Below are 144,179 nucleotides of genomic sequence, written 5' to 3' on the forward strand. Positions count from 1 at the left end.
TCTGTTCTCCCTGAGTCACAAGATTTGACTCTACTGGACTCTCCTCCCCTTCCTTATCTTCTACCCTTGTCCCACAACCCCCAACACCCTCTAAGTGATTCTCCAGCTGCTGACTCAGCCTCTCTGCAATTGGAGGACGCTAAGCCACCCCAGGGCCCTCCAGATAACTCCCCTGCGTCACACACAGCCCCTCCTCCCCTGGAGGAAGCTGGACTTGCTAAAGGAACTCGCTGGTGGCAAATGATTGAAAACCCTGGAACTCCCGTGTTGCTTCCCTCCATCCCTAAGGGCCAATGATTGACGATGGCCATGGGGAAAAAAAATGGAAGCCTACCAGTATTGGCCTTCTCCTCTTCAGACCTATATAAATGGAAAAATAACAATCCCCCTTTTACCGAGGACCCAACCTGGCTCTCAGGTCTGGTGAAGTCATTGATGTTTTCACACCAACCTACTTGGGATGACTGCCAACAACTCCTAGGCACTCTCTTCATGACAGAGGAACAAAAGAGAATCCTCCTGGATGCTAGAAAAAAGTATCCTCGGACCAAATGCGTGACCGACACAACTTCCCAACATATTCAAAGCCGGCTTTCTCTTGAAACGACCCAACTGGGACCCCAACACCTTTGAAGGTAGGGAGCATCTGTCCACTTATCGCCGGGCTCTAATAGTGGGTATCTTAGTGGCCGCTAGGTGACCAACTAATTTGGCCAAGGTAAGAGAGATTATTTAAGGGCCTAATGAATCTCCCTGTATGTTCCTAGAGATAATTATGTAGGCATATAAGAGACATACTCCTTTCGATCCTCAGGCAGAGGATCAAAAGGCATCTGTCACAATGGCCTTTATTGGGAAAGCTGCCCTGGATATTAAAAGAAAGTTACAATGCTTAGATGGATTACAAGATATGACTTTGAGGGATTTAGTCAGAGAACCCGAGAAGGTATACTTTAAGAGAGAAACTGAGGAAGAGAAGGGAGCTGAGTGAGGATAAAAGAAACAAAAGACAGACTAAGGCATTGACTAAGGTCCTGGTCACAACAACAAATAGGCCAGAAACTAAGAAACAGAGAGACAGGAAGGGATACCTGGGCACACACTAGAGGCCACCCCTGGCCTCAGATCAATGTGCCTACTCTAAAGAAAAAGGACACTGGGCCAAAGAGTGCCCTAGAAAGAGACAGCCATGCCAGCCAGATATTCTGACTCTGGAGTAATACTAAGAAAGTCCGGGCTCAGATCCTCTCCCTGACCTCAAGGTAACTTTTGAAATGGAGGGGAACACAATAAACTTTGAAGTAGATACAGGGGCAATATACTCAGCCCGTAAGGCCCATTGGGCCCTCTACCGAATAAAAGGTCTCTAATTCAAGAGTCTAACAGAAGTAAATATCGGGCTTTGACAACTAAGAGGACCATGGACCAGGGAAAAGGAAAAATCCATCACTCCTTCCTAGTAATCCCAGAATGCCTGGCCCCATTGATGGGCAGAGTTCTGCTCACCAAGCTCTGGGCCAAAATAACTTTTAACCCTGAAGGCCCCCCAAGTGGAATTTTTTAATCCTTCAGTAACTACTCCTATAATCATGGCTCTAACTATGTCAGTAGCAAATGTTCATCAACTCACTCACCTTTGTTCAAAGAAACTGCATTCATTCGTGAAGGATCAAGAACACAGTTTTCCACTAACCTACTCACAGCAAAAGGAAATAACTGAATGGGTAACAAAAGCCTGTCAGGTCCATTAATTGGTTAAAGCTTACACTTCCAAGCTTCCTGCAGGAAAGCACCTATGAGGAACCAGACGAGGACAATTCTGGGAAGTGGACTTTACTGAAATTAAGCCAGTAAGGTATGGACTTAAATAACTCCTAGTCTTTGAACATACATTTTCAGGATGTATTGAAGCCTTCCCCACACACACACAAAAAAGAAATAAAAAAGAAGAAAAAATAAACATCGCAAATGGTTGTAAAGAAGATCCTGGAAGATATTTATTCTCCCCTTGACGACCAGTAGTCTTAACCCTCATCAACCCCTTAAGCTGCGATGGCTGATCACAAATCCTACTGGACACGAAGTATGGCCTATCTCTAATACAGCCCCCTTACGAACCTGGTGGCCATCTCTCCACCCAGTCATTTGTCAGCTGGCTATAGGTCTTTCCTATTGGGATATCCCTGATTAACAGGATCCCACTAAAATTCCATTAAATCCCTTCCGTACCATAGATAATGGAAACAAACATTATAGATGTAGGGACACGTGAGCCAGATGCAGGTTGGCTAGCCTAGATTACTATGTTTGCCCGGCAGACTATCAAAGCCACAAACAGTCACGGCTGTGGGGGGGGAGAGCAGACTTCTATTGTAAGTCATGGGGATGTGAGCATACAGGGACTGTCAGATGGAACCCAAACTCCTCATCAAATTCTGTACACAGCATTGGCCATATTACGAATTAGATAACCAAAACCGATGGCCCCCAGAGGGGTCTCTAGATCCTCAAATTCTGTGTGACCTTTTTAACTTCTGCAAGTGCTCAAAAGGGTGAAAGGAGATTCCGCTATGTGGAGGCCTTCTCTCTCCTTTGCTCACATCCTGAACTATGCTTCTCCAATAGATGCTCACCCTCAGCCTTGTGCTCTAGACTCTCTGCTGTCACTCCCACCTCAGCAACTTGATTTCTCCCCTCCAATATCTAGATCAAAAACCCAAATCTCGACTGGTTCTCAGACCATTGCTCCCTTGCTGAGGTTGCAGGTACTGAGGTACCACTCCATTCACTCACTCCTCTCCTCTCCTGTCAGTGCCCGCACCAGGTCCCACCAAGTCCTCTTACCACCTAATGCAAAGCTCAAACCCGCTGAGAAGAATCCTCAGACCCTAATACAAGATGTAATGAAAATGGCCTTTAATGTTGCTTTGTCATCACTAAAAACAGGTTACTAAGAATTTAAAGTCCCTCACAGGCTTTTTGGAATCTCACTCCCGTCTCCCCCTCTGTTCTATCTGTTCTACTGCTCAAGTTTTTGTTGCTATTAAGATCCCAAAGCCCTCTCCCAATATTCTTTTACATCTCTCCTTCCTCATTCTCAGATCCACAGAGCTGCTCTTATTTCTGCCTTCCAAATTGTCCCCCTCTGTACCAGGCCCACAGAAAAGTCTTAACTGACCTTCTCCAGAAGTCTTCACCATGGCTGATTTAGGACTTTCAGCAAAAGAGTCCCTATAAAAGAGTTCACTGTAGATAAACTTCCTATTTTTGTGTTGCCCTGGTCTCCTTGGCAACTGGATAAAAAATTAAGCACTCCTGATCTAGACACACCCTTACTAGTTTTTCACAAAATATTTGAAAAAAAGTCCTCTGGCCTTGAGCTGGGGCTTCACAGAGATGGCTACATTTCTAAGATAAAGAAGTTACAAACTGGGCTGTATGGAAACAGCTGGAAGGGGGAAAAAAAGAAAGGGAAGACACCCACACCCAGGTGTCCTTGAAAAGTTAACTTGCCCAAACTGAGGAAAAAAGAGAAACAAAAACTGCTTTTTGTGAACTTCTGCAGACTGTGAACTTCTGAGCCCCTTCCCTTACGTGTTGGGTACAAAATTCTGAAACTACGTAACTTGGGTTTCAGGGGATTAATTGATTACAACAGAAGCAATGCCCTCTGAATCTGGTTGAAACCAAAAAAGACTGTTTCCGTGTCTTTGGTGCTATCTTAGGTGCCTTGCCTTGTCCGTCCCTACAACAGTATAATTCTATATACTTAAACATTGTTTATGTTTTCATGAAATGGTCAACAGATGTGATTAATTGTGAAATGGTGCAGATGTTTCCCAGAGTGCTTTATCATGACGCAGGTTCATCTGAAGATCAAAGAGGGGGACATACAACCCGGTTCCGCTGGGAACATATGTCCCTCACCTTAGCCATTCTATTACGAATAGGAGTTGCTGCAGGGTTGGGCACAAGAACCACTGCTCTGGTCCATGGGACACAACAAGTGACCCAATTAGAAGAAGCAATAGATCAAAACTTAAAGATTTTAGAAACCTCCATCACAGCTTTGCAGGAATCTTTAACCTCTCTCTCTGAAGTTGTTTTACAGAAAAGGCGAGGGTTGGACCTCCTTTTCATGACAGAAGGGGGCCTTTGTGCTTCATTGAGGGAAGAATGTTGTTTTTATGTCGACAATACTGGAGTTGTAAAAAAATCTATGAGTAAATTAAAAAGATGCCTTGAAGAGCAACAACGAGAGAGAGAGGCACAAAAACGGTAGTTTGAGTCTTTTTTTACACAGTCCCCCTGGTTAATTACGTTTTTATCAACCCTGGCTGGTCCAATAATAATCCTCATAGTATTACTAACTATAAAACCCTGTTTCCTCAATCATGTAATTTCTTTTCTCCAAGCTCAAATTGGACAAATTAAAATTATGGTAATACCCCACTAGCAGACATAGAATGTGACACCCCACAATGATCACTTTTATGATTAAAAGTAGCCAGAAAAAGAAGTGGGGAATGAAAGGTTAATAAAATATGTACTTGTCACTTCCTGTTTTTCTGTACGCTTAACAAAACACTGTTGAAATCTTGAGAACTCTTTGCTAATCTTGTTGCCAGAATGTGCTGTCCCCAATTGCCAAACTGCAGAATCTACTCCCTCACCCGGTTGAATAGAAACCTGAACTGTACTTGGATCATTGAATGTAGAAGAGAACATCCATTCAAAAAGTTATAGTCAGTTGGATTAGAAAGATAGTCGGTAAGTTTAGGAAGAAAAGTGAGTATAGGATTTTCAACAAAAGTTCTTTAGCAATAGGGTTTTGGTTAGAGAGTCAATGTAAATGTCAACACAAGTGAAGAGTCAGTCACAATGATGCACAGGGCAAAATATGTAGGAAAGCAGATATCAATAGAGACATTAGGAAATCAGGAAAAGAATAAAGTGAGTGATGGGATTAGATATTTTCAACAGGGTTGAGGATGAATATGTGAGCTTAGGATAAAACAAATATGAAGTCAACAATAGGATTGACATTTGATAGCATTAGCGTAGCCCAAGACAGTGTCCAAAATAAGCTCTGTTTCCCCTCATTTGCCTAAATTCCCAGTGGCCTGTACACCCTTCCTGTGTACCAGGAGTGATCAAATAGGCCTGCCCTTAATACTGCTCTGCTTCTCCAATTTGAGTCCTACTGAGTGTCGGGTACAGATTCTTTATGTGAATTGGAAAGATGAGAAAACTCAAGCACCTATTGGATAGCCTCTGAATAGATTTGAAGAACTCATTTGACCCAAAAGATCCCTATTCTCACTTGATGGAATTCAGGAACCTTACAGAGGAAGGCAAAATACTTCATCAACAATGACTGCTCTTTTTGCCATTTTGGATTTTATGCACCCATGGGATCTTTCTTTAGATCCATCAGGTGCTGAGAATCTAAGTCAAAGAATCACACTGGGCCAAGAGGCTGATTCACACACATCTCTTTCCAAATCAATTAAGGAAAGAGCCAAAGGTAAAGCATATTCATTTCCATTTGAAAAATCTTTCCTTCAGGATTCACAAAGGGTTGGCCTGAGACAAAGACCTTCCTGACTCTCAGGGCAACAGAACAATAGGTAAGCAAATGGCCCAAAGCAGGGATTCTCCACTGAGACTTTACTGGTCACACTGATATCTGAGTTTTCTGAGATGCTCGACATTCCATTCATCTATCCAGTACATGGCCATGTCACAGAGCTTGGAGGTAGTACATATCTTGGACACAAAACCATGAGCCTATTCTGGAGATTGGCCATAATTCAGGAAGAAAACAGCAACTTAGGAAGGTAGCAGGTATCGCCCATCAATAAGGCAAGCCACAGTCAATTCATAAATTGTGCTGGATGAATGCTGGGAAGCTTTCTATGAGACAGGACACATCCATTGATGCATTATCTTTTCTAATGTCTACAAGCACGAACACAGTGGGATACACAGACATAGAAACACTTGCATTGTCAAACGACTTACTAGAAACAGTTCACTCCAAACCAAACAAACTGCCTTTTCTACCTATTCTCAGAACATGAGACAAAACCACAAACCCACACCCGCAATGGCACCTTCTTCCCCCAAATAGGTCTGTGACTCTCCGGAGTGTGCTCTGACTGATGTGTCATACTATGATGCTCCGAAATGGCCTGACCTGTCTCAGATCTGATCTTCTTGGCCAACAATGTGAAGTTGTTAGAAGCCAGGAGTGAGCCACTATCTGCTTTCTCAGGAAGAGCCCCTCTTCCGAGCTTTCCTGGCATTTGGCCATCCTCACATCAGTAGGTATCAAGAAATACTGACTCTGTCCTTTGTAAATCCAAAAAAGTGAGACCACTGGGACTAGGACTGGGACTGGCTCTGGGTGCCTGGCTTTCTGTATACCAAGTTCAGAGAGTTCCATCACCAAGGAAGTGAGATGAGATCACTTCCTTCAGGAACTGAATGAGATCACTGCCTTGGCAACCACTTTGTCATAACAATTGCTCCCAACGGTCCCATGAGATGAGGGCTGCCCCTACTTCCTGTGTCACTTTCACAAGTTAAAATGGTATATCACCCGTAGGCAAAAGGGAACAGCTCTCCACACAGGCCGGGTTTGGTACATCTTCTCTACATTAAGAAGAGATAGGCTCATTCTGACGCAACCCTTAATCCTGACCAGGTTGTTTGCCATGGAAGATGATTTTTGCTCTCTCAGGTCTTACATAGCTGCCTACATCTTCTCCAGAGATCATTTCTGCATGGAGCTTTGAGGTTCTCAACAGATGGAAGATCCACTGCATTCCTGTATTGTAAGACCAACACTGTCCCTGCTCTTCAGTAAACATAGATGTGAATTGGAGTCATGAGAAAACCCACGAACCTATGGGATAGCCTCTGCAGGGCTTTAAAGAATTCACTTGACCCAAATGATCCCTATTCTCACTTAATGGAGGTCAGGAACCTTACAGACGAAGGCGAGAGACTCTATCCACCATGACAGTTCTTTTGTCCATTTTGGTTTTGGATGCACACATGGGATTTTTCTTTAGACCCATCATGTACTGTGAATCTAAGCCACAGCCTCACATAGGGCCAAGAGGCTGATTCAGACACATCCATTTCCAAAGCAATTAACCTAAGAGGCACAGGTAATGACCATTCAATTCCATTTGAAAACTATTTTCTTCAGGCTTCACAAAGTGTGGCCTAAGGCAAAGACCTTCCTGACATTCAGGGCAACAGAATAGGTAAGCAAAAGGCCCAAAGCAGGGTTTCTCCACTGAGACTTTCTTGGGCATACTGATATCTGAGTTTTCTGAGATACTCACCATTCCCATCAGCTATCCAGTACATGGCCATGTCACAGAGATGGAGGTGGTACATATCTTGGACACAAAATCATGAGCGTATTCTGGAGAGTGTCCAGAATTCAGGAAGAAAACAGGAATTTAGAAAGATGGCAGGAATTGCCCATCCATACGGCAAGCTGCAGTCCATTCATAAATTGCACAGGATGAATGCTTTGAAGCTTTCTCGTAGACAGGGCACATCCATTGATGCATTCTCTTTTCTACTGTCTACAATCACGGACACAGTATGATATATAGACACAGAAACACTCACGTTGTCAAAGGACTTACTAGAAACAGTTCACTCCAAAACAAACAAACCAGCTTTCCTAACTATTCTCAGAACATGAGACAAAACCACAAACTCACACTCACACCCAAAATGGTACCTCTTTCCCCAAAGTAGGTCTGTGTCTATCCGGAGTGTCCTCTGACTTGTGGGCCATACTATGTTCCCCAAAAATGGCGTGTCCTGTCTTCAATCTGGTCTCTTTAGCCAACTCTGTGAAGTTGTCAGGAGCCCGTGGTGAGAAACTACCTGCTTTCTCTGGAAAGGCCAGTCTTCATAGTTTCCAGGCATTTGACTGTCCTCACATCAGTAGGTACCAAGAAAGAGTGACTCTGTCTTGTTAAATCCAAACAAGTGAGCCCACTGGGACATGGAGTGGGTTTGACTCTGTGTGCCTGGTTTCCTGGATCCCAAGATCACAGACTTTCATCACCAATAATGTAAGGTGAGGTCACTTCCTTCAAGAACTGAATGAAGTCACTGCCTTGGAAACCACTTTGTTTTAACAGTTGCTTCCGAGGTTCTCAAAAGATGGAGTCTGCCTCTACTTGCTGTGACTCATTCATAAGTTAGAATGGTATATCAACCATAGGCACCGGGGAACAGCTCTCCACACAGCCATGGTTTGGTCCATCTTCTCTACATTAGGAAGAGAGAGGCTAATTCAGACACATCCCTTCAACCTGACCAGGTTGTTTGCCATGGAAGATGACTTTTGCTCTCTCAAATCCTTCATACCTGCCTACACCTTCTCCAGGGATTATTTCTGCAGGGACTTTTGAGGTTCTCAGCTGGGGGATGATACCCTACCTTCCTGGATTTTAAGACCAACTCTGTCCCTGCTCTTCTGTAAAGTGAGATTGAGGGAACAGTGTATGGTTAGTGTTAATAGCATGTTCGATTTGGGTTAGGAGTCATTCTGCTGGATGAATTATGGTATTGGGAACCTGTGATATTTATAACAATATAAATGTGAAATATATGTATGAGAACAGAGATCTAGGAAAGATTTGAAGCCCAGAAAGGCATTGGGCCCTTGATTGGTATACTTAGATTGAATCATGTTCTGCACCGAGGTCTCAGATAAATCGATATACAATGGCATAGGACCCTATACCTCGGATGATTGAAAGTAGAAGAGAACATCCAGTCAAAAGGGATAGTCTGTAGGATTAGGAAGATAGTAAGTAGGTTTAGGAAGAAGAGTGAGTCTCGGAGTTGGACCAAAAGTTCTTTAGCAATTGGTTTTTAGTTAGAGGGTGAATGTAAATGTCAGCACATGTGAAGAGACAGTCACAATGATGAACTGGGAAAAATATGTAGGAAAGCAGATATCAATAGGGGCATTAGGAAATCAGGAAACATATAAAGTGAGTGATAGGATTAGATATTTTCAAAAGGCTTGAGGTTAAATATATAATCTTAGGAAGAAACAAATATGTAGTAACCAATAGGATTGACATTTGAGAGCAGTAGGCACCCTGGACATAGATGCTTTTAGTAATCCATGGTCACTTCCCATTTAGGCTTTGGTACAATCATATGTGTGACCTTTGCATTTTGTGTACAGAATACTACTGTGGTAAAATGTATATGTAGATCAGGTGACATGAGTATTTCTTGCACTATAAAGGGGAGTAATATTCTGGAAACTTATAAATTAGTACTGGGGATAAAAATAGGTGTACCTTGTGTTGATGATTATTGAGATGATGCATGAATAGACCATATTGTGAATAAAGTATGTAACTGGATCCAACATTAAATAATGGTTTGAGTTTGCATCTGAAAATATATTGGAAATCTTATATTGATATATATACCATCATTCCAACGAGTTATATATGCAATGGTATTATTAGGGTTATGGTTTATCGTGAAGAGTGAGTTTTGCTTCAAAAATGATTATGGAATCGAAAATAATGTGTTTAGAAAGAAGTCTAGTGAAAAGACCAGTAAAGAAACATGGAGGAATACATGTGTTCTGAAGTAGTAAGTAATTGAAAGTGAACCAAATGCCAAAAAAATTTGTGAAGTTGTGGATGAAAAAATACATCCTATGATGTCCATAAACTGAAGAAATAGTAATGTACCAGTGTTGAGTAAAAATGAACTTCAAATTACACATCATGTCCCATAGCAATCTACTTGCATTGATGTTAAACTGGGTCAGTTACTGTAGAAATATTAGGATTTTTAAGCACCATCCACTGAACTAAGTTTTCAGTAGTAGGAAACCAAAATATATTTCAGGTTTATGAATATTACTGAGAATAATCTTGTGAAAATTTGAATTTAAATGAACATAAATGAATATGAATGAATTTAGGGAGTGTATAATAAGACACATATTTTTCATATTTTTTTAAAATCTGGAGAATATACACACACACACACACGCACACACACACACACACACACGCACACACACACACATTAATATTTAGCAATATATATGCCAATCGATATTCATCATGAAATATAATTCATTCACAAATCCAAAAATATTCATTTTACTGAACATGGATTTATGTATAGTGTTTTTCACTAGGAAGCTCACCCATAGGTGGAATTTTCAGTTCCATCATTATTTAGGGAGAGTCATCTCTTCTCACAATTTTTATATTCCAAAGCCAGTGTTCTTTCAAGAATGTACGTGTGATACCAGGTAGGATATTGTATATGCATAAAAAAATTACATGTGCTGAATAGGATACAGAGAAAGGGAGACAGGAATTTACATATGTGATAACTTTAAAAAATCATGGAGAAATATTAAAATGAAAAGTTTACTAAATTTAAAACACATACTCTTGATAAAGAGGAAGACAAATACAAATATACACCATGCTTCCTATGAAAGGACTGTACTTCTATTCAGTTAGGTTTTTTTTTTCTCCATGATATTAGGATTAGTAGTCAGAGTCTAGTAGGGTATGGGTTAGTGTCAGGGATTCAGTATTTCAAATGGAAAATAGGAAAATGAATCTAATGTGTATGCAAACATGTGATACACAAAAATCATCCCTCTCTTATCCAGAACAATGCCTTGACATAACCATCGCTAAAAGTAAGACACAATTAGAGGAGAGGAGTTAGAAAACCTGTGAATACATATGTGGAATAAAAAATGCTCAGGAGTTCACAACACTGGAGGTGGTAAAAGAGTTTACAAAAGTATGGGAGAGGGTAAACACTCCAGAAACATGGAGCTGTGCTGACCTAAAGACTTATTGAGAAACTTCCTCTGAGGTTAGGCACAAGAAATATATGTATGGCAATATGTAAATCAATGGTTCTGCAACTGATGTGATTCTGCAATCTGTATATGGAATAAAAATGGGAGCTCATATCCCACTTGAATCAAAGTGTGAAATATGATATATCAAGAAGTATGTAATGTTTTGAACAACCTACAATGAAAATTAATTTAAAAAAGAAAAAGAAATATATGTAATTGTCAGGAGATTTAGCTTCGTTTATAGTGACACCAAAAATCTGGGTCTGCATCTATGTAACCTGGAGGACATGGTTGTTTATTTTGTAATGAACATGAGGCAGCAGGTCTGAATTCTCCCTTTGTAGGTAAACTGTTGCCACTGGGAGCTAAGTGTCTTCCCGTGTGGTCTGTGAAGCCATTTGGTCATCCTCCACTTTTCAGGGTGTTTCTTACTGCTGCACTGGGAATTTGGTATTTGCTTCACGAAATACAATATGTTCAACTGGGGCACAATGCTGGAGGGAGTTCTGTCATGTGTGGTTGGTCAGGGACGGAAAGAGAATGTACGAACCAGGCTTCTATCCCACATAGCTTTCCCCTTGACTATAGCAACCTGATTCTGAACATTGCCCTGAAACCTCTACATATAACAAGATGCCTTTACATATAAAGGTCTGCTGCCTGCACCATGTCAGTCGCAAGTTTTGGAAGCCAATGGAAGATCCAGGTGGTCCTACCAAAAATATTTATTTACACACCTACAGTCCACTGCTCTACACCCACTACCCAGCAGGCTCCAACTTACTGGCATTTCTGTTCTACACCATTTTCACGAAACTCAGTCAATCAAGGCACTGTTTGTTATACTCATGATCAGCAGCAGGATATCTAAAGGTTATCCAGTGCCACCTGGTCATGGGGATTTCAAAAATTTCATGGTATTAATCTAGTCATTTTTCAAGGATGAAGTTGGAGGCACTGTGGGTTTCATTTAATTCAGGAACCATTAAATGGTGAGGAAGCTCATTTCAATGAAAGCTCTGGAGAACACTCACAGGCAAACCAAAAGAGTGGCCAAAAGGACACATGAATCCAGGCCCATTGAGGTATACAATGTGAGGTCCATGTGTGTTTGGACTCTCAACTATGGCTACCAAGTCTTTAAGAATTAAATCATGTGATATCCTGGCTCAGAATCCCTGAGCTCTGTGGAAAGCCATCCTGGGCCTAGATCTCAGTTTCCAAAACCGATTCTCATGCGTGGTCTCCTAAAATCCCAACACTATTCATGGCAATACTTCTCTGAGGTCAGTTCCAGAACTCAGTCTCTAAGGGGAATCACACCAGAGTTCAAGCCCTGGTGGACCCAGTCATCTCTTCCAACTACCACACAAATTACCACAATTAAAACAAGAACCCTCCCATATGGCCCTCATCTTCTTTCATATAGACACTCATCATAATCTGGCTGGAGGTTTCCATGAGGGGCGCAGACCAAGACAGTGTCCCAAATAAGCTCCTTTGCCCCTCATTTGCCTAAAGTCAAGGTGGCCTGGACACCCATCCTGTGAACCACAAGTGATCAAATAGGCCTGCCATTAATACTGCTCCAATTTGAGGACTACTGTCTGTGGGGTTTAGATTCTTTATGTGAATTTTAGTTATGAGAAAACCCAAGCACAATGGGCTAGCCTCTGCAGGTTTTGTAGAACTCTTTTGACCCAAAGGATCCCATTCTCACTTGATGGAGGTCAGGAACCTTACAGAGGAAGTCGAGAGACTTCATCCCAATAATTGTTCTTTTGGCGAATTTTCTTTTGGATGCACACATGGTAACTTTCTTTAGATCCATCAGGTGCTGAGAATCTAAGCCACAGCCACACACAGGGCCAAGGGCCTGATTCAGACACATCCCTTTCCAAAAAAATTAAGGAAAGTGCCACAGGTATGCCCATTCATTTCCATTTGAAAACTGTTTTCTTCAGGCTTCACAAAGGGGTGGCCTGAGGCAAAGACCTTCCTGACATTCAGGGCAACAGAACAATAGGTAAGCAAAAGGCCGAAAGCAGGGTTTCTCCTCTGAGACTTTCCTGGTCACACTGATATCTGAGTTTTCTGAGATGCTCGCCATCACCTACAGGTATCCAGTACATGGCCATGTCACAGAGCTTGGAGGTGGTACATATCTTGGACACAAAACCATGGGCCTATTCTTGAGATTGGCCGGAATTCAGGACGAAAATAGAAACTTAGGAAGGTAGCAGGTGTTGCTCATCGATAAGGCAAGCTACAGTCCATTCAAAAACGGGGCAATATGAATGCTGAGAAGCTTTCTACTAGACACGACATATCCATTGATGAATTCTCTTTTCTAATGTCTACAACCACGGAAACAGTGGAATACACAGACATAGAAACACTCGCCCTGTGAAAAGACTTACTAGAAACAGTCCACTTCAAATGAAACAAACCGACTGTCCTACCTATTCTCAGAAAATGAGACAAAACCACAAACCCACAACCACACCCACAAAGGCACCTCCTTCCCCTAAGTAGGTCTGTGAATATCCAGAGTGTCCTCTGACTTGTGGGCCATAATATGTTCCCCCAAAATGGCCTTTCCTGTCTCAGATCTTGTCTCCTTGGCCAACTCTGTGAACTTCTTAGGAGCCAACGGTGAGCAACTACCTGCTTTCTCATGAAAAACCCTGCATCCGAGCTTTCCTGGCATTTGGCCTTCGTCACATCTGTAGGTACCAAAAAATACTGACCCTGTCCTTGGTAAATCCAAACAAGTGAGACCACTGGGACTGGGACTTGGATTGGCTCTGTGTGCCTGGCTTCCTGGATCCCACGTTCAGAGAGTTCCATCACCAAGAAAGTGAGGTGAGGTCACTTCCTTCATGAACTGAATGAGGGCACTGTCTTGGCAGCCACTTTGTCCTAACTGTTGCTTCCAAGGGTCCCAAGAGATTGAGGCTGCCCCTACTTCCTGTGACATTTTCACAAGTTAGAATGGTATATCAACCAAAGGCACCCAGGAATAGATCTCCACACAGGCCTGGTTTGGTCCATGATCTCTACATTAAAAAAAAATCTGATGCAGACACAACCTTTTATCCTGACCGGGTTGTTTGCCATGGAAGATGACTTTTGGTCTCTCAGGTCCTTTATTGCTTCCTACATCTTCTCCAGGGATCATTTCTGCATGGACCTTTGAGGTTCTCAGCAGGTGGAAGTTTTTCTACATTTCTGTATTGTAATATCAACTCCTTCCCTGCTCTTCTGTAAAGTTAGATTGAGGGAACAGTGTCCGGTTATGGTTAAAAACATGATCGATTTGGGTTAGAAATCATTTTGCTGGATGAATGATCGTATTGAGAACTTGCTATGTGTAGAAGAATATATAGGTGAAATATATGTATGAAAAAAGAAATCTAAGTCTGATTTGAAGCCCAGAAGGGCATTGGGCCCTTGATAGGGATACGTGGTGTTGAATTACGTTCTGCAGAGTTGTCTCAGATAAATCGATATACAATGGCATAGCACCTTGTATGTTGCATGAATTAATGTAGAAGGAACATCAAGTCAAAAAGGCATAGTCGGTAGTGAAAGGTTAATAAAATTAATAAAATAGGTACTTGTCACTTCCTGTTTTTCTGTATGCTTAACAAAACACTGTTGAAATCTTGAGAAATGTTTGCTAATCTTGTTCTAGAATGTACTGTTCCCAACAGCCGAACTGCAGAATGTACTCCCTCACTCGGTGTCATGCAAACCGCCCACTCGCCCTTACCCATCACTAAACTTCCCTCTCTTCCCTCTCCAAGGAAAGTATATAAGCTCTGCTTAAGCTGTTCTCAGAGGTCTCTGCTCTATTTAATTTAGCTCTGAGCTCCAGCATGCTGGACCACAAATAAACCCTTTGCTGTTGCATGAGACAGTCTCTTGATAGTATCTTCCTCTGACACTCGCCTGACCTTTACATATTGAGGTTCCACCGAGTTCCAGCAGTGGCGGAGGAGAGACCCCAACGGGCTCCTCTTGGAACAAGTAAGGCGCCTCTTTCCGGTTTCAGGTTTCTTGTTAGGGCTTGGCAAAATTGCTGGCGATGAAGAGCCTGGGCTCTCTCCGACGGTGGCTGAGAGACGTGTCACAGAGACAAAGGGCACCTCTCTGGAGGACCCCGCAGAGAACTCGGGAAATCAAGGAACAATAGTCTTCTCGACTCAGTGATATTTTCTTTTAGATTCGTTGTTGCCATACCATTGGGTTTTGCCGGCTACTCATTCCTGGTCTCAGTGTTGGACGTTCATTTCCTGTCTTTATGGTCTTGTCTTATCTGTGTCGTGTGTCCTTGCTTTTACTGTTTGTGGAACTTTCATTATGGAACAGAGCACGTCAATGCCTCTGTCCCTGACCCTTGATCACTGGACCAAAGTCCGCTTAAGGGCTCAGAATCTTTCTTTTTTTAGTAAAACGCTGGACCTGGCAGAATCTCTGTGCCTCAGAATGGCCCATCTTTGGAGTCGTATGGCCCCTAGAAGGATCTTTCTACTTCCCACTAATTTAAAAAGTCAGAGGTATTGTCTTTCAGCCAGCGCCACATAGCCATCCGGATCAACAGCCATATATCTTAACTTGGCAGGACCTCTGCAAATCTCCTCCTCCATGGGTGAAGCCTTTCCTTGCCCCTACCTCTGCTCCTACTCCTTCCCCCATGATCTCTCAAACCCTCTCAACCTCCTCCTCCTCCACCCTCTGTTCTCCCTGAGTCACAGATTTGACTCTACTGGACTCTTCTCCCCCTCCTTATCCCCTGCCCTCGTCCCCTAACACACAACACACTCTAAGTGATTCCGCTGCTGCTGACTAAGCCTCTCTACCATTGGAGGAAGCTAAGCCGGTAATAGGATCTGACAATGGACCGATGTTCATGGCCCAGGTAAGTCAGGGGTTAGCCAGGAACCTGGGGATTAATTGGAAGTTAAATTGTGCTTATAGACCACAGAGTTCAAGACAAGTAGAAAGAATGAATAGAACCATTAAAGAGACCTTAACGAAATTAAGCTTAGAGACCAGCATAGGATTGGACTATGCTCCTGCTTTATGCAATGTTTCATGCAAGAAAAAATCCCTTTGTTTCTTTGAGTAACCTTACCACGTGTGAAATTCTTTATGGTGGCCCTCCTCCAGTAGGGGACCTAAGCCCAACTGTAAGACCTAAAGATCCTTTCCACACCCCCTTGCTTGACAGACTTAAAGATCTTGAAAGAACTCAGTAATACCTGTGAAAACAGCTGGCCACTGCCTACCCAACTGGGAACCAGGGGATTCCACATCCATATCAAGTAAGAGATTTCATCTATGTAAGATGATATCAGGTGTCATCCCTGGTACCCCGCTGAAAAGGACCATACCAGGTGCTATTATAACACCTACAGTGGTAAACGTAAACAGAATCACTTCCAGGATCCATGCCTCTCATCTCAAGCCTGCTCCCTGTACAGAATCTTTCTGGAAACTGAAAAAGACTGGTAACAGTTTCAAATTGTGTATTCGCAATGTGAATAAGGTTATATACTCTCCCCTTGGCTACAAGTAGTCCTAACCCTCATCAGCCCATTAAGCAGTGATGGCTGATCACAAATCCTACTGGAAAAGAAGTATGGTCTATCTCGCATACAGCCCCCTTAGGGACCTGGTGGCCATCTCTCCACCCAGACATTTGTTAGCTGGCTATAGGTATTTCCTATTGTGATATCACTGATGAAGAGGATCCCACTAAAATACCATTAAATCCCTTCTGTACCATAGATAATGGAAACAAACATTATGGATGTAGGGACACGCAAGACAGATGCAGGTTGGCTAGTCTAGATTACTAAGTTTGCCTGGCAGACTATCAAAGCCACAAAGAGTAACGGCTGTGTGGGGGAAAAGCCGACTTTTTCTGTATGTCATGGGAATGTGTGCATACAGGGGCTGCCTGATGGAACCCCAATTCTTCATCAAATTCAGTACACAGCATTGGCCACATTACCAATTAGACAACCAAAAACTATGGCACCCAGAGGGGTCTCTAGATCCTCAAATTTTGCATGACCTTTTTGACTTCTGCAAGTGCTCAAAAGAGTGAAAGGAAATTCCCCTATGTGGAAGCCTATTCCCTCCTTCACTCACATCCTGAACTATGCTTCTCCAATAGATCATTATCCTCAGCCTTCTGCTCCAGACCCTCTGCTGTCACTCCCATCTCAGCAACTTGATTTCTCCCCTCCAATAACTAGATCAGAAACCCAAATCTCCACCAGTTCTCTGACCATAGCCCCCTTGCTGAGGTAGCAGGTACATAGGTACCGCTCCACCGACTCATTCCTCTCATCTCCTGTCAGTGCCCTCACCGGGTCCCACCAGGTCCTCTTACCAGCTAACCCAATGCTCAAACGAGCTGAGGAGAGCCCTGAGACCCATATCCAAGATGTAATATAATTGGCCTTTAAAGTTGCTTTGTCATCACTGAAAACAGGTTACTAAAATTTAAAGTCCCTCACAGAATTTTGGGATCCTCACTCCCGTCTTTCACTCTGCTCTACCTGATCTACTGCTCAAGTTTGCTGCTAGGAAATTCCAAATACCCTTTTGCATTATTCTTTTACATCTCTCTTTTCCCTCATTCTCAGATCCTCGGAGGTGCTCTCAGCCCCAACTTCCCCGTCTTTCCCCCTCTGTACCAGGTCCACAGAAAAGTCTTAAATGACCTTCTTCAGAAGTCTTCACCATGGCTGAGTTTTGAACTTTCAGCCAAAGAGTCCCAATAAAGACTTTAATGTAGATAAACATTCTCTTTTGTATTGCCCTGTTCTACTTGGCCACTGGCTAAAAATCTCAGTACTCCTAAGCTAGACAACCTCTAACTAGTTTTTCACAAAATATGTGAACAAGTCCTCTGGCCTTCAGCTGGGGCTTCACAGAGATGGCTACATTTCTAAGATAAAGAAATTACCAACCGGGCTCCATGGTAACAGCTGGCAGGGGGAAAATAAGAAAGGGAAGAAAAAGCTCTCCTCCTCCCAGGTGTCCTTGAAAAGTTAACTTGCCCAGAACAGAAGGAAAAACAGAAACAAATACTGCTTTTTTAAACTTCTGAAGACTGTGAACTTCTGAGCCCCATGCCTTATATGTTGGGTACAAATTTCTGAAACTACCTAAACTTGAGTTTCAGGGGATTAATTGATTACAATAGAAGCAATGCCCTCTGAATCCGGTTGCAACCAAATAGGACTGTTTCCCTCTCTTGAGTGCTATCTTAGGTGCCTTGCTTTGTCAGTGCCTACAACAGCATAATTCTATATACTTAAACATCGTTTATGTTTTCATGAAATGATCAAGATATGTGATAATTTGTGTAATGGTGCAGATGTTTCCCAGAGTGCTCTATCATGACGCAGGTTCATTTGAGGATCAAATAGGGGGGGCATACAACCGGTTCCACTGGGAACATATATCCCTCACTTTAGCCATCCTATTAGGAATAGGAGTTGCTGCACGGGTGGGCAGAGGAACCAGTGGCATTGTCCATGGGACACAAAAGATGACCCAATTAGAAGCAGCAATAGAGCAAAAGTAAGATATTAGAAACCTCCTTCAGGGCTTTGCATGAAACTTTAACCTCTCTCTCTGAAGTTGTTTTACAGAACAGATGAGGGTTGGACCTCCTCTTCATTAGAGAAGGGGGCCTTTGTGCTGCATTGAGGGAAGAATGTTGTTTTTATGCTGACTATACTGGAGTTGTAATAAAATCTATGAGTAAATTTAAAAGACACCTTGAAGAGCATCAACAAGTGAGAGAAGCCCAAAAAGGGTGGCTTGAGTCTTGGTTCACACAGTCCCCCTGGTTAACTACGTTTTTATCAACCCTGGCCGGTCCAATAATAATCCTCATATTATTGCTAACTATAAAACCCTGTTTGCTCAACCGTGTAATGTCTTTTCTCCAGGCTCAAATTGGACGAGTTAAACTTATGGTAATACCCCACTAGCAGACATTGAATGTGACACCCTCCAATGATCATTTTTATGATTAAAATTAGCCAGAAGAAGAAGTGGGGAATGAAATATTAATAAAATAGGTACTTGTCACATCTTGTTTTTCTGTATGCTTAACAGAACACTGTTGAAATCTTGAGAAATGTTTGCAAAACTTGTTCCCAGAATGTTCTATCCCCAGCTGCCAAATTGCAGAATGTACTCCCTCTCCCAGTTGCATGCAAACCGCCCACTCGCCCTGACCCATCAATACAATTCCCTCCCTTCCCTCTCCAGGGAAAGTATATAAGCTCTACTTCAGCTATTCTCAGGGCTATCTGCTCTATTCAGGTGAGCTCTGAACCCCAGCCTGCTGGACACCCAATAAACCGTTTGATGTTGCATGAGATAGTCTGTTGGTAGTCTCCTAGTCTGAAGCTCGCACCACATTTACTTGGATGATTAAATGTAGAAGAGAACATCCAGTCAAAAAGGGATAGTCTGTAGCATTACGAAGATAGTCAATAAGTTTAGGAAGAAGGGTGAGTATAAGATTTGGAACAAAAGTTTCTTAGCAATAGGATTTCGATTAGAGAGTGAATGTAAATGTCAGCACAGGTGAAGAGTCAGTCACAATGATGAACTGGGGAAAATATGTAGGAAAGCATATGTCAATATAGACATTACAAAATCAGGCAGAGTATAAAGTGAGTGATAGGATTAGACATTTTGAACAGGGTTGAGTTTAAATATATAATCTTAGGAAGAAACAAATATGTAGTCACAAATAGGATTGACATTTGAGAGCACTGGGCAAATTTCAGGTGGATGAATATTTCTGAGAATAATCTTGTGAATAGTTGAATATAAATCCACATACATGAACATGAATGAATTTAGGGAGTGAATATAAGACACATATATTTCATATTTTGAAAAATCTGGAGAGTGTATATATATATATATATATATATATATATATATATATATATATACACATATATATACATATACATAAAACACACACACAGACAAAAAAGTAGCAATATATATGTCAATCAAAATTCATTATAAAATATATACCATCCACAGATCTAAAAATATTCATTTTACTGAACATGGATTTATGTATAATGCTGTTCAACTAGCAAGCTCACCCATAGGTTGAATATTCAGTTCCAACAGGGTTTAGTAGGAGTGATCTCTTCTAACAATTTGTATCTGCCAAGTCAGCCACCTCACAAGAATGTACGTGTGGTACCAGATAGGAATCTATATGTGCATATAAGAATACAGAGAAAGGGAGACAGGAATTCACATATTTGTTAACCTTAAAAATACTAGGACAACTATTTCAACAAACAATTGACTAGATTTATAACTCCAACTCTGTATCATGCAAAAGGCAAGTCCATCTATACACCATGCCTACTCTGAACTGCTTGTATTTCAATTCTTTATGGGTTATTTTTCCCCATCATATTAGGATTAGTAGTCAGAGTCTGGTAGGGTATGGGTTAGAGTCAGGTATTCAGTATTTTGAATTGAAAATAGGACACTGAATCCAATGTGTATGCAAATATATGCTACGGAAAAATCTTCCCACTCTCCTCCAGAACAATGCCTTGACATTACCTTCGCCCCAAGTAAGACACAATTAGAGGAGAAGAGTTAGAAAATCTGTGAATACATATCTAGAATGGAAAATGCTCCAGATTTCACATCTTTGGAGGTGGTAGAGGAGTTTCCAAAAGTAAGAGACAGGGTAAACACTCCACAAACATGGAGCTCTGCTGGCCAAAAGACTTTTTGAGAATCTGCCTCTGAGGTTGGGCACTTGAAATATATGTTGTTGTCAGGAGCTTTAGCTTTATTTGTAGTGAAACCATCAAAGCTGGATCTGCATCTATGTGACCTGGAGGAAATGGTTACTTATTTTCAAATAAAAATGAGGCAGCATTGATGAATTCTCTTTTTGTAGGTAAACTTTGGCCACTGAGGGCTAAGGGTCTTCCCGTGTGGACTGTGAAACCAATGGTCATCCTCCAATTTTCGTGGTGTTTCTTGCTGCTGCACTGGGAGTTTGGTATTTGCTTCATGAAATACAATGAGTTCAAATGGGACACAGTGCTGAAGGGAGTTCTGTCAGGTGTGGTTGGCAGGGTCTCCAGGAGAATGCACCAACCAGGGTTCTATCTCAAGTAGCTTGCCCCCTTGACAATTACAACATGATACTGAACATTGCTCTGAAACCTCTCCATATAAAAATATCCCTTTACATATATGGGTGTGATGGTTGCACCATGTCAGTCACAGCCATTTGGAAGCCAATGGAAGATCCACATGGCCCCACCACAGATGTTTTATCACACATTTGCATAACACAGCTCTAGGCCCACTACTTACCAGGCCCCAACTTACTGGCATCTCTGTTCTACACCATTTTCATGAAACCCAGTCAATCAAGGCCCTGTCTGGTATACTCATGATCATCAACAGGACATCAAAGGTCCTCCAGTGCCAGCTGGTCATCGGAATTTCTAAAATTTCTTTGTAATTATCTAGCATTTTTTCACAGATGCATTTGGAGGCAATGTTGGTTTCAATTCATTCAGGAACCATTAAATGGTGAGGAAGCTAATTTCAGGGAAATCTCTGGAGCACACTCACAGGCAAGTCTACCCAAAGAGTGGCCAAAAAGTCACATGAAGCCAGGCCCATTGAGGTCTACAAAGCGAGGTCCAAGTGTGTTTTGAATCTCAATTATGCCTGCCAAGTCTTTCAGAATAAAATCATGTAATATCCTGGCTGTGATTCCCAGTGTTCTGTGGAAAGCCACTCTGGGCCTTGATCCCAGGTTCCCAATGGCAACTCTCATTCCTGGCCTCCTAAAATCCCCACACAATTCATGTCAATACTTCTCTGAGGTCAGTTCCAGAACTCAGTCGCTAAGGGGAATCACAGCAGAATTCATGCCCAGGTGGACCCAGTCATCTCTTCCAACTGCCACACAAATGACCACAATTATAACCAAAACACTCCTACATGGCCCTCATCTTCTACCATAAAGATACTCATCATAACATCTGGATGGAGGTTTTCATGAGAGGCACATCCCAAGACAGTGTCCAAAATAAGCTCCCTTGCCCCTCATTTGCCGAATGACAGGGTGGCTTGGACACCCTTCCTGTGAACCAGGAGTGATCAAATAGGCCTGCCCTTAATACTGCTTCGCTTCTCCAATTTGAGCCTCTCTGACTGTGGGGTCTAGATTCTTTTTGTGAATTGGAGTCATGAGAAAAGCCAAGCACCTCTGCAAAGATTTGAAGAACTCATTTCACCCAAAGGATCCCTATTCTGACATGATGGATTTCAGAAACCTAACAAAGGAAGGCAATATACTTCATGCACATTGATTGAACGTTTTTCCATTTTGGTTTAGATGCACATATGGGATCTTTCTTTACATCCATCAGGTGCTGAGAATCTAAGTCACAGCCTAAAACAGGGCAAAGGGCCTGAATCAGACACATCGTTTTCCAATGAAATTAAGCAAAGAGCCAGAGGTGATGCACATTCATTTCCATTTGAAAACTGTTTTCTTCAGACTTAACAAAGGGGTTGCATGAGACATAGACCTTTCTGATATTCAGGGCAACAGAACAATAGGTAAGCAAAAGGCCCAAAGCAGGGTATCTCCACGGAGACTTTCCTGGTCACACTGATATCCGAGTTTTCTGAGATGCTGGCCATTCCATTCAGGTATCCAGTACCTGGCCATGTCAAAGACCTTGGATTTGGTAAGTATCTTGGACACATAACCATGAGCCTATTCTAGAGAGTGGCCAGAATTCAGGAAGAAAACAGGGACTTAGGAAGGTATTAGGTGTTGCCCGTGCATAAGGCAAGCCACACTCCATTCATAAATTGGGCAGGATGAATGCTGGGAAGCTTTATACTAGACATGACACATCCATTGCTGCATTCTCTTTTCTCATGTCTACTACCACAGGCACAGTGGGATACACAGACATGGAAACACTCAACTCGTCAAACGACTTACCAGAAACAGTTCACTCCAAAACAAACAAACCGCCATTCCTACCTATTTTCAGAACATGAGACAAACCACAAACCCACACCCACTCCCAAAAAGGCACCTCCTTCCCCAAGTAGCTGTGTGACTAACCAGAGTGTCCTCTGACTGGTGGCCATACTCTGTTCTTCTGAAATGGCCTGTCCTCTCTCAGATCTGTTTTCCTTGGCGAACTCTGTAAAGTTGTAAGGAAAAAATGGAGAGCTACTACCTGCTTTCTCAGGAAAGTTCCCTCTTCAGAGCTCTCCAGGCATTTGGTAATCCTCACTTCAGTAGGAACCAAGAATGACTGACTTTATCCTTGCTAAATCCAAACAAGTGTGCCCACTGGGACTGGGCCTGGGACTGCCTCTGGGTGCCTGGCTCCTTGGATACAAAGTTCAGAGAGTTCCATCACCAAGGAAATGAGGTATGTCACATTCTTTGGAACTGAATGAGGTCACTGCCTTGGCAAAGGTATATCTTATGATGTGCAAAAACTGAAGAAATAATAATGTACCAGTGTCGAATACAAATGAATGACAAATTACATATCATGTCCCATAGGATTCTACTTGCATTGATGTTAGACTGCGTCAGTTACTGTAGAATAATTAGGATTTGTATGCACCATTCACTGAAGTTAGTTTTCAGTACTAGGAAACAAATATGTATTTCAGGTGGATGAATATTTCTGATTATAATCTTGTGAAAAGTGGATTATAAATCCACATACATGAACATGAATGAATTTAGAGAGTGTATATTAGACACATATATTTCATATTTTGAAAAATTTGGAGAGTATATCTATATCTATATCTACATCTATACACACACACACACACACACACACACACACACACAACACTCACAGACATTAAAAAGTACCAATATAAATGCCAATTGAAATTCATCAGTAAATATATATCATCCACAAATGCAAAAATATTTATTTTACTGAACATGAGTTAATATATAATGTTGTTCTACTAGGACGCTCTCCTATAGGTTGAATTTTCATTTCCAACAGCATTAAGGAGGAGTGAACACTTCTCACAATTTGTATCTGCCAAGACAGCCACCTCACAAAAATGTACGTGTGATACCTGGTAGGATTCTATATATGCATATAAATATACATGTGTGAATAGGCTACAGAAAGGGAAACAAGAATTCACATATTTGTTAAGTTTAAAAACACATGGAGAATATTTCAATTAAAATTTGACTAAATTTATAACTCCTACCTTATATAATGCATATGTCAAGTCCAACTATACAACATGTCTCCTCTGAAATGCTTGTATTTCCATTGTGTTGGGTTAATTTTCTCCATTATATTAGGATGAATAGTCTGAGACTACTAGGTATGGGTTAGTGTCAGGGATAGAGTATTTCGAATGGAAAATTGGAAAATGAATCCAATGTGTATGTAAATATATGCTGCACAAATATCCTCCCGCTCTCATCCAGAACAATGCCTTGACATTACCTTCACCCCAAGTAAGACACAATTAGAGGAGAAGACTTACAAAATCAGTGAATACATATCTGGAATGGAAAATGCTCAGGAGTTCACAACCTTGGAGGTGGTAGAGGAGTTTCCAAAACTAAGGGACAGGGTAAACACTCCACAAACATGGAGCTCTGCTGGCCTAAAAACTTTTTGAGAAACTGCCTCTGAGCTTCCACACTTGAAATATATGTTGTTTTCAGGAGATTTGGATTCCTCTGTAGTGAGACCATCAAAGCTGGGTCTGCATCTATGTGACCTGGAGGACAAGGTTTCTTATTTTCCAATGAACAAGATGAAGCAGTGCTGAATCCTCTCTTTGTAGGTAAACTGAGGCAACTGGGGACTAAGTGTCTCCCCGTGTGGACTGTGATGCCATTTGGTCCTCCTCCAATTTGTGGTGTTTTTGCTGCTGCTCTGTGAGTTTGGTATTTGTTTCATGAAATACGAGGAGCTAAACTGGGACACAGTGCTGGAGGAGGTTCTGTCACGTGTGGTGGGTCAGGGTCTGCAAGAGAATGCACCAACTAGGCTCCTATCTCTCACAGCTTGCCCCATTGCCCCCTTGTCCATATCAACCTGATTCTTAATTTTCCTCTGAAAACTCTCCATATAAAAGATGCCTTTACATATAAGGGTCTGCTAGCTGCACCTTGTAAGTTACAAGCCATTTGGAATTCAATGGTAGATCCACATGACCCTACCACGGATGTTTTATCAAACACCTCCCCACCACTGCTCTAGACCCACTACTCAGCAGGCTCCAACTTACTGGCATCTCTGTTCTACACCATTTTCATGAAACTCAGTAAATCAAGGCACTGTCTGGTATACTCATGATGAGCAACAGGACATCCAATATTTCTCCAGTGCCACCTGGTCATAGGAATTTCAAAAATTTCATGGTATTTATCTAGCCATTTTTCAAGCATGAAGTTGGAGGCACTGTGGGTTTCAGTTCATTCAGCAAACATTAATTGGTGAGGAAGCTAAATTCAATGAAATCTCTGGATCACTCTCACAGGCACGGCTTCCCAAAGAGTGGACAAAAGGTCACATTAGGCCAGGCCCATTGAGGTCTACAATGTGAGGTCCATGTGTGTTTTGACTCTCAACTATGGCTGCCATTTCTTTAAGAATAAAATCATGTGATATCCTTGCTGAGATTCCCAGGCCTCTGTGGAAATCCACCCGGGGCCTAGGTCTCAGTTTCGAAGAGTGACTTTCATGCGTGGCCTCTTAAAATCCCAACAAAATTCATGGCAATGCTTCTCTGAGTTCAGTTCCAAAACCCAGTCTCTAAGGGGAATCACACCAGAGTTCAAGCCCACGTGGACCCAGTCATTTTTTCCAATGCAACACAAATGACCAAAATTAAAACCAAAACACTCCCACATGGCCTTCATCTTATTCCATATAGTCAATCATCTTAACCTCTGGCTGGAGGTTTCCATGAGGGGCGCAGCCCAAGACACTGTCCAAAATCAGCTCGTTTGCCCCTCATTTGCCTAAAGTCAGGGTAGCCTGGACACCGTTTCTGTGAACCAGGAGTGAACAAATAAGCCTGCCGTTAATACTTCTTTGTTTCTCCAATTTGAGGCCTACTGATTTTAGGTATCGATTCTTTAGGTGATTTAGAGTCATGCAAAACACAAGCACCTCTGCAAGGCTTTGAAGAACTCATTTGACCCAAAGAATCCCTATTGTCATTTGATGGAGTGCAGGAACCTAACAGAAGAAGGCAAGAGACTTCATCCACAATGAATGATATTTTTTGCCATTTTGGTTTTGGAAGCTCACATGGGATCATTCTTAAGATCCATCAGGTGCTGAGAATCTAAGTCACAGCCACACACAGGTCCAAGAGGCTGATAAAGAGCCACAGGTGAGGCCCATTCATTTCCATTTGAAAACTGTTTTCTTCAGGCTTCACAAAGGGGTGGCCTGAGGCAAAGACCTTCCTGACATTCAGTGCAACACAACAATAAGTAAGCAAAAGGCCCAAAGCAGGGTTTCTGCACTGAGACTTTCCTGGTCACACTGATATCTGAGTTTTCTGAGATGCTCGCCATTCTCTTCAGCTATCCAGTACATGGCCATGTCACAGAGCTTGGAGGTGTTACATATTTTGGACACAAATCCATGAGCCTATTCTGGAGAGTGGCCAGAATTCAGGAAGAAAACAACAACTTAGAAAGATAGCAGGTGTTGCACATTGATAAGACAAGCTGCAGTCCATTCATATATTGGGCAGGATGAATTATGGGAAGATTTATACTAGACAGGACACATCCATTAATGCATTCTCTTTTCTAATGTCTACAACAACGGACACAGTGGGACACACAGAAAGAGAAACACAAGGCCATGTCAAATGACTTACTAGAAATTGTCCACTCCAAACCAAACAAACCGCCTTTCCAATGTATTCTCAGAATATGAGACAAAACAACAAACCCACACCCACTCCCACAAAGGCACCTCCTTCCCCCAAGTACGTCTGTGACTATGCGGAGTGTCCTCTGACTGGTGGGCCATACTATGTTCCCCCGAAATGGCCTGTCTTCTCTCAGATCTTGTTTCCTTGACCAACTCTGTGAAGATGTCAGGAAAAAGTGGTTAGCCACTACCTGTTTTCTCAGGAAACGTCCTTCTTCAGAGCTCTCCTGGCATTTGGCCATCCTCACATCATTAGGTACCAAGAAAACTGACTCTGACCTTGGTAAATCCAAACAAGTGAGCCCACTGGGACTGGGTCTGGGAGTGCCTCTGGGTGCCTGGCTTCTTGGATACCAAGTTCAGAGAGTTCCATCACCAAGGAAATGAGGTATGTCACATTCTTTGGAACTGAATGAGGTCACTGCCTTGGCAACCACTTTGTCCTAACAGTTGCTTCTAAGGGTAACATAAGATGGAGGTTGCCCCTACTTCCTGTGACACTTTCATAAGGTAGAATGTATATCACCATTGGCACCCGGGGACAGCTCTCCACTCAGCCCTGGTTTGGTCCATCTTCTGTACAATAAGAAGAGAGAGAGGCAGATTCAGACACATCCCTTCATCCTGACCAGGTTGTTTGCCATGGAAGATGACTTTTGCTCTCTCAGGTGCTTCATACCTGCCTACAACTTCTCCAGGTACCATTTGTGCATGGACATTTGAGGTTCTCATCAGGTGGAAGGTCCCCAACTTTCCTGTATTGTAAGAACCACTCTGTCTCTGCTCTTCTGTAAAATGATTGAGGGAACAGTGTATACTTGGGGTTAAAAACAGGTTTGATTTGGATTACGAGTGATTCTGTGTGATGAATAATGGTATTGGGAACCTGCAATATTTACAAGAATATAGAGGTGAAATATAAGTAGGAAAACAGAAATCTAGGTATGATTTGAAGCCCAGAAGGGTTTTGCCCTTGATTGGGATACTTAGCTTTGAATGATGTTCTGCAAAGATGCCTCAGATAATTCGATATACAATGGCATAGGACCTTGTACATTGGATGATTGAATTTAGAAGAGAACATCCAGTCAAAAAGGGATATTCAGTAGGATTAGGAAGATAGTCGGTAGGTTTAGGAAGAAGAGTGAGTATAGGATTTGGACCAAAAGTTCTTTAGCAATAGACTTTCGGTTGTTGAGTGAATGTAAATGTCAGCACATATGAATAGTCAGTCACTATGTTGAACTGGGGAAAATATGTAGAAAAGCAGATATCAATAGAAACATTACGAAATCAGGCAAAGTATAAAGTGAGTGATAGAATTAGACATTTTCAACAGGGTTGAGTTTGAATATATAAATTAGGAAAAAAACAAATATGTAGTCACCAATAGGATTGACAATTGACAGCATTAGGCAACCTGGACATGGATGTTTTTAGAAATCCATGTTCACTTTCCATTTAGGCTTTGGTACAATCATAAGTGTGACCTTTCCATTTTTTGTCCAGAATATTACTGTGATAATGAGGTGACATGAGTATTTCTTTCACCATTTCTGGGAGCAATATATTGAAGATGTAAAATGAGAATCGGGGGTACAAAGAGGTGTACCTTGTTTCTAGGAACATAGAGAAAAAGCATGAATAGACCATACTGTGAATAAATAATATAACTTTTTTGAACTTTAAATAATGAATTGAACTGATATCTGAAAAATTAAAGGAAATCGTATATTGATATACAATCATTCATTCCAACCAGGTATATATGTAATGGAAATATTTGTGTTTGGGTTTATCATAAAGAGTGTGTGAGTTTTGCTTCAAAATGATTATGGAAATTCAAAATAATGTGTTTGGAAAGAAGTCTCATGAAAAGACCAGTCAAGAATACCCTGACAATACATGTGTTCTGAAGCAAGAAGTGGTTAAAGTTGAAACAAATGCTTATTAATTTGTGAACTTGTGGATGAAATGTATATCCTGTGATGTGCAAAAACTGAAGAAACAATAATGTACCAGTGTCGAATACAAATGAATGACAAATTACATATCATGTCCCATAGGAGTCTACTTGCATTGATGTTAGACTGGGTCAGTTACTGTAGAATAATTAGGATTTGTATGCACCATTCACTGAAGTTAGTTTTCAGTACTAGGAAACAAATATGTATTTCAGGTGGATGAATATTTCTGATTATAATCTTGTGAAAAGTGGATTATAAATCCACATACATGAACATGAATGAATTTAGAGAGTGTATATTAGACACATATATTTCATATTTTGAAAAATTTGCAGAGTACATCTATATCTATATCTGTATATACACACACACACACACAACACTCACAGACATTAAAAAGTACCAATATAAATGCCAATCGAAATTCATCAGTAAATATGTATCATCCACAAATGCAAAAATATTTATTTTACTGAACATGAGTTAATGTATAATGTTGTTCTACTAGGACGCTCTCCTATAGGTTGAATTTTCATTTCCAACAGCATTTAGGAGGAGTGAACTCTTCTCACAATTTGTATCTGCCAAGACAGCCACCTCACAAAAATGTACGTGTGATACCTGGTAGGATTCTATATATGCATATAAATATACATGTGTGAATAGGCTACAGAAAAGGGAAACAAGAATTCACATATTTGTTAAGCTTAAAAACACATGGAGAATATTTCAAATAAATTTGACTAGATTTATAACTCCTACCTTAGATAATGGAAATGTCAAGTCCAACTATACAACATGTCTCCTCTGAAGTACTTGTATTTCTAATGTGTTGGGCTAATTTTCTCCATTATATTAGGATGAATAGTCTGAGTCTACTAGGTATGGGTTAGTGTCAGGGATTCAGTACTTCGAATGGAAATTTGGAAAATGAATCCAATGTGTATGTAAAAATATGCTGCACAAATATCCTCCCGCTCTCATCCAGAACAATGCCTTGACATTACCTTCACACCAAGTAAGACACAATTAGAGAAGAAGACTTACAAAATCAGTGAATACATATCTGGAATGGAAAATGCTCAGGAGTTCACAACCTTGGAGGTGGTAGAGGAGTTTCCAAAACTAAGGGACAGGGTAAACACTCCACAAACATGGAGCTCTGCTGGCCTAAAAACTTTTTGAGAAACTGCCTCTGAGCTTCCACACTTGAAATATATGTAGTTTTCAGGAGATTTGGCTTCCTCTGTAGTGAGACCATCAAAGCTGGGTCTGCATCTATGTGACCTGGAGGACATGGTTTCTTATTTTCCAATGAACAAGATGAAGCAGTGCTGAATCCTCTCTTTGTAGGTAAACTGAGGCCACTGGGGACTAAGTGTCTCCCCGTGTGGACTGTGAAGCCATTTGGTCCTCTTCCACTTTTTGTGGTGTTTTTGCTGCTGCACTGTGAGTTTGGTATTTGTTTCACGAAATACTAGGAGCTAAACTGGGACACAGTGCTGGAGGGAGTTCTGTCACGTGTGGTGGGTCAGGGTCTGCAAGAGAATGCACCAACTAGGCTCCTATCTCTCACAGCTTGCCCCATTGCCCCCTTGTCCATATCAACCTGATTCTTAATTTTCCTCTGAAAACTCTCCATATAACAAGATGCCTTTACATATAAGGGTCTGTTGGCTGCACCATGTCAGTTACAAGCCATTTGGAATCCAATGGTAGATCCACATGGCCCTACCACGGATGTTTTAGCAAACACCTCCCCACCACTGCTCTAGACCCACTACTCAGCAGGCTCCAAATTTCTGGCATCTCTGTTCTACACCATTTTCATGAAACTCAGTAAATCAAGGCACTGTCTGGTATACTCATGATCAGCAACAGGACATCCAATGTTTCTCCAGTGCCACCTGGTCATAGGAATTTCAAAAATTTCATGGTATTTATCTAGCCATTTTTCAACCATGAAGTTGGAGGCACTGTGGGTTTCAGTTCATTCAGCAAACATTAAATGGTGAGGAAGCTCATTTCAATGAAATCTCTGGAGAACTCTCACAGGCACGGCTTCCCAAAGAGTGGACAAAAGGTCACATTAGGCCAGGCCCATTGAGGTCTACAATGTGAGGTCCATGTGTGTTTTGACTCTCAACTATGGCTGCCATTTCTTTAAGAATAAAATCATGTGATATCCTTGCTGAGATTCCCAGGCCTCTGTGGAAATCCACCCGGGGCCTAGGTCTCAGTTTCCAAGAGCGACTTTCATGCGTGGCCTCTTAAAATCCCAACAAAATTCATGGCAATGCTTCTCTGAGTTCAGTTCCAAAACCCAGTCTCTAAGGGGAATCACACCAGAGTTCAAGCTCACGTGGACCCAGTCATTTTTTCCAATGCAACACAAATGACCAAAATTAAAACCAAAACACTCCCACATGGCCTTCATCTTATTCCATATAGTCAATCATCTTAACCTCTGGCTGGAGGTTTCCATGAGGGGCGCAGCCCAAGACAGTGTCCAAAATCAGCTCGTTTGCCCCTCATTTGCCTAAAGTCAGGGTAGCCTGGACACCCTTTCTCTGAAACAGGAGCGAACAAATAAGCCTGCCTTTAATACTTCTTTGTTTCTCCAATTTGAGGCCTACTGATTTTAGGTATCGATTCTTTAGGTGATTTAGAGTCATGCGAAAACACAAGCACCTCTGCAGGGCTTTGAAGAACTCATTTGACCCAAAGAATCCCTATTGTCATTTGATGGAGTGCAGGAACCTAACAGAGGAAGGCAAGAGACTTCATCCACAATGAATGATATTTTTTGCCATTTTGGATTTGGAAGCTCACATGGGATCATTCTTAAGATCCATCAGGTGCTGAGAATCTAAGTCACAGCCACACACAGGTCCAAGAGGCTGATAAAGAGCCACAGGTGAGGCCCATTCATTTCCATTTGAAAACTGTTTTCTTCAGGCTTCACAAAGGGGTGGCCTGAGGCAAAGACCTTCCTGACATTCAGTGCAACACAACAATAAGTAAGCAAAAGGCCCAAAGCAGGGTTTCTGCACTGAGACTTTCCTGGTCACACTGATATCTGAGTTTTTTGAGATGCTCGCCATTCTCTTCAGCTATCCAGTACATGGCCATGTCACAGAGCTTGGAGGTGGTACATATTTTGGACACAAATCCATGAGCCTATTCTGGAGAGTGGCCAGAATTCAGGAAGAAAACAACAACTTAGAAAGATAGCAGGTGTTGCACATTGATAAGACAAGCTGCAGTCCATTCATATATTGGGCAGGATGAATTATGGGAAGATTTATACTAGACAGGACACATCCATTAATGCATTCTCTTTTCTAATGTCTACAACAACGGACACAGTGGGATACACAGAAAGAGAAACACTCGCCATGTCAAATGACTTACTAGAAACTGTCCACTCCAAACCAAACAAACCGCCTTTTCTATCTATTCTCAGAACATGAGACAAAACAACAAACCCACACCCACTCCCACAAAGGCACCTCCTTCCCCCAAGTACGTCTGTGACTATCCGGAGTGTCCTCTGACTGGTGGGCCATACTATGTTCCCCCGAAATGGCCTGTCTTCTCTCAGATCTTGATTCCTTGACCAACTCTGTGAAGATGTCAGGAAAAAGTGGTTAGCCACTACCTGTTTTCTCAGGAAAGGTCCATCTTCAGAGCTCTCCTGGCATTTGGCCATCCTCACATCATTAGGTACCAAGAAAACTGACTCTGTCCTTGGTAAATCCAAACAAGTGAGCCCACTGGGACTGGGACTAGGACTGCCTCTGGGTGTCTGGCTTCTTGGATACCAAGTTCAGAGAGTTCCATCACCAAGGAAATGAGGTATTTCACATTCTTTGGAACTGAATGAGGTCACTGCCTTGGCAACCACTTTGTCCTAACAGTTGCTTCCAAGGGTAACATAAGATGGAGGTTGCCAGAACTTCCTGTGACACTTTCATAAGGTAGAATGTATATCACCATTGGCACCCGGGAACAGCTCTCCACTCAGCCCTGGTTTGGTCCATCTTCTGTACAATAAGAAGAGAGAGAGGCAGATTCAGACACATGCCTTCATCCTGACCAGGTTGTTTGCCATGGAAGGTGACTTTTGCTCTCTCAGGTGCTTCATACCTGCCTACAACTTCTCCAGGTACCATTTGTGCATGGACATTTGAGGTTCTCATCAGGTGGAAGGTCCCCAACTTTCCTGTATTGTAAGAACCACTCTGTCTCTGCTCTTCTGTAAAATGATTGAGGGAACAGTGTATACTTGGGGTTAAAAACAGGTTTGATTTGGATTACGAGTGATTCTGTGTGATGAATAATGGTATTGGGAACCTGCAATATTTACAAGAATATAGAGGTGAAATATAAGTAGGAAAACAGAAATCTAGGTATGATTTGAAGCCCAGAAGGGTTTTGCCCTTGATTGGGATACTTAGCTTTGAATGATGTTCTGCAAAGATGCCTCAGATAATTCCATATACAATGGCATAGGACCTTGTACATTAAATGATTGAATTTAGAAGAGAACATCCAGTCAAAAAGGGATATTCAGTAGGATTAGGAAGATAGTCGGTAGGTTGAGGAAGAAGAGTGAGTATAGGATTTGGACCAAAAGTTCTTTAGCAATAGACTTTCGGTTGTTGAGTGAATGTAAATGTCAGCACATATGAAGAGTCAGTCACTATGTTGAACTGGGGAAAATATGTAGAAAAGCAGATATCAATAGAAACATTACGAAATCAGGCAAAGTATAAAGTGAGTGATAGAATTAGACATTTTCAACAGGGTTGAGTTTGAATATATAAATTAGGAAAAAAACAAATATGTAGTCACCAATAGGATTGACAATTGACAGCATTAGGCAACCTGGACATGGATGTTTTTAGAAATCCATGTTCACTTTCCATTTAGGCTTTGGTACAATCATAAGTGTGACCTTTCCATTTTTTGTCCAGAATATTACTGTGATAATGAGGTGACATGAGTATTTCTTTCACCATTTCTGGGAGCAATATATTGAAGATGTAAAATGAGAATCGGGGGTACAAAGAGGTGTACCCTGTTTCTAGGAACATAGAGAAAAAGCATGAATAGACCATACTGTGAATAAATAATATAACTTTTTTGAACTTTAAATAATGAATTGAACTGATATCTGAAAAATTAAAGGAAATCGTATATTGATATACAATCATTCATTCCAACCAGGTATATATGGAATGGAAATATTTGTGTTTAGGTTTATCATAAAGAGTGTGTGAGTTTTGCTTCAAAATGATTATGGAAATTCAAAATAATGTGTTTGGAAAGAAGTCTCATGAAAAGACCAGTCAAGAATACCCTGACAATACATGTGTTCTGAAGCAAGAAGTGGTTAAAGTTGAAACAAATGCTTATTAATTTGTGAACTTGTGGATGAAATGTATATCCTGTGATGTGCAAAAACTGAAGAAACAATAATGTACCAGTGTCGAATACAAATGAATGACAAATTACATATCATGTCCCATAGGAGTCTACTTGCATTGATGTTAGACTGGGTCAGTTACTGTAGAATAATTAGGATTTGTATGCACCATTCACTGAAGTTAGTTTTCAGTACTAGGAAACAAATATGTATTTCAGGTGGATGAATATTTCTGATTATAATCTTGTGAAAAGTGGATAATAAATCCACATACATGAACATGAATGAATTTAGAGAGTGTATATTAGACACATATATTTCATATTTTGAAAAATTTGCAGAGTATATCTATATCTATATCTGTATATTCACACACACACACACAACACTCACAGACATTAAAAAGTACCAATATAAATGCCAATCGAAATTCATCAGTAAATATGTATCATCCACAAATGCAAAAATATTTATTTTACTGAACATGAGTTAATGTATAATGTTGTTCTACTAGGACGCTCTCCTATAGGTTGAATTTTCATTTCCAACAGCATTTAGGAGGAGTGAACTCTTCTCACAATTTGTATCTGCCAAGACAGCCACCTCACAAAAATGTACGTGTGATACCTGGTAGGATTCTATATATGCATATAAATATACATGTGTGAATAGGCTACAGAAAAGGGAAATAAGAATTCACATATTTGTTAAGCTTAAAAACACATGGAGAATATTTCAAATAAATTTGACTAGATTTATAACTCCTACCTTATATAATGCAAATGTCAAGTCCAACTATACAACATGTCTCCTCTGAAGTACTTGTATTTCTAATGTGTTGGGCTAATTTTCTCCATTATATTAGGATGAATAGTCTGAGTCTACTAGGTATGGGTTAGTGTCAGGGATTCAGTACTTCGAATGGAAATTTGGAAAATGAATCCAATGTGTATGTAAAAATATGCTGCACAAATATCCTCCCGCTCTCATCCAGAACAATGCCTTGACATTACCTTCACCCCAAGTAAGACACAATTAGAGGAGAAGACTTACAAAATCAGTGAATACATATCTGGAATGGAAAATGCTCAGGAGTTCACAACCTTGGAGGTGGTAGAGGAGTTTCCAAAACTAAGGGACAGGGTAAACACTCCACAAACATGGAGCTCTGCTGGCCTAAAAACTTTTTGAGAAACTGCCTCTGAGCTTCCACACTTGAAATATATGTAGTTTTCAGGAGATTTGGCTTCCTCTGTAGGGAGACCATCAAAGCTGGGTCTGCATCTATGTGACCTGGAGGACATGGTTTCTTATTTTCCAATGAACAAGATGAAGCAGTGCTGAATCCTCTCTTTGTAGGTAAACTGAGGCCACTGGGGACTAAGTGTCTCCCCGTGTGGACTGTGAAGCCATTTGGTCCTCTTCCACTTTTTGTGATGTTTTTGCTGCTGCACTGTGAGTTTGGTATTTGTTTCACGAAATACTAGGAGCTAAACTGGGACACAGTGCTGGAGGGAGTTCTGTCACGTGTGGTGGGTCAGGGTCTGCAAGAGAATGCACCAACTAGGCTCCTATCTCTCACACCTTGCCCCATTGCCCCCTTGTCCATATCAACCTGATTCTTAATTTTCCTCTGAAAACTCTCCATATAACAAGATGCCTTTACATATAAGGGTCTGTTGGCTGCACCATGTCAGTTACAAGCCATTTGGAATCCAATGGTAGATCCACATGGCCCTACCACGGATGTTTTAGCAAACACCTCCCCACCACTGCTCTAGACCCACTACTCAGCAGGCTCCAAATTTCTGGCATCTCTGTTCTACACCATTTTCATGAAACTCAGTAAATCAAGGCACTGTCTGGTATACTCATGATCAGCAACAGGACATCCAATGTTTCTCCAGTGCCACCTGGTCATAGGAATTTCAAAAATTTCATGGTATTTATCTAGCCATTTTTCAACCATGAAGTTGGAGGCACTGTGGGTTTCAGTTCATTCAGCAAACATTAAATGGTGAGGAAGCTCATTTCAATGAAATCTCTGGAGAACTCTCACAGGCACGGCTTCCCAAAGAGTGGACAAAAGGTCACATTAGGCCAGGCCCATTGAGGTCTACAATGTGAGGTCCATGTGTGTTTTGACTCTCAACTATGGCTGCCATTTCTTTAAGAATAAAATCATGTGATATCCTTGCTGAGATTCCCAGGCCTCTGTGGAAATCCACCCGGGGCCTAGGTCTCAGTTTCCAAGAGCGACTTTCATGCGTGGCCTCTTAAAATCCCAACAAAATTCATGGCAATGCTTCTCTGAGTTCAGTTCCAAAACCCAGTCTCTAAGGGGAATCACACCAGAGTTCAAGCTCACGTGGACCCAGTCATTTTTTCCAATGCAACACAAATGACCAAAATTAAAACCAAAACACTCCCACATGGCCTTCATCTTATTCCATATAGTCAATCATCTTAACCTCTGGGTGGAGGTTTCCATGAGGGGCGCAGCCCAAGACAGTGTCCAAAATCAGCTTGTTTGCCCCTCATTTGCCTAAAGTCAGGGTAGCCTGGACACCGTTTCTCTGAAACAGGAGCGAACAAATAAGCCTGCCGTTAATACTTCTTTGTTTCTCCAATTTGAGGCCTACTGATTTTAGGTATCGATTCTTTAGGTGATTTAGAGTCATGCGAAAACACAAGCACCTCTGCAGGGCTTTGAAGAACTCATTTGACCCAAAGAATCCCTATTGTCATTTGATGGAGTGCAGGAACCTAACAGAGGAAGGCAAGAGACTTCATCCACAATGAATGATATTTTTTGCCATTTTGGTTTTGGAAGCTCACGTGGGATCATTCTTAAGATCCATCAGGTGCTGAGAATCTAAGTCACAGCCACACACAGGTCCAAGAGGCTGATAAAGAGCCACAGGTGAGGCCCATTCATTTCTATTTGAAAACTGTTTTCTTCAGGCTTCACAAAGGGGTGGCCTGAGGCAAAGACCTTCCTGACATTCAGTGCAACACAACAATAAGTAAGCAAAAGGCCCAAAGCAGGGTTTCTGCACTGACACTTTCCTGGTCACACTGATATCTGAGTTTTTTGAGATGCTCGCCATTCTCTTCAGCTATCCAGTACATGGCCATGTCACAGAGCTTGGAGGTGGTACATATTTTGTACACAAATCCATGAGCCTATTCTGGAGAGTGGCCAGAATTCAGGAAGAAAACAACAACTTAGAAAGATAGCAGGTGTTGCACATTGATAAGACAAGCAGCAGTCCATTCATATATTGGGCAGGATGAATTATGGGAAGATTTATACTAGACAGGACACATCCATTAATGCATTCTCTTTTCTAATATCTACAACAACGGACACAGTGGGATACACAGAAAGAGAAACACTCGCCATGTCAAATGACTTACTAGAAACTGTCCACTCCAAACCAAACAAACCGCCTTTTCTATCTATTCTCAGAACATGAGACAAAACAACAAACCCACACCCACTCCCACAAAGGCACCTCCTTCCCCCAAGTACGTCTGTGACTATCCGGAGTGTCCTCTGACTGGTGGGCCATACTATGTTCCCCCAAAATGGCCTGTCTTCTCTCAGATCTTGATTCCTTGACCAACTCTGTGAAGATGTCAGGAAAAAGTGGTTAGCCACTACCTGTTTTCTCAGGAAAGGTCCATCTTCAGAGCTATCCTGGCATTTGGCCATCCTCACATCATTAGGTACCAAGAAAACTGACTCTGTCCTTGGTAAATCCAAACAAGTGAGCCCACTGGGACTGGGACTGGGACTGCCTCTGGGTGTCTGGCTTCTTGGATACCAAGTTCAGAGAGTTCCATCACCAAGGAAATGAGGTATTTCACATTCTTTGGAACTGAATGAGGTCACTGCCTTGGCAACCACTTTGTCCTAACAGTTGCTTCCAAGGGTAACATAAGATGGAGGTTGCCAGAACTTCCTGTGACACTTTCATAAGGTAGAATGTATATCACCATTGGCACCCGGGAACAGCTCTCCACTCAGCCCTGGTTTGGTCCATCTTCTGTACAATAAGAAGAGAGAGAGGCAGATTCAGACACATGCCTTCATCCTGACCAGGTTGTTTGCCATGGAAGATGACTTTTGCTCTCTCAGGTGCTTCATACCTGCCTACAACTTCTCCAGGTACCATTTGTGCATGGACATTTGAGGTTCTCATCAGGTGGAAGGTCCCCAACTTTCCTGTATTGTAAGAACCACTCTGTCTCTGCTCTTCTGTAAAATGATTGAGGGAACAGTGTATACTTGGGGTTAAAAACAGGTTTGATTTGGATTACGAGTGATTCTGTGTGATGAATAATGGTATTGGGAACCTGCAATATTTACAAGAATATAGAGGTGAAATATAAGTAGGAAAACAGAAATCTAGGTATGATTTGAAGCCCAGAAGGGTTTTGCCCTTGATTGGGATACTTAGCTTTGAATGATGTTCTGCAAAGATGCCTCAGATAATTCCATATACAATGGCATAGGACCTTGTACATTGGATGATTGAATTTAGAAGAGAACATCCAGTCAAAAAGGGATATTCAGTAGGATTAGGAAGATAGTCTGTAGGTTTAGGAAGAAGAGTGAGTATAGGATTTGGACCAAAAGTTCTTTAGCAATAGACTTTCGGTTGTTGAGTGAATGTAAATGTCAGCACATATGAAGAGTCAGTCACTATGTTGAACTGGGGAAAATATGTAGAAAAGCAGATATCAATAGAAACATTACGAAATCAGGCAAAGTATAAAGTGAGTGATAGAATTAGACATTTTCAACAGGGTTGAGTTTGAATATATAAATTAGGAAAAAAACAAATATGTAGTCACCAATAGGATTGACAATTGACAGCATTAGGCAACCTGGACATGGATGTTTTTAGAAATCCATGTTCACTTTCCATTTAGGCTTTGGTACAATCATAAGTGTGACCTTTCCATTTTTTGTCCAGAATATTACTGTGATAATGAGGTGACATGAGTATTTCTTTCACCATTTCTGGGAGCAATATATTGAAGATGTAAAATGAGAATCGGGGGTACAAAGAGGTGTACCCTGTTTCTAGGAACATAGAGAAAAAGCATGAATAGACCATACTGTGAATAAATAATATAACTTTTTTGAACTTTAAATAATGAATTGAACTGATATCTGAAAAATTAAAGGAAATCGTATATTGATATACAATCATTCATTCCAACCAGGTATATATGGAATGGAAATATTTGTGTTTAGGTTTATCATAAAGAGTGTGTGAGTTTTGCTTCAAAATGATTATGGAAATTCAAAATAATGTGTTTGGAAAGAAGTCTCATGAAAAGACCAGTCAAGAATACCCTGACAATACATGTGTTCTGAAGCAAGAAGTGGTTAAAGTTGAAACAAATGCTTATTAATTTGTGAACTTGTGGATGAAATGTATATCCTGTGATGTGCAAAAACTGAAGAAACAATAATGTACCAGTGTCGAATACAAATGAATGACAAATTACATATCATGTCCCATAGGAGTCTACTTGCATTGATGTTAGACTGGGTCAGTTACTGTAGAATAATTAGGATTTGTATGCACCATTCACTGAAGTTAGTTTTCAGTACTAGGAAACAAATATGTATTTCAGGTGGATGAATATTTCTGATTATAATCTTGTGAAAAGTGGATAATAAATCCACATACATGAACATGAATGAATTTAGAGAGTGTATATTAGACACATATATTTCATATTTTGAAAAATTTGCAGAGTATATCTATATCTATATCTGTATATTCACACACACACACACAACACTCACAGACATTAAAAAGTACCAATATAAATGCCAATCGAAATTCATCAGTAAATATGTATCATCCACAAATGCAAAAATATTTATTTTACTGAACATGAGTTAATGTATAATGTTGTTCTACTAGGACGCTCTCCTATAGGTTGAATTTTCATTTCCAACAGCATTTAGGAGGAGTGAACTCTTCTCACAATTTGTATCTGCCAAGACAGCCACCTCACAAAAATGTACGTGTGATACCTGGTAGGATTCTATATATGCATATAAATATACATGTGTGAATAGGCTACAGAAAAGGGAAATAAGAATTCACATATTTGTTAAGCTTAAAAACACATGGAGAATATTTCAAATAAATTTGACTAGATTTATAACTCCTACCTTATATAATGCAAATGTCAAGTCCAACTATACAACATGTCTCCTCTGAAGTACTTGTATTTCTAATGTGTTGGGCTAATTTTCTCCATTATATTAGGATGAATAGTCTGAGTCTACTAGGTATGGGTTAGTGTCAGGGATTCAGTACTTCGAATGGAAATTTGGAAAATGAATCCAATGTGTATGTAAAAATATGCTGCACAAATATCCTCCCGCTCTCATCCAGAACAATGCCTTGACATTACCTTCACCCCAAGTAAGACACAATTAGAGGAGAAGACTTACAAAATCAGTGAATACATATCTGGAATGGAAAATGCTCAGGAGTTCACAACCTTGGAGGTGGTAGAGGAGTTTCCAAAACTAAGGGACAGGGTAAACACTCCACAAACATGGAGCTCTGCTGGCCTAAAAACTTTTTGAGAAACTGCCTCTGAGCTTCCACACTTGAAATATATGTAGTTTTCAGGAGATTTGGCTTCCTCTGTAGTGAGACCATCAAAGCTGGGTCTGCATCTATGTGACCTGGAGGACATGGTTTCTTATTTTCCAATGAACAAGATGAAGCAGTGCTGAATCCTCTCTTTGTAGGTAAACTGAGGCCACTGGGGACTAAGTGTCTCCCCGTGTGGACTGTGAAGCCATTTGGTCCTCTTCCACTTTTTGTGATGTTTTTGCTGCTGCACTGTGAGTTTGGTATTTGTTTCACGAAATACTAGGAGCTAAACTGGGACACAGTGCTGGAGGGAGTTCTGTCACGTGTGGTGGGTCAGGGTCTGCAAGAGAATGCACCAACTAGGCTCCTATCTCTCACACCTTGCCCCATTGCCCCCTTGTCCATATCAACCTGATTCTTAATTTTCCTCTGAAAACTCTCCATATAACAAGATGCCTTTACATATAAGGGTCTGTTGGCTGCACCATGTCAGTTACAAGCCATTTGGAATCCAATGGTAGATCCACATGGCCCTACCACGGATGTTTTAGCAAACACCTCCCCACCACTGCTCTAGACCCACTACTCAGCAGGCTCCAAATTTCTGGCATCTCTGTTCTACACCATTTTCATGAAACTCAGTAAATCAAGGCACTGTCTGGTATACTCATGATCAGCAACAGGACATCCAATGTTTCTCCAGTGCCACCTGGTCATAGGAATTTCAAAAATTTCATGGTATTTATCTAGCCATTTTTCAACCATGAAGTTGGAGGCACTGTGGGTTTCAGTTCATTCAGCAAACATTAAATGGTGAGGAAGCTCATTTCAATGAAATCTCTGGAGAACTCTCACAGGCACGGCTTCCCAAAGAGTGGACAAAAGGTCACATTAGGCCAGGCCCATTGAGGTCTACAATGTGAGGTCCATGTGTGTTTTGACTCTCAACTATGGCTGCCATTTCTTTAAGAATAAAATCATGTGATATCCTTGCTGAGATTCCCAGGCCTCTGTGGAAATCCACCCGGGGCCTAGGTCTCAGTTTCCAAGAGCGACTTTCATGCGTGGCCTCTTAAAATCCCAACAAAATTCATGGCAATGCTTCTCTGAGTTCAGTTCCAAAACCCAGTCTCTAAGGGCAATCACACCAGAGTTCAAGCTCACGTGGACCCAGTCATTTTTTCCAATGCAACACAAATGACCAAAATTAAAACCAAAACACTCCCACATGGCCTTCATCTTATTCCATATAGTCAATCATCTTAACCTCTGGGTGGAGGTTTCCATGAGGGGCGCAGCCCAAGACAGTGTCCAAAATCAGCTTGTTTGCCCCTCATTTGCCTAAAGTCAGGGTAGCCTGGACACCGTTTCTCTGAAACAGGAGCGAACAAATAAGCCTGCCGTTAATACTTCTTTGTTTCTCCAATTTGAGGCCTACTGATTTTAGGTATCGATTCTTTAGGTGATTTAGAGTCATGCGAAAACACAAGCACCTCTGCAGGGCTTTGAAGAACTCATTTGACCCAAAGAATCCCTATTGTCATTTGATGGAGTGCAGGAACCTAACAGAGGAAGGCAAGAGACTTCATCCACAATGAATGATATTTTTTGCCATTTTGGTTTTGGAAGCTCACGTGGGATCATTCTTAAGATCCATCAGGTGCTGAGAATCTAAGTCACAGCCACACACAGGTCCAAGAGGCTGATAAAGAGCCACAGGTGAGGCCCATTCATTTCCATTTGAAAACTGTTTTCTTCAGGCTTCACAAAGGGGTGGCCTGAGGCAAAGACCTTCCTGACATTCAGTGCAACACAACAATAAGTAAGCAAAAGGCCCAAAGCAGGGTTTCTGCACTGACACTTTCCTGGTCACACTGATATCTGAGTTTTTTGAGATGCTCGCCATTCTCTTCAGCTATCCAGTACATGGCCATGTCACAGAGCTTGGAGGTGGTACATATTTTGTACACAAATCCATGAGCCTATTCTGGAGAGTGGCCAGAATTCAGGAAGAAAACAACAACTTAGAAAGATAGCAGGTGTTGCACATTGATAAGACAAGCAGCAGTCCATTCATATATTGGGCAGGATGAATTATGGGAAGATTTATACTAGACAGGACACATCCATTAATGCATTCTCTTTTCTAATATCTACAACAACGGACACAGTGGGATACACAGAAAGAGAAACACTCGCCATGTCAAATGACTTACTAGAAACTGTCCACTCCAAACCAAACAAACCGCCTTTTCTATCTATTCTCAGAACATGAGACAAAACAACAAACCCACACCCACTCCCACAAAGGCACCTCCTTCCCCCAAGTACGTCTGTGACTATCCGGAGTGTCCTCTGACTGGTGGGCCATACTATGTTCCCCCGAAATGGCCTGTCTTCTCTCAGATCTTGATTCCTTGACCAACTCTGTGAAGATGTCAGGAAAAAGTGGTTAGCCACTACCTGTTTTCTCAGGAAAGGTCCATCTTCAGAGCTCTCCTGGCATTTGGCCATCCTCACATCATTAGGTACCAAGAAAACTGACTCTGTCCTTGGTAAATCCAAACAAGTGAGCCCACTGGGACTGGGACTGGGACTGCCTCTGGGTGTCTGGCTTCTTGGATACCAAGTTCAGAGAGTTCCATCACCAAGGAAATGAGGTATTTCACATTCTTTGGAACTGAATGAGGTCACTGCCTTGGCAACCACTTTGTCCTAACAGTTGCTTCCAAGGGTAACATAAGATGGAGGTTGCCAGAACTTCCTGTGACACTTTCATAAGGTAGAATGTATATCACCATTGGCACCCGGGAACAGCTCTCCACTCAGCCCTGGTTTGGTCCATCTTCTGTACAATAAGAAGAGAGAGAGGCAGATTCAGACACATGCCTTCATCCTGACCAGGTTGTTTGCCATGGAAGATGACTTTTGCTCTCTCAGGTGCTTCATACCTGCCTACAACTTCTCCAGGTACCATTTGTGCATGGACATTTGAGGTTCTCATCAGGTGGAAGGTCCCCAACTTTCCTGTATTGTAAGAACCACTCTGTCTCTGCTCTTCTGTAAAATGATTGAGGGAACAGTGTATACTTGGGGTTAAAAACAGGTTTGATTTGGATTACGAGTGATTCTGTGTGATGAATAATGGTATTGGGAACCTGCAATATTTACAAGAATATAGAGGTAAAATATAAGTAGGAAAACAGAAATCTAGGTATGATTTGAAGCCCAGAAGGGGTTTGCCCTTGATTGGGATACTTAGCTTTGAATGATGTTCTGCAAAGATGCCTCAGATAATTCCATATACAATGGCATAGGACCTTGTACATTGGATGATTGAATTTAGAAGAGAACATCCAGTCAAAAAGGGATATTCAGTAGGATTAGGAAGATAGTCGGTAGGTTGAGGAAGAAGAGTGAGTATAGGATTTGGACCAAAAGTTCTTTAGCAATAGACTTTCGGTTGTTGAGTGAATGTAAATGTCAGCACATATGAAGAGTCAGTCACTATGTTGAACTGGGGAAAATATGTAGAAAAGCAGATATCAATAGAAACATTACGAAATCAGGCAAAGTATAAAGTGAGTGATAGAATTAGACATTTTCAACAGGGTTGAGTTTGAATATATAAATTAGGAAAAAAACAAATATGTAGTCACCAATAGGATTGACAATTGACAGCATTAGGCAACCTGGACATGGATGTTTTTAGAAATCCATGTTCACTTTCCATTTAGGCTTTGGTACAATCATAAGTGTGACCTTTCCATTTTTTGTCCAGAATATTACTGTGATAATGAGGTGACATGAGTATTTCTTTCACCATTTCTGGGAGCAATATATTGAAGATGTAAAATGAGAATCGGGGGTACAAAGAGGTGTACCCTGTTTCTAGGAACATAGAGAAAAAGCATGAATAGACCATACTGTGAATAAATAATATAACTTTTTTGAACTTTAAATAATGAATTGAACTGATATCTGAAAAATTAAAGGAAATCGTATATTGATATACAATCATTCATTCCAACCAGGTATATATGTAATGGAAATATTTGTGTTTAGGTTTATCATAAAGAGTGTGTGAGTTTTGCTTCAAAATGATTATGGAAATTCAAAATAATGTGTTTGGAAAGAAGTCTCATGAAAAGACCAGTCAAGAATACCCTGACAATACATGTGTTCTGAAGCAAGAAGTGGTCAAAGTTGAAACAAATGCTTATTAATTTGTGAACTTGTGGATGAAATGTATATCCTGTGATGTGCAAAAACTGAAGAAACAATAATGTACCAGTGTCGAATACAAATGAATGACAAATTACATATCATGTCCCATAGGAGTCTACTTGCATTGATGTTAGACTGGGTCAGTTACTGTAGAATAATTAGGATTTGTATCCACCATTCACTGAAGTTAGTTTTCAGTACTAGGAAACAAATATGTATTTCAGGTGGATGAATATTTCTGATTATAATCTTGTGAAAAGTGGATAATAAATCCACATACATGAACATGAATGAATTTAGAGAGTGTATATTAGACACATATATTTCATATTTTGAAAAATTTGCAGAGTATATCTATATCTATATCTGTATATTCACACACACACACACAACACTCACAGACATTAAAAAGTACCAATATAAATGCCAATCGAAATTCATCAGTAAATATGTATCATCCACAAATGCAAAAATATTTATTTTACTGAACATGAGTTAATGTATAATGTTGTTCTACTAGGACGCTCTCCTATAGGTTGAATTTTCATTTCCAACAGCATTTAGGAGGAGTGAACTCTTCTCACAATTTGTATCTGCCAAGACAGCCACCTCACAAAAATGTACGTGTGATACCTGGTAGGATTCTATATATGCATATAAATATACATGTGTGAATAGGCTACAGAAAAGGGAAATAAGAATTCACATATTTGTTAAGCTTAAAAACACATGGAGAATATTTCAAATAAATTTGACTAGATTTATAACTCCTACCTTATATAATGCAAATGTCAAGTCCAACTATACCACATGTCTCCTCTGAAGTACTTGTATTTCTAATGTGTTGGGCTAATTTTCTCCATTATATTAGGATGAATAGTCTGAGTCTACTAGGTATGGGTTAGTGTCAGGGATTCAGTACTTCGAATGGAAATTTGGAAAATGAATCCAATGTGTATGTAAAAATATGCTGCACAAATATCCTCCCGCTCTCATCCAGAACAATGCCTTGACATTACCTTCACCCCAAGTAAGACACAATTAGAGGAGAAGACTTACAAAATCAGTGAATACATATCTGGAATGGAAAATGCTCAGGAGTTCACAACCTTGGAGGTGGTAGAGGAGTTTCCAAAACTAAGGGACAGGGTAAACACTCCACAAACATGGAGCTCTGCTGGCCTAAAAACTTTTTGAGAAACTGCCTCTGAGCTTCCACACTTGAAATATATGTAGTTTTCAGGAGATTTGGCTTCCTCTGTAGTGAGACCATCAAAGCTGGGTCTGCATCTATGTGACCTGGAGGACATGGTTTCTTATTTTCCAATGAACAAGATGAAGCAGTGCTGAATCCTCTCTTTGTAGGTAAACTGAGGCCACTGGGGACTAAGTGTCTCCCCGTGTGGACTGTGAAGCCATTTGGTCCTCTTCCACTTTTTGTGATGTTTTTGCTGCTGCACTGTGAGTTTGGTATTTGTTTCACGAAATACTAGGAGCTAAACTGGGACACAGTGCTGGAGGGAGTTCTGTCACGTGTGGTGGGTCAGGGTCTGCAAGAGAATGCACCAACTAGGCTCCTATCTCTCACACCTTGCCCCATTGCCCCCTTGTCCATATCAACCTGATTCTTAATTTTCCTCTGAAAACTCTCCATATAACAAGATGCCTTTACATATAAGGGTCTGTTGGCTGCACCATGTCAGTTACAAGCCATTTGGAATCCAATGGTAGATCCACATGGCCCTACCACGGATGTTTTAGCAAACACCTCCCCACCACTGCTCTAGACCCACTACTCAGCAGGCTCCAAATTTCTGGCATCTCTGTTCTACACCATTTTCATGAAACTCAGTAAATCAAGGCACTGTCTGGTATACTCATGATCAGCAACAGGACATCCAATGTTTCTCCAGTGCCACCTGGTCATAGGAATTTCAAAAATTTCATGGTATTTATCTAGCCATTTTTCAACCATGAAGTTGGAGGCACTGTGGGTTTCAGTTCATTCAGCAAACATTAAATGGTGAGGAAGCTCATTTCAATGAAATCTCTGGAGAACTCTCACAGGCACGGCTTCCCAAAGAGTGGACAAAAGGTCACATTAGGCCAGGCCCATTGAGGTCTACAATGTGAGGTCCATGTGTGTTTTGACTCTCAACTATGGCTGCCATTTCTTTAAGAATAAAATCATGTGATATCCTTACTGAGATTCCCAGGCCTCTGTGGAAATCCACCTGGGGCCTAGGTCTCAGTTTCCAAGAGCGACTTTCATGCGTGGCCTCTTAAAATCCCAACAAAATTCATGGCAATGCTTCTCTGAGTTCAGTTCCAAAACCCAGTCTCTAAGGGGAATCACACCAGAGTTCAAGCTCACGTGGACCCAGTCATTTTTTCCAATGCAACACAAATGACCAAAATTAAAACCAAAACACTCCCACATGGCCTTCATCTTATTCCATATAGTCAATCATCTTAACCTCTGGGTGGAGGTTTCCATGAGGGGCGCAGCCCAAGACAGTGTCCAAAATCAGCTTGTTTGCCCCTCATTTGCCTAAAGTCAGGGTAGCCTGGACACCGTTTCTCTGAAACAGGAGCGAACAAATAAGCCTGCCGTTAATACTTCTTTGTTTCTCCAATTTGAGGCCTACTGATTTTAGGTATCGATTCTTTAGGTGATTTAGAGTCATGCGAAAACACAAGCACCTCTGCAGGGCTTTGAAGAACTCATTTGACCCAAAGAATCCCTATTGTCATTTGATGGAGTGCAGGAACCTAACAGAGGAAGGCAAGAGACTTCATCCACAATGAATGATATTTTTTGCCATTTTGGTTTTGGAAGCTCACGTGGGATCATTCTTAAGATCCATCAGGTGCTGAGAATCTAAGTCACAGCCACACACAGGTCCAAGAGGCTGATAAAGAGCCACAGGTGAGGCCCATTCATTTCCATTTGAAAACTGTTTTCTTCAGGCTTCACAAAGGGGTGGCCTGAGGCAAAGACCTTCCTGACATTCAGTGCAACACAACAATAAGTAAGCAAAAGGCCCAAAGCAGGGTTACTGCACTGAGACTTTCCTGGTCACACTGATATCTGAGTTTTTTGAGATGCTCGCCATTCTCTTCAGCTATCCAGTACATGGCCATGTCACAGAGCTTGGAGGTGGTACATATTTTGGACACAAATCCATGAGCCTATTCTGGAGAGTGGCCAGAATTCAGGAAGAAAACAACAACTTAGAAAGATAGCAGGTGTTGCACATTGATAAGACAAGCTGCAGTCCATTCATATATTGGGCAGGATGAATTATGGGAAGATTTATACTAGACAGGACACATCCATTAATGCATTCTCTTTTCTAATGTCTACAACAACGGACACAGTGGGATACACAGAAAGAGAAACACTCGCCATCTCAAATGACTTACTAGAAACTGTCCACTCCAAACCAAACAAACCGCCTTTTCTATCTATTCTCAGAACATGAGACAAAACAACAAACCCACACCCACTCCCACAAAGGCACCTCCTTCCCCCAAGTACGTCTGTGACTATCCGGAGTGTCCTCTGACTGGTGGGCCATACTATGTTCCCCCGAAATGGCCTGTCTTCTCTCAGATCTTGATTCCTTGACCAACTCTGTGAAGATGTCAGGAAAAAGTGGTTAGCCACTACCTGTTTTCTCAGGAAAGGTCCATCTTCAGAGCTCTCCTGGCATTTGGCCATCCTCACATCATTAGGTACCAAGAAAACTGACTCTGTCCTTGGTAAATCCAAACAAGTGAGCCCACTGGGACTGGGACTGGGACTGCCTCTGGGTGTCTGGCTTCTTGGATACCAAGTTCAGAGAGTTCCATCACCAAGGAAATGAGGTATTTCACATTCTTTGGAACTGAATGAGGTCACTGCCTTGGCAACCACTTTGTCCTAACAGTTGCTTCCAAGGGTAACATAAGATGGAGGTTGCCAGAACTTCCTGTGACACTTTCATAAGGTAGAATGTATATCACCATTGGCACCCGGGAACAGCTCTCCACTCAGCCCTGGTTTGGTCCATCTTCTGTACAATAAGAAGAGAGAGAGGCAGATTCAGACACATGCCTTCATCCTGACCAGGTTGTTTGCCATGGAAGATGACTTTTGCTCTCTCAGGTGCTTCATACCTGCCTACAACTTCTCCAGGTACCATTTGTGCATGGACATTTGAGGTTCTCATCAGGTGGAAGGTCCCCAACTTTCCTGTATTGTAAGAACCACTCTGTCTCTGCTCTTCTGTAAAATGATTGAGGGAACAGTGTATACTTGGGGTTAAAAACAGGTTTGATTTGGATTACGAGTGATTCTGTGTGATGAATAATGGTATTGGGAACCTGCAATATTTACAAGAATATAGAGGTGAAATATAAGTAGGAAAACAGAAATCTAGGTATGATTTGAAGCCCAGAAGGGGTTTGCCCTTGATTGGGATACTTAGCTTTGAATGATGTTCTGCAAAGATGCCTCAGATAATTCCATATACAATGGCATAGGACCTTGTACATTGGATGATTGAATTTAGAAGAGAACATCCAGTCAAAAAGGGATATTCAGTAGGATTAGGAAGATAGTCGGTAGGTTGAGGAAGAAGAGTGAGTATAGGATTTGGACCAAAAGTTCTTTAGCAATAGACTTTCGGTTGTTGAGTGAATGTAAATGTCAGCACATATGAAGAGTCAGTCACTATGTTGAACTGGGGAAAATATGTAGAAAAGCAGATATCAATAGAAACATTACGAAATCAGGCAAAGTATAAAGTGAGTGATAGAATTAGACATTTTCAACAGGGTTGAGTTTGAATATATAAATTAGGAAAAAAACAAATATGTAGTCACCAATAGGATTGACAATTGACAGCATTAGGCAACCTGGACATGGATGTTTTTAGAAATCCATGTTCACTTTCCATTTAGGCTTTGGTACAATCATAAGTGTGACCTTTCCATTTTTTGTCCAGAATATTACTGTGATAATGAGGTGACATGAGTATTTCTTTCACCATTTCTGGGAGCAATATATTGAAGATGTAAAATGAGAATCGGGGGTACAAAGAGGTGTACCCTGTTTCTAGGAACATAGAGAAAAAGCATGAATAGACCATACTGTGAATAAATAATATAACTTTTTTGAACTTTAAATAATGAATTGAACTGATATCTGAAAAATTAAAGGAAATCGTATATTGATATACAATCATTCATTCCAACCAGGTATATATGGAATGGAAATATTTGTGTTTAGGTTTATCATAAAGAGTGTGTGAGTTTTGCTTCAAAATGATTATGGAAATTCAAAATAATGTGTTTGGAAAGAAGTCTCATGAAAAGACCAGTCAAGAATACCCTGACAATACATGTGTTCTGAAGCAAGAAGTGGTTAAAGTTGAAACAAATGCTTATTAATTTGTGAACTTGTGGATGAAATGTATATCCTGTGATGTGCAAAAACTGAAGAAACAATAATGTACCAGTGTCGAATACAAATGAATGACAAATTACATATCATGTCCCATAGGAGTCTACTTGCATTGATGTTAGACTGGGTCAGTTACTGTAGAATAATTAGGATTTGTATGCACCATTCACTGAAGTTAGTTTTCAGTACTAGGAAACAAATATGTATTTCAGGTGGATGAATATTTCTGATTATAATCTTGTGAAAAGTGGATAATAAATCCACATACATGAACATGAATGAATTTAGAGAGTGTATATTAGACACATATATTTCATATTTTGAAAAATTTGCAGAGTATATCTATATCTATATCTGTATATTCACACACACACACACAACACTCACAGACATTAAAAAGTACCAATATAAATGCCAATCGAAATTCATCAGTAAATATGTATCATCCACAAATGCAAAAATATTTATTTTACTGAACATGAGTTAATGTATGATGTTGTTCTACTAGGACGCTCTCCTATAGGTTGAATTTTCATTTCCAACAGCATTTAGGAGGAGTGAACTCTTCTCACAATTTGTATCTGCAAAGACAGCCACCTCACAAAAATGTACGTGTGATACCTGGTAGGATTCTATATATGCATATAAATATACATGTGTGAATAGGCTACAGAAAAGGGAAATAAGAATTCACATATTTGTTAAGCTTAAAAACACATGGAGAATATTTCAAATAAATTTGACTAGATTTATAACTCCTACCTTATATAATGCAAATGTCAAGTCCAACTATACAACATGTCTCCTCTGAAGTACTTGTATTTCTAATGTGTTGGGCTAATTTTCTCCATTATATTAGGATGAATAGTCTGAGTCTACTAGGTATGGGTTAGTGTCAGGGATTCAGTACTTCGAATAGAAATTTGGAAAATGAATCCAATGTGTATGTAAAAATATGCTGCACAAATATCCTCCCGCTCTCATCCAGAACAATGCCTTGACATTACCTTCACCCCAAGTAAGACACAATTAGAGGAGAAGACTTACAAAATCAGTGAATACATATCTGGAATGGAAAATGCTCAGGAGTTCACAACCTTGGAGGTGGTAGAGGAGTTTCCAAAACTAAGGGACAGGGTAAACACTCCACAAACATGGAGCTCTGCTGGCCTAAAAACTTTTTGAGAAACTGCCTCTGAGCTTCCACACTTGAAATATATGTAGTTTTCAGGAGATTTGGCTTCCTCTGTAGTGAGACCATCAAAGCTGGGTCTGCATCTATGTGACCTGGAGGACATGGTTTCTTATTTTCCAATGAACAAGATGAAGCAGTGCTGAATCCTCTCTTTGTAGGTAAACTGAGGCCACTGGGGACTAAGTGTCTCCCCGTGTGGACTGTGAAGCCATTTGGTCCTCTTCCACTTTTTGTGATGTTTTTGCTGCTGCACTGTGAGTTTGGTATTTGTTTCACGAAATACTAGGAGCTAAACTGGGACACAGTGCTGGAGGGAGTTCTGTCACGTGTGGTGGGTCAGGGTCTGCAAGAGAATGCACCAACTAGGCTCCTATCTCTCACAGCTTGCCCCATTGCCTCCTTGTCCATATCAACCTGATTCTTAATTTTCCTCTGAAAACTCTCCATATAACAAGATGCCTTTACATATAAGGGTCTGTTGGCTGCACCATGTCAGTTACAAGCCATTTGGAATCCAATGGTAGATCCACATGGCCCTACCACGGATGTTTTAGCAAACACCTCCCCACCACTGCTCTAGACCCACTACTCAGCAGGCTCCAAATTTCTGGCATCTCTGTTCTACACCATTTTCATGAAACTCAGTAAATCAAGGCACTGTCTGGTATACTCATGATCAGCAACAGGACATCCAATGTTTCTCCAGTGCCACCTGGTCATAGGAATTTCAAAAATTTCATGGTATTTATCTAGCCATTTTTCAACCATGAAGTTGGAGGCACTGTGGGTTTCAGTTCATTCAGCAAACATTAAATGGTGAGGAAGCTCATTTCAATGAAATCTCTGGAGAACTCTCACAGGCACGGCTTCCCAAAGAGTGGACAAAAGGTCACATTAGGCCAGGCCCATTGAGGTCTACAATGTGAGGTCCATGTGTGTTTTGACTCTCAACTATGGCTGCCATTTCTTTAAGAATAAAATCATGTGATATCCTTGCTGAGATTCCCAGGCCTCTGTGGAAATCCACCCGGGGCCTAGGTCTCAGTTTCCAAGAGCGACTTTCATGCGTGGCCTCTTAAAATCCCAACAAAATTCATGGCAATGCTTCTCTGAGTTCAGTTCCAAAACCCAGTCTCTAAGGGCAATCACACCAGAGTTCAAGCTCACGTGGACCCAGTCATTTTTTCCAATGCAACACAAATGACCAAAATTAAAACCAAAACACTCCCACATGGCCTTCATCTTATTCCATATAGTCAATCATCTTAACCTCTGGGTGGAGGTTTCCATGAGGGGCGCAGCCCAAGACAGTGTCCAAAATCAGCTTGTTTGCCCCTCATTTGCCTAAAGTCAGGGTAGCCTGGACACCGTTTCTCTGAAACAGGAGCGAACAAATAAGCCTGCCGTTAATACTTCTTTGTTTCTCCAATTTGAGGCCTACTGATTTTAGGTATCGATTCTTTAGGTGATTTAGAGTCATGCGAAAACACAAGCACCTCTGCAGGGCTTTGAAGAACTCATTTGACCCAAAGAATCCCTATTGTCATTTGATGGAGTGCAGGAACCTAACAGAGGAAGGCAAGAGACTTCATCCACAATGAATGATATTTTTTGCCATTTTGGTTTTGGAAGCTCACGTGGGATCATTCTTAAGATCCATCAGGTGCTGAGAATCTAAGTCACAGCCACACACAGGTCCAAGAGGCTGATAAAGAGCCACAGGTGAGGCCCATTCATTTCCATTTGAAAACTGTTTTCTTCAGGCTTCACAAAGGGGTGGCCTGAGGCAAAGACCTTCCTGACATTCAGTGCAACACAACAATAAGTAAGCAAAAGGCCCAAAGCAGGGTTTCTGCACTGACACTTTCCTGGTCACACTGATATCTGAGTTTTTTGAGATGCTCGCCATTCTCTTCAGCTATCCAGTACATGGCCATGTCACAGAGCTTGGAGGTGGTACATATTTTGGACACAAATCCATGAGCCTATTCTGGAGAGTGGCCAGAATTCAGGAAGAAAACAACAACTTAGAAAGATAGCAGGTGTTGCACATTGATAAGACAAGCTGCAGTCCATTCATATATTGGGCAGGATGAATTATGGGAAGATTTATACTAGACAGGACACATTCATTAATGCATTCTCTTTTCTAATGTCTACAACAACGGACACAGTGGGATACACAGAAAGAGAAACACTCGCCATGAAAATGACTTACTAGAAACTGTCCACTCCAAACCAAACAAACCGCCTTTTCTATCTATTCTCAGAACATGAGACAAAACAACAAACCCACACCCACTCCCACAAAGGCACCTCCTTCCCCCAAGTACGTCTGTGACTATCCGGAGTGTCCTCTGACTGGTGGGCCATACTATGTTCCCCCGAAATGGCCTGTCTTCTCTCAGATCTTGATTCCTTGACCAACTCTGTGAAGATGTCAGGAAAAAGTGGTTAGCCACTACCTGTTTTCTCAGGAAAGGTCCATCTTCAGAGCTCTCCTGGCATTTGGCCATCCTCACATCATTAGGTACCAAGAAAACTGACTCTGTCCTTGGTAAATCCAAACAAGTGAGCCCACTGGGACTGGGACTGGGACTGCCTCTGGGTGTCTGGCTTCTTGGATACCAAGTTCAGAGAGTTCCATCACCAAGGAAATGAGGTATTTCACATTCTTTGGAACTGAATGAGGTCACTGCCTTGGCAACCACTTTGTCCTAACAGTTGCTTCCAAGGGTAACATAAGATGGAGGTTGCCAGAACTTCCTGTGACACTTTCATAAGGTAGAATGTATATCACCATTGGCACCCGGGAACAGCTCTCCACTCAGCCCTGGTTTGGTCCATCTTCTGTACAATAAGAAGAGAGAGAGGCAGATTCAGACACATGCCTTCATCCTGACCAGGTTGTTTGCCATGGAAGATGACTTTTGCTCTCTCAGGTGCTTCATACCTGCCTACAACTTCTCCAGGTACCATTTGTGCATGGACATTTGAGGTTCTCATCAGGTGGAAGGTCCCCAACTTTCCTGTATTGTAAGAACCACTCTGTCTCTGCTCTTCTGTAAAATGATTGAGGGAACAGTGTATACTTGGAGTTAAAAACAGGTTTGATTTGGATTACGAGTGATTCTGTGTGATGAATAATGGTATTGGGAACCTGCAATATTTACAAGAATATAGAGGTAAAATATAAGTAGGAAAACAGAAATCTAGGTATGATTTGAAGCCCAGAAGGGGTTTGCCCTTGATTGGGATACTTAGCTTTGAATGATGTTCTGCAAAGATGCCTCAGATAATTCCATATACAATGGCATAGGACCTTGTACATTGGATGATTGAATTTAGAAGAGAACATCCAGTCAAAAAGGGATATTCAGTAGGATTAGGAAGATAGTCGGTAGGTTGAGGAAGAAGAGTGAGTATAGGATTTGGACCAAAAGTTCTTTAGCAATAGACTTTCGGTTGTTGAGTGAATGTAAATGTCAGCACATATGAAGAGTCAGTCACTATGTTGAACTGGGGAAAATATGTAGAAAAGCAGATATCAATAGAAACATTACGAAATCAGGCAAAGTATAAAGTGAGTGATAGAATTAGACATTTTCAACAGGGTTGAGTTTGAATATATAAATTAGGAAAAAAACAAATATGTAGTCACCAATAGGATTGACAATTGACAGCATTAGGCAACCTGGACATGGATGTTTTTAGAAATCCATGTTCACTTTCCATTTAGGCTTTGGTACAATCATAAGTGTGACCTTTCCATTTTTTGTCCAGAATATTACTGTGATAATGAGGTGACATGAGTATTTCTTTCACCATTTCTGGGAGCAATATATTGAAGATGTAAAATGAGAATCGGGGGTACAAAGAGGTGTACCCTGTTTCTAGGAACATAGAGAAAAAGCATGAATAGACCATACTGTGAATAAATAATATAACTTTTTTGAACTTTAAATAATGAATTGAACTGATATCTGAAAAATTAAAGGAAATCGTATATTGATATACAATCATTCATTCCAACCAGGTATATATGGAATGGAAATATTTGTGTTTAGGTTTATCATAAAGAGTGTGTGAGTTTTGCTTCAAAATGATTATGGAAATTCAAAATAATGTGTTTGGAAAGAAGTCTCATGAAAAGACCAGTCAAGAATACCCTGACAATACATGTGTTCTGAAGCAAGAAGTGGTTAAAGTTGAAACAAATGCTTATTAATTTGTGAACTTGTAAATGAAATGTATATCCTGTGATGTGCAAAAACTGAAGAAACAATAATGTACCAGTGTCGAATACAAATGAATGACAAATTACATATCATGTCCCATAGGAGTCTACTTGCATTGATGTTAGACTGGGTCAGTTACTGTAGAATAATTAGGATTTGTATGCACCATTCACTGAAGTTAGTTTTCAGTACTAGGAAACAAATATGTATTTCAGGTGGATGAATATTTCTGATTATAATCTTGAGAAAAGTGGATAATAAATCCACATACATGAACATGAATGAATTTAGAGAGTGTATATTAGACACATATATTTCATATTTTGAAAAATTTGCAGAGTATATCTATATCTATATCTGTATATTCACACACACACACACAACACTCACAGACATTAAAAAGTACCAATATAAATGCCAATCGAAATTCATCAGTAAATATGTATCATCCACAAATGCAAAAATATTTATTTTACTGAACATGAGTTAATGTATAATGTTGTTCTACTAGGACGCTCTCCTATAGGTTGAATTTTCATTTCCAACAGCATTTAGGAGGAGTGAACTCTTCTCACAATTTGTATCTGCCAAGACAGCCACCTCACAAAAATGTACGTGTGATACCTGGTAGGATTCTATATATGCATATAAATATACATGTGTGAATAGGCTACAGAAAAGGGAAATAAGAATTCACATATTTGTTAAGCTTAAAAACACATGGAGAATATTTCAAATAAATTTGACTAGATTTATAACTCCTACCTTATATAATGCAAATGTCAAGTCCAACTATACAACATGTCTCCTCTGAAGTACTTGTATTTCTAATGTGTTGGGCTAATTTTCTCCATTATATTAGGATGAATAGTCTGAGTCTACTAGGTATGGGTTAGTGTCAGGGATTCAGTACTTCGAATGGAAATTTGGAAAATGAATCCAATGTGTATGTAAAAATATGCTGCACAAATATCCTCCCGCTCTCATCCAGAACAATGCCTTGACATTACCTTCACCCCAAGTAAGACACAATTAGAGGAGAAGACTTACAAAATCAGTGAATACATATCTGGAATGGAAAATGCTCAGGAGTTCACAACCTTGGAGGTGGTAGAGGAGTTTCCAAAACTAAGGGACAGGGTAAACACTCCACAAACATGGAGCTCTGCTGGCCTAAAAACTTTTTGAGAAACTGCCTCTGAGCTTCCACACTTGAAATATATGTAGTTTTCAGGAGATTTGGCTTCCTCTGTAGTGAGACCATCAAAGCTGGGTCTGCATCTATGTGACCTGGAGGACATGGTTTCTTATTTTCCAATGAACAAGATGAAGCAGTGCTGAATCCTCTCTTTGTAGGTAAACTGAGGCCACTGGGGACTAAGTGTCTCCCCGTGTGGACTGTGAAGCCATTTGGTCCTCTTCCACTTTTTGTGATGTTTTTGCTGCTGCACTGTGAGTTTGGTATTTGTTTCACGAAATACTAGGAGCTAAACTGGGACACAGTGCTGGAGGGAGTTCTGTCACGTGTGGTGGGTCAGGGTCTGCAAGAGAATGCACCAACTAGGCTCCTATCTCTCACACCTTGCCCCATTGCCCCCTTGTCCATATCAACCTGATTCTTAATTTTCCTCTGAAAACTCTCCATATAACAAGATGCCTTTACATATAAGGGTCTGTTGGCTGCACCATGTCAGTTACAAGCCATTTGGAATCCAATGGTAGATCCACATGGCCCTACCACGGATGTTTTAGCAAACACCTCCCCACCACTGCTCTAGACCCACTACTCAGCAGGCTCCAAATTTCTGGCATCTCTGTTCTACACCATTTTCATGAAACTCAGTAAATCAAGGCACTGTCTGGTATACTCATGATCAGCAACAGGACATCCAATGTTTCTCCAGTGCCACCTGGTCATAGGAATTTCAAAAATTTCATGGTATTTATCTAGCCATTTTTCAACCATGAAGTTGGAGGCACTGTGGGTTTCAGTTCATTCAGCAAACATTAAATGGTGAGGAAGCTCATTTCAATGAAATCTCTGGAGAACTCTCACAGGCACGGCTTCCCAAAGAGTGGACAAAAGGTCACATTAGGCCAGGCCCATTGAGGTCTACAATGTGAGGTCCATGTGTGTTTTGACTCTCAACTATGGCTGCCATTTCTTTAAGAATAAAATCATGTGATATCCTTGCTGAGATTCCCAGGCCTCTGTGGAAATCCACCCGGGGCCTAGGTCTCAGTTTCCAAGAGCGACTTTCATGCGTGGCCTCTTAAAATCCCAACAAAATTCATGGCAATGCTTCTCTGAGTTCAGTTCCAAAACCCAGTCTCTAAGGGCAATCACACCAGAGTTCAAGCTCACGTGGACCCAGTCATTTTTTCCAATGCAACACAAATGACCAAAATTAAAACCAAAACACTCCCACATGGCCTTCATCTTATTCCATATAGTCAATCATCTTAACCTCTGGGTGGAGGTTTCCATGAGGGGCGCAGCCCAAGACAGTGTCCAAAATCAGCTTGTTTGCCCCTCATTTGCCTAAAGTCAGGGTAGCCTGGACACCGTTTCTCTGAAACAGGAGCGAACAAATAAGCCTGCCGTTAATACTTCTTTGTTTCTCCAATTTGAGGCCTACTGATTTTAGGTATCGATTCTTTAGGTGATTTAGAGTCATGCGAAAACACAAGCACCTCTGCAGGGCTTTGAAGAACTCATTTGACCCAAAGAATCCCTATTGTCATTTGATGGAGTGCAGGAACCTAACAGAGGAAGGCAAGAGACTTCATCCACAATGAATGATATTTTTTGCCATTTTGGTTTTGGAAGCTCACGTGGGATCATTCTTAAGATCCATCAGGTGCTGAGAATCTAAGTCACAGCCACACACAGGTCCAAGAGGCTGATAAAGAGCCACAGGTGAGGCCCATTCATTTCCATTTGAAAACTGTTTTCTTCAGGCTTCACAAAGGGGTGGCCTGAGGCAAAGACCTTCCTGACATTCAGTGCAACACAACAATAAGTAAGCAAAAGGCCCAAAGCAGGGTTTCTGCACTGACACTTTCCTGGTCACACTGATATCTGAGTTTTTTGAGATGCTCGCCATTCTCTTCAGCTATCCAGTACATGGCCATGTCACAGAGCTTGGAGGTGGTACATATTTTGGACACAAATCCATGAGCCTATTCTGGAGAGTGGCCAGAATTCAGGAAGAAAACAACAACTTAGAAAGATAGCAGGTGTTGCACATTGATAAGACAAGCTGCAGTCCATTCATATATTGGGCAGGATGAATTATGGGAAGATTTATACTAGACAGGACACATCCATTAATGCATTCTCTTTTCTAATGTCTACAACAACGGACACAGTGGGATACACAGAAAGAGAAACACTCGCCATGTCAAATGACTTACTAGAAACTGTCCACTCCAAACCAAACAAACCGCCTTTTCTATCTATTCTCAGAACATGAGACAAAACAACAAACCCACACCCACTCCCACAAAGGCACCTCCTTCCCCCAAGTACGTCTGTGACTATCCGGAGTGTCCTCTGACTGGTGGGCCATACTATGTTCCCCCGAAATGGCCTGTCTTCTCTCAGATCTTGATTCCTTGACCAACTCTGTGAAGATGTCAGGAAAAAGTGGTTAGCCACTACCTGTTTTCTCAGGAAAGGTCCATCTTCAGAGCTCTCCTGGCATTTGGCCATCCTCACATCATTAGGTACCAAGAAAACTGACTCTGTCCTTGGTAAATCCAAACAAGTGAGCCCACTGGGACTGGGACTGGGACTGCCTCTGGGTGTCTGGCTTCTTGGATACCAAGTTCAGAGAGTTCCAGCACCAAGGAAATGAGGTATTTCACATTCTTTGGAACTGAATGAGGTCACTGCCTTGGCAACCACTTTGTCCTAACAGTTGCTTCCAAGGGTAACATAAGATGGAGGTTGCCAGAACTTCCTGTGACACTTTCATAAGGTAGAATGTATATCACCATTGGCACCCGGGAACAGCTCTCCACTCAGCCCTGGTTTGGTCCATCTTCTGTACAATAAGAAGAGAGAGAGGCAGATTCAGACACATGCCTTCATCCTGACCAGGTTGTTTGCCATGGAAGATGACTTTTGCTCTCTCAGGTGCTTCATACCTGCCTACAACTTCTCCAGGTACCATTTGTGCATGGACATTTGAGGTTCTCATCAGGTGGAAGGTCCCCAACTTTCCTGTATTGTAAGAACCACTCTGTCTCTGCTCTTCTGTAAAATGATTGAGGGAACAGTGTATACTTGGGGTTAAAAACAGGTTTGATTTGGATTACGAGTGATTCTGTGTGATGAATAATGGTATTGGGAACCTGCAATATTTACAAGAATATAGAGGTAAAATATAAGTAGGAAAACAGAAATCTAGGTATGATTTGAAGCCCAGAAGGGGTTTGCCCTTGATTGGGATACTTAGCTTTGAATGATGTTCTGCAAAGATGCCTCAGATAATTCCATATACAATGGCATAGGACCTTGTACATTGGATGATTGAATTTAGAAGAGAACATCCAGTCAAAAAGGGATATTCAGTAGGATTAGGAAGATAGTCGGTAGGTTGAGGAAGAAGAGTGAGTATAGGATTTGGACCAAAAGTTCTTTAGCAATAGACTTTCGGTTGTTGAGTGAATGTAAATGTCAGCACATATGAAGAGTCAGTCACTATGTTGAACTGGGGAAAATATGTAGAAAAGCAGATATCAATAGAAACATTACGAAATCAGGCAAAGTATAAAGTGAGTGATAGAATTAGACATTTTCAACAGGGTTGAGTTTGAATATATAAATTAGGAAAAAAACAAATATGTAGTCACCAATAGGATTGACAATTGACAGCATTAGGCAACCTGGACATGGATGTTTTTAGAAATCCATGTTCACTTTCCATTTAGGCTTTGGTACAATCATAAGTGTGACCTTTCCATTTTTTGTCCAGAATATTACTGTGATAATGAGGTGACATGAGTATTTCTTTCACCATTTCTGGGAGCAATATATTGAAGATGTAAAATGAGAATCGGGGGTACAAAGAGGTGTACCCTGTTTCTAGGAACATAGAGAAAAAGCATGAATAGACCATACTGTGAATAAATAATATAACTTTTTTGAACTTTAAATAATGAATTGAACTGATATCTGAAAAATTAAAGGAAATCGTATATTGATATACAATCATTCATTCCAACCAGGTATATATGGAATGGAAATATTTGTGTTTAGGTTTATCATAAAGAGTGTGTGAGTTTTGCTTCAAAATGATTATGGAAATTCAAAATAATGTGTTTGGAAAGAAGTCTCATGAAAAGACCAGTCAAGAATACCCTGACAATACATGTGTTCTGAAGCAAGAAGTGGTTAAAGTTGAAACAAATGCTTATTAATTTGTGAACTTGTGGATGAAATGTATATCCTGTGATGTGCAAAAACTGAAGAAACAATAATGTACCAGTGTCGAATACAAATGAATGACAAATTACATATCATGTCCCATAGGAGTCTACTTGCATTGATGTTAGACTGGGTCAGTTACTGTAGAATAATTAGGATTTGTATGCACCATTCACTGAAGTTAGTTTTCAGTACTAGGAAACAAATATGTATTTCAGGTGGATGAATATTTCTGATTATAATCTTGTGAAAAGTGGATAATAAATCCACATACATGAACATGAATGAATTTAGAGAGTGTATATTAGACACATATATTTCATATTTTGAAAAATTTGCAGAGTATATCTATATCTATATCTGTATATTCACACACACACACACAACACTCACAGACATTAAAAAGTACCAATATAAATGCCAATCGAAATTCATCAGTAAATATGTATCATCCACAAATGCAAAAATATTTATTTTACTGAACATGAGTTAATGTATAATGTTGTTCTACTAGGACGCTCTCCTATAGGTTGAATTTTCATTTCCAACAGCATTTAGGAGGAGTGAACTCTTCTCACAATTTGTATCTGCCAAGACAGCCACCTCACAAAAATGTACGTGTGATACCTGGTAGGATTCTATATATGCATATAAATATACATGTGTGAATAGGCTACAGAAAAGGGAAATAAGAATTCACATATTTGTTAAGCTTAAAAACACATGGAGAATATTTCAAATAAATTTGACTAGATTTATAACTCCTACCTTATATAATGCAAATGTCAAGTCCAACTATACAACATGTCTCCTCTGAAGTACTTGTATTTCTAATGTGTTGGGCTAATTTTCTCCATTATATTAGGATGAATAGTCTGAGTCTACTAGGTATGGGTTAGTGTCAGGGATTCAGTACTTCGAATGGAAATTTGGAAAATGAATCCAATGTGTATGTAAAAATATGCTGCACAAATATCCTCCCGCTCTCATCCAGAACAATGCCTTGACATTACCTTCACCCCAAGTAAGACACAATTAGAGGAGAAGACTTACAAAATCAGTGAATACATATCTGGAATGGAAAATGCTCAGGAGTTCACAACCTTGGAGGTGGTAGAGGAGTTTCCAAAACTAAGGGACAGGGTAAACACTCCACAAACATGGAGCTCTGCTGGCCTAAAAACTTTTTGAGAAACTGCCTCTGAGCTTCCACACTTGAAATATATGTAGTTTTCAGGAGATTTGGCTTCCTCTGTAGTGAGACCATCAAAGCTGGGTCTGCATCTATGTGACCTGGAGGACATGGTTTCTTATTTTCCAATGAACAAGATGAAGCAGTGCTGAATCCTCTCTTTGTAGGTAAACTGAGGCCACTGGGGACTAAGTGTCTCCCCGTGTGGACTGTGAAGCCATTTGGTCCTCTTCCACTTTTTGTGATGTTTTTGCTGCTGCACTGTGAGTTTGGTATTTGTTTCACGAAATACTAGGAGCTAAACTGGGACACAGTGCTGGAGGGAGTTCTGTCACGTGTGGTGGGTCAGGGTCTGCAAGAGAATGCACCAACTAGGCTCCTATCTCTCACACCTTGCCCCATTGCCCCCTTGTCCATATCAACCTGATTCTTAATTTTCCTCTGAAAACTCTCCATATAACAAGATGCCTTTACATATAAGGGTCTGTTGGCTGCACCATGTCAGTTACAAGCCATTTGGAATCCAATGGTAGATCCACATGGCCCTACCACGGATGTTTTAGCAAACACCTCCCCACCACTGCTCTAGACCCACTACTCAGCAGGCTCCAAATTTCTGGCATCTCTGTTCTACACCATTTTCATGAAACTCAGTAAATCAAGGCACTGTCTGGTATACTCATGATCAGCAACAGGACATCCAATGTTTCTCCAGTGCCACCTGGTCATAGGAATTTCAAAAATTTCATGGTATTTATCTAGCCATTTTTCAACCATGAAGTTGGAGGCACTGTGGGTTTCAGTTCATTCAGCAAACATTAAATGGTGAGGAAGCTCATTTCAATGAAATCTCTGGAGAACTCTCACAGGCACGGCTTCCCAAAGAGTGGACAAAAGGTCACATTAGGCCAGGCCCATTGAGGTCTACAATGTGAGGTCCATGTGTGTTTTGACTCTCAACTATGGCTGCCATTTCTTTAAGAATAAAATCATGTGATATCCTTGCTGAGATTCCCAGGCCTCTGTGGAAATCCACCCGGGGCCTAGGTCTCAGTTTCCAAGAGCGACTTTCATGCGTGGCCTCTTAAAATCCCAACAAAATTCATGGCAATGCTTCTCTGAGTTCAGTTCCAAAACCCAGTCTCTAAGGGGAATCACACCAGAGTTCAAGCTCACGTGGACCCAGTCATTTTTTCCAATGCAACACAAATGACCAAAATTAAAACCAAAACACTCCCACATGGCCTTCATCTTATTCCATATAGTCAATCATCTTAACCTCTGGGTGGAGGTTTCCATGAGGGGCGCAGCCCAAGACAGTGTCCAAAATCAGCTTGTTTGCCCCTCATTTGCCTAAAGTCAGGGTAGCCTGGACACCGTTTCTCTGAAACAGGAGCGAACAAATAAGCCTGCCGTTAATACTTCTTTGTTTCTCCAATTTGAGGCCTACTGATTTTAGGTATCGATTCTTTAGGTGATTTAGAGTCATGCGAAAACACAAGCACCTCTGCAGGGCTTTGAAGAACTCATTTGACCCAAAGAATCCCTATTGTCATTTGATGGAGTGCAGGAACCTAACAGAGGAAGGCAAGAGACTTCATCCACAATGAATGATATTTTTTGCCATTTTGGTTTTGGAAGCTCACGTGGGATCATTCTTAAGATCCATCAGGTGCTGAGAATCTAAGTCACAGCCACACACAGGTCCAAGAGGCTGATAAAGAGCCACAGGTGAGGCCCATTCATTTCCATTTGAAAACTGTTTTCTTCAGGCTTCACAAAGGGGTGGCCTGAGGCAAAGACCTTCCTGACATTCAGTGCAACACAACAATAAGTAAGCAAAAGGCCCAAAGCAGGGTTTCTGCACTGACACTTTCCTGGTCACACTGATATCTGAGTTTTTTGAGATGCTCGCCATTCTCTTCAGCTATCCAGTACATGGCCATGTCACAGAGCTTGGAGGTGGTACATATTTTGGACACAAATCCATGAGCCTATTCTGGAGAGTGGCCAGAATTCAGGAAGAAAACAACAACTTAGAAAGATAGCAGGTGTTGCACATTGATAAGACAAGCTGCAGTCCATTCATATATTGGGCAGGATGAATTATGGGAAGATTTATACTAGACAGGACACATCCATTAATGCATTCTCTTTTCTAATGTCTACAACAACGGACACAGTGGGATACACAGAAAGAGAAACACTCGCCATGTCAAATGACTTACTAGAAACTGTCCACTCCAAACCAAACAAACCGCCTTTTCTATCTATTCTCAGAACATGAGACAAAACAACAAACCCACACCCACTCCCACAAAGGCACCTCCTTCCCCCAAGTACGTCTGTGACTATCCGGAGTGTCCTCTGACTGGTGGGCCATACTATGTTCCCCCGAAATGGCCTGTCTTCTCTCAGATCTTGATTCCTTGACCAACTCTGTGAAGATGTCAGGAAAAAGTGGTTAGCCACTACCTGTTTTCTCAGGAAAGGTCCATCTTCAGAGCTCTCCTGGCATTTGGCCATCCTCACATCATTAGGTACCAAGAAAACTGACTCTGTCCTTGGTAAATCCAAACAAGTGAGCCCACTGGGACTGGGACTGGGACTGCCTCTGGGTGTCTGGCTTCTTGGATACCAAGTTCAGAGAGTTCCAGCACCAAGGAAATGAGGTATTTCACATTCTTTGGAACTGAATGAGGTCACTGCCTTGGCAACCACTTTGTCCTAACAGTTGCTTCCAAGGGTAACATAAGATGGAGGTTGCCAGAACTTCCTGTGACACTTTCATAAGGTAGAATGTATATCACCATTGGCACCCGGGAACAGCTCTCCACTCAGCCCTGGTTTGGTCCATCTTCTGTACAATAAGAAGAGAGAGAGGCAGATTCAGACACATGCCTTCATCCTGACCAGGTTGTTTGCCATGGAAGATGACTTTTGCTCTCTCAGGTGCTTCATACCTGCCTACAACTTCTCCAGGTACCATTTGTGCATGGACATTTGAGGTTCTCATCAGGTGGAAGGTCCCCAACTTTCCTGTATTGTAAGAACCACTCTGTCTCTGCTCTTCTGTAAAATGATTGAGGGAACAGTGTATACTTGGGGTTAAAAACAGGTTTGATTTGGATTACGAGTGATTCTGTGTGATGAATAATGGTATTGGGAACCTGCAATATTTACAAGAATATAGAGGTAAAATATAAGTAGGAAAACAGAAATCTAGGTATGATTTGAAGCCCAGAAGGGGTTTGCCCTTGATTGGGATACTTAGCTTTGAATGATGTTCTGCAAAGATGCCTCAGATAATTCCATATACAATGGCATAGGACCTTGTACATTGGATGATTGAATTTAGAAGAGAACATCCAGTCAAAAAGGGATATTCAGTAGGATTAGGAAGATAGTCGGTAGGTTGAGGAAGAAGAGTGAGTATAGGATTTGGACCAAAAGTTCTTTAGCAATAGACTTTCGGTTGTTGAGTGAATGTAAATGTCAGCACATATGAAGAGTCAGTCACTATGTTGAACTGGGGAAAATATGTAGAAAAGCAGATATCAATAGAAACATTACGAAATCAGGCAAAGTATAAAGTGAGTGATAGAATTAGACATTTTCAACAGGGTTGAGTTTGAATATATAAATTAGGAAAAAAACAAATATGTAGTCACCAATAGGATTGACAATTGACAGCATTAGGCAACCTGGACATGGATGTTTTTAGAAATCCATGTTCACTTTCCATTTAGGCTTTGGTACAATCATAAGTGTGACCTTTCCATTTTTTGTCCAGAATATTACTGTGATAATGAGGTGACATGAGTATTTCTTTCACCATTTCTGGGAGCAATATATTGAAGATGTAAAATGAGAATCGGGGGTACAAAGAGGTGTACCCTGTTTCTAGGAACATAGAGAAAAAGCATGAATAGACCATACTGTGAATAAATAATATAACTTTTTTGAACTTTAAATAATGAATTGAACTGATATCTGAAAAATTAAAGGAAATCGTATATTGATATACAATCATTCATTCCAACCAGGTATATATGGAATGGAAATATTTGTGTTTAGGTTTATCATAAAGAGTGTGTGAGTTTTGCTTCAAAATGATTATGGAAATTCAAAATAATGTGTTTGGAAAGAAGTCTCATGAAAAGACCAGTCAAGAATACCCTGACAATACATGTGTTCTGAAGCAAGAAGTGGTTAAAGTTGAAACAAATGCTTATTAATTTGTGAACTTGTGGATGAAATGTATATCCTGTGATGTGCAAAAACTGAAGAAACAATAATGTACCAGTGTCGAATACAAATGAATGACAAATTACATATCATGTCCCATAGGAGTCTACTTGCATTGATGTTAGACTGGGTCAGTTACTGTAGAATAATTAGGATTTGTATGCACCATTCACTGAAGTTAGTTTTCAGTACTAGGAAACAAATATGTATTTCAGGTGGATGAATATTTCTGATTATAATCTTGTGAAAAGTGGATAATAAATCCACATACATGAACATGAATGAATTTAGAGAGTGTATATTAGACACATATATTTCATATTTTGAAAAATTTGCAGAGTATATCTATATCTATATCTGTATATTCACACACACACACACAACACTCACAGACATTAAAAAGTACCAATATAAATGCCAATCGAAATTCATCAGTAAATATGTATCATCCACAAATGCAAAAATATTTATTTTACTGAACATGAGTTAATGTATAATGTTGTTCTACTAGGACGCTCTCCTATAGGTTGAATTTTCATTTCCAACAGCATTTAGGAGGAGTGAACTCTTCTCACAATTTGTATCTGCCAAGACAGCCACCTCACAAAAATGTACGTGTGATACCTGGTAGGATTCTATATATGCATATAAATATACATGTGTGAATAGGCTACAGAAAAGGGAAATAAGAATTCACATATTTGTTAAGCTTAAAAACACATGGAGAATATTTCAAATAAATTTGACTAGATTTATAACTCCTACCTTATATAATGCAAATGTCAAGTCCAACTATACAACATGTCTCCTCTGAAGTACTTGTATTTCTAATGTGTTGGGCTAATTTTCTCCATTATATTAGGATGAATAGTCTGAGTCTACTAGGTATGGGTTAGTGTCAGGGATTCAGTACTTCGAATGGAAATTTGGAAAATGAATCCAATGTGTATGTAAAAATATGCTGCACAAATATCCTCCCGCTCTCATCCAGAACAATGCCTTGACATTACCTTCACCCCAAGTAAGACACAATTAGAGGAGAAGACTTACAAAATCAGTGAATACATATCTGGAATGGAAAATGCTCAGGAGTTCACAACCTTGGAGGTGGTAGAGGAGTTTCCAAAACTAAGGGACAGGGTAAACACTCCACAAACATGGAGCTCTGCTGGCCTAAAAACTTTTTGAGAAACTGCCTCTGAGCTTCCACACTTGAAATATATGTAGTTTTCAGGAGATTTGGCTTCCTCTGTAGTGAGACCATCAAAGCTGGGTCTGCATCTATGTGACCTGGAGGACATGGTTTCTTATTTTCCAATGAACAAGATGAAGCAGTGCTGAATCCTCTCTTTGTAGGTAAACTGAGGCCACTGGGGACTAAGTGTCTCCCCGTGTGGACTGTGAAGCCATTTGGTCCTCTTCCACTTTTTGTGATGTTTTTGCTGCTGCACTGTGAGTTTGGTATTTGTTTCACGAAATACTAGGAGCTAAACTGGGACACAGTGCTGGAGGGAGTTCTGTCACGTGTGGTGGGTCAGGGTCTGCAAGAGAATGCACCAACTAGGCTCCTATCTCTCACACCTTGCCCCATTGCCCCCTTGTCCATATCAACCTGATTCTTAATTTTCCTCTGAAAACTCTCCATATAACAAGATGCCTTTACATATAAGGGTCTGTTGGCTGCACCATGTCAGTTACAAGCCATTTGGAATCCAATGGTAGATCCACATGGCCCTACCACGGATGTTTTAGCAAACACCTCCCCACCACTGCTCTAGACCCACTACTCAGCAGGCTCCAAATTTCTGGCATCTCTGTTCTACACCATTTTCATGAAACTCAGTAAATCAAGGCACTGTCTGGTATACTCATGATCAGCAACAGGACATCCAATGTTTCTCCAGTGCCACCTGGTCATAGGAATTTCAAAAATTTCATGGTATTTATCTAGCCATTTTTCAACCATGAAGTTGGAGGCACTGTGGGTTTCAGTTCATTCAGCAAACATTAAATGGTGAGGAAGCTCATTTCAATGAAATCTCTGGAGAACTCTCACAGGCACGGCTTCCCAAAGAGTGGACAAAAGGTCACATTAGGCCAGGCCCATTGAGGTCTACAATGTGAGGTCCATGTGTGTTTTGACTCTCAACTATGGCTGCCATTTCTTTAAGAATAAAATCATGTGATATCCTTGCTGAGATTCCCAGGCCTCTGTGGAAATCCACCCGGGGCCTAGGTCTCAGTTTCCAAGAGCGACTTTCATGCGTGGCCTCTTAAAATCCCAACAAAATTCATGGCAATGCTTCTCTGAGTTCAGTTCCAAAACCCAGTCTCTAAGGGGAATCACACCAGAGTTCAAGCTCACGTGGACCCAGTCATTTTTTCCAATGCAACACAAATGACCAAAATTAAAACCAAAACACTCCCACATGGCCTTCATCTTATTCCATATAGTCAATCATCTTAACCTCTGGGTGGAGGTTTCCATGAGGGGCGCAGCCCAAGACAGTGTCCAAAATCAGCTTGTTTGCCCCTCATTTGCCTAAAGTCAGGGTAGCCTGGACACCGTTTCTCTGAAACAGGAGCGAACAAATAAGCCTGCCGTTAATACTTCTTTGTTTCTCCAATTTGAGGCCTACTGATTTTAGGTATCGATTCTTTAGGTGATTTAGAGTCATGCGAAAACACAAGCACCTCTGCAGGGCTTTGAAGAACTCATTTGACCCAAAGAATCCCTATTGTCATTTGATGGAGTGCAGGAACCTAACAGAGGAAGGCAAGAGACTTCATCCACAATGAATGATATTTTTTGCCATTTTGGTTTTGGAAGCTCACGTGGGATCATTCTTAAGATCCATCAGGTGCTGAGAATCTAAGTCACAGCCACACACAGGTCCAAGAGGCTGATAAAGAGCCACAGGTGAGGCCCATTCATTTCCATTTGAAAACTGTTTTCTTCAGGCTTCACAAAGGGGTGGCCTGAGGCAAAGACCTTCCTGACATTCAGTGCAACACAACAATAAGTAAGCAAAAGGCCCAAAGCAGGGTTTCTGCACTGACACTTTCCTGGTCACACTGATATCTGAGTTTTTTGAGATGCTCGCCATTCTCTTCAGCTATCCAGTACATGGCCATGTCACAGAGCTTGGAGGTGGTACATATTTTGGACACAAATCCATGAGCCTATTCTGGAGAGTGGCCAGAATTCAGGAAGAAAACAACAACTTAGAAAGATAGCAGGTGTTGCACATTGATAAGACAAGCTGCAGTCCATTCATATATTGGGCAGGATGAATTATGGGAAGATTTATACTAGACAGGACACATCCATTAATGCATTCTCTTTTCTAATGTCTACAACAACGGACACAGTGGGATACACAGAAAGAGAAACACTCGCCATGTCAAATGACTTACTAGAAACTGTCCACTCCAAACCAAACAAACCGCCTTTTCTATCTATTCTCAGAACATGAGACAAAACAACAAACCCACACCCACTCCCACAAAGGCACCTCCTTCCCCCAAGTACGTCTGTGACTATCCGGAGTGTCCTCTGACTGGTGGGCCATACTATGTTCCCCCGAAATGGCCTGTCTTCTCTCAGATCTTGATTCCTTGACCAACTCTGTGAAGATGTCAGGAAAAAGTGGTTAGCCACTACCTGTTTTCTCAGGAAAGGTCCATCTTCAGAGCTCTCCTGGCATTTGGCCATCCTCACATCATTAGGTACCAAGAAAACTGACTCTGTCCTTGGTAAATCCAAACAAGTGAGCCCACTGGGACTGGGACTGGGACTGCCTCTGGGTGTCTGGCTTCTTGGATACCAAGTTCAGAGAGTTCCATCACCAAGGAAATGAGGTATTTCACATTCTTTGGAACTGAATGAGGTCACTGCCTTGGCAACCACTTTGTCCTAACAGTTGCTTCCAAGGGTAACATAAGATGGAGGTTGCCAGAACTTCCTGTGACACTTTCATAAGGTAGAATGTATATCACCATTGGCACCCGGGAACAGCTCTCCACTCAGCCCTGGTTTGGTCCATCTTCTGTACAATAAGAAGAGAGAGAGGCAGATTCAGACACATGCCTTCATCCTGACCAGGTTGTTTGCCATGGAAGATGACTTTTGCTCTCTCAGGTGCTTCATACCTGCCTACAACTTCTCCAGGTACCATTTGTGCATGGACATTTGAGGTTCTCATCAGGTGGAAGGTCCCCAACTTTCCTGTATTGTAAGAACCACTCTGTCTCTGCTCTTCTGTAAAATGATTGAGGGAACAGTGTATACTTGGGGTTAAAAACAGGTTTGATTTGGATTACGAGTGATTCTGTGTGATGAATAATGGTATTGGGAACCTGCAATATTTACAAGAATATAGAGGTGAAATATAAGTAGGAAAACAGAAATCTAGGTATGATTTGAAGCCCAGAAGGGGTTTGCCCTTGATTGGGATACTTAGCTTTGAATGATGTTCTGCAAAGATGCCTCAGATAATTCCATATACAATGGCATAGGACCTTGTACATTGGATGATTGAATTTAGAAGAGAACATCCAGTCAAAAAGGGATATTCAGTAGGATTAGGAAGATAGTCGGTAGGTTGAGGAAGAAGAGTGAGTATAGGATTTGGACCAAAAGTTCTTTAGCAATAGACTTTCGGTTGTTGAGTGAATGTAAATGTCAGCACATATGAAGAGTCAGTCACTATGTTGAACTGGGGAAAATATGTAGAAAAGCAGATATCAATAGAAACATTACGAAATCAGGCAAAGTATAAAGTGAGTGATAGAATTAGACATTTTCAACAGGGTTGAGTTTGAATATATAAATTAGGAAAAAAACAAATATGTAGTCACCAATAGGATTGACAATTGACAGCATTAGGCAACCTGGACATGGATGTTTTTAGAAATCCATGTTCACTTTCCATTTAGGCTTTGGTACAATCATAAGTGTGACCTTTCCATTTTTTGTCCAGAATATTACTGTGATAATGAGGTGACATGAGTATTTCTTTCACCATTTCTGGGAGCAATATATTGAAGATGTAAAATGAGAATCGGGGGTACAAAGAGGTGTACCCTGTTTCTAGGAACATAGAGAAAAAGCATGAATAGACCATACTGTGAATAAATAATATAACTTTTTTGAACTTTAAATAATGAATTGAACTGATATCTGAAAAATTAAAGGAAATCGTATATTGATATACAATCATTCATTCCAACCAGGTATATATGGAATGGAAATATTTGTGTTTAGGTTTATCATAAAGAGTGTGTGAGTTTTGCTTCAAAATGATTATGGAAATTCAAAATAATGTGTTTGGAAAGAAGTCTCATGAAAAGACCAGTCAAGAATACCCTGACAATACATGTGTTCTGAAGCAAGAAGTGGTTAAAGTTGAAACAAATGCTTATTAATTTGTGAACTTGTGGATGAAATGTATATCCTGTGATGTGCAAAAACTGAAGAAACAATAATGTACCAGTGTCGAATACAAATGAATGACAAATTACATATCATGTCCCATAGGAGTCTACTTGCATTGATGTTAGACTGGGTCAGTTACTGTAGAATAATTAGGATTTGTATGCACCATTCACTGAAGTTAGTTTTCAGTACTAGGAAACAAATATGTATTTCAGGTGGATGAATATTTCTGATTATAATCTTGTGAAAAGTGGATAATAAATCCACATACATGAACATGAATGAATTTAGAGAGTGTATATTAGACACATATATTTCATATTTTGAAAAATTTGCAGAGTATATCTATATCTATATCTGTATATTCACACACACACACACAACACTCACAGACATTAAAAAGTACCAATATAAATGCCAATCGAAATTCATCAGTAAATATGTATCATCCACAAATGCAAAAATATTTATTTTACTGAACATGAGTTAATGTATAATGTTGTTCTACTAGGACGCTCTCCTATAGGTTGAATTTTCATTTCCAACAGCATTTAGGAGGAGTGAACTCTTCTCACAATTTGTATCTGCCAAGACAGCCACCTCACAAAAATGTACGTGTGATACCTGGTAGGATTCTATATATGCATATAAATATACATGTGTGAATAGGCTACAGAAAAGGGAAATAAGAATTCACATATTTGTTAAGCTTAAAAACACATGGAGAATATTTCAAATAAATTTGACTAGATTTATAACTCCTACCTTATATAATGCAAATGTCAAGTCCAACTATACAACATGTCTCCTCTGAAGTACTTGTATTTCTAATGTGTTGGGCTAATTTTCTCCATTATATTAGGATGAATAGTCTGAGTCTACTAGGTATGGGTTAGTGTCAGGGATTCAGTACTTCGAATGGAAATTTGGAAAATGAATCCAATGTGTATGTAAAAATATGCTGCACAAATATCCTCCCGCTCTCATCCAGAACAATGCCTTGACATTACCTTCACCCCAAGTAAGACACAATTAGAGGAGAAGACTTACAAAATCAGTGAATACATATCTGGAATGGAAAATGCTCAGGAGTTCACAACCTTGGAGGTGGTAGAGGAGTTTCCAAAACTAAGGGACAGGGTAAACACTCCACAAACATGGAGCTCTGCTGGCCTAAAAACTTTTTGAGAAACTGCCTCTGAGCTTCCACACTTGAAATATATGTAGTTTTCAGGAGATTTGGCTTCCTCTGTAGTGAGACCATCAAAGCTGGGTCTGCATCTATGTGACCTGGAGGACATGGTTTCTTATTTTCCAATGAACAAGATGAAGCAGTGCTGAATCCTCTCTTTGTAGGTAAACTGAGGCCACTGGGGACTAAGTGTCTCCCCGTGTGGACTGTGAAGCCATTTGGTCCTCTTCCACTTTTTGTGATGTTTTTGCTGCTGCACTGTGAGTTTGGTATTTGTTTCACGAAATACTAGGAGCTAAACTGGGACACAGTGCTGGAGGGAGTTCTGTCACGTGTGGTGGGTCAGGGTCTGCAAGAGAATGCACCAACTAGGCTCCTATCTCTCACACCTTGCCCCATTGCCCCCTTGTCCATATCAACCTGATTCTTAATTTTCCTCTGAAAACTCTCCATATAACAAGATGCCTTTACATATAAGGGTCTGTTGGCTGCACCATGTCAGTTACAAGCCATTTGGAATCCAATGGTAGATCCACATGGCCCTACCACGGATGTTTTAGCAAACACCTCCCCACCACTGCTCTAGACCCACTACTCAGCAGGCTCCAAATTTCTGGCATCTCTGTTCTACACCATTTTCATGAAACTCAGTAAATCAAGGCACTGTCTGGTATACTCATGATCAGCAACAGGACATCCAATGTTTCTCCAGTGCCACCTGGTCATAGGAATTTCAAAAATTTCATGGTATTTATCTAGCCATTTTTCAACCATGAAGTTGGAGGCACTGTGGGTTTCAGTTCATTCAGCAAACATTAAATGGTGAGGAAGCTCATTTCAATGAAATCTCTGGAGAACTCTCACAGGCACGGCTTCCCAAAGAGTGGACAAAAGGTCACATTAGGCCAGGCCCATTGAGGTCTACAATGTGAGGTCCATGTGTGTTTTGACTCTCAACTATGGCTGCCATTTCTTTAAGAATAAAATCATGTGATATCCTTGCTGAGATTCCCAGGCCTCTGTGGAAATCCACCCGGGGCCTAGGTCTCAGTTTCCAAGAGCGACTTTCATGCGTGGCCTCTTAAAATCCCAACAAAATTCATGGCAATGCTTCTCTGAGTTCAGTTCCAAAACCCAGTCTCTAAGGGGAATCACACCAGAGTTCAAGCTCACGTGGACCCAGTCATTTTTTCCAATGCAACACAAATGACCAAAATTAAAACCAAAACACTCCCACATGGCCTTCATCTTATTCCATATAGTCAATCATCTTAACCTCTGGGTGGAGGTTTCCATGAGGGGCGCAGCCCAAGACAGTGTCCAAAATCAGCTTGTTTGCCCCTCATTTGCCTAAAGTCAGGGTAGCCTGGACACCGTTTCTCTGAAACAGGAGCGAACAAATAAGCCTGCCGTTAATACTTCTTTGTTTCTCCAATTTGAGGCCTACTGATTTTAGGTATCGATTCTTTAGGTGATTTAGAGTCATGCGAAAACACAAGCACCTCTGCAGGGCTTTGAAGAACTCATTTGACCCAAAGAATCCCTATTGTCATTTGATGGAGTGCAGGAACCTAACAGAGGAAGGCAAGAGACTTCATCCACAATGAATGATATTTTTTGCCATTTTGGTTTTGGAAGCTCACGTGGGATCATTCTTAAGATCCATCAGGTGCTGAGAATCTAAGTCACAGCCACACACAGGTCCAAGAGGCTGATAAAGAGCCACAGGTGAGGCCCATTCATTTCCATTTGAAAACTGTTTTCTTCAGGCTTCACAAAGGGGTGGCCTGAGGCAAAGACCTTCCTGACATTCAGTGCAACACAACAATAAGTAAGCAAAAGGCCCAAAGCAGGGTTTCTGCACTGACACTTTCCTGGTCACACTGATATCTGAGTTTTTTGAGATGCTCGCCATTCTCTTCAGCTATCCAGTACATGGCCATGTCACAGAGCTTGGAGGTGGTACATATTTTGGACACAAATCCATGAGCCTATTCTGGAGAGTGGCCAGAATTCAGGAAGAAAACAACAACTTAGAAAGATAGCAGGTGTTGCACATTGATAAGACAAGCTGCAGTCCATTCATATATTGGGCAGGATGAATTATGGGAAGATTTATACTAGACAGGACACATCCATTAATGCATTCTCTTTTCTAATGTCTACAACAACGGACACAGTGGGATACACAGAAAGAGAAACACTCGCCATGTCAAATGACTTACTAGAAACTGTCCACTCCAAACCAAACAAACCGCCTTTTCTATCTATTCTCAGAACATGAGACAAAACAACAAACCCACACCCACTCCCACAAAGGCACCTCCTTCCCCCAAGTACGTCTGTGACTATCCGGAGTGTCCTCTGACTGGTGGGCCATACTATGTTCCCCCGAAATGGCCTGTCTTCTCTCAGATCTTGATTCCTTGACCAACTCTGTGAAGATGTCAGGAAAAAGTGGTTAGCCACTACCTGTTTTCTCAGGAAAGGTCCATCTTCAGAGCTCTCCTGGCATTTGGCCATCCTCACATCATTAGGTACCAAGAAAACTGACTCTGTCCTTGGTAAATCCAAACAAGTGAGCCCACTGGGACTGGGACTGGGACTGCCTCTGGGTGTCTGGCTTCTTGGATACCAAGTTCAGAGAGTTCCATCACCAAGGAAATGAGGTATTTCACATTCTTTGGAACTGAATGAGGTCACTGCCTTGGCAACCACTTTGTCCTAACAGTTGCTTCCAAGGGTAACATAAGATGGAGGTTGCCAGAACTTCCTGTGACACTTTCATAAGGTAGAATGTATATCACCATTGGCACCCGGGAACAGCTCTCCACTCAGCCCTGGTTTGGTCCATCTTCTGTACAATAAGAAGAGAGAGAGGCAGATTCAGACACATGCCTTCATCCTGACCAGGTTGTTTGCCATGGAAGATGACTTTTGCTCTCTCAGGTGCTTCATACCTGCCTACAACTTCTCCAGGTACCATTTGTGCATGGACATTTGAGGTTCTCATCAGGTGGAAGGTCCCCAACTTTCCTGTATTGTAAGAACCACTCTGTCTCTGCTCTTCTGTAAAATGATTGAGGGAACAGTGTATACTTGGGGTTAAAAACAGGTTTGATTTGGATTACGAGTGATTCTGTGTGATGAATAATGGTATTGGGAACCTGCAATATTTACAAGAATATAGAGGTGAAATATAAGTAGGAAAACAGAAATCTAGGTATGATTTGAAGCCCAGAAGGGGTTTGCCCTTGATTGGGATACTTAGCTTTGAATGATGTTCTGCAAAGATGCCTCAGATAATTCCATATACAATGGCATAGGACCTTGTACATTGGATGATTGAATTTAGAAGAGAACATCCAGTCAAAAAGGGATATTCAGTAGGATTAGGAAGATAGTCGGTAGGTTGAGGAAGAAGAGTGAGTATAGGATTTGGACCAAAAGTTCTTTAGCAATAGACTTTCGGTTGTTGAGTGAATGTAAATGTCAGCACATATGAAGAGTCAGTCACTATGTTGAACTGGGGAAAATATGTAGAAAAGCAGATATCAATAGAAACATTACGAAATCAGGCAAAGTATAAAGTGAGTGATAGAATTAGACATTTTCAACAGGGTTGAGTTTGAATATATAAATTAGGAAAAAAACAAATATGTAGTCACCAATAGGATTGACAATTGACAGCATTAGGCAACCTGGACATGGATGTTTTTAGAAATCCATGTTCACTTTCCATTTAGGCTTTGGTACAATCATAAGTGTGACCTTTCCATTTTTTGTCCAGAATATTACTGTGATAATGAGGTGACATGAGTATTTCTTTCACCATTTCTGGGAGCAATATATTGAAGATGTAAAATGAGAATCGGGGGTACAAAGAGGTGTACCCTGTTTCTAGGAACATAGAGAAAAAGCATGAATAGACCATACTGTGAATAAATAATATAACTTTTTTGAACTTTAAATAATGAATTGAACTGATATCTGAAAAATTAAAGGAAATCGTATATTGATATACAATCATTCATTCCAACCAGGTATATATGGAATGGAAATATTTGTGTTTAGGTTTATCATAAAGAGTGTGTGAGTTTTGCTTCAAAATGATTATGGAAATTCAAAATAATGTGTTTGGAAAGAAGTCTCATGAAAAGACCAGTCAAGAATACCCTGACAATACATGTGTTCTGAAGCAAGAAGTGGTTAAAGTTGAAACAAATGCTTATTAATTTGTGAACTTGTGGATGAAATGTATATCCTGTGATGTGCAAAAACTGAAGAAACAATAATGTACCAGTGTCGAATACAAATGAATGACAAATTACATATCATGTCCCATAGGAGTCTACTTGCATTGATGTTAGACTGGGTCAGTTACTGTAGAATAATTAGGATTTGTATGCACCATTCACTGAAGTTAGTTTTCAGTACTAGGAAACAAATATGTATTTCAGGTGGATGAATATTTCTGATTATAATCTTGTGAAAAGTGGATAATAAATCCACATACATGAACATGAATGAATTTAGAGAGTGTATATTAGACACATATATTTCATATTTTGAAAAATTTGCAGAGTATATCTATATCTATATCTGTATATTCACACACACACACACAACACTCACAGACATTAAAAAGTACCAATATAAATGCCAATCGAAATTCATCAGTAAATATGTATCATCCACAAATGCAAAAATATTTATTTTACTGAACATGAGTTAATGTATAATGTTGTTCTACTAGGACGCTCTCCTATAGGTTGAATTTTCATTTCCAACAGCATTTAGGAGGAGTGAACTCTTCTCACAATTTGTATCTGCCAAGACAGCCACCTCACAAAAATGTACGTGTGATACCTGGTAGGATTCTATATATGCATATAAATATACATGTGTGAATAGGCTACAGAAAAGGGAAATAAGAATTCACATATTTGTTAAGCTTAAAAACACATGGAGAATATTTCAAATAAATTTGACTAGATTTATAACTCCTACCTTATATAATGCAAATGTCAAGTCCAACTATACAACATGTCTCCTCTGAAGTACTTGTATTTCTAATGTGTTGGGCTAATTTTCTCCATTATATTAGGATGAATAGTCTGAGTCTACTAGGTATGGGTTAGTGTCAGGGATTCAGTACTTCGAATGGAAATTTGGAAAATGAATCCAATGTGTATGTAAAAATATGCTGCACAAATATCCTCCCGCTCTCATCCAGAACAATGCCTTGACATTACCTTCACCCCAAGTAAGACACAATTAGAGGAGAAGACTTACAAAATCAGTGAATACATATCTGGAATGGAAAATGCTCAGGAGTTCACAACCTTGGAGGTGGTAGAGGAGTTTCCAAAACTAAGGGACAGGGTAAACACTCCACAAACATGGAGCTCTGCTGGCCTAAAAACTTTTTGAGAAACTGCCTCTGAGCTTCCACACTTGAAATATATGTAGTTTTCAGGAGATTTGGCTTCCTCTGTAGTGAGACCATCAAAGCTGGGTCTGCATCTATGTGACCTGGAGGACATGGTTTCTTATTTTCCAATGAACAAGATGAAGCAGTGCTGAATCCTCTCTTTGTAGGTAAACTGAGGCCACTGGGGACTAAGTGTCTCCCCGTGTGGACTGTGAAGCCATTTGGTCCTCTTCCACTTTTTGTGATGTTTTTGCTGCTGCACTGTGAGTTTGGTATTTGTTTCACGAAATACTAGGAGCTAAACTGGGACACAGTGCTGGAGGGAGTTCTGTCACGTGTGGTGGGTCAGGGTCTGCAAGAGAATGCACCAACTAGGCTCCTATCTCTCACAGCTTGCCCCATTGCCCCCTTGTCCATATCAACCTGATTCTTAATTTTCCTCTGAAAACTCTCCATATAACAAGATGCCTTTACATATAAGGGTCTGTTGGCTGCACCATGTCAGTTACAAGCCATTTGGAATCCAATGGTAGATCCACATGGCCCTACCACGGATGTTTTAGCAAACACCTCCCCACCACTGCTCTAGACCCACTGCTCAGCAGGCTCCAAATTTCTGGCATCTCTGTTCTACACCATTTTCATGAAACTCAGTAAATCAAGGCACTGTCTGGTATACTCATGATCAGCAACAGGACATCCAATGTTTCTCCAGTGCCACCTGGTCATAGGAATTTCAAAAATTTCATGGTATTTATCTAGCCATTTTTCAACCATGAAGTTGGAGGCACTGTGGGTTTCAGTTCATTCAGCAAACATTAAATGGTGAGGAAGCTCATTTCAATGAAATCTCTGGAGAACTCTCACAGGCACGGCTTCCCAAAGAGTGGACAAAAGGTCACATTAGGCCAGGCCCATTGAGGTCTACAATGTGAGGTCCATGTGTGTTTTGACTCTCAACTATGGCTGCCATTTCTTTAAGAATAAAATCATGTGATATCCTTGCTGAGATTCCCAGGCCTCTGTGGAAATCCACCCGGGGCCTAGGTCTCAGTTTCCAAGAGCAACTTTCATGCGTGGCCTCTTAAAATCCCAACAAAATTCATGGCAATGCTTCTCTGAGTTCAGTTCCAAAACCCAGTCTCTAAGGGGAATCACACCAGAGTTCAAGCTCACGTGGACCCAGTCATTTTTTCCAATGCAACACAAATGACCAAAATTAAAACCAAAACACTCCCACATGGCCTTCATCTTATTCCATATAGTCAATCATCTTAACCTCTGGGTGGAGGTTTCCATGAGGGGCGCAGCCCAAGACAGTGTCCAAAATCAGCTTGTTTGCCCCTCATTTGCCTAAAGTCAGGGTAGCCTGGACACCGTTTCTCTGAAACAGGAGCGAACAAATAAGCCTGCCGTTAATACTTCTTTGTTTCTCCAATTTGAGGCCTACTGATTTTAGGTATCGATTCTTTAGGTGATTTAGAGTCATGCGAAAACACAAGCACCTCTGCAGGGCTTTGAAGAACTCATTTGACCCAAAGAATCCCTATTGTCATTTGATGGAGTGCAGGAACCTAACAGAGGAAGGCAAGAGACTTCATCCACAATGAATGATATTTTTTGCCATTTTGGTTTTGGAAGCTCACGTGGGATCATTCTTAAGATCCATCAGGTGCTGAGAATCTAAGTCACAGCCACACACAGGTCCAAGAGGCTGATAAAGAGCCACAGGTGAGGCCCATTCATTTCCATTTGAAAACTGTTTTCTTCAGGCTTCACAAAGGGGTGGCCTGAGGCAAAGACCTTCCTGACATTCAGTGCAACACAACAATAAGTAAGCAAAAGGCCCAAAGCAGGGTTTCTGAACTGAGACTTTCCTGGTCACACTGATATCTGAGTTTTTTGAGATGCTCGCCATTCTCTTCAGCTATCCAGTACATGGCCATGTCACAGAGCTTGGAGGTGGTACATATTTTGGACACAAATCCATGAGCCTATTCTGGAGAGTGGCCAGAATTCAGGAAGAAAACAACAACTTAGAAAGATAGCAGGTGTTGCACATTGATAAGACAAGCTGCAGTCCATTCATATATTGGGCAGGATGAATTATGGGAAGATTTATACTAGACAGGACACATCCATTAATGCATTCTCTTTTCTAATGTCTACAACAACGGACACAGTGGGATACACAGAAAGAGAAACACTCGCCATGTCAAATGACTTACTAGAAACTGTCCACTCCAAACCAAACAAACCGCCTTTTCTATCTATTCTCAGAACATGAGACAAAACAACAAACCCACACCCACTCCCACAAAGGCACCTCCTTCCCCCAAGTACGTCTGTGACTATCCGGAGTGTCCTCTGACTGGTGGGCCATACTATGTTCCCCCGAAATGGCCTGTCTTCTCTCAGATCTTGATTCCTTGACCAACTCTGTGAAGATGTCAGGAAAAAGTGGTTAGCCACTACCTGTTTTCTCAGGAAAGGTCCATCTTCAGAGCTCTCCTGGCATTTGGCCATCCTCACATCATTAGGTACCAAGAAAACTGACTCTGTCCTTGGTAAATCCAAACAAGTGAGCCCACTGGGACTGGGACTGGGACTGCCTCTGGGTGTCTGGCTTCTTGGATACCAAGTTCAGAGAGTTCCATCACCAAGGAAATGAGGTATTTCACATTCTTTGGAACTGAATGAGGTCACTGCCTTGGCAACCACTTTGTCCTAACAGTTGCTTCCAAGGGTAACATAAGATGGAGGTTGCCCCTACTTCCTGTGACACTTTCATAAGGTAGAATGTATATCACCATGGGCACCCGGGAACAGCTCTCCACTCAGCCCTGGTTTGGTCCATCTTCTGTACAATAAGAAGAGAGAGAGGCAGATTCAGACACATGCCTTCATCCTGACCAGGTTGTTTGCCATGGAAGATGACTTTTGCTCTCTCAGGTGCTTCATACCTGCCTACAACTTCTCCAGGTACCATTTGTGCATGGACATTTGAGGTTCTCATCAGGTGGAAGGTCCCCAACTTTCCTGTATTGTAAGAACCACTCTGTCTCTGCTCTTCTGTAAAATGATTGAGGGAACAGTGTATACTTGGGGTTAAAAACAGGTTTGATTTGGATTACGAGTGATTCTGTGTGATGAATAATGGTATTGGGAACCTGCAATATTTACAAGAATATAGAGGTAAAATATAAGTAGGAAAACAGAAATCTAGGTATGATTTGAAGCCCAGAAGGGGTTTGCCCTTGATTGGGATACTTAGCTTTGAATGATGTTCTGCAAAGATGCCTCAGATAATTCCATATACAATGGCATAGGACCTTGTACATTGGATGATTGAATTTAGAAGAGAACATCCAGTCAAAAAGGGATATTCAGTAGGATTAGGAAGATAGTCGGTAGGTTGAGGAAGAAGAGTGAGTATAGGATTTGGACCAAAAGTTCTTTAGCAATAGACTTTCGGTTGTTGAGTGAATGTAAATGTCAGCACATATGAAGAGTCAGTCACTATGTTGAACTGGGGAAAATATGTAGAAAAGCAGATATCAATAGAAACATTACGAAATCAGGCAAAGTATAAAGTGAGTGATAGAATTAGACATTTTCAACAGGGTTGAGTTTGAATATATAAATTAGGAAAAAAACAAATATGTAGTCACCAATAGGATTGACAATTGACAGCATTAGGCAACCTGGACATGGATGTTTTTAGAAATCCATGTTCACTTTCCATTTAGGCTTTGGTACAATCATAAGTGTGACCTTTCCATTTTTTGTCCAGAATATTACTGTGATAATGAGGTGACATGAGTATTTCTTTCACCATTTCTGGGAGCAATATATTGAAGATGTAAAATGAGAATCGGGGGTACAAAGAGGTGTACCCTGTTTCTAGGAACATAGAGAAAAAGCATGAATAGACCATACTGTGAATAAATAATATAACTTTTTTGAACTTTAAATAATGAATTGAACTGATATCTGAAAAATTAAAGGAAATCGTATATTGATATACAATCATTCATTCCAACCAGGTATATATGGAATGGAAATATTTGTGTTTAGGTTTATCATAAAGAGTGTGTGAGTTTTGCTTCAAAATGATTATGGAAATTCAAAATAATGTGTTTGGAAAGAAGTCTCATGAAAAGACCAGTCAAGAATACCCTGACAATACATGTGTTCTGAAGCAAGAAGTGGTTAAAGTTGAAACAAATGCTTATTAATTTGTGAACTTGTGGATGAAATGTATATCCTGTGATGTGCAAAAACTGAAGAAACAATAATGTACCAGTGTCGAATACAAATGAATGACAAATTACATATCATGTCCCATAGGAGTCTACTTGCATTGATGTTAGACTGGGTCAGTTACTGTAGAATAATTAGGATTTGTATGCACCATTCACTGAAGTTAGTTTTCAGTACTAGGAAACAAATATGTATTTCAGGTGGATGAATATTTCTGATTATAATCTTGTGAAAAGTGGATAATAAATCCACATACATGAACATGAATGAATTTAGAGAGTGTATATTAGACACATATATTTCATATTTTGAAAAATTTGCAGAGTATATCTATATCTATATCTGTATATTCACACACACACACACAACACTCACAGACATTAAAAAGTACCAATATAAATGCCAATCGAAATTCATCAGTAAATATGTATCATCCACAAATGCAAAAATATTTATTTTACTGAACATGAGTTAATGTATAATGTTGTTCTACTAGGACGCTCTCCTATAGGTTGAATTTTCATTTCCAACAGCATTTAGGAGGAGTGAACTCTTCTCACAATTTGTATCTGCCAAGACAGCCACCTCACAAAAATGTACGTGTGATACCTGGTAGGATTCTATATATGCATATAAATATACATGTGTGAATAGGCTACAGAAAAGGGAAATAAGAATTCACATATTTGTTAAGCTTAAAAACACATGGAGAATATTTCAAATAAATTTGACTAGATTTATAACTCCTACCTTATATAATGCAAATGTCAAGTCCAACTATACAACATGTCTCCTCTGAAGTACTTGTATTTCTAATGTGTTGGGCTAATTTTCTCCATTATATTAGGATGAATAGTCTGAGTCTACTAGGTATGGGTTAGTGTCAGGGATTCAGTACTTCGAATGGAAATTTGGAAAATGAATCCAATGTGTATGTAAAAATATGCTGCACAAATATCCTCCCGCTCTCATCCAGAACAATGCCTTGACATTACCTTCACCCCAAGTAAGACACAATTAGAGGAGAAGACTTACAAAATCAGTGAATACATATCTGGAATGGAAAATGCTCAGGAGTTCACAACCTTGGAGGTGGTAGAGGAGTTTCCAAAACTAAGGGACAGGGTAAACACTCCACAAACATGGAGCTCTGCTGGCCTAAAAACTTTTTGAGAAACTGCCTCTGAGCTTCCACACTTGAAATATATGTAGTTTTCAGGAGATTTGGCTTCCTCTGTAGTGAGACCATCAAAGCTGGGTCTGCATCTATGTGACCTGGAGGACATGGTTTCTTATTTTCCAATGAACAAGATGAAGCAGTGCTGAATCCTCTCTTTGTAGGTAAACTGAGGCCACTGGGGACTAAGTGTCTCCCCGTGTGGACTGTGAAGCCATTTGGTCCTCTTCCACTTTTTGTGATGTTTTTGCTGCTGCACTGTGAGTTTGGTATTTGTTTCACGAAATACTAGGAGCTAAACTGGGACACAGTGCTGGAGGGAGTTCTGTCACGTGTGGTGGGTCAGGGTCTGCAAGAGAATGCACCAACTAGGCTCCTATCTCTCACACCTTGCCCCATTGCCCCCTTGTCCATATCAACCTGATTCTTAATTTTCCTCTGAAAACTCTCCATATAACAAGATGCCTTTACATATAAGGGTCTGTTGGCTGCACCATGTCAGTTACAAGCCATTTGGAATCCAATGGTAGATCCACATGGCCCTACCACGGATGTTTTAGCAAACACCTCCCCACCACTGCTCTAGACCCACTGCTCAGCAGGCTCCAAATTTCTGGCATCTCTGTTCTACACCATTTTCATGAAACTCAGTAAATCAAGGCACTGTCTGGTATACTCATGATCAGCAACAGGACATCCAATGTTTCTCCAGTGCCACCTGGTCATAGGAATTTCAAAAATTTCATGGTATTTATCTAGCCATTTTTCAACCATGAAGTTGGAGGCACTGTGGGTTTCAGTTCATTCAGCAAACATTAAATGGTGAGGAAGCTCATTTCAATGAAATCTCTGGAGAACTCTCACAGGCACGGCTTCCCAAAGAGTGGACAAAAGGTCACATTAGGCCAGGCCCATTGAGGTCTACAATGTGAGGTCCATGTGTGTTTTGACTCTCAACTATGGCTGCCATTTCTTTAAGAATAAAATCATGTGATATCCTTGCTGAGATTCCCAGGCCTCTGTGGAAATCCACCCGGGGCCTAGGTCTCAGTTTCCAAGAGCGACTTTCATGCGTGGCCTCTTAAAATCCCAACAAAATTCATGGCAATGCTTCTCTGAGTTCAGTTCCAAAACCCAGTCTCTAAGGGGAATCACACCAGAGTTCAAGCTCACGTGGACCCAGTCATTTTTTCCAATGCAACACAAATGACCAAAATTAAAACCAAAATGGCAAAAAATATCATTCATTGTGGAGAGTCTCTTGCTTCTCTGTTAGGTTCCTGCACTCCATCAAATGACAATAGGGTTTCTTTGGGTCCAAATGAGTTCTATCAAAGCCCTGCAGAGGGTGCTTGTGTTATCGCATGACTCTAAATCACCTAAAGAATCGATACCTAAAATCAGTAGGCCTCAAATTGGATCTTTGTTTCTCCAATTTGAGGCCTACTGATTTTAGGTATCGATTCTTTAGGTGATTTAGAGTCATGCGAAAACACAAGCACCTCTGCAGGGCTTTGAAGAACTCATTTGACCCAAAGAATCCCTATTGTCATTTGATGGAGTGCAGGAACCTAACAGAGGAAGGCAAGAGACTTCATCCACAATGAATGATATTTTTTGCCATTTTGGTTTTGGAAGCTCACGTGGGATCATTCTTAAGATCCATCAGGTGCTGAGAATCTAAGTCACAGCCACACACAGGTCCAAGAGGCTGATAAAGAGCCACAGGTGAGGCCCATTCATTTCCATTTGAAAACTGTTTTCTTCAGGCTTCACAAAGGGGTGGCCTGAGGCAAAGACCTTCCTGACATTCAGTGCAACACAACAATAAGTAAGCAAAAGGCCCAAAGCAGGGTTTCTGCACTGACACTTTCCTGGTCACACTGATATCTGTGTTTTTTGAGATGCTCGCCATTCTCTTCAGCTATCCAGTACATGGCCATGTCACAGAGCTTGGAGGTGGTACATATTTTGGACACAAATCCATGAGCCTATTCTGGAGAGTGGCCAGAATTCAGGAAGAAAACAACAACTTAGAAAGATAGCAGGTGTTGCACATTGATAAGACAAGCTGCAGTCCATTCATATATTGGGCAGGATGAATTATGGGAAGATTTATACTAGACAGGACACATCCATTAATGCATTCTCTTTTCTAATGTCTACAACAACGGACACAGTGGGATACACAGAAAGAGAAACACTCGCCATGTCAAATGACTTACTAGAAACTGTCCACTCCAAACCAAACAAACCGCCTTTTCTATCTATTCTCAGAACATGAGACAAAACAACAAACCCACACCCACTCCCACAAAGGCACCTCCTTCCCCCAAGTACGTCTGTGACTATCCGGAGTGTCCTCTGACTGGTGGGCCATACTATGTTCCCCCGAAATGGCCTGTCTTCTCTCAGATCTTGATTCCTTGACCAACTCTGTGAAGATGTCAGGAAAAAGTGGTTAGCCACTACCTGTTTTCTCAGGAAAGGTCCATCTTCAGAGCTCTCCTGGCATTTGGCCATCCTCACATCATTAGGTACCAAGAAAACTGACTCTGTCCTTGGTAAATCCAAACAAGTGAGCCCACTGGGACTGGGACTGGGACTGCCTCTGGGTGTCTGGCTTCTTGGATACCAAGTTCAGAGAGTTCCATCACCAAGGAAATGAGGTATTTCACATTCTTTGGAACTGAATGAGGTCACTGCCTTGGCAACCACTTTGTCCTAACAGTTGCTTCCAAGGGTAACATAAGATGGAGGTTGCCAGAACTTCCTGTGACACTTTCATAAGGTAGAATGTATATCACCATTGGCACCCGGGAACAGCTCTCCACTCAGCCCTGGTTTGGTCCATCTTCTGTACAATAAGAAGAGAGAGAGGCAGATTCAGACACATGCCTTCATCCTGACCAGGTTGTTTGCCATGGAAGATGACTTTTGCTCTCTCAGGTGCTTCATACCTGCCTACAACTTCTCCAGGTACCATTTGTGCATGGACATTTGAGGTTCTCATCAGGTGGAAGGTCCCCAACTTTCCTGTATTGTAAGAACCACTCTGTCTCTGCTCTTCTGTAAAATGATTGAGGGAACAGTGTATACTTGGGGTTAAAAACAGGTTTGATTTGGATTACGAGTGATTCTGTGTGATGAATAATGGTATTGGGAACCTGCAATATTTACAAGAATATAGAGGTAAAATATAAGTAGGAAAACAGAAATCTAGGTATGATTTGAAGCCCAGAAGGGGTTTGCCCTTGATTGGGATACTTAGCTTTGAATGATGTTCTGCAAAGATGCCTCAGATAATTCCATATACAATGGCATAGGACCTTGTACATTGGATGATTGAATTTAGAAGAGAACATCCAGTCAAAAAGGGATATTCAGTAGGATTAGGAAGATAGTCGGTAGGTTGAGGAAGAAGAGTGAGTATAGGATTTGGACCAAAAGTTCTTTAGCAATAGACTTTCGGTTGTTGAGTGAATGTAAATGTCAGCACATATGAAGAGTCAGTCACTATGTTGAACTGGGGAAAATATGTAGAAAAGCAGATATCAATAGAAACATTACGAAATCAGGCAAAGTATAAAGTGAGTGATAGAATTAGACATTTTCAACAGGGTTGAGTTTGAATATATAAATTAGGAAAAAAACAAATATGTAGTCACCAATAGGATTGACAATTGACAGCATTAGGCAACCTGGACATGGATGTTTTTAGAAATCCATGTTCACTTTCCATTTAGGCTTTGGTACAATCATAAGTGTGACCTTTCCATTTTTTGTCCAGAATATTACTGTGATAATGAGGTGACATGAGTATTTCTTTCACCATTTCTGGGAGCAATATATTGAAGATGTAAAATGAGAATCGGGGGTACAAAGAGGTGTACCCTGTTTCTAGGAACATAGAGAAAAAGCATGAATAGACCATACTGTGAATAAATAATATAACTTTTTTGAACTTTAAATAATGAATTGAACTGATATCTGAAAAATTAAAGGAAATCGTATATTGATATACAATCATTCATTCCAACCAGGTATATATGGAATGGAAATATTTGTGTTTAGGTTTATCATAAAGAGTGTGTGAGTTTTGCTTCAAAATGATTATGGAAATTCAAAATAATGTGTTTGGAAAGAAGTCTCATGAAAAGACCAGTCAAGAATACCCTGACAATACATGTGTTCTGAAGCAAGAAGTGGTTAAAGTTGAAACAAATGCTTATTAATTTGTGAACTTGTGGATGAAATGTATATCCTGTGATGTGCAAAAACTGAAGAAACAATAATGTACCAGTGTCGAATACAAATGAATGACAAATTACATATCATGTCCCATAGGAGTCTACTTGCATTGATGTTAGACTGGGTCAGTTACTGTAGAATAATTAGGATTTGTATGCACCATTCACTGAAGTTAGTTTTCAGTACTAGGAAACAAATATGTATTTCAGGTGGATGAATATTTCTGATTATAATCTTGTGAAAAGTGGATAATAAATCCACATACATGAACATGAATGAATTTAGAGAGTGTATATTAGACACATATATTTCATATTTTGAAAAATTTGCAGAGTATATCTATATCTATATCTGTATATTCACACACACACACACAACACTCACAGACATTAAAAAGTACCAATATAAATGCCAATCGAAATTCATCAGTAAATATGTATCATCCACAAATGCAAAAATATTTATTTTACTGAACATGAGTTAATGTATAATGTTGTTCTACTAGGACGCTCTCCTATAGGTTGAATTTTCATTTCCAACAGCATTTAGGAGGAGTGAACTCTTCTCACAATTTGTATCTGCCAAGACAGCCACCTCACAAAAATGTACGTGTGATACCTGGTAGGATTCTATATATGCATATAAATATACATGTGTGAATAGGCTACAGAAAAGGGAAATAAGAATTCACATATTTGTTAAGCTTAAAAACACATGGAGAATATTTCAAATAAATTTGACTAGATTTATAACTCCTACCTTATATAATGCAAATGTCAAGTCCAACTATACAACATGTCTCCTCTGAAGTACTTGTATTTCTAATGTGTTGGGCTAATTTTCTCCATTATATTAGGATGAATAGTCTGAGTCTACTAGGTATGGGTTAGTGTCAGGGATTCAGTACTTCGAATGGAAATTTGGAAAATGAATCCAATGTGTATGTAAAAATATGCTGCACAAATATCCTCCCGCTCTCATCCAGAACAATGCCTTGACATTACCTTCACCCCAAGTAAGACACAATTAGAGGAGAAGACTTACAAAATCAGTGAATACATATCTGGAATGGAAAATGCTCAGGAGTTCACAACCTTGGAGGTGGTAGAGGAGTTTCCAAAACTAAGGGACAGGGTAAACACTCCACAAACATGGAGCTCTGCTGGCCTAAAAACTTTTTGAGAAACTGCCTCTGAGCTTCCACACTTGAAATATATGTAGTTTTCAGGAGATTTGGCTTCCTCTGTAGTGAGACCATCAAAGCTGGGTCTGCATCTATGTGACCTGGAGGACATGGTTTCTTATTTTCCAATGAACAAGATGAAGCAGTGCTGAATCCTCTCTTTGTAGGTAAACTGAGGCCACTGGGGACTAAGTGTCTCCCCGTGTGGACTGTGAAGCCATTTGGTCCTCTTCCACTTTTTGTGATGTTTTTGCTGCTGCACTGTGAGTTTGGTATTTGTTTCACGAAATACTAGGAGCTAAACTGGGACACAGTGCTGGAGGGAGTTCTGTCACGTGTGGTGGGTCAGGGTCTGCAAGAGAATGCACCAACTAGGCTCCTATCTCTCACAGCTTGCCCCATTGCCTCCTTGTCCATATCAACCTGATTCTTAATTTTCCTCTGAAAACTCTCCATATAACAAGATGCCTTTACATATAAGGGTCTGTTGGCTGCACCATGTCAGTTACAAGCCATTTGGAATCCAATGGTAGATCCACATGGCCCTACCACGGATGTTTTAGCAAACACCTCCCCACCACTGCTCTAGACCCACTACTCAGCAGGCTCCAAATTTCTGGCATCTCTGTTCTACACCATTTTCATGAAACTCAGTAAATCAAGGCACTGTCTGGTATACTCATGATCAGCAACAGGACATCCAATGTTTCTCCAGTGCCACCTGGTCATAGGAATTTCAAAAATTTCATGGTATTTATCTAGCCATTTTTCAACCATGAAGTTGGAGGCACTGTGGGTTTCAGTTCATTCAGCAAACATTAAATGGTGAGGAAGCTCATTTCAATGAAATCTCTGGAGAACTCTCACAGGCACGGCTTCCCAAAGAGTGAACAAAAGGTCACATTAGGCCAGGCCCATTGAGGTCTACAATGTGAGGTCCATGTGTGTTTTGACTCTCAACTATGGCTGCCATTTCTTTAAGAATAAAATCATGTGATATCCTTGCTGAGATTCCCAGGCCTCTGTGGAAATCCACCCGGGGCCTAGGTCTCAGTTTCCAAGAGCGACTTTCATGCGTGGCCTCTTAAAATCCCAACAAAATTCATGGCAATGCTTCTCTGAGTTCAGTTCCAAAACCCAGTCTCTAAGGGGAATCACACCAGAGTTCAAGCTCACGTGGACCCAGTCATTTTTTCCAATGCAACACAAATGACCAAAATTAAAACCAAAACACTCCCACATGGCCTTCATCTTATTCCATATAGTCAATCATCTTAACCTCTGGGTGGAGGTTTCCATGAGGGGCGCAGCCCAAGACAGTGTCCAAAATCAGCTTGTTTGCCCCTCATTTGCCTAAAGTCAGGGTAGCCTGGACACCGTTTCTCTGAAACAGGAGCGAACAAATAAGCCTGCCGTTAATACTTCTTTGTTTCTCCAATTTGAGGCCTACTGATTTTAGGTATCGATTCTTTAGGTGATTTAGAGTCATGCGAAAACACAAGCACCTCTGCAGGGCTTTGAAGAACTCATTTGACCCAAAGAATCCCTATTGTCATTTGATGGAGTGCAGGAACCTAACAGAGGAAGGCAAGAGACTTCATCCACAATGAATGATATTTTTTGCCATTTTGGTTTTGGAAGCTCACGTGGGATCATTCTTAAGATCCATCAGGTGCTGAGAATCTAAGTCACAGCCACACACAGGTCCAAGAGGCTGATAAAGAGCCACAGGTGAGGCCCATTCATTTCCATTTGAAAACTGTTTTCTTCAGGCTTCACAAAGGGGTGGCCTGAGGCAAAGACCTTCCTGACATTCAGTGCAACACAACAATAAGTAAGCAAAAGGCCCAAAGCAGGGTTTCTGCACTGACACTTTCCTGGTCACACTGATATCTGAGTTTTTTGAGATGCTCGCCATTCTCTTCAGCTATCCAGTACATGGCCATGTCACAGAGCTTGGAGGTGGTACATATTTTGGACACAAATCCATGAGCCTATTCTGGAGAGTGGCCAGAATTCAGGAAGAAAACAACAACTTAGAAAGATAGCAGGTGTTGCACATTGATAAGACAAGCTGCAGTCCATTCATATATTGGGCAGGATGAATTATGGGAAGATTTATACTAGACAGGACACATCCATTAATGCATTCTCTTTTCTAATGTCTACAACAACGGACACAGTGGGATACACAGAAAGAGAAACACTCGCCATGTCAAATGACTTACTAGAAACTGTCCACTCCAAACCAAACAAACCGCCTTTTCTATCTATTCTCAGAACATGAGACAAAACAACAAACCCACACCCACTCCCACAAAGGCACCTCCTTCCCCCAAGTACGTCTGTGACTATCCGGAGTGTCCTCTGACTGGTGGGCCATACTATGTTCCCCCGAAATGGCCTGTCTTCTCTCAGATCTTGATTCCTTGACCAACTCTGTGAAGATGTCAGGAAAAAGTGGTTAGCCACTACCTGTTTTCTCAGGAAAGGTCCATCTTCAGAGCTCTCCTGGCATTTGGCCATCCTCACATCATTAGGTACCAAGAAAACTGACTCTGTCCTTGGTAAATCCAAACAAGTGAGCCCACTGGGACTGGGACTGGGACTGCCTCTGGGTGTCTGGCTTCTTGGATACCAAGTTCAGAGAGTTCCATCACCAAGGAAATGAGGTATTTCACATTCTTTGGAACTGAATGAGGTCACTGCCTTGGCAACCACTTTGTCCTAACAGTTGCTTCCAAGGGTAACATAAGATGGAGGTTGCCAGAACTTCCTGTGACACTTTCATAAGGTAGAATGTATATCACCATTGGCACCCGGGAACAGCTCTCCACTCAGCCCTGGTTTGATCCATCTTCTGTACAATAAGAAGAGAGAGAGGCAGATTCAGACACATGCCTTCATCCTGACCAGGTTGTTTGCCATGGAAGATGACTTTTGCTCTCTCAGGTGCTTCATACCTGCCTACAACTTCTCCAGGTACCATTTGTGCATGGACATTTGAGGTTCTCATCAGGTGGAAGGTCCCCAACTTTCCTGTATTGTAAGAACCACTCTGTCTCTGCTCTTCTGTAAAATGATTGAGGGAACAGTGTATACTTGGGGTTAAAAACAGGTTTGATTTGGATTACGAGTGATTCTGTGTGATGAATAATGGTATTGGGAACCTGCAATATTTACAAGAATATAGAGGTGAAATATAAGTAGGAAAACAGAAATCTAGGTATGATTTGAAGCCCAGAAGGGGTTTGCCCTTGATTGGGATACTTAGCTTTGAATGATGTTCTGCAAAGATGCCTCAGATAATTCCATATACAATGGCATAGGACCTTGTACATTGGATGATTGAATTTAGAAGAGAACATCCAGTCAAAAAGGGATATTCAGTAGGATTAGGAAGATAGTCGGTAGGTTGAGGAAGAAGAGTGAGTATAGGATTTGGACCAAAAGTTCTTTAGCAATAGACTTTCGGTTGTTGAGTGAATGTAAATGTCAGCACATATGAAGAGTCAGTCACTATGTTGAACTGGGGAAAATATGTAGAAAAGCAGATATCAATAGAAACATTACGAAATCAGGCAAAGTATAAAGTGAGTGATAGAATTAGACATTTTCAACAGGGTTGAGTTTGAATATATAAATTAGGAAAAAAACAAATATGTAGTCACCAATAGGATTGACAATTGACAGCATTAGGCAACCTGGACATGGATGTTTTTAGAAATCCATGTTCACTTTCCATTTAGGCTTTGGTACAATCATAAGTGTGACCTTTCCATTTTTTGTCCAGAATATTACTGTGATAATGAGGTGACATGAGTATTTCTTTCACCATTTCTGGGAGCAATATATTGAAGATGTAAAATGAGAATCGGGGGTACAAAGAGGTGTACCCTGTTTCTAGGAACATAGAGAAAAAGCATGAATAGACCATACTGTGAATAAATAATATAACTTTTTTGAACTTTAAATAATGAATTGAACTGATATCTGAAAAATTAAAGGAAATCGTATATTGATATACAATCATTCATTCCAACCAGGTATATATGGAATGGAAATATTTGTGTTTAGGTTTATCATGAAGAGTGTGTGAGTTTTGCTTCAAAATGATTATGGAAATTCAAAATAATGTGTTTGGAAAGAAGTCTCATGAAAAGACCAGTCAAGAATACCCTGACAATACATGTGTTCTGAAGCAAGAAGTGGTGAAAGTTGAAACAAATGCATATTAATTTGTGAACTTGTGGATGAAATGTATATCCTGTGATGTGCAAAAACTGAAGAAACAATAATGTACCAGTGTCGAATACAAATGAATGACAAATTACATATCATGTCCCATAGGAGTCTACTTGCATTGATGTTAGACTGGGTCAGTTACTGTAGAATAATTAGGATTTGTATGCACCATTCACTGAAGTTAGTTTTCAGTACTAGGAAACAAATATGTATTTCAGGTGGAAGAATATTTCTGATTATAATCTTGTGAAAAGTGGATTATAAATCCACATACATGAACATGAATGAATTTAGAGAGTGTATATTAGACACATATATTTCATATTTTGAAAAATTTGGAGAGTGTATCTATATCTATATCTATACCTATACACACACACACACACACACACACACACACAACTCACAGACATTAAAAATTACCAATATAAATGCCAATCGAAATTCATCAGTAAATATGTATCATCCACAAATGCAAAAATATTTATTTTACTGAACATGAGTTAATGTATAATGTTGTTCTACAAGGACGCTCTCCTATAAGTTGAATTTTCATTTCCAACAGCATTTAGGAGGAGTGAACTCTTCTCACAATTTGTATCTGCCAAGACAGCCACCTCACAAAAATGTACGTGTGATACCTGATAGAATTCTATATATGCATATAAATATACATGTGTGAATAGACTACAGAAAAAGGAAACAAGAATTCACATATTTGTTAAGTTTAAAACACATGGAGAATATTTCAAATAAATTTGACTAGATTTATAACTCCTACCTTATATAATGCAAATGTCAAGTCCAACTATACAACATGTCTCCTCTGAAGTACTTGTATTTCTACTGAGTTGGGTTAATTTTCTCCATTATATTAGGATGAATAGTCTGAGTCTACTAGGTATGGGTTAGTGTCAGGGATTCAGTATTTCGAATGGAAAATTGGAAAATGAATCCAATGTGTATGTAAATATATGCTGCACAAATATCCTCCCGCTCTCATCCAGAATAATGCCTTGACATTACCTTCACCCCAAGTAAGACACAATTAGAGGAGAAGAGTTACAAAATCAGTGAATACATATCTGGAATGGAAAATGCTCAGGAGTTCACAACCTTGGAGTTGGTAGAGGGGTTTCCAAAACTAAGGGACAGGGTAAACACTCCACAAACATGGAGCTCTGCTGGCCTAAAAACTCTTTGAGAAACTGCCTCTGAGCTTCCACACTTGAAATATATGTAGTTTTCAGGAGATTTGGCTTCCTCTGTAGTGAGACCATCAAAGCTGGGTCTGCATCTATGTGACCTGGAGGACATGGTTTCTTATTTTCCAATGAACAAGATGAAGCAGTGCTGAATCCTCTCTTTGTAGGTAAACTGAGGCCACTGGGGACTAAGTGTCTCCCCGTGTGGACTGTGAAGCCATTTGGTCCTCTTCCACTTTTTGTGGTGTTTTTGCTGCTGCACTGTGAGTTTGGTATTTGTTTCACGAAATACTAGGAGCTAAACTGGGACACAGTGCTAGAGGGAGTTCTGTCACGTGTGGTGGGTCAGGGTCTGCAAGAGAATGCACCAACTAGGCTCCTATCTCTCACACCTTGCCTCATTGCCCCCTTGTCCATATCAACCTGATTCTTAATTTTCCTCTGAAAACTCTCCATATAACAAGATGCCTTTACATATAAGGGTCTGTTGGCTGCACCATGTCAGTTACAAGCCATTTGGAATCCAATGGTAGATCCACATGGCCCTACCACGGATGTTTTAGCAAACACCTCCCCACCACTGCTCTAGACCCACTACTCAGCAGGCTCCAAATTTCTGGCATCTCTGTTCTACACCATTTTCATGAAACTCAGTAAATCAAGGCACTGTCTGGTATACTCATGATCAGCAACAGGACATCCAATGTTTCTCCAGTGCCACCTGGTCATAGGAATTTCAAATATTTCATGGTATTTATCTAGCCATTTTTCAACCATGAAGTTGGAGGCACTGTGGGTTTCAGTTCATTCAGCAAACATTAAATGGTGAGGAAGCTCATTTCAATGAAATCTCTGGAGAACTCTCACAGGCACGGCTTCCCAAAGAGTGGACAAAAGGTCACATTAGGCCAGGCCCATTGAGGTCTACAATGTGAGGTCCATGTGTGTTTTGACTCTCAACTATGGCTGCCATTTCTTTAAGAATAAAATCATGTGATATCCTTGCTGAGATTCCCAGGCCTCTGTGGAAATCCACCCGGGGCCTAGGTCTCAGTTTCCAAGAGCGACTTTCATGCGTGGCCTCTTAAAATCCCAACAAAATTCATGGCAATGCTTCTCTGAGTTCAGTTCCAAAACCCAGTCTCTAAGGGGAATCACACCAGAGTTCAAGCTCACGTGGACCCAGTCATTTTTTCCAATGCAACGCAAATGACCAAAATTAAAACCAAAACACTCCCACATGGCCTTCATCTTATTCCATAGAGTCAATCATTTTAACCTCTGGCTGGAGGTTTCCATGAGGGGCACAGCCCAAGACAGTGTCCAAAATCAGCTCGTTTGCCCCTCATTTGCCTAAAGTCAGGGTAGCCTGGACACCGTTTCTCTGAAACAGGAGCGAACAAATAAGCCTGCCGTTAATACTTCTTTGTTTCTCCAATTTGAGGCCTACTGATTTTAGGTATCGATTCTTTAGGTGATTTAGAGTCATGCGAAAACACAAGCACCTCTGCAGGGCTTTGAAGAACTCATTTGACCCAAAGAATCCCTATTGTCATTTGATGGAGTGCAGGAACCTAACAGAGGAAGGCAAGAGACTTCATCCACAATGAATGATATTTTTTGCCATTTTGGTTTTGGAAGCTCACGTGGGATCATTCTTCAGATCCATCAGGTGCTGAGAATCTAAGTCACAGCCACACACAGGTCCAAGAGGCTGATAAAGAGCCACAGGTGAGGCCCATTCATTTCCATTTGAAAACTGTTTTCTTCAGGCTTCACAAAGGGGTGGCCTGAGGCAAAGACCTTCCTGACATTCAGTGCAACACAACAATAAGTAAGCAAAAGGCCCAAAGCAGGGTTTCTGAACTGAGACTTTCCTGGTCACACTGATATCTGAGTTTTTTGAGATGCTCGCCATTCTCTTCAGCTATCCAGTACATGGCCATGTCACAGAGCTTGGAGGTGGTACATATTTTGGACACAAATCCATGAGCCTATTCTGGAGAGTGGCCAGAATTCAGGAAGAAAACAACAACTTAGAAAGATAGCAGGTGTTGCACATTGATAAGACAAGCTGCAGTCCATTCATATATTGGGCAGGATGAATTATGGGAAGATTTATACTAGACAGGACACATCCATTAATGCATTCTCTTTTCTAATGTCTACAACAACGGACACAGTGGGATACACAGAAAGAGAAACACTCGCCATGTCAAATGACTTACTAGAAACTGTCCACTCCAAACCAAACAAACCGCCTTTTCTATCTATTCTCAGAACATGAGACAAAACAACAAACCCACACCCACTCCCACAAAGGCACCTCCTTCCCCCAAGTACGTCTGTGACTATCCGGAGTGTCCTCTGACTGGTGGGCCATACTATGTTCCCCCAAAATGGCCTGTCTTCTCTCAGATCTTGATTCCTTGACCAACTCTGTGAAGATGTCAGGAAAAAGTGGTTAGCCACTACCTGTTTTCTCAGGAAAGGTCCATCTTCAGAGCTCTCCTGGCATTTGGCCATCCTCACATCATTAGGTACCAAGAAAACTGACTCTGTCCTTGGTAAATCCAAACAAGTGAGCCCACTGGGACTGGGACTGGGACTGCCTCTGGGTGTCTGGCTTCTTGGATACCAAGTTCAGAGAGTTCCATCACCAAGGAAATGAGGTATTTCACATTCTTTGGAACTGAATGAGGTCACTGCCTTGGCAACCACTTTGTCCTAACAGTTGCTTCCAAGGGTAACATAAGATGGAGGTTGCCAGAACTTCCTGTGACACTTTCATAAGGTAGAATGTATATCACCATTGGCACCCGGGAACAGCTCTCCACTCAGCCCTGGTTTGGTCCATCTTCTGTACAATAAGAAGAGAGAGAGGCAGATTCAGACACATGCCTTCATCCTGACCAGGTTGTTTGCCATGGAAGATGACTTTTGCTCTCTCAGGTGCTTCATACCTGCCTACAACTTCTCCAGGTACCATTTGTGCATGGACATTTGAGGTTCTCATCAGGTGGAAGGTCCCCAACTTTCCTGTATTGTAAGAACCACTCTGTCTCTGCTCTTCTGTAAAATGATTGAGGGAACAGTGTATACTTGGGGTTAAAAACAGGTTTGATTTGGATTACGAGTGATTCTGTGTGATGAATAATGGTATTGGGAACCTGCAATATTTACAAGAATATAGAGGTGAAATATAAGTAGGAAAACAGAAATCTAGGTATGATTTGAAGCCCAGAAGGGGTTTGCCCTTGATTGGGATACTTAGCTTTGAATGATGTTCTGCAAAGATGCCTCAGATAATTCCATATACAATGGCATAGGACCTTGTACATTGGATGATTGAATTTAGAAGAGAACATCCAGTCAAAAAGGGATATTCAGTAGGATTAGGAAGATAGTCGGTAGGTTGAGGAAGAAGAGTGAGTATAGGATTTGGACCAAAAGTTCTTTAGCAATAGACTTTCGGTTGTTGAGTGAATGTAAATGTCAGCACATATGAAGAGTCAGTCACTATGTTGAACTGGGGAAAATATGTAGAAAAGCAGATATCAATAGAAACATTACGAAATCAGGCAAAGTATAAAGTGAGTGATAGAATTAGACATTTTCAACAGGGTTGAGTTTGAATATATAAATTAGGAAAAAAACAAATATGTAGTCACCAATAGGATTGACAATTGACAGCATTAGGCAACCTGGATATGGATGTTTTTAGAAATCCATGTTCACTTTCCATTTAGGCTTTGGTACAATCATAAGTGTGACCTTTCCATTTTTTGTCCAGAATATTACTGTGATAATGAGGTGACATGAGTATTTCTTTCACCATTTCTGGGAGCAATATATTGAAGATGTAAAATGAGAATCGGGGGTACAAAGAGGTGTACCCTGTTTCTAGGAACATAGAGAAAAAGCATGAATAGACCATACTGTGAATAAATAATATAACTTTTTTGAACTTTAAATAATGAATTGAACTGATATCTGAAAAATTAAAGGAAATCGTATATTGATATACAATCATTCATTCCAACCAGGTATATATGGAATGGAAATATTTGTGTTTTGGTTTATCATGAAGAGTGTGTGAGTTTTGCTTCAAAATGATTATGGAAATTCAAAATAATGTGTTTGGAAAGAAGTCTCATGAAAAGACCAGTCAAGAAACCCTGACAATACATGTGTTCTGAAGCAAGAAGTGGTGAAAGTTGAAACAAATGCATATTAATTTGTGAACTTGTGGATGAAATGTATATCCTGTGATGTGCAAAAACTGAAGAAACAATAATGTACCAGTGTCGAATACAAATGAATGACAAATTACATATCATGTCCCATAGGAGTCTACTTGCATTGATGTTAGACTGGGTCAGTTACTGTAGAATAATTAGGATTTGTATGCACCATTCACTGAAGTTAGTTTTCAGTACTAGGAAACAAATATGTATTTCAGGTGGAAGAATATTTCTGATTATAATCTTGTGAAAAGTGGATTATAAATCCACATACATGAACATGAATGAATTTAGAGAGTGTATATTAGACACATATATTTCATATTTTGAAAAATTTGGAGAGTGTATCTATATCTATATCTATACCTATACACACACACACACACACACACACACACACAACTCACAGACATTAAAAATTACCAATATAAATGCCAATCGAAATTCATCAGTAAATATGTATCATCCACAAATGCAAAAATATTTATTTTACTGAACATGAGTTAATGTATAATGTTGTTCTACAAGGACGCTCTCCTATAAGTTGAATTTTCATTTCCAACAGCATTTAGGAGGAGTGAACTCTTCTCACAATTTGTATCTGCCAAGACAGCCACCTCACAAAAATGTACGTGTGATACCTGGTAGGATTCTATATATGCATATAAATATACATGTGTGAATAGACTACAGAAAAAGGAAACAAGAATTCACATATTTGTTAAGTTTAAAACACATGGAGAATATTTCAAATAAATTTGACTAGATTTATAACTCCTACCTTATATAATGCAAATGTCAAGTCCAACTATACAACATGTCTCCTCTGAAGTACTTGTATTTCTACTGAGTTGGGTTAATTTTCTCCATTATATTAGGATGAATAGTCTGAGTCTACTAGGTATGGGTTAGTGTCAGGGATTCAGTATTTCGAATGGAAAATTGGAAAATGAATCCAATGTGTATGTAAATATATGCTGCACAAATATCCTCCCGCTCTCATCCAGAATAATGCCTTGACATTACCTTCACCCCAAGTAAGACACAATTAGAGGAGAAGAGTTACAAAATCAGTGAATACATATCTGGAATGGAAAATGCTCAGGAGTTCACAACCTTGGAGTTGGTAGAGGGGTTTCCAAAACTAAGGGACAGGGTAAACACTCCACAAACATGGAGCTCTGCTGGCCTAAAAACTCTTTGAGAAACTGCCTCTGAGCTTCCACACTTGAAATATATGTAGTTTTCAGGAGATTTGGCTTCCTCTGTAGTGAGACCATCAAAGCTGGGTCTGCATCTATGTGACCTGGAGGACATGGTTTCTTATTTTCCAATGAACAAGATGAAGCAGTGCTGAATCCTCTCTTTGTAGGTAAACTGAGGCCACTGGGGACTAAGTGTCTCCCCGTGTGGACTGTGAAGCCATTTGGTCCTCTTCCACTTTTTGTGGTGTTTTTGCTGCTGCACTGTGAGTTTGGTATTTGTTTCACGAAATACTAGGAGCTAAACTGGGACACAGTGCTAGAGGGAGTTCTGTCACGTGTGGTGGGTCAGGGTCTGCAAGAGAATGCACCAACTAGGCTCCTATCTCTCACACCTTGCCTCATTGCCCCCTTGTCCATATCAACCTGATTCTTAATTTTCCTCTGAAAACTCTCCATATAACAAGATGCCTTTACATATAAGGGTCTGTTGGCTGCACCATGTCAGTTACAAGCCATTTGGAATCCAATGGTAGATCCACATGGCCCTACCACGGATGTTTTAGCAAACACCTCCCCACCACTGCTCTAGACCCACTACTCAGCAGGCTCCAAATTTCTGGCATCTCTGTTCTACACCATTTTCATGAAACTCAGTAAATCAAGGCACTGTCTGGTATACTCATGATCAGCAACAGGACATCCAATGTTTCTCCAGTGCCACCTGGTCATAGGAATTTCAAATATTTCATGGTATTTATCTAGCCATTTTTCAACCATGAAGTTGGAGGCACTGTGGGTTTCAGTTCATTCAGCAAACATTAAATGGTGAGGAAGCTCATTTCAATGAAATCTCTGGAGAACTCTCACAGGCACGGCTTCCCAAAGAGTGGACAAAAGGTCACATTAGGCCAGGCCCATTGAGGTCTACAATGTGAGGTCCATGTGTGTTTTGACTCTCAACTATGGCTGCCATTTCTTTAAGAATAAAATCATGTGATATCCTTGCTGAGATTCCCAGGCCTCTGTGGAAATCCACCCGGGGCCTAGGTCTCAGTTTCCAAGAGCGACTTTCATGCGTGGCCTCTTAAAATCCCAACAAAATTCATGGCAATGCTTCTCTGAGTTCAGTTCCAAAACCCAGTCTCTAAGGGGAATCACACCAGAGTTCAAGCTCACGTGGACCCAGTCATTTTTTCCAATGCAACGCAAATGACCAAAATTAAAACCAAAACACTCCCACATGGCCTTCATCTTATTCCATAGAGTCAATCATTTTAACCTCTGGCTGGAGGTTTCCATGAGGGGCACAGCCCAAGACAGTGTCCAAAATCAGCTCGTTTGCCCCTCATTTGCCTAAAGTCAGGGTAGCCTGGACACCGTTTCTCTGAAACAGGAGCGAACAAATAAGCCTGCCGTTAATACTTCTTTGTTTCTCCAATTTGAGGCCTACTGATTTTAGGTATCGATTCTTTAGGTGATTTAGAGTCATGCGAAAACACAAGCACCTCTGCAGGGCTTTGAAGAACTCATTTGACCCAAAGAATCCCTATTGTCATTTGATGGAGTGCAGGAACCTAACAGAGGAAGGCAAGAGACTTCATCCACAATGAATGATATTTTTTGCCATTTTGGTTTTGGAAGCTCACGTGGGATCATTCTTCAGATCCATCAGGTGCTGAGAATCTAAGTCACAGCCACACACAGGTCCAAGAGGCTGATAAAGAGCCACAGGTGAGGCCCATTCATTTCCATTTGAAAACTGTTTTCTTCAGGCTTCACAAAGGGGTGGCCTGAGGCAAAGACCTTCCTGACATTCAGTGCAACACAACAATAAGTAAGCAAAAGGCCCAAAGCAGGGTTTCTGAACTGAGACTTTCCTGGTCACACTGATATCTGAGTTTTTTGAGATGCTCGCCATTCTCTTCAGCTATCCAGTACATGGCCATGTCACAGAGCTTGGAGGTGGTACATATTTTGGACACAAATCCATGAGCCTATTCTGGAGAGTGGCCAGAATTCAGGAAGAAAACAACAACTTAGAAAGATAGCAGGTGTTGCACATTGATAAGACAAGCTGCAGTCCATTCATATATTGGGCAGGATGAATTATGGGAAGATTTATACTAGACAGGACACATCCATTAATGCATTCTCTTTTCTAATGTCTACAACAACGGACACAGTGGGATACACAGAAAGAGAAACACTCGCCATGTCAAATGACTTACTAGAAACTGTCCACTCCAAACCAAACAAACCGCCTTTTCTATCTATTCTCAGAACATGAGACAAAACAACAAACCCACACCCACTCCCACAAAGGCACCTCCTTCCCCCAAGTACGTCTGTGACTATCCGGAGTGTCCTCTGACTGGTGGGCCATACTATGTTCCCCCAAAATGGCCTGTCTTCTCTCAGATCTTGATTCCTTGACCAACTCTGTGAAGATGTCAGGAAAAAGTGGTTAGCCACTACCTGTTTTCTCAGGAAAGGTCCATCTTCAGAGCTCTCCTGGCATTTGGCCATCCTCACATCATTAGGTACCAAGAAAACTGACTCTGTCCTTGGTAAATCCAAACAAGTGAGCCCACTGGGACTGGGACTGGGACTGCCTCTGGGTGTCTGGCTTCTTGGATACCAAGTTCAGAGAGTTCCATCACCAAGGAAATGAGGTATTTCACATTCTTTGGAACTGAATGAGGTCACTGCCTTGGCAACCACTTTGTCCTAACAGTTGCTTCCAAGGGTAACATAAGATGGAGGTTGCCAGAACTTCCTGTGACACTTTCATAAGGTAGAATGTATATCACCATTGGCACCCGGGAACAGCTCTCCACTCAGCCCTGGTTTGGTCCATCTTCTGTACAATAAGAAGAGAGAGAGGCAGATTCAGACACATGCCTTCATCCTGACCAGGTTGTTTGCCATGGAAGATGACTTTTGCTCTCTCAGGTGCTTCATACTTGCCTACAACTTCTCCAGGTACCATTTGTGCATGGACATTTGAGGTTCTCATCAGGTGGAAGGTCCCCAACTTTCCTGTATTGTAAGAACCACTCTGTCTCTGCTCTTCTGTAAAATGATTGAGGGAACAGTGTATACTTGGGGTTAAAAACAGGTTTGATTTGGATTACGAGTGATTCTGTGTGATGAATAATGGTATTGGGAACCTGCAATATTTACAAGAATATAGAGGTGAAATATAAGTAGGAAAACAGAAATCTAGGTATGATTTGAAGCCCAGAAGGGGTTTGCCCTTGATTGGGATACTTAGCTTTGAATGATGTTCTGCAAAGATGCCTCAGATAATTCCATATACAATGGCATAGGACCTTGTACATTGGATGATTGAATTTAGAAGAGAACATCCAGTCAAAAAGGGATATTCAGTAGGATTAGGAAGATAGTCGGTAGGTTGAGGAAGAAGAGTGAGTATAGGATTTGGACCAAAAGTTCTTTAGCAATAGACTTTCGGTTGTTGAGTGAATGTAAATGTCAGCACATATGAAGAGTCAGTCACTATGTTGAACTGGGGAAAATATGTAGAAAAGCAGATATCAATAGAAACATTACGAAATCAGGCAAAGTATAAAGTGAGTGATAGAATTAGACATTTTCAACAGGGTTGAGTTTGAATATATAAATTAGGAAAAAAACAAATATGTAGTCACCAATAGGATTGACAATTGACAGCATTAGGCAACCTGGACATGGATGTTTTTAGAAATCCATGTTCACTTTCCATTTAGGCTTTGGTACAATCATAAGTGTGACCTTTCCATTTTTTGTCCAGAATATTACTGTGATAATGAGGTGACATGAGTATTTCTTTCACCATTTCTGGGAGCAATATATTGAAGATGCAAAATGAGAATCGGGGGTACAAAGAGGTGTACCCTGTTTCTAGGAACATAGAGAAAAAGCATGAATAGACCATACTGTGAATAAATAATATAACTTTTTTGAACTTTAAATAATGAATTGAACTGATATCTGAAAAATTAAAGGAAATCGTATATTGATATACAATCATTCATTCCAACCAGGTATATATGTAATGGAAATATTTGTGTTTAGGTTTATCATAAAGAGTGTGTGAGTTTTGCTTCAAAATGATTATGGAAATTCAAAATAATGTGTTTGGAAAGAAGTCTCATGAAAAGACCAGTCAAGAATACCCTGACAATACATGTGTTCTGAAGCAAGAAGTGGTTAAAGTTGAAACAAATGCTTATTAATTTGTGAACTTGTGGATGAAATGTATATCCTGTGATGTGCAAAAACTGAAGAAACAATAATGTACCAGTGTCGAATACAAATGAATGACAAATTACATATCATGTCCCATAGGAGTCTACTTGCATTGATGTTAGACTGGGTCAGTTACTGTAGAATAATTAGGATTTGTATGCACCATTCACTGAAGTTAGTTTTCAGTACTAGGAAACAAATATGTATTTCAGGTGGATGAATATTTCTGATTATAATCTTGTGAAAAGTGGATAATAAATCCACATACATGAACATGAATGAATTTAGAGAGTGTATATTAGACACATATATTTCATATTTTGAAAAATTTGCAGAGTATATCTATATCTATATCTGTATATTCACACACACACACACAACACTCACAGACATTAAAAAGTACCAATATAAATGCCAATCGAAATTCATCAGTAAATATGTATCATCCACAAATGCAAAAATATTTATTTTACTGAACATGAGTTAATGTATAATGTTGTTCTACTAGGACGCTCTCCTATAGGTTGAATTTTCATTTCCAACAGCATTTAGGAGGAGTGAACTCTTCTCACAATTTGTATCTGCCAAGACAGCCACCTCACAAAAATGTACGTGTGATACCTGGTAGGATTCTATATATGCATATAAATATACATGTGTGAATAGGCTACAGAAAAGGGAAATAAGAATTCACATATTTGTTAAGCTTAAAAACACATGGAGAATATTTCAAATAAATTTGACTAGATTTATAACTCCTACCTTATATAATGCAAATGTCAAGTCCAACTATACAACATGTCTCCTCTGAAGTACTTGTATTTCTAATGTGTTGGGCTAATTTTCTCCATTATATTAGGATGAATAGTCTGAGTCTACTAGGTATGGGTTAGTGTCAGGGATTCAGTACTTCGAATGGAAATTTGGAAAATGAATCCAATGTGTATGTAAAAATATGCTGCACAAATATCCTCCCGCTCTCATCCAGAACAATGCCTTGACATTACCTTCACCCCAAGTAAGACACAATTAGAGGAGAAGACTTACAAAATCAGTGAATACATATCTGGAATGGAAAATGCTCAGGAGTTCACAACCTTGGAGGTGGTAGAGGAGTTTCCAAAACTAAGGGACAGGGTAAACACTCCACAAACATGGAGCTCTGCTGGCCTAAAAACTTTTTGAGAAACTGCCTCTGAGCTTCCACACTTGAAATATATGTAGTTTTCAGGAGATTTGGCTTCCTCTGTAGTGAGACCATCAAAGCTGGGTCTGCATCTATGTGACCTGGAGGACATGGTTTCTTATTTTCCAATGAACAAGATGAAGCAGTGCTGAATCCTCTCTTTGTAGGTAAACTGAGGCCACTGGGGACTAAGTGTCTCCCCGTGTGGACTGTGAAGCCATTTGGTCCTCTTCCACTTTTTGTGATGTTTTTGCTGCTGCACTGTGAGTTTGGTATTTGTTTCACGAAATACTAGGAGCTAAACTGGGACACAGTGCTGGAGGGAGTTCTGTCACGTGTGGTGGGTCAGGGTCTGCAAGAGAATGCACCAACTAGGCTCCTATCTCTCACAGCTTGCCCCATTGCCTCCTTGTCCATATCAACCTGATTCTTAATTTTCCTCTGAAAACTCTCCATATAACAAGATGCCTTTACATATAAGGGTCTGTTGGCTGCACCATGTCAGTTACAAGCCATTTGGAATCCAATGGTAGATCCACATGGCCCTACCACGGATGTTTTAGCAAACACCTCCCCACCACTGCTCTAGACCCACTACTCAGCAGGCTCCAAATTTCTGGCATCTCTGTTCTACACCATTTTCATGAAACTCAGTAAATCAAGGCACTGTCTGGTATACTCATGATCAGCAACAGGACATCCAATGTTTCTCCAGTGCCACCTGGTCATAGGAATTTCAAAAATTTCATGGTATTTATCTAGCCATTTTTCAACCATGAAGTTGGAGGCACTGTGGGTTTCAGTTCATTCAGCAAACATTAAATGGTGAGGAAGCTCATTTCAATGAAATCTCTGGAGAACTCTCACAGGCACGGCTTCCCAAAGAGTGGACAAAAGGTCACATTAGTCCAGGCCCATTGAGGTCTACAATGTGAGGTCCATGTGTGTTTTGACTCTCAACTATGGCTGCCATTTCTTTAAGAATAAAATCATGTGATATCCTTGCTGAGATTCCCAGGCCTCTGTGGAAATCCACCCGGGGCCTAGGTCTCAGTTTCCAAGAGCGACTTTCATGCGTGGCCTCTTAAAATCCCAACAAAATTCATGGCAATGCTTCTCTGAGTTCAGTTCCAAAACCCAGTCTCTAAGGGCAATCACACCAGAGTTCAAGCTCACGTGGACCCAGTCATTTTTTCCAATGCAACACAAATGACCAAAATTAAAACCAAAACACTCCCACATGGCCTTCATCTTATTCCATATAGTCAATCATCTTAACCTCTGGCTGGAGGTTTCCATGAGGGGCGCAGCCCAAGACAGTGTCCAAAATCAGCTTGTTTGCCCCTCATTTGCCTAAAGTCAGGGTAGCCTGGACACCGTTTCTCTGAAACAGGAGCGAACAAATAAGCCTGCCGTTAATACTTCTTTGTTTCTCCAATTTGAGGCCTACTGATTTTAGGTATCGATTCTTTAGGTGATTTAGAGTCATGCGAAAACACAAGCACCTCTGCAGGGCTTTGAAGAACTCATTTGACCCAAAGAATCCCTATTGTCATTTGATGGAGTGCAGGAACCTAACAGAGGAAGGCAAGAGACTTCATCCACAATGAATGATATTTTTTGCCATTTTGGTTTTGGAAGCTCACGTGGGATCATTCTTAAGATCCATCAGGTGCTGAGAATCTAAGTCACAGCCACACACAGGTCCAAGAGGCTGATAAAGAGCCACAGGTGAGGCCCATTCATTTCCATTTGAAAACTGTTTTCTTCAGGCTTCACAAAGGGGTGGCCTGAGGCAAAGACCTTCCTGATATTCAGTGCAACACAACAATAAGTAAGCAAAAGGCCCAAAGCAGGGTTTCTGCACTGACACTTTCCTGGTCACACTGATATCTGAGTTTTTTGAGATGCTCGCCATTCTCTTCAGCTATCCAGTACATGGCCATGTCACAGAGCTTGGAGGTGGTACATATTTTGGACACAAATCCATGAGCCTATTCTGGAGAGTGGCCAGAATTCAGGAAGAAAACAACAACTTAGAAAGATAGCACGTGTTGCACATTGATAAGACAAGCTGCAGTCCATTCATATATTGGGCAGGATGAATTATGGGAAGATTTATACTAGACAGGACACATCCATTAATGCATTCTCTTTTCTAATGTCTACAACAACGGACACAGTGGGATACACAGAAAGAGAAACACTCGCCATGTCAAATGACTTACTAGAAACTGTCCACTCCAAACCAAACAAACCGCCTTTTCTATCTATTCTCAGAACATGAGACAAAACAACAAACCCACACCCACTCCCACAAAGGCACCTCCTTCCCCCAAGTACGTCTGTGACTATCCGGAGTGTCCTCTGACTGGTGGGCCATACTATGTTCCCCCAAAATGGCCTGTCTTCTCTCAGATCTTGATTCCTTGACCAACTCTGTGAAGATGTCAGGAAAAAGTGGTTAGCCACTACCTGTTTTCTCAGGAAAGGTCCATCTTCAGAGCTCTCCTGGCATTTGGCCATCCTCACATCATTAGGTACCAAGAAAACTGACTCTGTCCTTGGTAAATCCAAACAAGTGAGCCCACTGGGACTGGGACTGGGACTGCCTCTGGGTGTCTGGCTTCTTGGATACCAAGTTCAGAGAGTTCCATCACCAAGGAAATGAGGTATTTCACATTCTTTGGAACTGAATGAGGTCACTGCCTTGGCAACCACTTTGTCCTAACAGTTGCTTCCAAGGGTAACATAAGATGGAGGTTGCCAGAACTTCCTGTGACACTTTCATAAGGTAGAATGTATATCACCATTGGCACCCGGGAACAGCTCTCCACTCAGCCCTGGTTTGGTCCATCTTCTGTACAATAAGAAGAGAGAGAGGCAGATTCAGACACATGCCTTCATCCTGACCAGGTTGTTTGCCATGGAAGATGACTTTTGCTCTCTCAGGTGCTTCATACCTGCCTACAACTTCTCCAGGTACCATTTGTGCATGGACATTTGAGGTTCTCATCAGGTGGAAGGTCCCCAACTTTCCTGTATTGTAAGAACCACTCTGTCTCTGCTCTCCTGTAAAATGATTGAGGGAACAGTGTATACTTGGGGTTAAAAACAGGTTTGATTTGGATTACGAGTGATTCTGTGTGATGAATAATGGTATTGGGAACCTGCAATATTTACAAGAATATAGAGGTGAAATATAAGTAGGAAAACAGAAATCTAGGTATGATTTGAAGCCCAGAAGGGGTTTGCCCTTGATTGGGATACTTAACTTTGAATGATGTTCTGCAAAGATGCCTCAGATAATTCCATATACAATGGCATAGGACCTTGTACATTGGATGATTGAATTTAGAAGAGAACATCCAGTCAAAAAGGGATATTCAGTAGGATTAGGAAGATAGTCGGTAGGTTGAGGAAGAAGAGTGAGTATAGGATTTGGACCAAAAGTTCTTTAGCAATAGACTTTCGGTTGTTGAGTGAATGTAAATGTCAGCACATATGAAGAGTCAGTCACTATGTTGAACTGGGGAAAATATGTAGAAAAGCAGATATCAATAGAAACATTACGAAATCAGGCAAAGTATAAAGTGAGTGATAGAATTAGACATTTTCAACAGGGTTGAGTTTGAATATATAAATTAGGAAAAAAACAAATATGTAGTCACCAATAGGATTGACAATTGACAGCATTAGGCAACCTGGACATGGATGTTTTTAGAAATCCATGTTCACTTTCCATTTAGGCTTTGGTACAATCATAAGTGTGACCTTTCCATTTTTTGTCCAGAATATTACTGTGATAATGAGGTGACATGAGTATTTCTTTCACCATTTCTGGGAGCAATATATTGAAGATGTAAAATGAGAATCGGGGGTACAAAGAGGTGTACCCTGTTTCTAGGAACATAGAGAAAAAGCATGAATAGACCATACTGTGAATAAATAATATAACTTTTTTGAACTTTAAATAATGAATTGAACTGATATCTGAAAAATTAAAGGAAATCGTATATTGATATACAATCATTCATTCCAACCAGGTATATATGGAATGGAAATATTTGTGTTTAGGTTTATCATAAAGAGTGTGTGAGTTTTGCTTCAAAATGATTATGGAAATTCAAAATAATGTGTTTGGAAAGAAGTCTCATGAAAAGACCAGTCAAGAATACCCTGACAATACATGTGTTCTGAAGCAAGAAGTGGTTAAAGTTGAAACAAATGCTTATTAATTTGTGAACTTGTGGATGAAATGTATATCCTGTGATGTGCAAAAACTGAAGAAACAATAATGTACCAGTGTCGAATACAAATGAATGACAAATTACATATCATGTCCCATAGGAGTCTACTTGCATTGATGTTAGACTGGGTCAGTTACTGTAGAATAATTAGGATTTGTATGCACCATTCACTGAAGTTAGTTTTCAGTACTAGGAAACAAATATGTATTTCAGGTGGATGAATATTTCTGATTATAATCTTGTGAAAAGTGGATAATAAATCCACATACATGAACATGAATGAATTTAGAGAGTGTATATTAGACACATATATTTCATATTTTGAAAAATTTGCAGAGTATATCTATATCTATATCTGTATATTCACACACACACACACAACACTCACAGACATTAAAAAGTACCAATATAAATGCCAATCGAAATTCATCAGTAAATATGTATCATCCACAAATGCAAAAATATTTATTTTACTGAACATGAGTTAATGTATAATGTTGTTCTACTAGGACGCTCTCCTATAGGTTGAATTTTCATTTCCAACAGCATTTAGGAGGAGTGAACTCTTCTCACAATTTGTATCTGCCAAGACAGCCACCTCACAAAAATGTACGTGTGATACCTGGTAGGATTCTATATATGCATATAAATATACATGTGTGAATAGGCTACAGAAAAGGGAAATAAGAATTCACATATTTGTTAAGCTTAAAAACACATGGAGAATATTTCAAATAAATTTGACTAGATTTATAACTCCTACCTTATATAATGCAAATGTCAAGTCCAACTATACAACATGTCTCCTCTGAAGTACTTGTATTTCTAATGTGTTGGGCTAATTTTCTCCATTATATTAGGATGAATAGTCTGAGTCTACTAGGTATGGGTTAGTGTCAGGGATTCAGTACTTCGAATGGAAATTTGGAAAATGAATCCAATGTGTATGTAAAAATATGCTGCACAAATATCCTCCCGCTCTCATCCAGAACAATGCCTTGACATTACCTTCACCCCAAGTAAGACACAATTAGAGGAGAAGACTTACAAAATCAGTGAATACATATCTGGAATGGAAAATGCTCAGGAGTTCACAACCTTGGAGGTGGTAGAGGAGTTTCCAAAACTAAGGGACAGGGTAAACACTCCACAAACATGGAGCTCTGCTGGCCTAAAAACTTTTTGAGAAACTGCCTCTGAGCTTCCACACTTGAAATATATGTAGTTTTCAGGAGATTTGGCTTCCTCTGTAGTGAGACCATCAAAGCTGGGTCTGCATCTATGTGACCTGGAGGACATGGTTTCTTATTTTCCAATGAACAAGATGAAGCAGTGCTGAATCCTCTCTTTGTAGGTAAACTGAGGCCACTGGGGACTAAGTGTCTCCCCGTGTGGACTGTGAAGCCATTTGGTCCTCTTCCACTTTTTGTGATGTTTTTGCTGCTGCACTGTGAGTTTGGTATTTGTTTCACGAAATACTAGGAGCTAAACTGGGACACAGTGCTGGAGGGAGTTCTGTCACGTGTGGTGGGTCAGGGTCTGCAAGAGAATGCACCAACTAGGCTCCTATCTCTCACAGCTTGCCCCATTGCCTCCTTGTCCATATCAACCTGATTCTTAATTTTCCTCTGAAAACTCTCCATATAACAAGATGCCTTTACATATAAGGGTCTGTTGGCTGCACCATGTCAGTTACAAGCCATTTGGAATCCAATGGTAGATCCACATGGCCCTACCACGGATGTTTTAGCAAACACCTCCCCACCACTGCTCTAGACCCACTACTCAGCAGGCTCCAAATTTCTGGCATCTCTGTTCTACACCATTTTCATGAAACTCAGTAAATCAAGGCACTGTCTGGTATACTCATGATCAGCAACAGGACATCCAATGTTTCTCCAGTGCCACCTGGTCATAGGAATTTCAAAAATTTCATGGTATTTATCTAGCCATTTTTCAACCATGAAGTTGGAGGCACTGTGGGTTTCAGTTCATTCAGCAAACATTAAATGGTGAGGAAGCTCATTTCAATGAAATCTCTGGAGAACTCTCACAGGCACGGCTTCCCAAAGAGTGAACAAAAGGTCACATTAGGCCAGGCCCATTGAGGTCTACAATGTGAGGTCCATGTGTGTTTTGACTCTCAACTATGGCTGCCATTTCTTTAAGAATAAAATCATGTGATATCCTTGCTGAGATTCCCAGGCCTCTGTGGAAATCCACCCGGGGCCTAGGTCTCAGTTTCCAAGAGCGACTTTCATGCGTGGCCTCTTAAAATCCCAACAAAATTCATGGCAATGCTTCTCTGAGTTCAGTTCCAAAACCCAGTCTCTAAGGGGAATCACACCAGAGTTCAAGCTCACGTGGACCCAGTCATTTTTTCCAATGCAACACAAATGACCAAAATTAAAACCAAAACACTCCCACATGGCCTTCATCTTATTCCATATAGTCAATCATCTTAACCTCTGGGTGGAGGTTTCCATGAGGGGCGCAGCCCAAGACAGTGTCCAAAATCAGCTTGTTTGCCCCTCATTTGCCTAAAGTCAGGGTAGCCTGGACACCGTTTCTCTGAAACAGGAGCGAACAAATAAGCCTGCCGTTAATACTTCTTTGTTTCTCCAATTTGAGGCCTACTGATTTTAGGTATCGATTCTTTAGGTGATTTAGAGTCATGCGAAAACACAAGCACCTCTGCAGGGCTTTGAAGAACTCATTTGACCCAAAGAATCCCTATTGTCATTTGATGGAGTGCAGGAACCTAACAGAGGAAGGCAAGAGACTTCATCCACAATGAATGATATTTTTTGCCATTTTGGTTTTGGAAGCTCACGTGGGATCATTCTTAAGATCCATCAGGTGCTGAGAATCTAAGTCACAGCCACACACAGGTCCAAGAGGCTGATAAAGAGCCACAGGTGAGGCCCATTCATTTCCATTTGAAAACTGTTTTCTTCAGGCTTCACAAAGGGGTGGCCTGAGGCAAAGACCTTCCTGACATTCAGTGCAACACAACAATAAGTAAGCAAAAGGCCCAAAGCAGGGTTTCTGCACTGACACTTTCCTGGTCACACTGATATCTGAGTTTTTTGAGATGCTCGCCATTCTCTTCAGCTATCCAGTACATGGCCATGTCACAGAGCTTGGAGGTGGTACATATTTTGGACACAAATCCATGAGCCTATTCTGGAGAGTGGCCAGAATTCAGGAAGAAAACAACAACTTAGAAAGATAGCAGGTGTTGCACATTGATAAGACAAGCTGCAGTCCATTCATATGTTGGGCAGGATGAATTATGGGAAGATTTATACTAGACAGGACACATCCATTAATGCATTCTCTTTTCTAATGTCTACAACAACGGACACAGTGGGATACACAGAAAGAGAAACACTCGCCATGTCAAATGACTTACTAGAAACTGTCCACTCCAAACCAAACAAACCGCCTTTTCTATCTATTCTCAGAACATGAGACAAAACAACAAACCCACACCCACTCCCACAAAGGCACCTCCTTCCCCCAAGTACGTCTGTGACTATCCGGAGTGTCCTCTGACTGGTGGGCCATACTATGTTCCCCCGAAATGGCCTGTCTTCTCTCAGATCTTGATTCCTTGACCAACTCTGTGAAGATGTCAGGAAAAAGTGGTTAGCCACTACCTGTTTTCTCAGGAAAGGTCCATCTTCAGAGCTCTCCTGGCATTTGGCCATCCTCACATCATTAGGTACCAAGAAAACTGACTCTGTCCTTGGTAAATCCAAACAAGTGAGCCCACTGGGACTGGGACTGGGACTGCCTCTGGGTGTCTGGCTTCTTGGATACCAAGTTCAGAGAGTTCCATCACCAAGGAAATGAGGTATTTCACATTCTTTGGAACTGAATGAGGTCACTGCCTTGGCAACCACTTTGTCCTAACAGTTGCTTCCAAGGGTAACATAAGATGGAGGTTGCCAGAACTTCCTGTGACACTTTCATAAGGTAGAATGTATATCACCATTGGCACCCGGGAACAGCTCTCCACTTAGCCCTGGTTTGGTCCATCTTCTGTACAATAAGAAGAGAGAGAGGCAGATTCAGACACATCCCTTCATCCTGACCAGGTTGTTTGCCATGGAAGATGACTTTTGCTCTCTCAGGTGCTTCATACCTGCCTACAACTTCTCCAGGTACCATTTGTGCATGGACATTTGAGGTTCTCATCAGGTTGAAGGTCCCCAACTTTCCTGTATTGTAAGAACCACTCTGTCTCTGCACTTCTGTAAAATGATTGAGGGAACAGTGTATACTTGGGGTTAAAAACAGGTTTGATTTGGATTACGAGTGATTCTGTGTGATGAATAATGGTATTGGGAACCTGCAATATTTACAAGAATATAGAGGTGAAATATAAGTAGGAAAACAGAAATCTAGGTATGATTTGAAGCCCAGAAGGGTTTTGCCCTTGATTGGGATACTTAGCTTTGTATGATGTTCTGCAAAGATGCCTCAGATAATTCCATATACAATGGCATAAGATCTTGTACATTGGATGATTGAATTTAGAAGAGAACATCCAGTCAAAAAGAGATATTCAGTAGGATTAGGAAGATAGTCGGTAGGTTGAGGAAGAAGAGTGAGTATAGGATTTGGACCAAAAGTTCTTTAGCAATAGACTTTCGGTTGTTGAGTGAATGTAAATGTCAGCACATATGAAGAGTCAGTCACTATGTTGAACTGGGGAAAATATGTAGAAAAGCAGATATCAATAGAAACATTACGAAATCAGGCAAAGTATAAAGTGAGTGATAGAATTAGACATTTTCAACAGGGTTGAGTTTGAATATATAAATTAGGAAAAAAACAAATATGTAGTCACCAATAGGATTGACAATTGACAGCATTAGGCAACCTGGACATGGATGTTTTTAGAAATCCATGTTCACTTTCCATTTAGGCTTTGGTACAATCATAAGTGTGACCTTTCCATTTTTTGTCCAGAATATTACTGTGATAATGAGGTGACATGAGTATTTCTTTCACCATTTCTGGGAGCAATATATTGAAGATGTAAAATGAGAATCGGGGGTACAAAGAGGTGTACCCTGTTTCTAGGAACATAGAGTAAAAGCATGAATAGACCATACTGTGAATAAATAATATAACTTTTTTGAACTTTAAATAATGAATTGAACTGATATCTGAAAAATTAAAGGAAATCGTATATTGATATACAATCATTCATTCCAACCAGGTATATATGTAATGGAAATATTTGTGTTTTGGTTTATCATGAAGAGTGTGTGAGTTTTGCTTCAAAATGATTATGAAAATTCAAAATAATGTGTTTGGAATGAAGTCTCATGAAAAGACCAGTCAAGAAACCCTGACAATACATGTGTTCTGAAGCAAGAAGTGGTGAAAGTTGAAACAAATGCATATTAATTTGTGAACTTGTGGATGAAATGTATATCCTGTGATGTGCAAAAACTGAAGAAACAATAATGTACCAGTGTCGAATACAAATGAATGACAAATTACATATCATGTCCCATAGGAGTCTACTTGCATTGATGTTAGACTGGGTCAGTTACTGTAGAATAATTAGGATTTGTATGCACCATTCACTGAAGTTAGTTTTCAGTACTATGAAACAAATATGTATTTCAGGTGGATGAATATTTCTGATTATAATCTTGTGAAAAGTGGATTATAAATCCGCATACATGAACATGAATGAATTTAGAGAGTGTATATTAGACACATATATTTCATTTTTTGAAAAATTTGGAGAGTGTATCTATATCTATATCTATACCTATACACACACACACACACACACACACACACACACACAACTCACAGACATTAAAAATTACCAATATAAATGCCAATCGAAATTCATCAGTAAATATGTATCATCCACAAATGCAAAAATATTTATTTTACTGAACATGAGTTAATGTATAATGTTGTTCTACTAGGACGCTCTCCTATAGGTTGAATTTTCATTTCCAACAGCATTTAGGAGGAGTGAACTCTTCTCACAATTTGTATCTGCCAAGACAGCCACCTCACAAAAATGTACGTGTGATACCTGGTAGGATTCTATATATGCATATAAATATACATGTGTGAATAGACTACAGAAAAAGGAAACAAGAATTCACATATTTTTAAAGTTTAAAACACATGGAGAATATTTCAAATAAATTTGACTAGATTTATAACTCCTACCTTATATAATGCAAATGTCAAGTCCAACTATACAACATGTCTCCTCTGAAGTACTTGTATTTCTACTGTGTTGGGTTAATTTTCTCCATTATATTAGGATGAATAGTCTGAGTCTACTAGGTATGGGTTAGTGTCAGGGATTCAGTATTTCGAATGGAAAATTGGAAAATGAATCCAATGTGTATGTAAATATATGCTGCACAAATATCCTCCCGCTCTCATCCAGAACAATGCCTTGACATTACCTTCACCCCAAGTAAGACACAATTAGAAGAGAAGAGTTACAAAATCAGTGAATACATATCTGGAATGGAAAATGCTCAGGAGTTCACAACCTTGGAGGTGGTAGAGGAGTTTCCAAAACTAAGGGACAGGGTAAACACTCCACAAACATGGAGCTCTGCTGGCCTAAAAACTTTTTGAGAAACTGCCTCTGAGCTTCCACACTTCAAATATATGTAGTTTTTTGGAGATTTGGCTTCCTCTGTAGTGAGACCATCAAAGCTGGGTCTGCACCTATGTGACCTGGAGGACATGGTTTCTTATTTTCCAATGAACAAGATGAAGCAGTGCTGAATCCTCTCTTTGTAGGTAAACTGAGGCCACTGGGGACTAGGTGTCTCCCCGTGTGGACTGTGAAGCCATTTAGTCCTCTTCCACTTTTTGTGGTGTTTTTGCTGCTGCACTGTGAGTTTGGTATTTGTTTCACGAAATACTAGGAGCTAAACTGGGACACAGTGCTGGAGGGAGTTCTGTCACGTGTGGTGGGTCAGGGTCTGCAAGAGAATGCACCAACTAGGCTCCTATCTCTCACACCTTGCCCCATTGCCCCCTTGTCCATATCAACCTGATTCTTAATTTTCCTCTGAAAACTCTCCATATAACAAGATGCCTTTACATATAAGGGTCTGTTGGCTGCACCATGTCAGTTACAAGCCATTTGGAATCCAATGGTAGATCCACATGGCCCTACCACGGATGTTTTTCAAACACCTCCCCACCACTGCTCTAGACCCACTACTCAGCAGGCTCCAAATTTCTGGCATCTCTGTTCTACACCATTTTCATGAAACTCAGTAAATCAAGGCACTGTCTGGTATACTCATGATCAGCAACAGGACATCCAATGTTTCTCCAGTGCCACCTGGTCATAGGAATTTCAAAAATTTCATGGTATTTATCTAGCCATTTTTCAACCATGAAGTTGGAGGCACTGTGGGTTTCAGTTCATTCAGCAAACATTAAATGGTGAGGAAGCTCATTTCAATGAAATCTCTGGAGAACTCTCACAGGCAGGGCTTCCCAAAGAGAGGACAAAATGTCACATTAGGCCAGGCCCATTGAGGTCTACAATGTGAGGTCCATGTGTGTTTTGACTCTCAACTATGGCTGCCATTTCTTTAAGAATAAAATCATGTGATATCCTTGCTGAGATTCCCAGGCCTCTGTGGAATTCCACCCGGGGCCTAGGTCTCAGTTTCCAAGAGCGACTTTCATGCGTGGCCTCTTAAAATCCCAACAAAATTCATGGCAATGCTTCTCTGAGTTCAGTTCCAAAACCCAGTCTCTAAGGGGAATCACACCAGAGTTCAAGCTCACGTGGACCCAGTCATTTTTTCCAATGCAACACAAATGACCAAAATTAAAACCAAAACACTCCCACATGGCCTTCATCTTATTCCATATAGTCAATCATCTTAACCTCTGGCTGGAGGTTTCCATGAGGGGCGCAGCCCAAGACAGTGTCTAAAATCAGCTCGTTTGCCGCTCATTTGCCTAAAGTCAGGGTAGCCTGGACACCGTTTCTCTGAAACAGGAGCGAACAAATAAGCCTGCCGTTAATACTTCTTTGTTTCTCCAATTTGAGGCCTACTGATTTTAGGTATCGATTCGTTAGGTGATTTAGAGTCATGCGAAAACACAAGCACCTCTGCAGGGCTTTGAAGAACTCATTTGACCCAAAGAATCCCTATTGTCATTTGATGGAGTGCAGGAACCTAACAGAGGAAGGCAAGAGACTTCATCCACAATGAATGATATTTTTTGCCATTTTGGTTTTGGAAGCTCACGTGGGATCATTCTTAAGATCCATCAGGTGCTGAGAATCTAAGTCACAGCCACACACAGGTCCAAGAGGCTGATAAAGAGCCACAGGTGAGGCCCATTCATTTCCATTTGAAAACTGTTTTCTTCAGGCTTCACAAAGGGGTGGCCTGACGCAAAGACCTTCCTGACATTCAGTGCAACACAACAATAAGTAAGCAAAAGGCCCAAAGCAGGGTTTCTGCACTGAGACTTTCCTGGTCACACTGATATCTGAGTTTTTTGAGATGCTCGCCATTCTCTTCAGCTATCCAGTACATGGCCATGTCACAGAGCTTGGAGGTGGTACATATTTTGTACACAAATCCATGAGCCTATTCTGGAGAGTGGCCAGAATTCAGGAAGAAAACAACAACTTAGAAAGATAGCAGGTGTTGCACATTGATAAGACAAGCTGCAGTCCATTCATATATTGGGCAGGATGAATTATGGGAAGATTTATACTAGACAGGACACATCCATTAATGCATTCTCTTTTCTAATGTCTACAACAACGGACACAGTGGGATACACAGAAAGAGAAACACTTGCCATGTCAAATGACTTACTAGAAACTGTCCACTCCAAACCAAACAAACCGCCTTTTCTATCTATTCTCAGAACATGAGACAAAACAACAAACCCACACCCACTCCCACAAAGGCACCTCCTTCCCCCAAGTACGTCTGTGACTATCCGGAGTGTCCTCTGACTGGTGGGCCATACTATGTTCCCCCGAAATGGCCTGTCTTCTCTCAGATCTTGATTCCTTGACCAACTCTGTGAAGATGTCAGGAAAAAGTGGTTAGCCACTACCTGTTTTCTCAGGAAAGGTCCATCTTCAGAGCTCTCCTGGCATTTGGCCATCCTCACATCATTAGGTACCAAGAAAACTGACTCTGTCCTTGGTAAATCCAAACAAGTGAGCCCACTGGGACTGGGACTGGGACTGCCTCTGGGTGTCTGGCTTCTTGGATACCAAGTTCAGAGAGTTCCATCACCAAGGAAATGAGGTATTTCACATTCTTTGGAACTGAATGAGGTCACTGCCTTGGCAACCACTTTGTCCTAACAGTTGCTTCCAAGGGTAACATAAGATGGAGGTTGCCAGAACTTCCTGTGACACTTTCATAAGGTAGAATGTATATCACCATTGGCACCCGGGAACAGCTCTCCACTCAGCCCTGGTTTGGTCCATCTTCTGTACAATAAGAAGAGAGAGAGGCAGATTCAGTCACATCCCTTCATCCTGACCAGGTTGTTTGCCATGGAAGATGACTTTTGCTCTCTCAGGTGCTTCATACCTGCCTACAACTTCTCCAGGTACCATTTGTGCATGGACATTTGAGGTTCTCATCAGGTTGAAGGTCCCCAACTTTCCTGTATTGTAAGAACCACTCTGTCTCTGCTCTTCTGTAAAATGATTGAGGGAACAGTGTATACTTGGGGTTAAAAACAGGTTTGATTTGGATTACGAGTGATTCTGTGTGATGAATAATGGTATTGGGAACCTGCAATATTTACAAGAATATAGAGGTGAAATATAAGTAGGAAAACAAAAATCTAGGTATGATTTGAAGCCCAGAAGGGTTTTGCCTTGATTGGGATACTTAGCTTTGAATGATGTTCTGCAAAGATGCCTCAGATAATTCCATATACAATGGCATAGGACCTTGTACATTGCATGATTGAATTTAGAAGAGAATATCCAGTCAAAAAGGGATATTCAGTAGGATTAGGAAGATAGTCGGTAGGTTTAGGAAGAAGAGTGAGTATAGGATTTGGACCAAAAGTTCTTTAGCAATAGACTTTCGGTTGTTGAGTGAATGTAAATGTCAGCACATATGAAGAGTCAGTCACTATGTTGAACTGGGGAAAATATGTAGAAAAGCAGATATCAATAGAAACATTACGAAATCAGGCAAAGTATAAAGTGAGTGATAGAATTAGACATTTTCAACAGGGTTGAGTTTGAATATATAAATTAGGAAAAAAACAAATATGTAGTCACCAATAGGATTGACAATTGACAGCATTAGGCAACCTGGACATGGATGTTTTTAGAAATCCATGTTCACTTTCCATTTAGGCTTTGGTACAATCATAAGTGTGACCTTTCCATTTTTTGTCCAGAATATTACTGTGATAATGAGGTGACATGAGTATTTCTTTCACCATTTCTGGGAGCAATATATTGAAGATGTAAAATGAGAATCGGGGGTACAAAGAGGTGTACCCTGTTTCTAAAAACATAGAGAAAAAGCATGAATAGACCATACTGTGAATAAATAATATAACTTTTTTGAACTTTAAATAATGAATTGAACTGATATCTGAAAAATTAAAGGAAATCGTATATTGATATACAATCATTCATTCCAACCAGGTATATATGTAATGGAAATATTTGTGTTTAGGTTTATCATAAAGAGTGTGTGAGTTTTGCTTCAAAATGATTATGGAAATTCAAAATAATGTGTTTGGAAAGAAGTCTCATGAAAAGACCAGTCAAGAATACCGTGACAATACATGTGTTCTGAAGCAAGAAGTGGTTAAAGGTGAAACAAATGCTTATTAATTTGCGAACTTGTGGATGAAATGCATATCCTGTGATGTGCTAAAACTGAAGAAACAATAATGTACCAGTGTCGAATACAAATGAATGACAAATTACATATCATGTCCCATAGGAGTCTACTTGCATTGATGTTAGACTGGGTCAGTTACTGTAGAATAATTAGGATTTGTATGCACCATTCACTGAAGTTAGTTTTCAGTACTAGGAAACAAATATGTATTTCAGGTGGATGAATGTTTCTGATTATAATCTTGTGAAAAGTGGATTATAAATCCACATACATGAACATGAATGAATTTAGAGAGTGTATATTAGACACATATATTTCATATTTTGAAAAATTTGCAGAGTATATCTATATCTATATCTGTATATACACACACACACACACACAACACTCACAGACATTAAAAAGTACCAATATAAATGCCAATCGAAATTCATCAGTAAATATGTATCATCCACAAATGCAAAAATATTTATTTTACTGAACATGAGTTAATGTATAATGTTGTTCTACTAGGACGCTCTCCTATTGGTTGAATTTTCATTTCCAACAGCATTTAGGAGGAGTGAACTCTTCTCACAATTTGTATCTGCCAAGACAGCCACGTCACAAAAATGTACGTGTGATACCTGGTAGGATTCTATATATGCATATAAATATACATGTGTGAATAGACTACAGAAAAAGGAAACAAAAATTCACATATTTGTTAAGTTTAAAACACATGGAGAATATTTCAAATAAATTTGACTAGATTTATAACTCCTACCTTATATAATGCAAATGTCAAGTCCAACTATACAACATGTCTCCACTGAAGTACTTGTATTTCTAATGTGTTGGGTTAATTTTCTCCATTATATTAGGATGAATAGTCTGAGTCTACTAGGTATGGGTTAGTGTCAGGGATTCAGTATTTCGAATGGAAAATTGGAAAATGAATCCAATGTGTATGTAAATATATGCTGCACAAATATCCTCCCGCTCTCATCCAGAACAATGCCTTGACATTACCTTCACCCCAAGTAAGACACAATTAGAGGAGAAGAGTTACAAAATCAGTGAATACATATCTGGAATGGAAAATGCTCAGGAGTTCACAACCTTGGAGGTGGTAGAGGAGTTTCCAAAACTAAGGGACAGGGTAAACACTCCACAAACATGGAGCTCTGCTGGCCTAAAAACTTTTTGAGAAACTGCCTCTGAGCTTCCACACTTGAAATATATGTTGTTTTCAGGAGATTTGGCTTCCTCTGTAGTGAGAACATCAAAGCTGGGTCTGCATCTATGTGACCTGGAGGACATGGTTTCTTATTTTCCAATGAACAAGATGAAGCAGTGCTGAATCCTCTCTTTGTAGGTAAACTGAGGCCACTGGGGACTAAGTGTCTCCCCGTGTGGACTGTGAAGCCATTTGGTCCTCTTCCACTTTTTGTGGTGTTTTTGCTGCTGCACTGTGAGTTTGGTATTAGTTTCACGAAATACTAGGAGCTAAACTGGGACACAGTGCTGGAGGGAGTTCTGTCACGTGTGGTGGGTCAGGGTCTGCAAGAGAATGCACCAACTAGGCTCCTATCTCTCACAGCTTGCCCCATTGCCCCCTTGTCCATATCAACCTGATTCTTAATTTTCCTCTGAAAACTCTCCATATAACATGATGCCTTTACATATAAGGGTCTGTTGGCTGCACCATGTCAGTTACAAGCCATTTGGAATCCAATGGTAGATCCACATGGCCCTACCACGGATGTTTTAACAAACACCTCCCCACCACTGCTCTAGACCCACTACTCAGCAGGCTCCAAATTTCTGGCATCTCTGTTCTACACCATTTTCATGAAACTCAGTAAATCAAGGCACTGTCTGGTATACTCATGATCAGCAACAGGACATCCAATGTTTCTCCAGTGCCACCTGGTCATAGGAATTTCAAAAATTTCATGGTATTTATCTAGCCATTTTTCAAGCATGAAGTTGGAGGCACTGTGGGTTTCAGTTCATTCAGCAAACATTAAATGGTGAGGAAGCTCATTTCATTGAAATCTCTGGAGAACTCTCACAAGCATGGCTTCCCAAAGAGTGGACAAAAGGTCACATTAGGCCAGGCCCATTGAGGTCTACAATGTGAGGTCCATGTGTGTTTTGACTCTCAACTATGGCTGCCATTTCTTTAAGAATAAAATCATGTGATATCCTTGCTGAGATTCCCAGGCCTCTGTGGAAATCCACCCGGGGCCTAGGTCTCAGTTTCCAAGAGCGACTTTCATGCGTGGCCTCTTAAAATCCCAACAAAATTCATGGCAATGCTTCTCTGAGTTCAGTTCCAAAACCCAGTCTCTAAGGGGAATCACACCAGAGTTCAAGCCCACGTGGACCCAGTCATTTTTTCCAATGCCACACAAATGACCAAAATTAAAACCAAAACACTCCCACATGGCCCTCATCTTATTTCATATAGTCAATCATCTTAACCTCTGGCTGGAGGTTTCCATGAGGGGCGCAGCCAATGACAGTGTCCAAAATCAGCTCGTTTGCCCCTCATTTGTCTAAAGTCAGGGTAGCCTGGACACCGTTTCTGTGAACCAGGAGTGAACAAATAAGCCTGCCGTTAATACTTCTGTGTTTCTCCAATTTGAGGCCTACTGATTTTAGGTATCGATTCTTTAGGTGATTTAGAGTCATGCGAAAACACAAGCACCTCTGCAGGGCTTTGAAGAACTCATTTGACCCAAAGAATCCCTATTGTCATTTGATGGAGTGCAGGAACCTAACAGAGGAAGGCAAGAGACTTCATCCACAATGAATGAAATTTTTTGCCATTTTGGTTTTGGAAGCTCACATGGGATCATTCTTAAGATCCATCAGGTGCTGAGAATCTAAGTCACAGCCACACACAGGCCCAAGAGGCTGATAAAGACACATCCCTTTCCAAAGCAATTAAGCAAAGAGCCACAGGAGAGGCCCATTCATTTCCATTTGAAAACTGTTTTCTTCAGGCTTCACAAAGGGGTGGCCTGAGGCAAAGACCTTCCTGACATTCAGTGCAACACAACAATAAGTAAGCAAAAGGCCCAAAGCAGGGTTTCTGCACTGAGACTTTCCTGGTCACACTGATATCTGAGTTTTCTGAGATGCTCGCCATTCTCTTCAGCTATCCAGTACATGGCCATGTCACAGAGCTTGGAAGTGGTACATATTTTGGACACAAATCCATGAGCCTATTCTGGAGAGTGGCCAGAATTCAGGAAGAAAACAACAACTTAGAAAGATAGCAGGTGTTGCACATCGATAAGACAAGCTGCAGTCCATTCATATATTGGGCATGGGAAGATTTATACTAGACAGGACACATCCATTAATGCATTCTCTTTTCTAATGTCTACAACAACGGACACAGTGGGATACACAGAAAGAGAAACACTCGCCGTGTCAAATGACTTACTAGAAACTGTCCACTCCAAACCAAACAAACCGCCTTTTCTATCTATTCTCAGAACATGAGACAAAACAGCAAACCCACACCCACTCCCACAAAGGCACCTCCTTCCCCCAAGTACCTCTGTGACTATCCGGAGTGTCCTCTGACTGGTGGGCCATACTATGTTCCCCCGAAATGGCCTGTCTTTTCTCAGATCTTGTTTCCTTGACCAACTCTGTGAAGATGTCAGGAAAAAGTGGTTAGCCACTACCTGTTTTCTCAGGAAAGGTCCATCTTCAGAGCTCTCCTGTCATTTGGCCATCCTCACATGATTAGGTACCAAGAAAACTGACTCTGTCCTTAGTAAATCCAAGCAAGTGAGCCCACTGGGACTGGGACTGGGACTGCCTCTGGGTGCCTGGCTTCTTGGATACCAAGTTCAGAGAGTTCCATCACCAAGGAAATGAGGTATGTCACATTCTTTGGAACTGATTGAGGTCACTGCCTTGGCAACCACTTTGTCCTAACAGTTGCTTCCAAGGGTTACATAAGATGGAGGTTTCCCCTAACTCCTGTGACACTTTCATAAGGTAGAATGTATATCACCATTGGCACCCGGGAACAGCTCTCCCTCAGCCCTGGTTTGGTCCATCTTCTGTACAATAAGAAGAGAGAGAGGCAGATTCAGACACATCCCTTCATCCTGACCAGGTTGTTTGCCATGGAAGATGACTTTTGCTCTCTCAGGTGCTTCATACCTGCCTACAACTTCTCCAGGTATCATTTGTGCATGGACATTTGAGGTTCTCATCAGGTGGAAGGTCCCCAACTTTCCTGTATTGTAAGAACCACTCTGTCCCTGCTCTTCTGTAAAATGATTGAGGGAACAGTGTATACTTGGGGTTAAAAACAGGTTTGATTTGGGTTATGAGTGATTCTGTGTGATGAATAATGGTATTGGGAACCTACAATATTTACAAGAATATAGAGGTGAAATATAAGTAGGAAAACAGAAATCTAGGTATGATTTGAAGCCCAGAAGGGTTTTGCCCTTGATTGGGATACTTAGCTTTGAATGATGTTCTGCAAAGATGCCTCAGATAATTCGATATACAATGGCATAGGACCTTGTACCTTGGATGATTGAATTTAGAGAGAACATCCAGTCAAAAAGGGATATTCAATAGGATTAGGAAGATAGTCGGTAGGTTTAGGAAGAAGAGTGAGTATAGGATTTGGACCAAAAGTTCTTTAGCAATAGATTTTCGATTGTTGAGTGAATGTAAATGTCAGCACATATGAAGAGTCAGTCACTATGTTGAACTGGGGAAAATATGTAGAAAAGCAGATATCAATAGAAACATTACGAAATCAGGCAAAGTATAAAGTGAGTGATAGAATTAGACATTTTCAACAGGGTTGAGTTTGAATATATAAATTAGGAAAAAAACAAATATGTAGTCACCAATAGGATTGACAATTGACAGCATTAGGCAACCTGGACATGGATGTTTTTAGAAATCCATGTTCACTTTCCATTTAGGCTTTGGTACAATCATAAGTGTGACCTTTCCATTTTTTTGTCCAGAATATTACTGTGATAATGAGGTGACATGAGTATTTCTTTCACCATTTCTGGGAGCAATATATTGAAAATGTAAAATGAGAATCGGGGGTACAAAGAGGTGTACCCTGTTTCTAGGAACATAGAGAAAAAGCATGAATAGACCATACAGTGAATAAAAATATAACTTTTTTGAACTTTAAATAATGAATTGAACTGATATCTGAAAAATTAAAGGAAATCGTATATTGATATACAATCATTCATTCCAACCAGGTATATATGTAATGGAAATATTTGTGTTTTGGTTTATCATGAAGAGTGTGTGAGTTTTGCTTCAAAATGATTATGGAAATTCAAAATAATGTGTTTGGAAAGAAGTCTCACGAAAAGACCAGTCAAGAAACCCTGACAATACATGTGTTCTGAAGCAAGAAGTGGTGAAAGTTGAAACAAATGCTTATTAATTTGTGAACTTGTGGATGAAATGTATATCCTGTGATGTGCAAAAACTGAAGAAACAATAATGTACCAGTGTCGAATACAAATGAATGACAAATTACAGATCATGTCCCATAGGAGTCTACTTGCATTGATGTTAGACTGGGTCAGTTACTGTAGAATAATTAGGATTTGTATGCACCATTCACTGAAGTTAGTTTTCAGTACTAGGAAACAAATATGTATTTCAGGTGGATGAATATTTCTGATTATCATCTTGTGAAAAGTGGATTATAAATCCACATACATGAACATGAATGAATTTAGAGAGTGTATATTAGACACATATATTTTATATTTTGAAAAATTTGGAGAGTATATCTATATCTATATCTATATCTATACACACACACACACACACACACACACACACAACTCACAGACATTAAAAAGTACCAATATAAATGCCAATCGAAATTCATCAGTAAATATGTATCATCCACAAATGCAAAAATATTTATGTTACTGAACATGAGTTAATGTATAATGTTGTTCTACTAGGACGCTCTCCTATAAGTTGAATTTTCATTTCCAACAGCATTTAGGAGGAGTGAACTCTTCTCACAATTTGTATCTGCCAAGACAGCCACCTCACAAAAATGTACGTGTGATACCTGGTAGGATTCTATATATGCATATAAATATACGTGTGTGAAGAGACTACAGAAAAAGGAAACAAGAATTCACATATTTGTTAAGTTTAAAACACATGGAGAATATTTCAAATAAATTTGACTAGATTTATAACTCCTACCTTATATAATGCAAATGTCAAGTCCAACTATACAACATGTCTCCTCTGAAGTACTTGTATTTCTAATGTGTTGGGTTAATTTTCTCCATTATATTAGGATGAATAGTCTGAGTCTACTAGGTATGTCTTAGTGTCAGGGATTCAGTATTTCGAATGAAAAATTGGAAAATGAATCCAATGTGTATGTAAATATATGCTGCACAAATATCCTCCCGCTCTCATCCAGAACAATGCCTTGACATTACCTTCACCCCAAGTAAGACACAATTAGAGGAGAAGAGTTACAAAATCAGTGAATACATATCTGGAATGGAAAATGCTCAGGAGTTCACAACCTTGGAGGTGGTAGAGGAGTTTCCAAAACTAAGGGACAGGGTAAACACTCCACAAACATGGAGCTCTGCTGGCCTAAAAACTTTTTGAGAAACTGCCTCTGAGCTTCCACACTTGAAATATATGTTGTTTTCAGGAGATTTGGCTTCCTCTGTAGTGAGAACATCAAAGCTGGGTCTGCATCTATGTGACCTGGAGGACATGGTTTCTTATTTTCCAATGAACAAGATGAAGCAGTGCTGAATCCTATCTTTGTAGGTAAACTGAGGCCATTGGGGACTAAGTGTCTCCCCGTGTGGACTGTGAAGCCATTTGGTCCTCTTCCACTTTTTGTGGTGTTTTTGCTGCTGCACTGTGAGTTTGATATTTGTTTCACGAAATACTAGGAGCTAACCGGGGACACAGTGCTGGAGGGAGTTCTGTCACGTGTGGTGGGTCAGGGTCTGCAAGAGAATGCACCAACTAGGCTCCTATCTCTCACAGCTTGCCCCATTTCCCCCTTGTCCATATCAACCTGATTCTTAATTTTCCTCTGAAAACTCTCCATGTAACAAGATGCCTTTACATATAAGGGTCTGCTGGCTGCACCATGTCAGTTACAAGCCATTTGGAATCCAATGGTAGATCCACATGGCCCTACCACGGATGTTTTATCAAACACCTCCCCACCACTGCTCTAGACCCACTACTCAGCAGGCTCCAAATTTCTGGCATCTCTGTTCTACACCATTTTCATGAAACTCAGTAAATCAAGGCACTGTCTGGTATACTCATGATCAGCAGCAGGACATCCAATGTTTCTCCAGTGCCACCTGGTCATAGAAATTTCAAAAATTTCATGGTATTTATCTAGCCATTTTTCAAGCATGAAGTTGGAGGCACTGTGGGTTTCAGTTCATTCAGCAAACATTAAATGGTGAGGAAGCTCATTTCAATGAAATCTCTGGAGAACTCTCACAGGCATGGCTTCCCAAAGAGTGGACAAAAGGTCACATTAGGCCAGGCCCATTGAGGTCTACAATGTGAGGTCCATGTGTGTTTTGACTCTCAACTATGGCTGCCATTTCTTTAAGAATAAAATCATGTGATATCCTTGCTGAGATTCCCAGGCCTCTGTGGAAATCCACCCGGGGCCTAGGTCTCAGTTTCCAAGAGCGACTTTCATTCGTGGCCTCTTAAAATCCCAACAAAATTCATGGCAATGCTTCTCTGAGTTCAGTTCCAAAACCCAGTCTCTAAGGGGAATCACACCAGAGTTCAAGCCCACGTGGACCCAGTCATTTTTTCCAATGCCACACAAATGACCAAAATTAAAACCAAAACACTCCCACATGGCCCTCATCTTATTTCATATAGTCAATTATCTTAACCTCTGGCTGGAGGTTTCCATGAGGGGCGCAGCCCAAGACAGTGTCCAAAATCAGGTCGTTTGGACCTCATTTGTCTAAAGTCAGGGTAGCCTGGACACCGTTTCTGTGAACCAGGAGTGAACAAATAAGCCTGCCGTTAATACTTCTGTGTTTCTCCAATTTGAGGCCTACTGATTTTAGGTATCGATTCTTTAGGTGATTTAGAGTCATGCGAAAACACAAGCACCTCTGCAGGGCTTTGAAGAACTCATTTGACCCAAAGAATCCCTATTGTCATTTGATGGAGTGCAGGAACCTAACAGAGGAAGGCAAGAGACTTCATCCACAATGAATGAAATTTTTTGCCATTTTGGTTTTGGAAGCTCACATGGGATCATTCTTAAGATCCATCAGGTGCTGAGAATCTAAGTCACAGCCACACACCGGCCCAAGAGGCTGATAAAGACACATCCCTTTCCAAAGCAATTAAGCAAAGAGCCACAGGTGAGGCCCATTCATTTCCATTTGAAAACTGTTTTCTTCAGGCTTCACAAAGGGGTGGCCTGACGCAAAGACCTTCCTGACATTCAGTGCAACACAACAATAAGTAAGCAAAAGGCCCAAAGCAGGGTTTCTGCACTGAGACTTTCCTGGTCACACTGATATCTGAGTTTTCTGAGATGCTCGCCATTCTCTTCAGCTATCCAGTACATGGCCATGTCACAGAGCTTGGAGGTGGTACATATTTTGGACACAAATCCATGAGCCTATTCTGGAGAGTGGCCAGAATTCAGGAAGAAAACAACAACTTAGAAAGATAGCAGGTGTTGCACATTGATAAGACAAGCTGCAGTCCATTCATATATTGGGCATGGGAAGATTTATACTAGACAGGACACATCAATTAATGCATTCTCTTTTCTAATGTCTACAACAACGGACACAGTGGGATACACAGAAACAGAAACACTCACCGTGTCAAATGACTTACTAGAAACTGTCCACTCCAAACCAAACAAACCGCCTTTTCTATCTATTCTCAGAACATGAGACAAAACAACAAACCCACACCCACTCCCACAAAGGCACCTCCTTCCCCCAAGTACTTCTGTGACTATCCGGAGTGTCCTCTGACTGGTGGGCCATACTATGTTCCCCCGAAATGGCCTGTCTTTTCTCAGATCTTGTTTCCTTGACCAACTCTGTGAAGATGTCAGGAAAAAGTGGTTAGCCACTACCTGTTTTCTCAGGAAAGGTCCATCTTCAGAGCTCTCCTGTCATTTGGCCATCCTCACATGATTAGGTACCAAGAAAACTGACTCTGTCCTTAGTAAATCCAAGCAAGTGAGCCCACTGGGACTGGGACTGTGACTGCCTCTGGGTGCCTGGCTTCTTGGATACCAAGTTCAGAGAGTTCCATCACCAAGGAAATGAGGTATGTCACATTCTTTGGAACTGAATGAGGTCACTGCCTTGGCAACCACTTTGTCCTAACAGTTGCTTCCAAGGGTTACATAAGATGGAGGTTTCCCCTAACTCCTGTGACACTTTCATAAGGTAGAATGTATATCACCATTGGCACCCGGGAACAGCTCTCCCTCAGCCCTGGTTTGGTCCATCTTCTGTACAATAAGAAGAGAGAGAGGCAGATTCAGACACATCCCTTCATCCTGACCAGGTTGTTTGCCATGGAAGATGACTTTTGCTCTCTCAGGTGCTTCATACCTGCCTACAATTTCTCCAGGTATCATTTGTGCATGGACATTTGAGGTTCTCATCAGGTGGAAGGTCCCCAACTTTCCTGTATTGTAAGAACCACTCTGTCCCTGCTCTTCTGTAAAATGATTGAGGGAACAGTGTATACTTGGGGTTAAAAACAGGTTTGATTTGGGTTATGAGTGATTCTGTGTGATGAATAATGGTATTGGGAACCTACAATATTTACAAGAATATAGAGGTGAAATATAAGTAGGAAAACAGAAATCTAGGTATGATTTGAAGCCCAGAAGGGTTTTGCCCTTGATTGGGATACTTAGCTTTGAATGATGTTCTGCAAAGATGCCTCAGATAATTCGATATACAATGGCATAGGACCTTGTACCTTGGATGATTGAATTTAGAGAGAACATCCAGTCAAAAAGGGATATTCAATAGGATTAGGAAGATAGTCGGTAGGTTTAGGAAGAAGAGTGAGTATAGGATTTGGACCAAAAGTTCTTTAGCAATAGATTTTCGATTGTTGAGTGAATGTAAATGTCAGCACATATGAAGAGTCAGTCACTATGTTGAACTGGGGAAAATATGTAGAAAAGCAGATATCAATAGAAACATTACGAAATCAGGCAAAGTATAAAGTGAGTGATAGAATTAGACATTTTCAACAGGGTTGAGTTTGAATATATAAATTAGGAAAAAAACAAATATGTAGTCACCAATAGGATTGACAATTGACAGCATTAGGCAACCTGGACATGGATGTTTTTAGAAATCCATGTTCACTTTCCATTTAGGCTTTGGTACAATCATAAGTGTGACCTTTCCATTTTTTTGTCCAGAATATTACTGTGATAATGAGGTGACATGAGTATTTCTTTCACCATTTCTGGGAGCAATATATTGAAAATGTGAAATGAGAATCGGGGGTACAAAGAGGTGTACCCTGTTTCTAGGAACATAGAGAAAAAGCATGAATAGACCATACAGTGAATAAAAATATAACTTTTTTGAACTTTAAATAATGAATTGAACTGATATCTGAAAAATTAAAGGAAATCGTATATTGATATACAATCATTCATTCCAACCAGGTATATATGTAATGGAAATATTTGTGTTTTGGTTTATCATGAAGAGTGTGTGAGTTTTGCTTCAAAATGATTATGGAAATTCAAAATAATGTGTTTGGAAAGAAGTCTCACGAAAAGACCAGTCAAGAAACCCTGACAATACATGTGTTCTGAAGCAAGAAGTGGTGAAAGTTGAAACAAATGCTTATTAATTTGTGAACTTGTGGATGAAATGTATATCCTGTGATGTGCAAAAACTGAAGAAACAATAATGTACCAGTGTCGAATACAAATGAATGACAAATTACAGATCATGTCCCATAGGAGTCTACTTGCATTGATGTTAGACTGGGTCAGTTACTGTAGAATAATTAGGATTTGTATGCACCATTCACTGAAGTTAGTTTTCAGTACTAGGAAACAAATATGTATTTCAGGTGGATGAATATTTCTGATTATCATCTTGTGAAAAGTGGATTATAAATCCACATACATGAACATGAATGAATTTAGAGAGTGTATATTAGACACATATATTTTATATTTTGAAAAATTTGGAGAGTATATCTATATCTATATCTATACACACACACACACACACACACACACACACAACTCACAGACATTAAAAAGTACCAATATAAATGCCAATCGAAATTCATCAGTAAATATGTATCATCCACAAATGCAAAAATATTTATGTTACTGAACATGAGTTAATGTATAATGTTGTTCTACTAGGACGCTCTCCTATAAGTTGAATTTTCATTTCCAACAGCATTTAGGAGGAGTGAACTCTTCTCACAATTTGTATCTGCCAAGACAGCCACCTCACAAAAATGTACGTGTGATACCTGGTAGGATTCTATATATGCATATAAATATACGTGTGTGAAGAGACTACAGAAAAAGGAAACAAGAATTCACATATTTGTTAAGTTTAAAACACATGGAGAATATTTCAAATAAATTTGACTAGATTTATAACTCCTACCTTATATAATGCAAATGTCAAGTCCAACTATACAACATGTCTCCTCTGAAGTACTTGTATTTCTAATGTGTTGGGTTAATTTTCTCCATTATATTAGGATGAATAGTCTGAGTCTACTAGGTATGTCTTAGTGTCAGGGATTCAGTATTTCGAATGAAAAATTGGAAAATGAATCCAATGTGTATGTAAATATATGCTGCACAAATATCCTCCCGCTCTCATCCAGAACAATGCCTTGACATTACCTTCACCCCAAGTAAGACACAATTAGAGGAGAAGAGTTACAAAATCAGTGAATACATATCTGGAATGGAAAATGCTCAGGAGTTCACAACCTTGGAGGTGGTAGAGGAGTTTCCAAAACTAAGGGACAGGGTAAACACTCCACAAACATGGAGCTCTGCTGGCCTAAAAACTTTTTGAGAAACTGCCTCTGAGCTTCCACACTTGAAATATATGTTGTTTTCAGGAGATTTGGCTTCCTCTGTAGTGAGAACATCAAAGCTGGGTCTGCATCTATGTGACCTGGAGGACATGGTTTCTTATTTTCCAATGAACAAGATGAAGCAGTGCTGAATCCTATCTTTGTAGGTAAACTGAGGCCATTGGGGACTAAGTGTCTCCCCGTGTGGACTGTGAAGCCATTTGGTCCTCTTCCACTTTTTGTGGTGTTTTTGCTGCTGCACTGTGAGTTTGATATTTGTTTCACGAAATACTAGGAGCTAACCGGGGACACAGTGCTGGAGGGAGTTCTGTCACGTGTGGTGGGTCAGGGTCTGCAAGAGAATGCACCAACTAGGCTCCTATCTCTCACAGCTTGCCCCATTTCCCCCTTGTCCATATCAACCTGATTCTTAATTTTCCTCTGAAAACTCTCCATGTAACAAGATGCCTTTACATATAAGGGTCTGCTGGCTGCACCATGTCAGTTACAAGCCATTTGGAATCCAATGGTAGATCCACATGGCCCTACCACGGATGTTTTATCAAACACCTCCCCACCACTGCTCTAGACCCACTACTCAGCAGGCTCCAAATTTCTGGCATCTCTGTTCTACACCATTTTCATGAAACTCAGTAAATCAAGGCACTGTCTGGTATACTCATGATCAGCAGCAGGACATCCAATGTTTCTCCAGTGCCACCTGGTCATAGGAATTTCAAAAATTTCATGGTATTTATCTAGCCATTTTTCAAGCATGAAGTTGGAGGCACTGTGGGTTTCAGTTCATTCAGCAAACATTAAATGGTGAGGAAGCTCATTTCAATGAAATCTCTGGAGAACTCTCACAGGCATGGCTTCCCAAAGAGTGGACAAAAGGTCACATTAGGCCAGGCCCATTGAGGTCTACAATGTGAGGTCCATGTGTGTTTTGACTCTCAACTATGGCTGCCATTTCTTTAAGAATAAAATCATGTGATATCCTTGCTGAGATTCCCAGGCCTCTGTGGAAATCCACCCGGGGCCTAGGTCTCAGTTTCCAAGAGCGACTTTCATTCGTGGCCTCTTAAAATCCCAACAAAATTCATGGCAATGCTTCTCTGAGTTCAGTTCCAAAACCCAGTCTCTAAGGGGAATCACACCAGAGTTCAAGCCCACGTGGACCCAGTCATTTTTTCCAATGCCACACAAATGACCAAAATTAAAACCAAAACACTCCCACATAGCCCTCATCTTATTTCATATAGTCAATTATCTTAACCTCTGGCTGGAGGTTTCCATGAGGGGCGCAGCCAATGACAGTGTCCAAAATCAGCTCGTTTGCCCCTCATTTGTCTAAAGTCAGGGTAGCCTGGACACCGTTTCTGTGAACCAGGAGTGAACAAATAAGCCTGCCGTTAATACTTCTGTGTTTCTCCAATTTGAGGCCTACTGATTTTAGGTATCGATTCTTTAGGTGATTTAGAGTCATGCGAAAACACAAGCACCTCTGCAGGGCTTTGAAGAACTCATTTGACCCAAAGAATCCCTATTGTCATTTGATGGAGTGCAGGAACCTAACAGAGGAAGGCAAGAGACTTCATCCACAATGAATGAAATTTTTTGCCATTTTGGTTTTGGAAGCTCACATGGGATCATTCTTAAGATCCATCAGGTGCTGAGAATCTAAGTCACAGCCACACACAGGCCCAAGAGGCTGATAAAGACACATCCCTTTCCAAAGCAATTAAGCAAAGAGCCACAGGAGAGGCCCATTCATTTCCATTTGAAAACTGTTTTCTTCAGGCTTCACAAAGGGGTGGCCTGAGGCAAAGACCTTCCTGACATTCAGTGCAACACAACAATAAGTAAGCAAAAGGCCCAAAGCAGGGTTTCTGCACTGAGACTTTCCTGGTCACACTGATATCTGAGTTTTCTGAGATGCTCGCCATTCCCTTCAGCTATCCAGTACATGGCCATGTCACAGAGCTTGGAGGTGGTACATATTTTGGACACAAATCCATGAGCCTATTCTGGAGAGTGGCCAGAATTCAGGAAGAAAACAACAACTTAGAAAGATAGCAGGTGTTGCACATCGATAAGACAAGCTGCAGTCCATTCATATATTGGGCAGGATGAATTTTGGTATAATTTATACTAGACAGGACACATCCATTAATGCATTCTCTTTTCTAATGTCTACAACAACGGACACAGTGGGATACACAGAAACAGAAACACTCGCCGTGTCAAATGACTTACTAGAAACTGTCCACTCCAAACCAAACAAACCGCCTTTCCTATCTATTCTGAGAACATGAGACAATACAACAAACCCACACCCACTCCCACAAAGGCACCTCCTTCCCCCAAGTAGGTCTGTGACTATCCGGAGTGTCCTCTGACTGGTGGGCCATACTATGTTCCCCCGAAATGGCCTGTATTCTCTCAGATCTTGTTTCCTTGACCAACTCTGTGAAGATGTCAGGAAAAAGTGGTTAGCCACTACCTGTTTTCTCAGGAAAGGTCCATCTTCAGAGCTCTCCTGGCATTTGGCCATAATCACATCATTAGGTACCAAGAAAACTGACTCTGTCCTTGGTAAATCCAAACAAGTGAGCCCACTGGGACTGGGACTGCGACTGCCTCTGGGTGCCTGGCTTCTTGGATACCAAGTTCAGAGAGTTCCATCACCAAGGAAATGAGGTATGTCACATTCTTTGGAACTGAATGAGGTCACTGCCTTGGCAACCACTTTGTCCTAACAGTTGCTTCAAAGGGTAACACAAAATGGAGGTTGCCCCCGCTTCCTGAGACACTTTCATAAGGTAGAATGTATATCACCATTGGCACCCGGGAACAGCTCTCCACTCAGGCCTGGTTTGGTCTATCTTCTCTACAATAAGAAGAGAGAGATTCAGATTCAGACACATCCCTTCATCCTGACCAGGTTGTTTGCCATGGAAGATGACTTTTGCTCTCTCAGGTGCTTCATACCTGCCTACAACTTCTCCAGGTACCATTTGTGCATGGACATTTGAGGTTCTCATCAGGTGGAAGGTCCCCAACTTTCCTGTATTGTAAGAACCACTCTGTCCCTGCTCTTCTGTAAAATGATTGAGGGAACAGTGTATACTTGGGGTTAAAAACAGGTTTGATTTGGGTTACGAGTGATTCTGTGTGATGAATAATGGTATTGGGAACCTGCAATATTTACAAGAATATAGAGGTGAAATATAAGTAGGAAAACAGAAATCTAGGTATGATTTGAAGCCCAGAAGGGTTTTGCCCTTGATTGGGATACTTAGCTTTGAATGATGTTCTGCAAAGATGCCTCAGATAATTCGATATACAATGGCATAGGACCTTGTACATTGGATGATTGAATTTAGAAGAGAACATCCAGTCAAAAAGGGATATTCAGTAGGATTAGGAAGATAGTCTGTAGGTTTAGGAAGAAGAGTGAGTATAGGATTTGGACCAAAAGTTCTTTAGCAATAGACTTTCAGTTGTTGAGTGAATGTAAATGTCAGCACATATGAAGAGTCAGTCACTATGTTGAACTGGGGAAAATATGTAGAAAAGCAGATATCAATAGAAACATTACGAAATCAGGCAAAGTATAAAGTGAGTGATAGAATTAGACATTTTCAACAGGGTTGAGTTTGAATATATAAATTAGGAAAAAAACAAATATGTAGTTCACTAATAGGATTGACAATTGACAGCATTAGGCAACCTGGACATGGATTTTTTTAGAAATCCATGTTCACTTTCCATTTAGGCTTTGGTACAATCATAAGTGTGACCTTTCCATTTTTTGTCCAGAATATTACTCTGATAATGAGGTGACATGAGTATTTCTTTCACCATTTCTGGGAGTAATATATTGAAGATGTAAAATGAGAATCAGGGGTACAAAGAGGTGTACCCTGTTTCTAGGAACATAGAGAAAAAGCATGAATAGACCATACTGTGAATAAATAATATAACTTTTTTGAACTTTAAATAATGAATTGAACTGATATCTGAAAAATTAAAGGAAATCGTATATTGATATACAATCATTCATTTCAACCAGGTATATATGTAATGGAAATATTTGTGTTTAGGTTTATCATGAAGTGTGTGTGAGTTTTGCTTCAAAATGATTATGGAAATTCAAAATAATGTGTTTGGAAAGAAGTCTCATGAAAAGGCCAGTCAAGAAACCCTGACAATACATGTGTTCTGAAGCAAGAAGTGGTGAAAGTTGAAACAAATGCTTATTAATTTGTGAACTTGAGGATGAAATGTATATCCTGTGATTTGCAAAAACTGAAGAAACAATAATGTACCAGTGTCGAATACAAATGAATGACAAATTACAGATCATGTCCCATAGGAGTCTACTTGCATTGATGTTAGACTGGGTCAGTTACTGTAGAATAATTAGGATTTGTATGCACCATTCACTGAAGTTAGTTTTCAGTACTAGGAAACAAATATGTATTTCAGGTGGATGAATATTTCTGATTATAATCTTGTGAAAAGTGGATTATAAATCCACATACATGAACATGAATGAATTTAGAGAGTGTATATTAGACGCATATATTTCATATTTTGAAAAATTTGAAGAGTATATCTATATCTATATCTATATCTATATACACACACACACACACACACACAAACACAAACACTCACAGACATTAAAAATAACAATATAAATGCCAATCGAAATTCATCAGTAAATATGTATCATCCACAAATGCAAAAATATTTATTTTACTGAACATGAGTTAATGTATAATGTTGTTCTACTAGGACGCTCTCCTATAGGTTGAATTTTCATTTCCAACAGCATTTAGGAGGAGTGAACTCTTCTCACAATTTGTATCTGCCAAGACAGCCACCTCACAAAAATGTACGTGTGATACCTGGTAGGATTCTATATATGCATATAAATATACATGTGTGAATAGGCTACAGAAAAGGGAAACAAGAATTCACATATTTGTTAAGTTTAAAAACACATGGAGAATATTTCAAATAAAATTTGACTAGATTTATAACTCCTACCTTATATAATGCAAATGTCAAGTCCAACTATACAACATGTCTCCTCTGAAGTACTTGTATTTCTAATGTGTTGGGTTAATTTTCTCCATTATATTAGGATGAATAGTCTGAGTCTACTAGGTATGGGTTAGTGTCAGGGATTCAGTATTTCGAATGGAAAATTGGAAAATGAATCCAATGTGTATGTAAATATATGCTGCACAATTATCCTCCCGCTCTCATCCAGAACAAAGCCTTGACATTACCTTCACCCCAAGTAAGACACAATTAGAGGAGAAGAGTTACAAAATCAGTGAATACATATCTGGAATGGAAAATGCTCAGGAGTTCACAACCTTGGAGGTGGTAGAGGAGTTTCCAAAACTAAGGGACAGAGTAAACCCTCCACAAACATGGAGCTCTGCTGGCCTAAAAACTTTTTGAGAAACTGCCTCTGAGCTTCCACACTTGAAATATATGTTGTTTTCAGGAGATTTGGCTTCCTCTGTAGTGAGACCATCAAAGCTGGGTCTGCATCTATGTGACCTGGAGGACATGGTTTCTTATTTTCCAATGAACAAGATGAAGCAGTGCTGAATCCTCTCTTTGTAGGTAAACTGAGGCCACTGGGGACTAAGTGTCTCCCCGTGTGGACTGTGAAGCCATTTGGTCCTCCTCCACTTTTTGTGGTGTTTTTGCTGCTGCACTGTGAGTTTGGTATTTGTTTCACGAAATACTAGGAGCTAAACTGGGACACAGTGCTGGAGGGAGTTCTGTCACGTGTGGTGGGTCAGGGTCTGCAAGAGAATGCACCAACTAGGCTCCTATCTCTCACAGCTTCCCCCATTGCCCCCTTGTCCATATCAACCTGATTCTTAATTTTCCTCTGAAAACTCTCCATATAATAAGATGCCTTTACATATAAGGGTCTGCTGGCTGCACCATGTCAGTTACAAGCCATTTGGAATCCAATGGTAGATAAACATGGCCCTACCACGGATGTTTTATCAAACACCTCCCCACCATTGCTCTAGACCCACTACTCAGCAGGCTCCAACTTACTGGCATCTCTGTTCTACACCATTTTCATGAAACTCAGTAAATCAAGGCACTGTCTGGTATACTCATGATCAGCAACAGGACATCCAATGTTTCTCCAGTGCCACCTGGTCATAGGAATTTCAAAAATTTCATGGTATTTATCTAGCCATTTTTCAACCATGAAGTTGGAGGCACTGTGGGTTTCAGTTCATTCAGCAAACATTAAATGGTGAGGAAGCTCATTTCAATGAAATCTCTGGAGAACACTCACAGCCACGGCTTCCCAAAGAGTGGACAAAAGGTCACATTAGGCGAGGCCCATTGAGGTCTAAAATGTCAGGTCCATGTGTGTTTTGACTCTCAACTATGGCTGCCATTTCTTTAAGAATAAAATAATGTGATATCCTTGCTGAGATTCCCAGGCCTCTGTGGAAATCCACCCGGGGCCTAAGTCTCAGTTTCCAAGAGCGACTTTCATGCGTGGCCTCTTAAAATCCCAACAAAATTCATGGCAATGCTTCTCTGAGTTCAGTTCCAAAAACCCAGTCTCTAAGGGGAATCACACCAGAGTTCAAGTCCACGTGGACCCAGTCATTTTTTCCAATGCCACACAAATGACCAAAATTAAAACCAAAACACTCCCACATGGCCCTCATCTTATTCTGTATAGTCAATCATCTTAACCTCTGGCTGGAGGTTTCCATGAGGGGCGCAGCCAATGACAGTGTCCAAAATCTGCTCGTTTGCCCCTCATTTGCCTAACGTCAGGGTAGCCTGGACACCGTTTCTGTGAACCAGGAGTGAACAAATAAGCCTGCCGTTAATACTTCTGTGTTTCTCCAATTTGAGGCCTACTGATTTTAGGTATCGATTCTTTAGGTGATTTAGAGTCATGCGAAAACACAAGCACCTCTGCAGGGCTTTGAAGAACTCATTTGACCCAAAGAATCCCTATTGTCATTTGATGGAGTGCAGGAACCTAACAGAGGAAGGCAAGAGACTTCATCCACAATGAATGAAATTTTTTGCCATTTTGGTTTTGGAAGCTCACATGGGATCATTCTTAAGATCCATCAGGTGCTGAGAATCTAAGTCACAGCCACACACAGGCCCAAGAGGCTGATAAAGACACATCCCTTTCCAAAGCAATTAAGCAAAGAGCCACAGGTGAGGCCCATTCATTTCCATTTGAAAACTGTTTTCTTCAGGCTTCACAAAGGGGTGGCCTGAGGCAAAGACCTTCTTGACATTCAGTGCAACACAACAATAAGTAAGCAAAAGGCCCAAAGCAGGGTTTCTGCACTGAGACTTTCCTGGTCACACTGATATCTGAGTTTTCTGAGATGCTCGCCATTCTCTTCCGCTATCCAGTACATGGCCATGTCACAGAGCTTGGAGGTGGTACATATTTTGGACACAAATCCATGAGACTATTCTGGAGAGTGGCCAGAATTCAGGAAGAAAACAACAACTTAGAAAGATAGCAGGTGTTGCACATTGATAAGACAAGCTGCAGTCCATTCATATATTGGGAAGGATGAATTATGGGATGATTTATACTAGACAGGACACATTCATTAATGCATTCTCTTTTCTAATGTCTACAACAACGGACACAGTGGGATACACAAAACACTCGCCGTGTCAAATGACTTACTAGAAACTGTCCACTCCAAACCAAACAAACCACCTTTCCTATCTATTCTCAGAACATGAGACAAAACAACAAACCCACACCCACTCCCACAAAGGCACCTCCTTCCCCCAAGTAGGTCTGTGACTATCCGGAGTGTCCTCTGACTGGTGGGCCATACTATGTTCCCCCGAAATGGCCTGTCTTCTCTCAGATCTTGTTTCCTTGACCAACTTTGTGAAGATGTCAGGAAAAAGTGGTTAGCCACTACCTGTTTTCTCAGGAACGGTCCATCTTCAGAGCTCTCCTGGCATTTGGCCATCCTCACATCATTAGGTACCAAGAAAACTGACTCTGTCCTTGGTAAATCCAAACAAGTGAGCCCACTGGGACTGGGACTGGGACTGCCTCTGGGTGCCTGGCTTCTTGGATACCAAGTTCAGAGAGTTCCATCACAAAGGAAATGAGGTATGTCACATTCTTTGGAACTGAATGAGGTCACTGCCTTGGCAACCACTTTGTCCTAACAGTTGCTTCCAAGGGTAACATAAGATGGAGGTTGCCCCTACTTCCTGTGACACTTTCATAAAGTAGAATGTATATCAACCATTGGCACCTGGGAACAGCTCTCCACTCAGGCCTGGTTTGGTCCATCTTCTCTACAATAAGAAGAGAGAGATTCAGATTCAGACACATCCCTTCATCCTGACCAGGTTGTTTGCCATGGAAGATGACTTTTGCTCTCTCAGGTGCTTCATACCTGCCTACAACTTCTCCAGGTATCATTTGTGCATGGACATTTGAGGTTCTCATCATGTGGAAGGTCCCCAACTTTCCTGTATTGTAAGAACCATTCTGTCCCTGTTCTTCTGTAAAATGATTGAGGGAACGGTGTATACTTGGGGTTAAAAACAGGTTTGATTTGGGTTACGAGTGATTCTGTGTGATGAATAATGGTATTGGGAACCTGCAATATTTACAAGAATATAGAGGTGAAATATAAGTAGGAAAACAGAAATCTAGGTATGATTTGAAGCCCAGAAGGGTTTTGCCCTTGATTGGGATACTTAGCTTTGAATGATGTTCTGCAAAGATGCCTCAGATAATTCCATATACAATGGCATAGGACCTTGTACATTGGATGATTGAATTTAGAAGAGAACATCCAGTTAAAAAGGGATATTCAGTAGGATTAGGAAGATAGTCTGTAGGTTTAGGAAGAAGAGTGAGTATAGGATTTGGACCAAAAGTTCTTTAGCAATAGACTTTCGGTTGTTGAGTGAATGTAAATGTCAGCACATATGAAGAGTCAGTCACTATGTTGAACTGGGGAAAATATGTAGAAAAGCAGATATCAATAGAAACATTACGAAATCAGGCAAAGTATAAAGTGAGTGATAGAATTAGACATTTTCAACAGGGTTGAGTTTGAATATATAAATTAGGAAAAAAACAAATATGTAGTCACCAATAGGATTGAAAATTGACAGCATTAGGCAACCTGGGCATGGATGTTTTTAGAAATCCATGTTCACTTTCCATTTAGGCTTTGGTACAATCATAAGTGTGACCTTTCCATTTTTTGTCCAGAATATTACTGTGATAATGAGGTGACATGAGTATTTCTTTCACCATTTCTGGGAGCAATATATTGAAGGTGTAAAATGAGAATCGGGAGTACAAAGAGGTGTACCCTGTTTCTAGGAACATAGAGAAAAAGCATGAATAGACCATACTGTGAATAAATAATATAACTTTTTTGAACTTTAAATAATGAATTGAACTGATATCTGAAAAATTAAAGGAAATCATATATTGATATACAATCATTCATTCCAACCAGGTATATATCTAATGGAAATATTAGTGTTTTGGTTTATTATGAAGAGTGTGTGAGTTTTGCTTCAAAATGATTATGGAAATTCAAAATAATGTGTTTGGAAAGAAGTCTCATGAAAAGACCAGTCAAGAATCCCTGACAATACATGTGTTCTGAAGCAAGATGATTAAAGTTGAAACAAATGCTTATTAATTTGTGAACTTGTGGATGAAATGTATATCCTGTGATTTGCAAAAACTGAAGAAACAATAATGTACCAGTGTCGAATACAAATGAATGACACATTACATATCATGTCCCATAGGAGTCTACTTGCATTGATGTTAGACTGGGTCAGTTACTGTAGAATAATTAGGATTTGTATGCACCATTCACTGAAGTTAGTTTTCAGTACTAGGAAACAAATATGTATTTCAGGTGGATGAATATTTCTGATTATCATCTTGTGAAAAGTTGATTATAAATCCACATACATGAACATGAATGAATTTAAAGTGTGTATATTAGACACATATATTTCATATTTTGAAAAATTGGCAGAGTATATCTATATCTATATATATATACACACACACACACACACACACACACACACACACACAACACTCACAGACATTAAAAAGTACCAATATAAATGCCAATCGAAATTCATCAGTAAATATGTATCATCCACAAATGCAAAAATATTTATTTTACTGAACATGAGTTAATGTATAATGTTGTTCTACTAGGACTCTCTCCTATAGGTTGAATTTTCATTTCCAACAGCATTTAGGAGGAGTGAACTCTTCTCACAATTTGTATCTGCCAAGACAGCCATCTCACAAAAATGTACGTGTGATACCTGGTAGGATTCTATATATGCATATAAATATACATGTGTGAATCGGCTACAGAAAAGGGAAAGAAGAATTCACATATTTGTTAAGTTTAAAAACACATGAGAATATTTCAATTAAAATTTGACTAGATTTATAACTCCTACCTTATATAATGGAAATGTCAAGTCCAACTATACAACATGTCTCTGTAGAACCTTTGGATGTCCTGTTGTTTATCATGAGTATACTAGACAGTGCGTTGATTGACTGTGTTTCATGAAAATGATCTAGAACAGACATGCCAGTA

The sequence above is a fragment of the Callospermophilus lateralis genome, unplaced genomic scaffold, assembly GCF_048772815.1.
Source record: "Callospermophilus lateralis isolate mCalLat2 unplaced genomic scaffold, mCalLat2.hap1 Scaffold_97, whole genome shotgun sequence".
NCBI lineage: Eukaryota > Metazoa > Chordata > Mammalia > Rodentia > Sciuridae > Callospermophilus > Callospermophilus lateralis.